Source organism: Brienomyrus brachyistius, chromosome 5 (assembly GCF_023856365.1).
Source record: "Brienomyrus brachyistius isolate T26 chromosome 5, BBRACH_0.4, whole genome shotgun sequence".
Classification (NCBI taxonomy): Eukaryota; Metazoa; Chordata; class Actinopteri; order Osteoglossiformes; family Mormyridae; genus Brienomyrus; species Brienomyrus brachyistius.
The window spans coordinates 2,553,425-2,693,812 of NC_064537.1; the positions used below are offsets into that span (position 1 = coordinate 2,553,425).

Consider the following 140,388-nt stretch of genomic DNA (forward strand, 5'->3'; position numbering starts at 1 on the left):
CCCCCTCGAAAAAAAAGGACGAGAACCAATTTTTTTTTAAGTGGCCTTACTGAAAAGCTGACATACGTGACAGTGTCCCACAATATATTGACATTAATGTGAAACATATTAATACAATTTAGGATATTCTGTTTTTATTATTATATATTTTATTATTACTCATAGTCGTTTAAAATGTGGGGATAACTCCATAATTCAATTAATTGATTTTTCAGTTATTTTCATAACCTAAATTGAAACCTTTTATAACTTTACTGAAAAACACAGAAATACGACAACGAGAACTTAATTACTAGCTATTAATGGAGTACAAAGAAAGTAGAATCTTGTCATGATCAGTGGAGAACGGGTAATCGCTCTGGCAGGCGAGCGAGCAGGAAACAGGCGTACTTTGGAGTAACCGGGGATTTATTAAGGGATCAGGTACGGGAAACATCCACCGACTCACAAACATCAATGACGGACCACGGACACGGGCAAGACTTGGACTTAAATAGACAGGACTGATCAAAATAACTAGACACAGCTGGGTACGATCAGGGAAGCACACGTGGATAATCAGGGGGGCGTGGCACACACGAGGATCGTACGAGCCGGGTGTGACAGAATCTCATGCTATTATTTTTTTTGTTTGTTTTTATGAAACCGGGAGATCAAGCCAGTGTAATGGTACTTAACTGAGATATACTACATGAAGAATGATCTTTAGATTTTATCAAAAGGGAGATGCTGGAATGCAGGGGGAATGATGAAGTGGGGGCTTAGGAAGCCTTTTTGTGGGGCCACCTTATTCAACATATTTAAAAAAAAAAACAATGTCATTACATTTCAGAAACTGGCCAAAGACACAAAAGACCTGGAGAGAAAACATTGATCCCTGTGGGACACCTCCACTTCTGCAAAACTAAATAAACTCAGACTAGAATATAATACCATAGTACTGAAAGAAAGCTAAATACAGATTATTCTGGGTCAGGCAGATAGACCATGAAAATGGAGATGGGGTGGAGATCCTTAGGGCAAAGAAACAGCCCACTAAAGCATCAACATCTGTTCAGAATGAAGAAGGAATTAATTACAAATGGCCAGATATAAACACACCTTTTCTAAGAAGAATTTATCAACAACATTAAACGAATGAATGCACAGAGCAGGTTGATGTGAACCATTTTCCATCTCAGCAAAGGCCATATCAGGTCGGAGTAGAGGTTATATTAGAAGAAGATCAGGTGGCTTCTGATGAATCACAGTCATGGAGATATCCAGGGGAGGACGGGTCTCCCACTGAGCTTTTTAGAACTTTCCATGACATATAGTTCCACAGCTCCATGGAAAGTGGGTGTCTCTCAGGTAGCACGCAGACAGTAACTATCACACTAATACATCAGTGAGGTCATTATCCCTGATTCATGTGGAGGCAAAAATATTGACCAAGATCTTAATTAACAGACTGGAGAATTTTTATAATTTTTTTTTTTTTTTTTTTACCAAATTTTCTTCAGCGTGACCATTTTGCTTTATTAAGATGGTTTTTTCACTTTGAATTGTTTCTTTTTCTCAGATTGGGTTGCTGTTCTTCCAGTATCTCTCATGAACTGTTTTTTTTTATAATTTATTAATTTTTGTTTGTTAATGTAACATTAATTGTCCATCAAATTAACAAAGAAAACAAAATGCAATAAATGAACATTGCTGGGTAACACTGTGGTTTCACGTGGTAAGTCTGTTAACTAGAGTTACAATACAGTTCATGTGTGGGATAACATTAGCTGACAGGGTGGCAAACCTGCACTTCACACAGGCAGTTCTGCCTTCAGAACGAACTTGATTCTTCGTGGCATAGATTCAATAAGTGTTTAAAACATTCCTCAAAGACTTTAGTCCATGTTGACATGACAGCATCACAGTTTTTGCAGATCTGCTGGCTGTACTTTCGTGATGCAGTTCCCATCCACCCCATCCCGCAGCTGTTCTATTGGACTGAGATCTGGTGACTGAACTTAATGTCGTGTTCAAGAAACCAGCCTGAGATATGGGCTTTGTGACATGGTGTGTTAGCCTGCTGGGCGTAGACATTACAGTAGCTGGGTGCACTGTGGTCATAAATGTTAAATGGCATTTAACATTTAAATGATGCTCAGTTGGTACAAAGAGACCCAAAGTGTGCCAAGAAAATACCCCACACACCATTACATTACAAAATGTTGTTTACATTAAATTCTGATCCTACCACCTCAATGTCACATACCGAGATTCATCTGACGTGATGAATTATCTTCCATAGTCAAACTTTGGTGAGCTAGTGCCCACTTTACTGACAGCTATGGCACCCAGTGTGGTCTTCTGCTGCTCTTCAAGGTTCAACATGTTGTGTGGGATCAGAGATGCTCGTCTGCATACCTTGGTTATAACAAGTGTTTATTTGAGTTACAAGATATCGGCTGGAACCAGTACGGCTGTTCTTCTCTGACATCTGCCAACAACAGATCATTTTCACTCACTGGATGTTTTTTTACGCACTCTTTGTGAACCTTAGAGATCGTTGTGCATGAAAATCCCAGTAAAGGACGTTACTACTATAAGGACGTTAAAAATTCTGCTACTCGTGAAACAAAAAATAAAGTGCGAGTTTAAATAATAGACCATATAGACAGTGTATACAAAACTTAATAGATGGATGAATGGATGGACAAATAACCCCAAAGAAGTAGTTACCAGCTGTCAATTAGCCAATGAAAACGATTTTGGGGTTCACAGCTATAAGCGGGAGGCGCGTTCACAGCCAGAGCGTGGTTTACAGGAACTGGAAATTGCGTGTTACGTGCACGCACCTGCAGTACGTGAATGCGGGGGCGCGCAACTTAGAACTGGGAGTATCTGAATTTGCCCCCAAAGTCGGTTGTAACCGATTATGAAGTTACAGATCGATTCAGTTGAATCGCCACCTTAATAACTGATTCATCACGATGCATCTTTACGTCCTTCGTCTAAACCACTCCTACTTCCTTTGAAAATGAAAGCGAAACTGTCTCTCTGTACAGAGGTATGAACAGAAATAAAATCGGTAAGAGTAACATTTCTCTTGGCTTTTATCACATATAATTTTTAGTCTCACATAACACGCTATGAATAAGACAACCTGCTATATTTTCTGTTTATCGTTTTTCTAAAGATGCGCTGCTACCCGGCATTATTTCTGATTATCGAAAGACTAAATACCTTTTTATTCCGCATTATACGAACCAAAGCCGCATGGATGGTTAAGGTTACCTGAGCAAATAAATACCTTTAAGCATGCTTTGAAGCTTTGGCTATGTTTTAGTGATATTAGTGAACAATTTAATGTTATTGATGTTGGTTTAGCGACTGCAGGTGTAACGGGGCGGGATACATACAAGAACGTATTTTGCCACTCGAAAAGACTTTTCGAATTAATTTAATTTTGTAAAGCGTGTGATCTATTGATTTTACCATCACATATCAAACTAAAACGCCCGATATGGAGCTTCGTTATTGTTTAGGCATGAAGGTCGGTGCAACACTTAAATGTATTTTGCGTTATTCTTCTCATTAACACGCGCAATATTTTAAATAATAATTTATATAAAATTCAGTCCAGAAAATTCCAGCGAGTTTTAGTTTTCTTTTTTCTTTTTTAAAGGCCCATGAGGATGGTGGACAGCGACGTGGGAGCGTTTGCACTGGTCCTGTCCTGTGACCTCGCTCTCTGGGGGGCGCTGTGGAGCGGGGCGTGTCTGGTGGGGGTCCCGTGCTTCGTGGGGCCTGCTGGGCTGTGGACTTTCGGGTTGCTGCGGTGGTGCCTGCTGTACTGGGTATCCCGGGCGACTGCGGCGAGCGGCAGGGAGCGTCCCTGGCTGCAGCGTTGGGTGGCGACACACAGCCTGCTGAGGCCCGTGTTTGAGAGTGTCCGGAATGTTCTGCACCGCGGCGTCCCTGTCTCCCTGCCGCCGGGCCCCGCCGCCGCGGCCCTGCTCGTGCTGTCATCTGCCGGTGCCTGTCTCTTCTGGGAGCTCAGCTTCCCAGAGGAGAGGGCTGACCGCAGGGCGGCGAAGAAGAAGCACGAGGCCAAGGCACTGCTGATGAGGGTGATCCGCTACTCTCGAGCAGACGCCCCGCACCTGGCCGTAGCCTTTGTCTTCCTCATTCTGGCCGTCGCTGGTGAGTGCATCTCGCTGTGCTGGTGTCGCCCGCAGCTGGCCTCCTGTAAGCACAGTATAGAATAAACAAACGCCGTCACGTTCATCTTAAAGGCAATAATACACAACCCGTGGTAAAAAGTAGATACATTTTTGTTACAGTTAATATTTGGAGCAATTTAGAAAATGCTTTAAAAATGAGTTGCACAGTTTAAGATAAGTTTGAGTATCAAATGTATGAAATTCATGTGAGATTGCAAAAGGATTAAATTACAATTTTGGTTTGAAAATACAGTGTAGGCCGAAATAAGCGTGGGCTGCAGTGTACAATCTGCAGTGTACACCTTTCTGCATCTCCGCTGTTGGTTTTATTTGTATGAGGTTGGATTTGTAATGCAGGGCGGCATGGTGGTGCAGTGGTTAGGGTGAGGGGGGCGGCATGGTGGTGCAGTGGTTAGGGTGAGGGGGGCGGCATGGTGGTGCAGTGGTTAGGGTGAGGGGGGCAGCATGGTGGTGCAGTGGTTAGCACTGTTGCCTCACACCTCTGGGACCAGCGTTCGAGTCTCTGCCTGGGTCACATGTGTGTGGAGTTTGCATGTTCTCACCATGTCGTCGTGGGGTTTCCTCCGGGTACTCCGGTTTCCCCCCACAGTCCAAAAACATGCTGAGGCTAATTGGACTTACTAAATTGCCCATAGGAGTGCGTGTGTGAGTGAATGGTGTGTGAGTGTGTCTGCGATGGGCTGGCCCCCCATCCTGGGTTGTTCCCTGCCTCGTGCCCATTGCTTCCAGGATAGGCTCCAGTAGGATAAGCGGTTTGTAAGATGGATGGATTTGTAATGCTTGGAAACTGTTGTTATGATTTTGAAGTTACTGTAAAATAAGCTGGATAAAAAAAAATCATGAACACAGCACATACCAGAAGTGACTTTCAGCAGCCCAGAAAATTCCAGCGAGTTTTAAGCTGGTTATCCAGCCACTTGTCCATCCATGGTCCAGCTGCTTGCCCACTGCAGGTCGGTAGGGAATGTGGTGTCTGTGTCAGACTGCAGCGTTTCGTACACAAAGGATGAGGACATCTCACTTATATAATGACTTCCATCTTGCAAAATGTTTTGCATGTCCATTCACTTCATTTGGAATAAGTGTTTCATCCACTGCAACAGTAAGCCATTTCTACTTAGAATGTGCCCTCTAGTGGACTGTTAAGGATGCAGCCAGTGTGCAGTTACTGAAAGAGCCGTAAAAACTCCTGGCCCTCATTTCCGCAGGAGAGACTTTCGTTCCCTACGCCACTGGGAATGTGATTGACATCCTGAGCTCCCAGTATGAGTACAGCAGCTTCCTGTGGGCCATTGGTGTCTTTGGGCTCCTCTCAATGGGCAGGTGAGCTGGGGGGGTGGCCAGCCATGAGGGCGACAATACTGTACTCAGTATACAGTAGTATACTAGTATACTCGGTATACTGCAATCTATTATATCATACGGTTTATATCGCAGCATACTGTACTACAGTACTACTACTGGTCTACTTTACTACATTGTTTGAACTGCAGTATACTGCACTACAGTACTACTACAGGTCTATTTTATGATACCATTTATACTGCAGTATACTGCATTACTATAGAGCTGCAGGTGAATTTTTACTACATTGTTTGTTTTACTAGTTATGCATGGTCCCTTTGTTTTGTGTCCACGTATATTCCACAGCTCCTTTTGCGCTGGAGTCCGAGGTGGCATGTTCAAGTGGAGTCTGGCCCGGCTGAATAAGAGAGTCTGTCACATGCTGTTTGGCAGCTTAATGAAGCAGGACATCGGCTTTTTCGAGGAGACTGAGCCTGGTGAGGAAGGGGGTCAGAAAAAGAAAGCATGAGAGAGAGAGAGAAACGCGGCAGAGAGAGAAGGAAAGAGCAGACAGAGAGAGGGAGACGGACTGGGAGCATTGGAGCCCACAGTGCCATGAAGAAAACAACTTATTAAAGACAACCTCTTGCGTTTGTCTTTCCTGTCACCAGGGGACCTTTGTTCTCGTCTGGAATCTGACACCAACAGGATGAGTCTGTCTGTGGTCCTGAACATGAACGCTCTGGTCCGCAGTGTGGTGAAGACCGTTGGCATGCTGGCACTGATGCTGGGCATCTCATGGCAGCTCACCTTGCTCACCTGTGTGGAGATGCCCGTGCTCGCCCTGCTGCAGAACGCCTACAGCACCTACTGTCTGGTATGGAGAGTGCCATCTTATCTTCACGCATTCTGATGCACTGCGATCGCCTGCTGCTTCCAGTTTATGATGTCATCCAGGCTGTGATGTCATCTTCCTGGGACATACTAATGCTGACCATGTTGAGCAGTATCATCATCTTGGGAGACATTAAATCCAGTCCAAACCATCCCCCTGTATGGCATTCCCCCTGCCAGACAGGGCAATTGAATACACTGTTCTAGGACATAACAACTTAGTGCAATCCCCTGATGTCATTTGGTATCCAGATATACTGTGTGATGTCATCCCCATAACACCAACCCTAACTTAATTGGTTGTTTGCCAGACTCACTCTCAGCAGGTGCAGGACTGCAAGGCCAGAACGACGGCAGCTGCGGCCGCAGCCCTGGATGGAGTACGGATGGTGCGCAGCTGCGGTGGGGAAGCCACTGAAGTGAGGAGGTATGAGGAGACCCTGAGAGAGATGCATCGCATCCAGAACAGAAAGGGCGTCGTCAGCGCCGTACACCTCCTGCTGCGCAGGGTAGGATGTTCCCGCCTCACACCATTGCTTTGGTGGATGGCATTTGGCTGAAGACATGAGCTTTACCCACAATGCTCCTCTTTCCCCAGCTGGTCACCATCTTCGTGAAAGTGCTCATGCTGATTTATGGACGGCGGCTGATCCTGCTGGAGCAGCTGACTGGAGGAAGACTGCTGTCTTTCGTCATCTACCAAAAGAACATGCTGAGCAATGTGAAGGTGCTTCACGACCCTCTAGTGCTCCTCTTGGTGCATATTTCCAGAAGCTTCCTTCACCTAGATGGGCCTTTCTTAGGCTACAGTAACAATCACTCTCTCACTGATACCGCTGAACACATTGGAAGCAGCTACCTGTGTGATGCAATTTAATGCTCCGGCTTGGTTCCATTAATGTCACAACAGTCTTGGTCCCAGCTGTTCATCTACGGAAACTTTAAACTCTGAAAATTCTAAATCTGCAGCAGAGGTCCATAACATTTAATAGTGTCTGGCAGGTTAAAATAAACTAGCATGATTTTAGTCAGCGATGATGGTAGAGCTGGTTAAGTAAGTGAAAGCAGTGGTGAGCCAGGTTCTCAGATGAACGGGTGCGGACTGGTCATGTTGGCACGTCCCTGAACACACTGTCCCAGAACGTTGTGCACCCCCTCACCTGTGGGACACTTGCAGATGGTATGGGCACAAAACAGGGAAAATAAAAGATCCAACCCATCCCAACAATTACCTGTTGTATCTGCCGTGGCCCTTAACAGCAGCCTGAAGGCCAAAAACTGAGGGACTGTGAACAAGATTCTCCTACAAATCGGTTCACTACACACCTGTACAGTGTATGTTTGCATATGTGACTGATAGGACTTGAAACTTTAAACAGGAGCTGGTTACCGTGTGTGGAGCCATGCTGACCTCTGTGGGGGCTGCCGCCAAGGTGTTCAAGTACCTGGACAGGAAGCCGAGGCAGGAAGAGGCGGGACACCTGGAGCCCGTCAGCCTGGAGGGACGCGTGGACTTCAGGAATGTCACCTTCAGCTACCCGTCACAGCCAGACAAGCCTGTGCTTCGGGTGAGCTCTGGGGAAAGCTGTCAGCGGTTTGCCCAGCTGGCTGCACGATGAAGGTTATGGTAGAACTGAATGATGATTTTAGCTCAATTAGCTGACCTGGAGCACAAAATCCCACCAAAGGTCATAGGAAACCTGTAGTTATTCAAACTGGTGTCAGGGGGCAAGCTTGCTCCTTCTGTCTCTCCTTCTGTCTCTCCGTCTGTCTCTCTGTCTGTCTCTCTGTCTTATGGAGAGCAAGATGAGACAGGCCAGAAGACAATTTCTTAACGGGTGGATAAATTATCACTGTTCTACTATAGTGACCTTATTCCAAGAAAGCAATAGCTTGTAAGTCATCCTTCGGCCAATATGGCTGTTTCAGTATATTGAAGAATTTTCTCTAGTTTCGGGTTCAGTGTGGCATTAGTAATTTTCTGCTGATTTTAAGTATTTGAGGTAGCGATTGTCAAATGAAGCCTCATGAACCATTTGCTGTATTTTGTGAGCCCACTAGATGGTGCTGTTTTAGGGTGCTCTGTGCTCTCTGAAAGGGTAGTGTCCTTGTTTGAGCCTGAGACAGTATGTTAGCACCGTTGCTAAGTATGTGGTAAGCAGTGACGGACAAAATACCGCTTCATGAACCATTTGCTGTATTTTTACCCCACTAGGTGGTGCTCTCTTTTCAAAAAAGGATACAAAGCATGTGCCAGAAAGTAAACCAAGAGCACCATCTGGTGGGGTCAAAAAAAACACTGTAGATGGGTCATGAAGCATCATTTTGTCCATCATTAGTAGTAACCAAAACTTTGAGCCCTGCAGTTCTGGAGGACTCTGATGTACCCCAAGTGGTACTTAAGACATTTTAAATGATTTGGGTCTGGTGTTTACATTGTGCATATTGTGATGTTGACTGCCCGGTCTTGACCCTTTGGCATGTCTCTCTAGGGGCTGACCCTGACTTTGCAGCCTGGGAAGATGACCGCTCTGGTGGGGCCTTCTGGGGCTGGGAAGAGTTCCTGTATCTGCCTGTTGGAGAGGTTCTACGAACCTCAGAAAGGGGAAGTCCTGCTGGACGGAAGACCCCTGCACCACTACAGCCACCGGTATCTGCACAAGCAGGTGAGAGCCTGCCTATCTGTGCAAAAATATCTGTTGTGTGGAGCAGGTACTGGTGGCAAAAAGCAATGTGAATGGACACGCGCATATAGTGAAAGAAGCACCAAGCAAGGACTGGCTAAGGCCCCCGTCATGTCTATCTCCTAATCTGTCTTGGGGCAGGTGGTTCTAGTATCCCAGGATCCTCAGCTGTTCTCCAGCTCTGTGAGATGCAACATAGCTTATGGTCTTGAAGAATGCTCCCTTGAGAAGGTGAAGAAGGCAGCTGTGAAAGCCAGCGCCCACGATTTCATCAGCGATCTAGAGCATGGCTACGACTCAGGTAAACGTACCATCTGACACACGGACCTGCCCTGCGTGGATCCTAAGTCACTTGTGATGCGGGTCCTCCGTAATGCCTCTATGTGCCACAGACATCGGGAAAGGTGCCGAACAGCTGGCAGCTGGAGAGAGGCAGCGGCTCGCCATCGCCCGGGCACTGGTTCGAGAGCCACGGGTGATCATCCTAGATGAGGCCACCAGACATATGGATGCCAGCACACAGCATGCGGTATGCTCCCATGGACTGTTAGTGACACAAGTATGGCACTAGTGTACCCTAATCTTAGGGAGCAGGTGTGTGGATTTGAAAATAAACACTGGCTGGAAACACGCCTGCCAACCTGAGGGTTAGATTAACATGCATTTGGCCAGGTAGTCGTAAACTTCAGTGAAGATCTTGGTTCTAACAATACCTACACATTTCACAAGGGGGCGCTGAAGTGAATTTAAACATAAAACAGTATGCAAAATACAGCCAGCTGTATTCCCTCAGGTTTGTATTTTGGTGTCAGGGTTTATGCAGCAGATGTTCATGCAGGAGTTTTGAAATGTTTCATCCCTAACTGATGTTCCACCCCAGGTGCAGGATGTCCTGTCTGGATCCGTGGGCCAGACGGTTCTGGTAGTGGCCCACCACCTGCAGACTGTGCAGAAAGCTGACCACATTGTTTACCTGGAGGACGGGGTGGTGGTGGAGCAGGGAACGCACGCACAGCTGATGGCCCTTAGAGGGCGCTACTACAGGCAGAGAGAGAGGCTGTTTGATCTGCCCGTCGGTGCTGGAAACTGAGGCCAGCAAGTGGATTGCAGTTGATGGGGGCTACCACTAGGGGGCGTGTTGACACACATAATGTTAAATAATGTCATGGTGACTAAGTGGTTGGGACAGTTCCCTCACGCATCCAGGGTTGGGAGTTGAAATCGCACCTTCACTCTGTGTTTGTTACCACAGTATTACTGTTGGGTATTGATGTGCCTGTGTGTGTAGGCACTTTCACACTGCTGGAACTTTTTCCTGGAACCAGGGACTTTTGTTGTGTTCATACCACAGGAACTCAGCCTAATTGTAGTTCCTCAGAGGCAGTTCCAGAACCATTTTTTAGTACCTACTCTAGACTGTACTTCTGTTCAAACATGAACTACTGAGGAGGCTAACTGGCTGATTGGGTGACCACAAACACCGGCACTAACTTGGAAGTTAGAGATGTAGTGGAGGAAAAAACGAGCAGATGGAATTATTTTTGTATCCCATTTAAATTTAATGCATACTTTTTAATATATTTTCTGTTTGCGTCTTTATATTTCTGCCTTGGAAAATTTGATCGCTAACTAGTATACTTTTGTTTAACATCTCTAGTGTTGCTGGTGAAACTTGCCAGCGCTTATTAGTGCGATAACTTTACATCGTTTTTTATTCTGTGGGAAAACTGAATATGTTTTCACTCATTTCATTTTTATCATGGATATGGAAAATTATCTGCAGGTCCCGCAAGGGGGAAGCAGAGAGCCACTTAGACGATGGTTCAACTTTGCCAGAAAACCTCATGTATACTTATATGGGTGGCAATTTACAGGATAAACCTCAAAAGGTTTGTATTTTACTGTTTAAAAGGTAATTAAACCAACTTTAAAGTGATTTGCAGAGCCTGTGTTTAACTTTCAGCTGTGATTTATGTAACTGCCACTTGTCACCAATGAGGAGCAGATTTGGTACATCTCACACTGTCCACTCTTTTCCCTGTGTGTGTGTGTAAAAAAAAAACAAAAAAACAAATTTGCACTTTCAGATGGTATTCATAGCCTTATTGAGCTAGTATCGGAAAAATTAATTGCAGTCTCAAAGCACTTATGTAAGTCGCCCTGGCTAAGGGCGTCTGCCAAATACTGTAAATGTAAATGTCCACACACTCACGCGCATATGCACTTTCTGCGGATCTGAATCACTTCACCCTGAAAAAAGATCCTGTATCTGACAGCACCTGCGACGTATCACAATACAATGCACAGAAAAATAAGATGGCCGTTATTTACTGATTAGGCATTTATTGGAAAAGAAAGTCCCCCTCTTAAGAGGATAGTGTTCAATATACACAAAAGATGCGTACAAATCGATACTTTAAATCGTCAACCTTGCTCCCAGAGTCTGGAAATGTTTGCATGCTAATGTCCCATGCAGTGATTTGGAAGGTAAATCGCGCTCTCTTTTCTTTATTGCTTTGTATTTATTTATATTAGTTGAAATGTTGGTGTCATTACGCCGTGAAACCATGGAATTTTTTTCACGGATGAAATGATACAAGCATTGCCAAAGCAGGATAAATGGAAAACATATTGAAACTTCTCGAGTTTGTTTTTTGAAAAAGTTTTGTGTATGAAAGCGGCGCAATCTCGCTTTGAATGTTACAGATACTTCTATTACGGGTGGTATTTTTCCAATTAGCGCTTTAGGTGCCTGATTATTTTCCGCGTCTCCGCGCGGGTATGGGCGCGCCGACGCTTCCGCTGTCCGCGCGCATCCGCGTGCCCGGGGAGTTCCTGCGTAGGGTCCGCCGAGACTCTTGGTTTTGTCGGGTTACGCTTCAGCTTTGTGGGGCATTACTTTAATTTCAACGGTCCATTTAGAGTGTAATATAACCGTTAACCTCAGGGCGGCGATGACGGACGTCCTGAGAGGTGAAGGTAGTTACCAGCTGGGAAGTTTCGGCATTTCAGAAGTCCATGAAAAAAATGCCCTAATTTTAAAGAGATTAGGTGCAGAGGGTTATGTTTAGCTGTAAAGATGTGAGATACCTGTGCTGTTCAGCGCGCTTAAGCATGTATGCGTAAAACCCGTGCATATAAAAATATATTCATGAGTATTTCGAGTAAGTGTGTATGCGTGACCGTAGCAGAGGGACAATCCTTGCCCATTACGGGAGGGGGTCCTCTTCCCCGAGTCAGCGAATTTTACAGAGCGAGATCCCCCACGATTTTCCGGATTTCCCGCAAAACAAAATTATCATCTTTGATACAAATTTGCTCTTTCAAGAACGATATTTTTGTCGTGGGGTTAGGACCCCCCGACAGAAAGGCAGGTGTGCGCATGAATGTGATGATGTTCTGTGCTGTGTGCGCGTGAGTGTAACGATGTGCTGTGCTGCGTGCGCGTGAGTGTGATGATGTGCTGTGCTGCGTGCGCGTGAGTGTGGTGATGTGCTGTGTGCGCATGAATGTGATGATGTTCTGTGCTGTGTGCGCGTGAGTGTGATGATGTGCTGCGTGCGCGTGAGTGTGATGATGTGCTGTGTGCGCGTGAGTGTGATGACGTTCTGCTCTGTGTCCTTCTACCAGCCAGGATTTGTATGTTGTGTCGAGATGAGAATGAAGGGGCCATACAGCTGGGTGTAGCGGTTAGCGGTAGCATCCCTCCTCTGTGCTCGTCGCCGGTCACTCAGACACGTCCTCCCCCAAGTTCCCTGTGGAAGCACACAGACCGCAGGGACAAATCACTCTGCCGGTGCCCTGCTGCTTGGTGGAAAAGCAAAGGAGTGTTTGTGTGTATGTAGGAGTTTTGGAGGCAGGTCCTGCAGGGCTTCTATGCGCAGGCTTTCATCCTGCTAGCGCTCTTTAGCTCTGAAGTGGCCCATTACCCTAATGACGCCAATTTACATACCGAAAGTCAATTCGAAAGTGACGGCTTAACTAACCCTGATTGCCGCAATCACCGGTAAATTGTACTTCGACGTCGGCTATCAACTCTTACTTGGCAAGAAGTTTCTTAATCAGTCTGTGCACGCTGACATAGAAGCGGCAGCGTCTGCTTTGCAAGCTAAGTACGCTATAACTAACGTCGCCTTTTGATAGGTAGGCGATAATACTCCTTCCCTCGGTGAACGCATCGAATATCGCTATCAGAATAAAACCTTGCTATTGGATCAAAAAGAAAATCAGTTGTATCGCCCACTCCCACTGTGTAGTCAAAAGGCGGCTCTTGTATAGTGTAGGTTTTTGGGCGAAAGCGCAGTGCGTAGATACGTTGTAGGTGATAGGGTAGGACATACAACTGTTTTAATCTGAAAGCCTGCTCGCGGAAGGTTAGGCGTGCATCGTAAATTATCATGACGGTATAGCCCGTTTAAAGATTAGTAGTTATTCGTAGGATCAACGTGGAAATAAGTTTAAAGAAGCCCCTTACGACTAAGGTTTCTTCTCCGTCTGCCTATCATTTGCTTAGTAGATACTTTTAGTTTATCTGTTTTCTTTGAGCTATTCTTTTATGGAAACTGATATTTTCATGGAAAAGTTTAAAAATCCGTATCTTCCTTGCTATCTTCACCAATAGCAGGACCTTAACCAAATAGTTGTCTGCTGTCAGCCTGAGATGGAGGACCACTGTTTTGTGTGTGAGGTGAGATGCTGTCTCACATCCCAAACTGGAATGGACGCAGTCCCAGCCCCAAACCTCACTACCTCATCCAGAGGCAATCCCATACTCTTCCTGAATATAAGTATACAGTTTTAGTCCCAAAATACTGTCTTTTGGTCCAGACTCAAACTGGATATGTCCCACTACTACGTTCCAGCTATGTGGGTGTATATTAGGGTGGGGGGGGTGCATATCTGACTTGTTTTTGAGAGATACTGGTCTCTTCTTTGCTTCATGTCCAACTAAAATCCTGCAGAGATGCAAGACTAATTTCTAGCTTACTGGAAATATATTCTAAAATAGAATTTAATATTTTAATTTACTGATAAAATGTGTGTGTGTGTGTTTTATTGGGCAGAACCTGACAGCGCCTAAGTATGGAAGGCTTCTGTGCTGAAAACACAAGAAGGACCAGCTTTTGGGCAGCACTGTGGGTGAAGGTGGAAGGTGGTCTGTAGCAGCTGCTCCTACTGCCAGGCACGTTAGCAATGGAGATTTTGTTGAAACGTGTCTGTTTCATTTTGTGATGGTGGCCACTTTTTGGTCTGTTTTTGGTTTCCTGTCGAGGACTTTCTGTCTAACCTGTGCATTATAAATATATATACTGTCTTTTTTTTTTTATTCAGTCCGGTGGCCTGTACTACGAAGTGAGGTTACTGGCTTATCGGGGTAACTTGTCGGATTTAAGGTGCCACAGTTTAAATGGACTTCATGTTTGTTCATTTACATTTTGCGCAGGCTACCTTAAATCCGACAGGTTACCCCGGTAAGCCAGTAACCCCGCCTCATAGTACAAGCCCCTGGTCCCTCTATCAGTCAGAGGCGTGGAACAATTTTCAATAACAAAACAGCATTTCATGAACTTTAATGAATAAGGGAACGATAAATTTTGATACTAGACATCGATATACAACAAAAATGGGAACTTGTAATGCCTGCTGATTGTTCTTGACACACTGTAATGGAGGAAGGGAGGGATGATGAGGTGTGTGTGTGTGTGTGTGTGTGTGTGTGTGTGTGTGTGGGGGGGGGGGGGTTGGTGGTTCTGCGTTGTATTTCTGTACTTCAAACCACATTAAGCCTTATGTTAGCCATATTGGTTAATGAGGTGCATTACCGGCTTGGTATGGATTCACGTGCCGTTCAGTCTGCATCCAGACTTTGAGAACCTCTGCTCTAGTACCTGCCTGGTTCTCTATTGGTCGGTAAGCATGCTCTGACCTTCATTGGCCATTGACATTGGTGGTCTTGTGTTCACTTGGTCCCGCTCGCTTACTTGCTCAATGGCGCCCCCCCTTCTTGGCCTGTCTCGTCTTCACCCGGCAGCTGCTGAAGGCGGGGCTGTCCCGCACCTGTTTGCCCCTCTGATGGGAAGGCGAAACGCATGTGGCATCTGGGCGCTGCCGGCTGGTGTCCATCCACCTGGGGGTAGGGCAGAGAGAGGTCCTCAGAGTGGGGGTTGCTGTGATGTCCACAAAAATGTGACTAGGGCATCTCGATTGTGCAATATCACATGCGGCACCAGGCAAAAGTTTGGACACGCCAAGCCACTTACAGAGGACACTGCTGGTGTTGCATCACATGACCTTGCCACCTGACTTAGATACAGTAGAAATGGTTCTGGAGGAGTTTGACCAGATAGTGAAGGCAAGTGACCAATGACCACTCAGTATATATGTGAGATCTCCTTCAGGACTGCAGGAAGGGCATCCCGTGAGGCCTACTCATAAAACTGGCGTAGAAGAGAAAGTAGGAGCAGCCAGTTCCTGGAGAAGTTGGGGTTAAGGGCCTTGCTCAAGGGCCCAATGTTGGGATCACTTGCCCGACCACTGGCAACAAATTAATTTTGTCTAATGCTTTTACTGGTCAATGCATAATTCCATGTTATTTTATGGTTTTGATGTCTTTTTATATGGAAAAAGTATGAAATGTGCAAATAACACTTTCTGTGGGTAGGTGTGCCTGAACGTGGACTGGTACCGAGTTGTACCCATGTACTGTATTGTTCTGAGGTGTGTCTCCCAGTGTGTGACCCTCACTTGCGTAGTGGAGTTAGCTGGCAAGTGCAGCTCCAGGGGTTATTGGCTAGTGTGATGTTCTGGATGGTGCTGAACTCCAGGCTCCGTGGGAGGGTCCTTAGCTTGTTGTTTTCCAGGTGCAGCGACTTGAGGGCTGTTACTCCAGTGAAGGCACCTTCTGAAAACTGAGCAGGAGAGAAAAACCGAGTGAACCATAGCAAACCTCATCATGTTGCTCAACTCGCAAGGTCAGCAAGTCTTAAAAATGGACTTTTCATTCATGACCTGCATCCCTTAAAACTCTTCATCTACACTAATCTGTAACTGTCAGTTTTCCCCAGTGGGAAAAAATTGTGTAAACAGGTCTGCTGACTGTTGAATTTCTCAACCCCTTACAAAAGTCCTCCCTTCATTGGTATCCATCAGGGAAAATAGCCCCCAAAACAGGTCATAATTTTGCTGGGCAGTTACACTCACATTAAAGTCCCACTTAGGGTCTCCCGGTCTACAGTCTTAGATGGACCTCTTGTCCGACTTTATGCGCTTTTCTTAAAATGTTAAATCTCACACCTAACTGCAGAATCTGTTGATCTCCAGGGTGTCAGGTCTGCAGGAAGTTAGGGGCGGGGGGGGGGGAGGGAACAGCAGAGGAAGGTAGGGGAACAGGGGGCAGGTGGGCGGCCTCTTGTGCAAGTCCAAAATATTCGAGGGCACTAAAGGAAATTTCCACTGGTGAGGGCGGGTGGAGAGAGGAGGAGGGCCTGGTAATTTGAGGCAATGGAAGATGGATGCTTTCCAGCTCCAAGGGTTGTTTTTCTCGATCCTCGGTCTCAGATCCATCCCCTCGTCTGCCAGTGCTGCTGCAAAGGGACCGATTGTCCATTCACCTGAGCGATGGCACGCTAAAAATACTCTTCATGGGCTTTGGAACACCATGCCTCTGTTTACCTGTCTCATAACCCTGACCTGCGCACAGGGCACACAGTTTCTGTGGTAAGAAATGGAATGGGGGTGGGGGCTTTGAGAATATTGCATGTGTAATGATTCGTCAGGATATACCTGGAAATAAATAAACATGCCTAAAAATACCCACTTTTGACTGTAGAGGGGCTCCTTCTCCCGAGGCCTACTTCACTAGTGCTCCGTGCCTTCTCACGAGGGCATGGAGGCTGAGTTCCCTGCATTTTTATTCATTCTGTAGTTTTCCTACACCTTTTTAGAATGGAGAGGTTTAGGTAAGGTACAGCGCACCCCCATTGCTGGGTAGGACAGTTCAGACAGAGATGCTCTTACGGTGGACAGCTCTTAGATAGGACGGCTTGTACTATTCTCATGAAACAGCTCATGAACACGTCTTATAAAGGTTCTTTCTCCATGGTCTCCTGGTGGACACGGATCACCATTTTCTCACAGAACATACTGTACACCAATTTTACACAGGACAGTCCTCATGCTGGCCATACACTGCAAAGCTATCCTGTTCCAATGATTTTTGGCTTCAGATTTTGTTGTCACATGCTCAGAGGAACACAGGGGTGCCAGTGGAAGTCTTTACATACCATCTTCCATCTCTGCTTTTAATTAATTGACCTCAGCTCTTGGCTCAGTCTTTTGGCCTCAGCATAAGTAATTCTGGGCAGCCTGCCTAGACAGTTGTCCTGAATTGTGCCTGAATGAGCCCCAGATAGCCCAGCGGACGGACGCAGTCCCACAAAGGAATCCACCGAGAGGGTCAGCGGTCTAACCATTCAACCACAGGAATGTGAGGTGCTCTCTCCATGCATCTATGCAGCATCTGCGCCTGCAGTTTGATGGGGAGATCAGGAGATGATGTATCGCCTCCACCTAAAGGAGGCAAGGTCAGCTCCTTCACGGCACATCACTTGCTCTCTACTTCTGGAGAACATGTGGAAGTATAAAGTCTCTACCATGACAAGGAGGAGCAGCAGAGACGAAAGGTCATGGGATCTCTAGCTTACCATGTGCATCCTCCAAGGAAACGCCTGGTCTGCCTTTACGTCCAAGAATTCAGTTCGGGTCTTTTATAAACTAAAACTCAACAGCTTGGAGACTAACACACTAACACATCACCCCCAGCATAAATGCACTCCTCAGAGTTATGAATGTCCACATCATCGCATCACCCCTGACATCTGGGTGGGATAAGATGAATATGGAACGTCAACCCTGATCTGACACATTGCCGTGTAAAGACCCCGCCCAGTGTTTGCACCATGACATTTTGAGACTCCCTAATGACAGCACAATGAAAGCGGCTGCTTCATTTCGACCATCCTGCCCATGCCAGCATCACCATTTGCTTTCATCAGATAGCTTATCTCAGTCTAAGGTCCCGGCAGATGAACGTGCATTATAACAGTTTCATTTACTGCATATCACATGTGAGGGTGGCGCAGGGACTCATCTCTTCTCAGTTGTATTTGGTTGTATTGGCACCATATCTATTATGTATTGATTATGTTTTTAAGTGCAGTTGGTCTTTCCACGTTGTATACAAGAAATGAGCTATCAACACAGAATCCTGCACCTCTGGTGATGAAGAGGTCAAAGCCTGTTCCAGATCTAACTACCATTAGTTTTAGCATGAAATCCACTATTTATGCTCCAGAACCAGTCTGGGTTCAGATCTTGCCTTACCTCTGCTTTGAACTTACCTTCTCTAAGCCCATGTTATCCAAAAATAGCTTCTCCATGTAGCGACCAAAGCTCTGGAAAGCGTTGTCCGGGATAGTCTTCATGGGGTTCTTGGAGAACTTGAGTTCTTCCACCACACGCAGTTTGCTCATGGCTGCACTGGGATAGGTGGCCAGCTTGTTGCGGTCCAGATGCAGGATGGCTAGGTTCTCCACATCATCCAGTGAGCCAGGCTGCAGTGAGGTCATGTCGTTGCCACTCAGGTGCAGCCAGCGTAGGTCTTTGGCACCAGTGAATGTGCCTGCACGTAACTCCTGGACCCGATTATCATTGAGCTGAAGGATAAAGAGGTTGATCATGGGTGAAAAGATGCCGTTGGATAGGTCACTGATGTGGTTGCCATCTAGGTAGAGGTAGGTGAGCTCTGTCAGGTCCTCGAAGGCCCCTGGTTTGATGATGCTGATCTCATTGTTGGACAAGTAGAGGTAGATGAGCTTCTTGAGGCCCTTGAAAGCCTGGCCAGCAATCTCACGCAGCTGGCAGTGTTGCATGTGCAAGGAGACCAGGCCTTTGGCATCAGAGAAGGTGCCAGTGGGCAGGACACCCAGACTGTTGTGCTGTAGGTTGAGGAGCCGCGTGGCTGCTGACACACGCGGGGTCTTGGTCAGCCCCACATTCTCACAGATGACGTGCTGCAGGTCTCCATGGCAGTGGCACTGGCTCGGGCACTGGCTGGGTGCCCCCCATGCTGCAGGGCCAAGTCCCAGTGCACACATCACCACCAAGAAGTGGTCCACCCGCATGCTGTTGCTGCTTCTGTTCACCTGTCTGTGGTCCCTCTGTATCAGCAAACCCCCCCCAGGTAGGTACGGAGTTAAACACAGATTCCAAGAGGTTCTGTGAAGAAGAGAGAGAGGGAGATGCAGAAGAAGAAAGAGGGTGAGAGGGAGGACTCTGAGAGGTGGGCACTGAGAGAGAGAGTGTGATTCCAAGTAGAAGTAGAGGAATGCAAAAAAAAAAAAGAGCCCACGCTGGATTTGAAAGGAGGACGGCGCTAAACTGAACACAGCTCTATTTATAACATTTATTTGAGAAGAAAAAAAACTGCAAAAAGCAGCCAACACATTACGTGGAGAGGTCTGCAGGAGTGTCTCAGAGAGTTAACCCTGCACAGACCGGGCTCTTCCACCTGTACCAGCCTGTAGTTCAGGAGAAGTGGCCCATTACGTGGGATGTCATCAGAATGAGGCCGCAATGAGGATGTTTGTCCTCGTTGGTTATGCTTCCGGAAGGGGGGGGGGGGAGTGCTGATTGGACTCTGTACGGGAAAAAAAGTCCAACCTGGCAAAAAAATGTTAAAACTTGACAAGCCTCTGGAATTTCCTCAATACGACGTTCCCTTTAATGTGTTGAGTCTGGCACCCTGGACTCTGCCTTGCAGACATTTTTGTCGTTCCTCTGTCTGTGGCGAGAGAGACAGAATTTCTTCTATATGTATAAGTTTTTCTTGTGTTTAATCAGGTGCAGGTGCCTCTTCTTGAGGGCCAGAGGAGATGCTGCTTCTAGGTAAAAAATGTATGGATTTCTGTGCTAAAAACCATATATGCCACCTGCCACCAGCACAGGAGCTGTGGGCACCATGTGTTACTGTGCCTATGATCAGAAGGTTCCAGGTTCTAATCTCAGGCTCAGCAGAACGATGACGCCTTCAGACCCTTGGTCAATGCCCTTAACTCTAATTGCTCCAAGGACTGACTGACCGTGCTTTTTCAATTTATGCCTTGCTTTGGATAAAAATGTCTCTGGTTGGATGGAGTTAGTCTCAGATGCTTGATGTAGAAGTGAGAAGAAGCAGTCAGGCTGTAGTGTCCTGGTATAAACAGCCAGAGCACTAGGGGGCAGACAAAGTACAGAAAGGTGAAGGTGAAGAAGCTGGGAAAGCTCCAGTTGAAGGATAAATACCAGCAGGTCGATTTCACCTCTGAAGCATCGCAGCCACTGATGTATTTATGAGCCACGATCACAGCTCACAGGACAGCTGGAATCTTGTGCTTGCTCAACAAATTTGACATTTCAACGGGAATCTGTCTCTGGGTCCTACAGGTGAACATGCCCACTGTTCCAGACGTCTCATTCCATTGGATTTCGCACTTCACAGCCAAGCTGCCTTTTGCCTGATTAGTCTCTTGTGTTCAGCTCTTTTCACAGCCAGAGGAAAGATAATTTTCTCCAAGAAACAAGACGTGTGTTTGTCTGGTTCAGTTAGCACTATATCCTGGAGTGTTTTGGGATTTCCATATACAAAGTATTGTGGTGTATCGTACAAGTTGCTCTACTGACATACTCTCAGGCACGCTGTGGTTGTCCCTGCAATACTGATACTGTCCTGGACCTTGGACTCACACACCCTTTCCCAAGCCAGAAGGTCTATTTAGTGAAAAGAAAAGAGGGGCTGAGGACTGACAGGTAGATAAGGGGTCAGATCCCACTGTGAGACTGCCACCCAAAAGCCGAAAAAAATACACTTTCTGTGTAAGTCCGCTGATCTCCAGACCTGCTTCCCAGAGACTGAGCTGGCATTAGGCAGGAGGACAGGCTGGGGTGGCCTGGAGCTGTACGACTTCTCAGTTATGCATCAGATATTTCACCATCCTGATACCCAGCCATGCCTTCAAATGCTAATATACTGCTGCCCTCCATAAGATAGATTATGTTGGGTTACTTGTTTTGATACACAGATTCATGCCTCTTGGCAGTAAGGAAAGCTGTACCAAGGAGAAGGACGTAGACGCTTGCAGGGCCTAACTGGCCGCTGTTACCCCCCGTTCAGTTTCATTTAGGGACAAAAAAACATATTACAGCCTTGTAAAGTCTTTGTTTCTGCAGTCTGATGCAGATCCGTGCAGCAGCAGCAATTAGGATGCAGTTACCAGAAAGATGACGTCTTCGCCCCAAACCACAATGTTAACACTTTTAAGAGGCTTGATACTTCACTTCAGCAACTGGCTGCATCTGAGTTGTTTGTCCTCCTGAAGGATACTACAGTGAGCACGTAAACCAGTAACCATGCCAGAGTCTTTAACTGGTGCCCATTATGACTCTAACGGCATAACTACTCAAGGGTGAGAGCAATATAGGCACAAAAGTGGCACAGTGTCCAGAGAGATGGCAGAAGCGTACAAATGGGATCCTGGACAGCTGAGTGTGTCGTCTCACTTGATCCTTACAGGAATGTGACATTTCATAGGAAGAAGCAGGCAAGGTCCGGCGGATTGGGGACGTTAAGTCTTGTCAGTATGATGGCTTGGATTTAATCATCTGAAAGCTGTTATGTTAGATCTGTTAGCACAACACAGCACTGAATCCAGAACTAACATTCTGTATTTGTTATATGTTATAACTATGGATATTAATACTCTAACGTTTATTGTTAAACATCACAATCACTGCTCGAGATTCCATGGATTATCCTGCGGATTTCCCCCTTAGTTTCCAGGTGATTTTCATTTATATCTATCACATGGTACATTGGAATTCTCTCACTCCAGCTGCCTGTAATATTCACACTTAGGTCTGGATTACACATATATTTTTCTGTTTTTAATAAAATTGTGCCACATACTGTTAAGCTTTTGGCATGATTAAGGAGACCTACAAAGGCTAGGAACAGCTCATTTTTTCACTTTAGGGTTTGAGAAAATTAGATTAACGATGAGCATAAACATTTGGGGGGAAAAACAGCCGTAAAGACATTTTGTAAGCAAACTGTGCTTGTAATAAAAACTGAAGCCAGTTAACTCTCAGTCTTGGCAGAGTGTGAGTCTCAGGTTGTGTTTAGTATGAGTTTGAGGAGATTAAACTTCACATATCTTCCGGTCACTGCCCTTTGTCTGCTGTGAAGGGACAGTGGACAAACTGGGAAAAAGAAAAACTTTTTTGCAAAGCAGAGGATGAGAGCAAAACAAGGTGCCTGCCAGCAAAGTGGCTCCTAAGGTCAGCTTGATGAGTCATAACTAAGTTCTCGTCCAAATGGCCTCCTGTTTGTTTGTTTGTTGGACTCTATATGGACCCGCCCTTCAGTCTGGGAGAAAAAGGAGCGGGCGTGGGTGGCGGTGGGCCGGGAGGAAGAGGAGCGGGCTTGGGTGCCGATGGGCCGGGGGAGGAGCCAGACTCCCACCGTCTGCAGGGTAAGAATGTCTTGAATGCAGTGGGTCCACCCTAAGGAAGCAGGTGGTATGGTGGTTAAGTAACCACACTTAAAAGAACAGCTCCCTACTCTTGTAACCCTGCAGAAGGCTGGGGAATGTAGCCGGAATCACCCCAGCAGGTATGCAGATGTCTGAGCCAGGCTGGTCCCTCTGAGTAGGAACAACAGCCAGACAACACAAAAGGATCTCTGTTAGGGTACCCACAAATATTCAGCTGTTTGCCCAGACCTGGCCTGGTTTTTATATATACACTCTTTATTTAGCTCCTGAATAGGCTGTGATCTCGTAATAGTTACAGCCGTTCCTTCGGGGTCACAGGGAGTTCTGCTTTTCACCGTTTATCTGCTTCCGCTTGCTTTGCTGAAATTGGCAGTAGGACAATAAAAAAAGGTTTAAATTAACTAGGGAGCTGCTGCTCCAGCAGGAGGACGACACCGGAGAGCCACACTGACCCTGACAGCATGTAATATCAGCAGGGCTCTTCAGGCCAGAGTTTGTCTGCTTTTACCATGAGAACATAGTCACTGACCACTGGTACCAGTGACAGCTCACTGCATGGGCCCAGCTCCTCGCTGTAATTTCCCCATCCTCCATACCTCCATGGCCACGGGGAAATGTCCCACCCCGGCTGAGCCAGATCTGGGAGGGACTGCGGTGTGGAGCAAGAAATGCAGCCCCAGAGAGCCTGGCAAACCATCGGAGCAGCAGCGCTGTAAAGGTTATGATTCTCTGTGCAAGGGCCCACATCACAACACTGCAGACATTTCTGCACATTCCCCAGTGTGTCAATGCAAGTCAATTTGGATTTTTAAAGGGCTAAGAAAATATACTATTCTGTGATACTTGTTTTGGTTAATAGACCTGATTCATGCCTTTTGGCATCAGTGGCAGATATGACAGGTAAGTGTCCACTGACTGAGTGGAGCACGATCTGTTGATTTAGAGCCTCTGTTCGTAATAACATGCTACATACTGTAACACCACATATCATCAGACCCTGACAACCAAACCACACATTTAATGCTGCTAACGACAACAACAATATACTTTACGTGGACTGTCCATTCCCAGATACCATTCCAAAGCGCTATAGTGGCCAGAGACCAGAGGAACTGGCTCCCCCTAGTGGCACATCCGGATGGTGTAACAGCCATTCAATGGCTCACCTGAGTAAACAACACACTGGACATTTCCTGGAGCTCAGATATTGCAGTTATATTATTACATTTTATTAAATGACACCACATTGACTATATTCATTATAAGTAGAGAAATGACAATACTGACATCGACTGTGGTGTAAATCGGTACATCGCCGATGCATTTTTCAAAGAGGGCTTCACTTCTGTCAGTCTGTCCTTGTTTCTCAACGCTTAAAATGTCTTAGTTTCAACAAATCCTCTGTTGGTCCTGCCGTTTCCCCCCACATTCCATCCTGATAATTCTGTATATCCAACTGTTAGCCAATGCATAGATTTAAGGAATCGGATGCGATCACGATCCGCTGTCCGACGCCTCGGGTAACGGGATCCCCAGCGCGGTCTGGGTGTGACCCTGCAGCTGCTGCTTCGCCTCTTCCACCTGCTCTTGAGTGCAGCAGTCCTTCAGGAAGACGATGGCCAAATTTCGCAATCGAGGGCTCCGGGAAAGCGAGAAGCGCAGCATGCACTGCAGCACTGCGTCGCGGGAGGCGAGTGGGCGCGTATCGGCGGCAGCCAGGTTCATCAGCGTGCCAATGGCCGACAGCACAGTCTCTTCACGCCGGCTAGACAGGCAGCCCGTCACCAGCTCCACGCCCCCGCTCTGTACGATCTGGTCACAACAGTCGCGGTCCGCGCTGAGGTTGCACAAGCCTCCTGCAGGCCACGCAATAGAAGCAAAGAAACAGGCAGAAAATGAGTAAAATCAAGCATCGGAAACCCAAGGGCAAACCTCCTGGCACATGCAAAAGGTACTGCACAAACCCGTATTTCAAACACGGGGAGGTTAATGACATTTGGACATGATAATCAATGGCTGTCCCAGTAACGACAACCGCTATAGCTGGATCCTCACGCACCAATGCCGAACTCCACCAGGTTGTCACTCTCCTCCGTCAGCATGTCAAGAAAAAGTTCGGTCACTTGCAGCCTCCTGAGATCCTCCACGTTCCTTGGATCATATGAGAAATTGGCCAGGTTCGCTAGAACCTGTTCTTTGGCTTCTATAAAGGAGTCAGAGGAAAGTGATTTATTAGAAATATACCAGTAAACAATGAACGCACTCACTGACGTCAGGCACAGAACGATGGTCTTATACCAAGTAACTTTAACCATTAAATATCAGTTTTGCGTGCGCCGCCACCATCATTCTCGAAGCAGAATTTAAATTTTAAAACCAAAAAGTCACGGTGACGCACCGTCACTATCGGTGTCCTGGAACTCGGTGACCAGCGCCTGCAGGTATTCAGAGCGATCCGACGCCGAGTAACGGCGCCGTCGCGACATTATTTGGGTTGGCTTTAGTCTGACATACAGGAAGTCAGCTTGTGCTCATTCTATGTTACCATTAACTAACTGCTGAATTACGGCTTAAAGAACTGAACCGCACGGCACCAACATAGCCAGAGGCCGATGTTTTCGCTCCATTGGTCCGTCTTGGAAACTCGTCCCTACTGCGACAAAATAAAATACATTCAGGATCCGGTTTTACTCCGTTCTTTCTGAGTTCCTTTTACACACTCCCCGTTAATATTCAGAATTATCGCGTTAATTTTAATATTTTCAGAATTAAAAAAAAAAATGTCTACGTTGTTAAATTATTCATATCTGTCTTACGTCTAATTGCGGAAATGTATTTTACGGATTCATCCAAGATTATATAAAGTCATCATCATAAAAGTATTAGGCGAATTATTGCATTGCTTTGCAGACTTCATGTTATTCTTTTTTACCGCATACTAACCTGTTATCTATTAAAACATACGACATACGTTTTATCATTAATATGAGTATTACTTATTGCAACATTTGTTTTAGTTTAAGTGAAAAAAAATAGCGGGTGTTAAATGGAAATGAGCATGAGTTCCGGGGAACGTGTTCTTGTGACGCCGGAAGTGAAATAAAATCACACCGTTCTCGCTGCAGCAGGTACGTTACTGCGTGGGGTCAGTGCTCTTGTGCGTACGTGACCTAAGGAGTGTACACTTCGGACAAGCTAAGTAATGCACATTTTTACATTTCATTTCAGGTGTGTAGTGATCCGCCATGACTCAGCATAAATTGTCCACCAGAAAGAGATTAAACAAACCGATTCTTTTTGGAACGCTACTCCTCGGACTGGCTGCTGTGTTCGTCAATAGGTGAGAAATGACCGTGCAGGATAACGGGCGCCTCACTGCAGGGTACGGTCTACATCTCGCTTTCGAAAAAGTTTTTGGCTGGAACAGGGGCGGACTAACTTCTCTGGGGGGCCCAGGCTGACATAAAATTGGCCAGTCGAAGTCATTTTGGAGCCGAAAGAGAAACGACGAGGTATTAAGGAACGTCAATAACATGCTAATCGAAGAACGGGGTGCCAGCTGTAAAACTTATCGATCAGGATGGGCGCGGGGGCTTTGTCAATAAAATTCACCGAGCGCCGGCGGATTGACCGACCAAATTTAAAATATATTATGGATTATAATAGTTATACAAATTGTTTGGAGTACGCATCTGATCTGTGTTTTGTGTTACAAAAAAATCTAGATAAGCAGGGAGTCCCTTTTAGAGTGGGGGGCCAAGGTTGTTACCCCCCGAAGCGTTTTTCAGGGTTGAGCATGTGAACAAGCACGAGATTTGAACCAATGACCTTCCGATGACAGGGACAGATGCCTAACCCACTGAGGCCCTGAAAGGGTACCCCACCCTCCCTGTCGGGGAATCCCGGCCCCCCTGAGAAATACTCATTACTGATCGAATAAGGAGATGGCTAGAAGAAACTCTCACATAGCATTCTGAAAGGACATTTTTTATTTAGGAGTCTGATTCTTCAATTTATTATATATTTGTACAGTGACCATTACGTGAAAATATTTATTTAAAAAAAGTTATATGGGAAGTACAAGGGTGCCAGTAAAACACACTGTTGCACATGTTTACCCTCCATCAGACACGCGTTCTTCTCAGACGTGGCAGAGATCCGAGCTCAGGATCAGGCTCGGAACGAGGCTAAGCGGCTGGAGATTCTCAAAAGGAGGGAGAGACAGATGGATGAGCTGGCTGAGAAAAAGCATCAGACAGGCAGGTGAGGGCGATTGTCCCGCAGGGGCACAGTGGGACTGGGTACCTACCGCCTGTCACCCCGCAGGGGGATGAGAGTGAAACCGACGACCGTGGAGATCCATCAACTGAGGAGGACGTCGCGACAGAACATCGTGCGACTGCTGTGAAAAGGACAATGATGGTGAAGAATAAATCCAAAGGGAATCCGAGTTTAACTGAATATCCGTGCCACGTGTATTAATCGGTGTTGCCTAATTATCAATGTCAAATGAAGAAATACGCGTTTTTGGAAAAAAGTTTGAATAAATTGAGACACCTCTATAAAAGAAAGCATGCGTGCGCTCTTATGATTCGGTAACCAAGACAGCCCTGTTCCCAAGTTATTTGTTCGTATAAGACTACTCCATTCTTTTATCGGGTTGCTTTTCCTTTAGACTTGTATTGGAATACTGCTGAAAAAAAATTGGTTTGTCGAGTTTCCATGGGAATTTACCCGTATGCTTCATTTGCCGCTTGCTTACGTTAAGTCAGTGTTAAAGGAAGCAGCCGCTAGAGGGCAGCATTGGCTACATCTACTGCGGACACGCAGGATACGGTATCAACAGGTGGCGAACAAGTGTATGAAACTGCTTCGTGGTTCATTGTCTCCAGAGAAGTGGCCATTTAAACGTGTGAATTCGGCCTACAACAGACATGTGGAAACCATGGCGACATATCAGACACCAGAATGACATCCTTTGGTTTTTAAATACAGTATTTTATTAACTTTTGAGCTTTACAGTTCCATTTCAATACATGCAGAGTCTAATATAAATAATCCCATTACTGCTAAGGCTGTATTTTACACGTGTGTTTGCATTTATGCACATGCATACATGTGCACACTCACGCACACACACAGTTATCAGACATCATATAAGCAGAGCGATAGATAGTACAGCATGTAACTCATCAACAGTGACTGGTCAGAACGAAACGAGGCGTCATGCAAGGCCCAGAAACCTGTTACAGGCAAATCATTCAGTGGCAGAAATGAGTGAAACTCACCCAGTGCTAGACCACAGCTGAAGGCACATGAAGACAAATGAAACTGGGAGGTGAAGGAGTCAAAGGTGACATTAATAAAAGAGCCCAGAGTGACGGCCTTTACATTACGGTGAATTCGCTTATAGGGTCACACTCCCAGCATCTTTGGTCTGAACAGGCAGATCCGCTATCTGGACAGTCTCCATCGCGAAAGCGACGAATACCAGAGACGCACAGAACCACAAAACTGAGAACATCTGTGGAGCAGGATAGTGGGGGGCAGCCACACTCTGGACAGGCTTCTCCTGTGGGCCCTGTGAGGCCGGAGATCCGCCCCCACCCTTGTGGACAGTGGTACATAAGATACGTCTTATTGAGGCTCACCCCTAATTTCATACCACCATGATGTAAAGCCATACAGAATAAGGCAGCCCCCACCCCCCCACCACGCAGTGGTAAACCAAACAGAAAGAGAAACTGCGTGGAACAAAAGTGCAGTTTACAGCGCAAACCAGAAACAGAGTGTGCGCGAGAACGTTAGTGTGGTCTACATACACATAGTGTACACACATGCAATCCCGTGTGGGGGGGCCCAGGGACGAGTACGGCGTGGGGGGAGAGGAGCCCCCGCTTCAGGTCTCCATCTCCTGAACTGCGCTTGTCCCGTGAGGTGCTGTGGTATCTTGGGGGGGGGTGCTCCATTACGCGCTGAGAGGCAGCAGGCCGGGGGGCGACGCTGAGTGGGGTGCCGCTTTCATGGCTGCCAGGGGGCCGGCTTCCAGTCTGTTCATTGGCCTGCACAGCACAGCATGGGGGGGGGGGGGGGGGGTTACAGTACAGACTCCTCTTGCCTAAATGAAGCTCAGCACACTTTACATTCAGACACTAGAGGCAAACAGGCTCTTAAGCGACCAAGAAACACTTGCATGATCGAGCTAAAGGAGGCTGCTCATGTGCGGGCGCTGCTCATGTGCGGGCGCTGCTCATGTGCGGGCGCTGCTCATGTGCGGGCGCTGCTCATGTGCGGGCGCTGCTCATGTGCGGGCGCTGCACCTCGACACACTGTCAAGGGGCTTTCAACCCACCGCCTCTACACGCCACCAACAGGCCTCAGCATGTTGCCTCGACACGCTGCTGACAGGCCTCGGAGCTCCGCCTCGATGCTGCCAATGACGCCATGACGCACCACCAATGGGCCGCTACACACCACTGATGCACATACGCAGTGGAGCCTCCATGCATTCCCAGCCCTGTCCCGGTCCCCGCTGACCCAGCCTACTTCATACTGACATCGTTCCTCAAGATTAAGTTGCACCCTTAACTGCTTTGGGGATGAAGCTCCTGCATGGAGGATCTCCAATGGTTCCAACGGCTCGCTGTGGATCAGCATCCCCCCCCCCAGTCACCCCCAGTCACCCCCAGCCTGTCCGGCTTCTCTGGGAGGGGTACCAGGCCTTTTCAGGTGGGTTTTTACGGAGAGCTCCTAATGAATGGGCAGGCTGGACTCCATAACCACACCAGAATGAGGCAGATCTGTCATCCAAATCGCTAGCCTAGTACTGATACTGTAGGTCTGATCATTTAAGACCTTGGCTGTGTTCGAATTCAGGGGCAGCATCCTTTCAAGGCTATTATCAAAGACCATCTGCATCACAGCGGTGCAACCATGTTGTCCCATTTCCAAGGCTCCTTCAAATGCGGTCAAAAAGTGTACTTTTGCTAGGTCGTGAAGGATGCACCCATTGGATCTTTTGCAGCAAAATATATCCCAAGATTCTTTGCAGAGGTAAAGTGGGTGTGTCCAGGCTAAGCCGATGGAAGTGACGCTTTGTGACTAAAGGTCGGGAACAGCGTATGACGCAAATAGGAAATTATCCATAGGCCAGACCATACTATTTGACAACGCTTTCTGGTCGACCATTGAAGTACGCGGCCTACAAAGGGTGCCCCTTTGCAGACCACCTCCTTTGAGGAACGCGGCCTACAAAGGGTGCCCCTTTGCAGACCACCTCCTTTGAGGAACGCGGCCTACAAAGGGTGCCCCTTTGCAGACCACCTCCTTTGAGGAACGCGGCCTACAAAGGGTGCCCCTTTGCAGACCACCTCCATTGAAGTACGCGGCCTACAAAGGGTGCCCCTTTGCAGACCACCTCCTTTGAAGAACGCGGCCTACAAAGGGTGCCCCTTTGCAGACCACCTCCTTTGAGGAACGCGGCCTACAAAGGGTGCCCCTTTGCAGACCACCTCCTTTGAGGAACGCGGCCTACAAAGGGTGCCCCTTTGCAGACCACCTCCTTTGAGGAACGCGGCCTACAAAGGGTGCCCCTTTGCAGACCACCTCCTTTGAGGAACGCGGCCTACAAAGGGTGCCCCTTTGCAGACCACCTCCTTTGAGGAACGCGGCCTACAAAGGGTGCCCCTTTGCAGACCACCTCCTTTGAGGAACGCGGCCTACAAAGGGTGCCCCTTTGCAGACCACCTCCTTTGAAGAACGCGGCCTACAAAGGGTGCCCCTTTGCAGACCACCTCCTTTGAAGAACGCGGCCTACAAAGGGTGCCCCTTTGCAGACCACCTCCTTTGAAGAACGCGGCCTACAAAGGGTGCCCCTTTGCAGACCACCTCCATTGAAGTACGCTGCCTACAAAGGGTGCCCCTTTGCAGACCACCTCCTTTGAAGAACGCGGCCTACAAAGGGTGCCCCTTTGCAGACCACCTCCTTTGAGGAACGCGGCCTACAAAGGGTGCCCCTTTGCAGACCACCTCCTTTGAGGAACGCGGCCTACAAAGGGTGCCCCTTTGCAGACCACCTCCTTTGAGGAACGCGGCCTACAAGGGGTGCCCCTTTGCAGCCCACCTCCTTTGAGGAACGCAGCCTACAAGGGGTGCCCCTTTGCAGCCCACCTCCTTTGAAGAACGCAGCCTACAAAGGGTGCTCATTTACAGACCACCTCCTTTGAAGAACGCAGCCTACAAAGGGTGCTCCTTTACAGACCACCTCCTTTGAAGGATGCAGCCCCTGAATTCAGACACGCCATTCTGCTGGGATGAGGCCCCGCAGCGTCCGTCCACACCATGCAGCTGTCCCTGGGGTGACATGATTCAGGCAGCAGACAGACCCTCTCCCAGAGCAGTGTTAGGTAGCTTAGATATGCTCAACCACCTAGGCCATTAGTACAGATTACATCTACCCTAAAGCCTGCGAAACCCAGCTGTACTCGGCATGCACGGATGGCGCTGGTGGTGGAGTTACCAAGAACAAGTGCTGGAAAAAAGACCTTCTCCTTCCTGCTGGGAGAGAGACGGGGTAAGGGAGAGGCTTTGGCACCACTAAGCCCTCGTGTTAATTACAAGATCACAGCTAGGGAGGGGGTGCCCATTTCCATTGGGGAAGGTGGAGCAGAATGGCCGTGGTATGGAAGATGTGCGTTTCAGGTGGGGGGGGGATTCACTCACGCTTTGTCGAAGTAGGTAGTATGGATGGGGTGCGAGAACTTGGTGGCGTTGCCATTGGCCATGCTGGCGCTCCCTGCCATGTAGCTCCGCCTCGCCGCCTGGTCCTTGGCGAAGTTCCGACACGCAGCCAGCTTGGACTCCAGCGCCTGAGGGGATGGACATGGACACAGGGCGCCCCCTACAGCTCACATCCTGTCACTTATCGCATGTCCTAGTGGACTGATGAACGCACTAAAGATTGGTGGATGTTTCAGTAACTGTATAGAACAGAATTCAGTTCTCTCTATTAGGGCTGATAATTCAGGTGGGTTACCAACTACCAGCAAACCAGTCATACTATTACACCCTCTGGAGGAATATTACACATCTAATTATGACCATCAATCTCTTATTCAACTGAGAGAAATGCCCATCGCACTCACCCCTACTTTCCGCAGGAGATCACCAACTATATTGAGAGCCGATACTCTGGCCGATGGTGTTAGCGGTGAGCTATTGCAGCCATTGGTGAGCACTAGGAGCAAGAAAACGGTCACTATCATCATCATGGACACAGACCTCATTTCCGCCAACGTGGAGCCAGTGCTGGGCTGATTCTCATTCTGGGACTTATGAAAACTGGCCTGCTTTTCCACGTTTCAAAAATGATCAGAAAGGATACATAGATGAACGTGAGAGTAAAGTACTCTGATGTGAACGGCTAGCCCTCTTGCTCTTCGCTGTTGTGCCTTGTTCTATATAGAATATTGTTTCTCTTATACGAGGCCAATAATAACGTCAAACAACATTAATAATTCACAGCGATTGTTCTCAAAACAATGGGTAACATTCTTGATTAAAAGAAAATGTTTTTTCATTTTGCGCAACTGATTCGACGGATACATAACCTGATTACCATTAGCTACACAAATCCTTTACACGATGCTTTTACAAATACTTTTATTGCTGCTGTGAGTACAGTGCCGCTTCCACTAAAGTTATCGTTCCAGACCAGCTTTTCTGTGCTGCCGTGCTGGAGCCGTTATGTTCTGCCCTAGGGCCAGTTTTTTGCCATGGAAACGCATGTAACCAGTTCCGGATTGGGAAAAAGCCCGGGCACCAGCACTGCATTGTTGGGGGAGGGGCTTAACAGGTACTTGCTGTCTTAAGACCTGTGCTGCTGGTGAAGACACTGTCCATGTTCTTGCAGAGGGGCGTGGCTGGCAGTGACAGCGAGGCCTGGACGCCAGAATCTGTCTTGTCACTGTCAAGCGTTGGCGAGCTGGGAGCCGACATGCGTGTGTCGGTCTGTCGCTCGCGTACAGCCAGCTCCTGACGCAGGTCTGCAGGATGGACGGGGGGGACATCAGCCTGCCAGCGACCGTACATGACGCATTGCAACGTCTGTGGGCATCACAGGTCATAACATTCTGAAGCAGAAATGAGAGCTTCCTGAGAGTGTACTGGCTCCCTCAGGGAGTCACATGACCATGCGGGCCCTTGTCACATCTGTCTACAGTACGAGAGACCAATAAACACAAAGCTGCCTGGCAGTCATGTCAGGTGGCGCGTGCATGTGGGTGGTCAGCGTACGCCTCAGCACTGAGGCGGCCCGTCGCTATAGCAGTGCTGTGCCTCGCCTCGGTGCCTCAGCTACCTCTGGCTTCGTCTTTCAGTCTCTGCACAGACACCAGCAGCGACTCCTTCTCGTCCAGCTCGCTCTCCAGAAAGGCGTTCCTCTCGATGGCCTGGTTCAGCCGCTGCTCAAAGTCCTCTAGTGAGACAATTGTTGCCCTGGATGCCCGGAAGGAATACCTCTCAGAGATCATGCGACGTGCTACAGAGCACTGAGCTCCAGCTACAGCCCGCTCTACTCGGGGCGAGAAACATTATCATACACATAACACTATGCTGCCAATGTCCGACTGAGGCGATCAGCACGGGCCTCCCCAGAACCTCCCCCAGGATTCGCAGCCGCAATGGTGGAGCCCAGCCTGACCTCTTGGCCCTCTCCAGGTCGTCATTGGCCTGCTCCAGCTCCCGCACGTATTTATGGAGCTGCTCCTTGATGCCTTGCGTCTGGCCCAGTTCATCCTCCAACGTGGAGATCTGCTTGTAGCTCTGTGTATACTGCTGCTCTAGCTTCTCCTGAGGGGGAGTACAGAAGGCAGCGAGGGTGGGAGGAAGCTCTGGAGGTAAATAATGCCGCCCACCCCCAGATCACGAAGGAGACATGTGTATGTCCTAGTGTAGTGCTGAGAGTGCCCTCCCCTCCCTTTTAAAGCCAGACTAAGGCCACCCCCATATATTCACCATCCCTTTCCACTGGTCTACACTCACAGTGCACTTCATGTTCCAGGCCCAGTCACACTTGTTATTACTGTGAGACTTTTTTTGTTGAAGCAAAGATAGGAAGAGAAGTGCCAACACACAGCACAATGGAGTTCATGATGAAGGTCCTTTTGGGTGGATGACACACAGCCCTCTACAGACTAATAGAGTATGAAATGCATCGTGCTGCACGAACAAGGCGGCCTTTATGGAGGCAGGTGACACTGAGGGAGGACTTGGCAGCTTCGTGCGTCACATCCAGTCGTTCCTGAATACTATCAGTCCAGATTTCCAGCAAACACTGCTCCCCTGCCTAGTATGGCACGATCAGTACGGCACCGTATGGACCGGCTAGTGCGAGTAGACCCCAAGTCTGGCAGCTTGCGATTGCAATACCTGTCCACCTGGTGGCAGCACATCCTACCTTCAGGACCTCAGCCTCGCTCTTCAGCCTCTGGTTCTCCGTCTGCAGGTCCCGTATCCGGTGCTCCGCCTGGCCGAGCTGGGCCTCCAGCTCAGCTTCAAGCTCCCGACTGCCCTCCTGGAACTCCGTCAGCTCCTCCTGGGCCTCCTGGTAACTATGGGGAATCGGGGGGGGGAGCCAGCCCGCCATCAGAGAGGAGCGATCGCAGTATGGCACACGCACGAGGTCAGGCAGTGATCAAAACAAGCGGCCTGGTTCTGCACACAGGCCACATTCCACTGTAGCATTTTGACCACACCTCCCAAAATGGCCCATCACTCATGGGGCCTGACCCCATCAAGGATGTAGCTCAGCATCTTTCTCTGGATAGACACTGGCTGATCTGGGTCCAAAACAGCAGCCTGAACCAGAGAGAGTCCCGGGCTTTTTGCAGACTGTCTGATTGTGTGCAGAGCATTATGGGACAGTATAAATAACAGGTTTATTTACTGCAGGAGGGCCGTGCTGCAGCTGGAGTCTGTATGCAGCCTGCAGACAGCTAATTAGAGAGCAGCTATAAAAAGCAGGCGCGTGACAGAAGGCTGAAGGGCTGGGGCACCTTGGAGCTGCTGGGGTATAAGGCCACCAGCAGGGTAGGGGGTGGGGGGCCCCATCACACGCTGCTTAGAATGCACAGGGGGGCAGGACCTGTGACTAGCACACCACACAAACACACACACCAGCGGCACGCTATAAAGCGCTACACTGCTCACTGCAATGCTCACTGCTCACTGCGAAGCTCCAGTCTGCATGCATGTATGCATGTGCGCACACACAAACACACACAGCCTTTCACTGAAATGTGTCTCCAGTCCACTGTTGGAGCCCAGAGTGTGGAGAAGAGTTAGGGCCGTTTAGAGTATCTGCTGGGATGTTTGTACAGATGAGGGTTGATCTCATCCCTGGTCCTGTCAGTCACGTGACTAACTTGTGTTGAGGTCCCCGAGGCAATAGCCAGACCTTCTCCCCCCCCCCCCACATACACACAGGGGGGTCATCTTGTTTCAGATTAGCTTCACATTTCGCAAGGCCATTCAAACCCACTGAACTACAGATAGACTTCAAAGCTCCCCTGCCTCTTAAAGAGAAACAGAGGAATCAGATTTCTAAAGAAAGACTCGCAGAGAGTCCTTCACGGCTCCGACCCCGTCAATGACACAAGCTGGCCGAGCCGGAGCTGGGGCCAGTTGGTGTGACCTCTCAGTCGAGGATAACCGATTGCCTGAGGTCACACAAAGGCACGTAACCCCTCCTCTACACCAACGCACAGCCAGCACAAGACCACAGACTGGAACAGGCCTGAGGCCTTTATACAAAATCTGGGGCTTTGTTACAAGGTTCCTGCCAACACATGATGGAAGCACAGCCCTTAGGAGACAATGGCAGAGTGCGGGGGTGTGTGATTCTGTACTCTTACGACATTGACCAGCTCCTCGTTCATCAGACTTATCAAACAGATGAAGAAACAGTCTGTTGGTGTGTGTCTGTAGGCCACAGGGTCAGGTTTACCTCTGCATGTACTGGTGGGAGAGGGCCTTCCAGTACTCAATCTCCTCATCTTTGCAGGAAAATTTTGGTGCAATCTCGGTGTCCATGGTCGGCAAACCTGTGAGGGGAGGTGATGGCATTTGACAGTTTAGCTCCAACATGCAAACGTGCATATGTATACACATGCACGGCTGGACACAGGCATAGGCTTGTAGAAGAGCAGGTTCATGGCTGTGTATGCAGCTCTCCTTCACCCAACAACCTGAGCTCATCCTCAGCTGGCAAACACCCAGCCTTCCCATGGAGCTACATTTAGCCATTGCCCTCCACCTGACCCTGTGTCAGAGACATCGTGTCCCAGGGACAGGAAAAGTTGTTGTCCATCTGGCCCCAAGAGGCAGGACTTACCCCCAACCCCTTCCTATGCTGTCACAGCCTCAAAGTTGCATGTGCTGACTTGAACTGATCTATTTTTAAACACAAGCAACACCTGTCCCACTCTGAAGCAGACATGCAAATTCAAAACTGCACTTCACTCTGTCAATAGAGAGAGAGAGGGAGAGGGAGAGAGAGAGAGAGAGGGAGAGGGAGAGGGAGAGGGAGAGGGAGAGAGGGAGGGAGAGAGAGAGAGAGAGAGAGAGAGAGAGAGAGAGAGAGAGGGAGGGAGGGAGAGTGAGTGAGTTTTCACTTTGGAGGTGAAAGGTGAGTTGTGCAGCCAAGCAAATCAGCGACAGGAAGGTCATTTTGGCTATGCCTGCTCGGCACAGAGGAGCCAAAGCAGAGCCAGGCTTCACCCTCCCCTGCTGCTCACTTGGTAGGTGCCACGTGGCACACTTTGCTGTGGAGGTGGTGCACAACACACATGGCCGTCAATTCCTATATCTGAGGCAAATTACAGGAATAAACTCAGACACCTTTCTGCTTGCTAGCAGAGCCGCTGCCTCAGATGCAGGGTACACTGCCCCCCTCTCTGCAGGAAGAAAGCCCCGCTCCCCACAGCTGCAGACTCCAGCCCCAAACTCTCACCCTCACATCTTTATGATGTGATGGGGGGCCTTCCCACCCCTCCCTGCCCCTTGCATCGAACACATCGGCTTGGAAATCTGTCCTGCCTCTGAGCCCTGGTCCCCTGTGAGCTTCAGAATGGGACTGCAGGATGAATCAATACCCTCCAAGCAGCTAATACACACCGAGGGCCACTTCCTCCCCCCGTGCCACGCTTCGGATTACAGACCTACTGATTCTACCTGGAGCACAAGATGAGGGGATCAGAGGAAATAAACTAATCAAGAGAGCTTTGATTACTGTCAGGCTCGGGAGCGTGCTCACAGAGGTGTCGTCGTGCTGGCGGCGAGGGCAACATGACATTCCTGTCACCAAAGAATGGTTGAATCAGCATGTGGGAAGGGATGACAGGCCAATGATGTCATTGTGTACACTCACTGCACCACACATAACACCACCCTGAACAAAGACGACAATCTCACACCCAGGAGCATGACAGCGCAGTGCCCATACCACCACAGAGACAGACAGGTGTAACCAGTCACATGACCTTGGCCGTGGCGTTTCATGTTCCGACATTCCTGCACGCACTCCTCACATTCTTGCACACTTACAAAGACTCTCGTGATCACAGGAGACATTCGCAGGGTTACTGCTCACAGAGAAACTTCACTGCAGGAGCCGTGTCAGAAGCAATAACAATAAAATAGCAGGAAACAAGGAGTAATCGCAGGTCATCCAGGGGATGAAGCCAGCAATGTGGATGCGTGCCATCTGATCCATACCACATGGGGCAGAGCGAGGAACTTGAGTAACGGATTTGGACATAGAGCCTAAATCAGGGCATTGAACCATGCAGTTAAGGTAACTGCCTCTACAAGGCAGCATGCAGAGTGTAAACAGTCATTTTTAAAATGGAAAATTATGACACTCCTTAAGGGGCAGTGCGAGAGACCATTAATCACATTCACTTTTTGATGCATGATAGTTTTGGCTGCAGGCCCAGTTCACATAACACGCATTATATTTGCCCTTTATCCCACGAGCACGTTCTGATCACAGCCCTGCAAACCCCCAGGTAAGGCGGCTTGGTTTTCCAAAATCAAACACACACGCTGCCCCACCCATCCACAGAGAAGCTGGCTTCCAGACCTCTGGAGAGGCGCGGCCAATGGCATCATGTCTCACAGCTTACGGGAGTTTCCAAAATAAGAATCTGCATGCACATATACCTATGCATCTCGATTTCTCAGACTTTTCAGCAGTTCTGGGTGGAGCTGGGAATCATTAACTGCTTTAAACTTAACAGGAAGAGTCTGCCAATACAAAAATGCAAACCTACTGGGCGAGTAAAGATCCAAACTGGTTTGTGCACAAAGATGCCCGTAAAATGAAGGAAACTTCCTTTATTCACACAAGCATAGAGAGCCTGGATTACGAGGGCCACAGAAATGTTCTGACAGCAGACGGGCGCTCCTTTTGCCATACATGATAAGCAACAACAAAAGTAACAAAAGCATTTCTCATTCACAAGGGATCTTCCTGTACCTCGAAATGGTTTCAATTACAATGCCTCAAAGAAAAAATTACAGCAAGGTTTGATTATCTGAATTTCACGATACACTCGTGATCCAGAGGCAATTTGTGTCTTCAAATCTCAGCGATTTATACTTTTAACACAAAAGGAACTCTGAAAAAGCACGAGGTGTCTTCAGAGTCACAGTCAACACATGCACGGTCAGCCCGTCTTGCAGCACGGCCAACACCGTATGGACCCGGCCCAGCTGTCTCAGCCCTGACACGCAGAAAAGAGCTACGGTACTGCGGGCCATACATGTGTCCAACAGAAACGTGCGTTTAATCTATCCAGCTGGTGTTGGCTGTTGAGTAGACATACTGAGGTCTGTACAGCACATGACATTACTCCTCCGCACAGTGATTCACAGCAGGGGTGGCAATGCATGTGTGGGTCCTGCTATTAGTGCCAGGTCAACTGCGGGACTTGTGCAGCTGCACTTCTGTGCAAAGCACTAAATCTGAAGTGCTACACTTAACACGCTTGTCAGTGGTGGCGGTGGGGAGCACAAGCCAACGAAAAGTATGTTAAATATTCGAAATCGTAATGCGGTCCCATGATGCTCTGAGATAAGCTTAGAGGAGAACCCTGGCGAAGCTAATGCCATTGCACGACTGACTAGTAAAACTAGGCTGAATCCTTCACAGCAACAGCCTCTTCAAAGTACAGTAAAGAGAAGATGGAAGCACACCCAACACGGCAAGACAAGCAGCAGTCTTCACAAATATCCACAACTAAACACGTGAACGTTTAAGTACAAACCCTGTGTAAATAAGCAGCTCTGCTGTGCGTTTAAATCACTTGAAGATGATCTGTAATGTGTGTAAAGTCCTTTGATACTTGCTACCTGCCCCAGCAGCAATGTCCTGTGTGTGTGTGTGTCCGGCTGGACTAGCATATACGGTTACAGCATAGTCGTCACACAAAAACGCGTCTTAAGGGAAGGTCACATTACAGCAACCGCAACAAAGGCATTTTCAGGCAGGCTGAACTTCAACTAATGTTAAGGATACTGAACACCAGTGGCAAAGTAAAAGTAATGCTTACAGCCATGACTGGTGTGTGCTGAATCTCCCCTCTGACCGCCACTCCATACGAGTGGCTATTAAGCATCTTGCGGCACATATATGACGCAATTTAGTAGCACACCATCCGGATAATCGCCGCAAGGACAGTGTGAAAACCTACATGTACCACTCAACATGGCTGCAGCCAAAAAAGGCACAGGTCGACATGGGGAGAAAAACACACTGCGGTGGCAGCTCAGAGGGAGGGGGGGCAACCACGTATTCCAACACTGCATCCAGACTTGAGACAGCAACACCAGCACTGTGGTTATGGGTACATTTCTCTTTCTGCTTTCCCAGTTCTGCCATACGCCAAACCACTGGAATGAGAGGAACTAAACTATGGATCTGTCACCATGGAGCTTGTGTCAATAAATAATCCACCGCTGCAGCCACCATTCATTTCCAAATTAAGGCAGCACAACACAGACTCTTCCCCCTCATGAAATAGTGGGAAAAGAGAAGAGAACAGTCACTGATTCCTCAGTGATATTCATACTGCTGAAGAAAGGAGCAGAAAGAGCCACAGTCACAGGGCCGGTCACCTGACACGCAGCTCTGATGTCACGCCGTGAAACACCAAAGCAATGGTGTGCCACAGGGCCTACGATCCATTTCCTGTTTTGCTCTCATAAAACTCAACTGACTGAATACGAGAATCTCAGCTCCTGGCGGCCGGATGTCACTGAGGGAATGCGGTGTGTGTGTGTGTGTGTGTGGGGGGGGGTTGCGAATAAGACCCATACATCTGGACTTACGGAACACTGCAGGATCATCAAAAAAACAAGCCTCGCCAAAAGTCTATGTGCCAGGATTGGTAACAAGGCATAGCTTAACAAAGGGGAATCGCACCAAAGCTCGATCACTTTGCATATCATTCCTCAGGCTTACTGAAGAGAAACAACACAACTCATCAAAAATTCATTATTGTCATGTTTGGATTTCTGAAAAAGATCTTAATACTTGCTGCAGATTAAATAAACCATCCAGTGGATATATCCTCCTTTAGTCTTATTGTTTTTGACAGAAATACAGATTCACAGGAAACGGTATTAGATACTAATTTTAAGGTGGCAGTCTTACAACAAACTCGGGAAATATTAACAGTCTGACACGCCTTCATCTGATGTGAGGGTGGAATTTTCTTTGGAACAGAGAGCTTGTCTTCTGTACTGGTAATGCCAGTTTTAATAGACACTGAATTAAAATGAACTTTTTGTTGATTTTCTTTTAGTGAGGGGAGAAGACATTCTTGTATGTTCTTTATTTCTATGAGAAAAGTTATTTTAAAAGTTGTTAAAGGTTAATAAATCTTCACATTTATAATAAAATCCTCACTCTTCCAGTTAAGAGTGAATGAAACAAATGAAGATCAAATCTGGATTATAACATTCCCGATCTTCTCAGATATGAAATAAACACATTTAAATTGCGTCTTATATACAATGAAAAGGCAGACAATCCTAGAATCCGAACAGCAGCGGAATCAGCTCGAATCATCCGCAGGAAAAACTGACTTCGGTCCATTTTCTCTCAAACGCTGAATAACAACGTCAAAGCAAGCTGGTTCCGTAACTCATTTTCCCACTGTTGATTTGGGGAGGGAAATCAAGGCTTGCCAGCTCGTTTACTTAAACTTTTACATGACTCATCACCACTGTTGGCACCTAGCGTTTTAAAAAGGCATTTAAAACCATAAACCAGTACACCCAGTCCGTAACGGTGTGCTAACAGGAACCAGCTTGTGTCAAACAAAACGGTTTAACGGCAATAAAAAATACTCGTCGGTCTGTAGAAATACTGATAGGACATTGCAGGACAAAATCTGGTTCAGTCAACCTATACCGCTTTAGATTCCGTTAGGAAGAGCAAATAGAAACTTTGAGCTCGATCTCCGTATTCAGCAATGCAAAATCCACTTAACGTGCCTGTAAACTTGTGCGTTCTCTTCACTGGAGCACTAAGTAAAAACCACAGGTGTAGTCCCAGAAATATGCCCGGCGTTACCGGCTCGATAGGTGTAGCCCCTGGGGTGACAGACTCACGCCCCGGCGGGTCATGCGCCACTGTGATGCCGTGCACATCACTGACGGGAATGACTGTCACAGGCTTCCAGTACCTGCTCGAAACTCAACGGTAAACAGCCTGTCTGGGAAAACTGGGAATCTCCGCCGGTCCCTTAAATAGGACCTTGGGAGTGAGAGCAGCACAGGCAGTCCGCCGAGACGGGGTTAGAAAAGCCGGCGGCAGCCAAGAGCCTAGCCGCCTCACCGGATATCTATACTTTAATGTCCTAACTTTCACGGCGAAGTTCTGGATAACTACCTAATCAACTCAGTCTCAGTCTCCGACTCGAAACAGCCCCGTCCGGCTGAGCTACCGGGAAAACGACACATCACAATACGAGTTTTCAAGCTTTTTTTAAGTAAAAGTTCGGTGGCCAAAAAAACACGAACCCTGAACCAACGCAGGACTATATGACACGTCGAACATCGCCGGGACCGAGTCCGTTCACCGTTCCCCCGACGAGGTGAAAACGCAGCATTAGAGACCGGCTTTTCTCTTCGGGGCTTTACCTTCGAGTGAACGCAGGGCTGGGACGTGGCCGAGCCGCTACCTTAGCATTTCCGAACCGCTCCGCCTTCCGCACCGCCGCTCCCTCGTCCGCAGTCTCCGCTTCTGAGCCCGAAAGCCGGCGAACACTGTTCGCGAGGCCGGCGCGCGTCGCTTCCGGCACGCGATGACGTCGCTCGCTCCGGATTCCCAAAATATCCAGATGACGTAATCTCACATCGCGAGTCCACAGCCCTTTGGCCTGGAGCGCTCGGGAAATTACCTCAAGTTGCGGTTTTGTGCCATCGCCCATGTAACCTACTAATTATTTTAATTTTCCATTATTATATAGCTGTCATGCATGTTACGACGCCTTGTTCTGCGATTCCTAAATCTGGGGCTGGTTGGCCAACTGGGAATACCTTGCTGTTGCAAGTAACTTTTTAATTAGGTTGGGCCGTAAAAACACCCAACTACTGAAAACACGGAGTATTTCACTGTAAAACCGTTAATTTGTCAAAAAAAAATTAAGCACTGTATTTTGCTATTTTTATTTCATTAAACGTTATCTGTTTAGTCAAACTTATATAAATAGTCACTGATTCACAATCGTTTGGGAACAAACCCAGCTATGTTAGGGGTCATAAAAATAAATATAAAAAAATACTATAACCAAGGTAAGCAGTTAGAGAATGAATAAAAAAACAGTATACCGTTTTATTATAAGAAAATCAGCACTATTCAGTATTTGTTTACCTTGCATACAATTTTTGAGTGCCATTATTTGCGAACTTCGTAATGAATCGCTAGGACTGAAAAGCAGTACCGTTCTGCGTTTGCAGTTGTCTTGTTTTGGCACCTACTACTGGCGAGAATGTAGAATTCTGTGTGGGAAGAACTTCGTAAAAGAAAGAAAATAGTACATTAATGAAGAAAATCAATCCATCCTTTTTTTCGACCTCCCCCCCCCCCCCACCCGCAGGATCGAGTCAGGATTCTTCCCATAGCGCAAAGTAAGTTAAAATGTTAGTTGTTCAGTAGCCAAAAAACCAAGCGCGCGTTTGTCATTCAGGGTATTTCTGCTTTGTCTTAGAGCACGTTCCCGTTAAAGGCGCCCCCTCCCCGTCGGAAAACGCCGTGTGCGTGCTGCTGTGTTGATGCTGACATGTTCACCTCGGCAAAGGCATGACGGCGACACTGAAAGTAGTTAAAAGGAAGTTAAAGGCAAGAAGACGGCAGTGTGGGATCGATGAGCGCCAGCGATGGTCCAGGCGAAAGCGTCGGGCGCTGACAGAGGCTTCACTGGAGAGGCAGCAGAAGGAACTCGTGCGGCCAGCACCGAAAAGGCTTTATGACTTTTAATTAAGGCGGCGATCAGGGCTTAATCATTTCCAAGCGCAAGGAAAAACTCCTGCTTCTTCGCCTTGAGCCGGGATGCCGGAGACGGAGGAGGACGCCCGGGCTGAATGCCCGGTTTGCTACGAGGTCCTAAATGCCAATTCGCGGACGCTCAGCTGTGGGCACGTTTTCTGCCACGACTGCCTGGCGAGGACGTTGCTTAGCGGGGCAGGACAGGGACCGATCACCCGGAAAAGCATCACCTGCCCGGTGTGCAGACACTTGACCTTCATTTCCGAACGGGCCGGGGGTAAAGGCACAGATTACAGCCAGGTGATAGAGGTGCCTCCCATTTCGGTCGGCTGCCGGGAGGACCAGCTCGGGAACTACGTGCTCCCCTGCACATGGCTCCCCGGGGTTTTTACCCGGACCCGAGCGGTCACCCCCATCCAGGCTCCGCAGATCTTCACCATCAGCGGAGAAGGGCGACCCATGGAGGACGGGGAGCAGGTCAGCGTGCTGAGCGCGGCCGGCGAGTCGCTGGCCCGGCGTGGGCGCCCCGCAAACCGCTTCAGCGCCTGCGGCGTCCTGTCGCTGCTGCTCATCCTCGCCTCCCTGGCGGTGGCTTCCGCGATTTTGCGCTGGATTCTGCTGGAGTACCTTTAACTCGCTTTTCTGGAATTGGTACGCAGACGTCTCTGAAGGCTGGAAAAATATAATTCATGATAAATTAACGGCACGTTCCGCTCTGTTGAGTGTATTTTAAGGTAAAATGCGGTGCTGCAGACTTGCTTCGTGTTATTTCTTTGGAGTTTGTAATTAGACCACCGATCTTGTAATCTTATATCGTAAAAAGTGTTTAAAATTGTAAATGGTACTATCTGCCAAAACCGTTTTTTAACCTTTTTAGATTTCCACTTAATCTTGATACGATCTCTGTGAAGTGCACAGAATTATGATCTAAAGTGTTAGCACCACAACGATATGGAGATTTTATGCTGTAATTAAAAAAATTCTTAATAAACTTTTGAAACGATTTTTAATGTTCTGTGCCAAGATAATGACTAGTTACTCTGCAAGCCAGACCATGGAAAGCAGTTAGAAGATGGATGGAAGGTAATCGGTTAGTATTTCTCAACTTATGAACAAAATGAAGCCTGATGTTATTTTTGGAAAATGCAGGATCTTTTTTGACTATTAATAAATATGTTCGGAGTATATCATTCCTAGAAACGGGGACGAATGTGACAATTGAACAGAAAAATGATTCCTGAGCCTGCAGAGTGGCAGAATCGTAAGCGCAGTAATACCACACTGTAGTCCCGCATGTATGGTTATGAAAACACAACCCTTAGCTTTACCTGACGCACAGTCCTGCTGCTGCCCCTTTAAGCCCCCCCCCCCCCCCCCCCGTTGCCCGGTAACAAGCCCAAACAGCCACACTGGTCATGGCTTCCGCACTGCACAAAGTCTGGAGGCTTCCTTCGGATGATGGGAGCCTGGTCTTTGACGAGAGGGAGTCTCTGCTCACACAGCTGCTGGACTCAGGCAGGGCCTACAGAAAGGTTTGTATTGTGACCCTTGACCTTTGCTCCACATATGATGCCTTGTAAGTCCGTCAGAACACACACGCACAATGGCTGACGTCACTCCGGTGTGTTTGGGGGAATTAGGTTGGTTGTAAGAGGCAAAAAGAGCCATCACTGATTGACATTGACTGTGTAGCAGAGTACTCCACAAAGCTCCTTTTCAGTTGCCCAAACTCCTGGCCGGTCTGTGGACCCCTTTAGCCTGATGTCGCTTTCACATTCAAATCCGCTGGGCTCTCTCCCGAGGGAGAACGTGCTGTGTAGTCATGGCGACTCAGCCCTGCCGACTGCCAGTTTGCAAGGACGTCCAGGATGCTGGTGAACGGAGCCAGCGTCAGGGTAAATTCAATACCCACCCCCTGGGGGTGAGATTCTCCCCCTGCAAATGGGGCGGAGTTTGTTTTGCTCTGGGATTTGCTGCCGGCTGTCAGTGTGGCCCTGCTGTGGAACCGGTGGGTCTCCAGGATATGATATTAAACACAGAGACAGCCTGTCCTACAGCTATGAAGGTAGGCCCAGACAGTCCAGAAGAAAATGTTGGGACCAGCCTCTTCCACCGCCTTTGGGCCCAGAGGATGGTGATGCGTTCGCAAGAGGAGATGGTCAGTACAGTGATGGGCTTTTCTGTTCTGCTCGTTCATATAATCGGCCAATTTGAATGTACCTTAAAAGGTCGGTCTCAGGTCAATGCGTTTGTATAAAGGCACGTCACCTTTGTGATGCCACTTGGAAAGCTAGTATTGGAGCGGGAGCAGAAGTATGGCCAACCTTGGAAGACGGTGAATAGTGACCTTGAGTGAGGTGGTCCTATTAGACATTCATACAAACAGCCCCCCCCTACCCCCCCCCGACTGTGCTGTTTATATATTTGGAGGTGCAGCTAGAATGTTGATGCTGGCCGTAACGACATGACCTGCCCAATCTTCGGCAGACTTTTCCAGGTAACGTGCGGCTGTCTTGTTGACAGGGCACACAGCGTCTGTTTGTGCTGGGGGTGTGGGGGTGATCTCTACGGACAGAACCTGGTTTTCAGGTCCGCTGCTAGGGACCTGCTTTCGCGTTCGGGGGTGTCGAGTTACGGCAGCGGTCACTGAGAATAGGAGGCAGTGTGTGGGATTGTGTAGGTGCTCACATCGGGGGGGTCAGGGGTTCAGGCTATTGTTTTACCTGTCACCTGTGACTTCATTCATTATACTCCCCCCCCCAGAAGTTCCTGTTGCACCGGCTGGTGGTAGCCTCTGGCATCTCTGCGAGCTGCCCGGGCAGGATGGAGCTGGGAGGTAGGTGCCATCTGAGAATCCTCTGTGCCTGTGAAGGGGGCTCAGGTTTGGGACACTGCTCTAACAAACATGGAGTCCTCTGGTCAGGCTGGAACTGTGGGCATTGTGGGCCACCTCTCCGCGCTCACAGGGAGTTGAGGTAACACCAGGAGTGTCGCTGATGCCCCTCCCTGCAGTAGGGGGTGCTGAACAGATGTCCCGTTTGTCGACATTGGACAATTCCCCTGGGATCCATTTAAGCCACATGTCCACGACCTGTGCGGGGAATAATCTCATGATGTCTTTCCCTCAGCCCACTGGGAGACCCTGTGCCACAGAGTCCAGCGCCGTCACCATGGAGACGTGGTTACCGGACTGCTGCTCCTCTACCCGACCTGCGCGCTTCACATCGTCGAGGTAATCAGTAAGACGGGTATTTTCTTCAGCGAGGGATTAGCTTAGTTAACCTTCGCATCCTCAAAAGAATCCCCCCCCCCCCCCCCCCCCGCAGATCAATGCAGATTATCCATAAATAGTAGCCCTGTTTTCCCCCCTCAGCCCCGCTGTGTAAGGTCTAAACATGTAAACACACAGCATCCCCCCCCCCCCTTGTGTCCCCAGTGCTCCAGCGAAGCCCTGGTCACCATCCTGCAGGACCTGGGGGGTGTGCACACACCAGAGCACAGGTGCCGCCTCTATCACCCACTTCAAAGTGGACTTAAGGGAACCTGCTGTTGTACCTTTGACAACGGCCCTTTTTGCTTTACTACAAGGTTCCACAATTCCGGTCCTGGAGGGCCAGACTGCAAATTTTGTTCCAAACTGGCCCCCCAGGACTGGAATTGGGGATCCCTGCTTTACTAGCTTGTACGGTTGTCTGTAAAAAGATCTCCTAAAAGTTGTTCAAACTGAATAATTCCTTTGAATAATTTTAAAACTGATAGCTGTGGACACCTGTCAGCTCTGAGTGACTGGAGCTCAAAGCTCATTTGCTCAGTATCTTTCTTGTGAAGTCATTCATTAAAAAGCATTTTTCCCTCCCTTTCTGGATCAAACACACATGTCCAACCCGCTGTGCATGTGGTGTGGGTGTCCTGGCTGCCTCGTGGCCCTGCAGCCCCCCCGCCACGGACGCCAGGGTCCTGGCAGTGTCACATGACCTGCCGGTGCGGCTCTTCCTGCAGTGGAGCTGCAAGGCGCTGCCTCCAGTGGCTCGGACTCTGGCGGGCGGCTCGGAGCGGGAGCCCACAGAGAAGCTGGTCACAGATGCTCTGGAGCAGCTGGTGCAGCTAAGCCAGCACATGCTCAAGGTGCCCAAGGTGGGATTTCCTGTCCTGAGTCAAACCTGCAGTATTCACATCACCCTGTATAGATCCTGGGTAACCATGGAATGTAAATTATTCCATGGGATGTATGTGATATATTTAACAGTCAATGCAATTCTTACAAGCAATACATTTTTGCTTAGACCGAAAACCACCTTAAGCTCGACCTAAGAAACCAGGCGACCTTCCGTGTGAGATGAGACCCCCATAAGTGCAAACGGAGCACCCAGGTGGCTTTAAGTGTGTCGTGGTAAATTTGTGACAGTTCAGTATTTTCAGCTTGCAGGTCAGTCCCCTAGGTGAGGAGCAGAGAGCAGACATGCCACTGTGAGTAGCTGATGTAGCCCCCCAACACTAAGTGTTTTTAATTGGCTGCACAAGGGGTCAAAGGTCGCCATGGATACTGCCCTGGACCAGGTGCCAGAGCTGATGGTCCCGCAGGGTGTGGTGGAGGAGCTGCTGAAGAGAGAGGAGCTTCTCACGCCCAAGCAGTACTTGGAGGTCTACCACTCCCCACTCAACGCGTTGGGGGACTCCGGTAGGGCATCGGGTGAGTGTCACACACACACTCACTCAGACCACCTTAAAGTGTGTGTTACACAGACCAGTGCGTAGAGCACAGACACATGCATGCAGGAGCTCACCAAGTCCTTCACTAACCACACACCTTCTGTGTTTGTCTGAAGGACACATCTTCAGTAGCAACTTTATTACCACAGTATAGATGTGAGCAAAGGTTATAAGTCGCAGGTAAGTTACCTACATGATGTGGGATGTTAGCTCTATGGGGGCAGCTGTGGGCTGCTCCATCTGGATCTGGATCTGCTGCCCTAACGTAGATCTCCTCTGCCTTCCCCTCAAGGTGTGTGCGTGATGTGCTCTCCGGGTTCTGGCAGCCTCAAGGTTTCTGTGTCGCTGGCTGCAGCTCTGTGCTCTGCTGTCACCTTGTGGCGGTGATCGGTACTACAGCCCCCGACAACTGCGAGCCCCAGGGACTTATACGCAACGTCTGCCTGAACGTCAGAAAGACAGTTATATACTGTAATATCATAATGACATTGATTATGATGAGAATATTAGCTTTACACATAGTACCACTTATTTTTCTAGCATCATTGAGTTGTAGCTGATCAACTGCATCCCCTCACTGATGGTTAATTTGTGAATGCAGAGTAAAGTACAAGAAATAATCACTCGTCCCTGTAGCCCTTTTGCTTATTAGCTCACATGAAGGTGACGGACATCTCTTCATCCCTGTATTCGGCTGGGTGTCATACTGTTGGTAAGTAAGAGCCAGCAGTACAGCTGAGCCCCGTCGGGACTGCAGGTCTGTCTCCCTGACTTCCTGACTTTAAGGTGACCCCCAACGCCCCCGCCAAGCAAACATGGAGGTCTGGAAGAAAAGGCAGCCGAAAGACATCACACACCTTTTTAAAAACGAGCTTTAATCAACATTCTAATAAGGACCGATGGAGTGGTACACAGATGCTGGACCATGGGCGTGTCGGGGGGCGGGGGGCCAGAGGTACCCCTACCACTCTGCACCCCAGGGTGTGGTACAGAGGATCCCCCGAATAGCCCCCAACAAGGGACAGAGCAGCCTCCAGACTGAGCACATGTACAGTCCCAGCATGCACCTCAGTGTTACGTACAGCATCTACAGAGAGATCATGTGACCCGTGCTTTCAGTTTCTGGTGTAGGAGGGGCGGGGGCTTGTATGCAGGTTACTGGAAAGACTGGCTGATTGTGGTTGAGGACCCTGGATTCCAATGAAACAGCTGAAAAGACTCCATGTCAGCTGACCTCACTGTATAGCCCATTTTGATTGGCAGATGGACCATGTCAGCTGACCTCACTGTATAGCCCATTTTGATTGGCAGATGGACCATGTCAGCTGACCTGACAGCACCCATCTCTGGGTATTCTGTGTTTAGACACCTAGTTCAGTGATTTTACACCTAGGTCTTCGGTAGCGACCCCTAAGTCTGGCCGCGTGTAAGTCAGTAGGATTTTTAACCCTCACCAATGCACTCAAACATGCATGCACACACAATAAGCCAGTCTTATCCATCTCTCTGCTCTTACCTGTCATACTAGGCATCTCATGGGTCTTCTGGGTTGTGAGGCAACCAGCCTTACCTTCAGTCAAAATCAGATTATTAAAGAACCAACTGTCAGAGAGCTGACATACAGAGCATCATGGGTTCCCCCCCTCCAAAAAAATGTAATAATAGCTACCTGTAAAAATGTTTTAGTGTGTCAGAAGATCATAGCTAGCTGGTTAGCAGAACGTGCTGCTTCAGCATCTCCTAAATAAGGAATGCATTTTTAAAATATTTAGCGTAGTGACTGTTTGTGGCCAGCAGGGGTCATGAGAGAGCGGCTGTTGCCACTGCTCCTAACTCGGAGTGTGTAGTCAGGGAAACCCCAAACCCCTGTTAGCCCAGCTACCCTCCTTCACTTTGCCTGCAAACCAATTAGGGCTGAGCGATGACACCACATGACCTCACTCAGTCCCTCTAATGGGAGTTCATCACAAAAAAACACATTTCTCCAACAGTTAAGGGCTGGCCTGAGCATTTGCTAAAAGATCATTCTATAAAACATTACCTCTTTTTCTTGGGGGGGAAGCTAACAATGTAATCAAACAACCCTTTACAGAACAGCGAACAAACCATCACACCAGATGATAACCGGACTGACTGTCACAGTAAGCACACCCACCAGCAATGCAAGGATACACGTCATCAGCACGAACATCAACATGGTTTTCATATAGTATCTCACACAGCTCTTTAAACAAGGAGGATTCTGGGTAACCAGAAAGAAGCGAACAAAGTGCTCACATCACCTTCCATGCCTTCTGTCATCCAGTTTACTGAGGTTGTCCATGAAAAATGTTGTAATTGCACTTTAATCTGTATTCACTTTCTGTTTTGGAAGTTCTCATCGTCGGGTCGGGCCTGGATTGAACGTTATTGCTTTCTCAGGTGACTGGAGGACCGAAATTAAACCCTGTTAGCAAATCACTTCGAACGTGACTTATAAAACAGTTTGATGAGTACAGGGCTTGTACAGAATGGCTACCCTCTTCATCACAAACCCATAACATTTGAAACGGCTCCCTCTGGTGGCAGCAAATGACATTCCTCAGCTTTTGCGTTCACCTTGCACAGGCTAAGGAATTGTGTGGGGAGAAGGGGTTGGGGAAGACGGGGGCCGGATGGTACCTGGTGGCATGCATGAGCATGGGGGGAGGGGGGTCACCCTGTTTAATCAGCACCCTGTACCCAAGCCCTCTGCAAACTTTCAAAATACAAACATCTTGTCTGCGCCCTTCCTGCATTTGGCCCTAAAGATGGATTAAAAAGAATCCTTTGTCTTTGAAAAGTTGCCAAGATGATAGGATAAAAACAGGAAATCCAGAGATCCTACATTAACCTTCAGGTGGTGTGTGTTTACATATATGTTTGTCTGTTAGGTTATTCCAGCTATGCATATACACACACACGTATGTACAGTGTTAAGTATTTACAGCAGGACTTTTTAGCATTTGAAATTGCGTGTAATGGGGTCAGGCTTATCGCTTTCAGGCAGTGCACAGCCTCCTTGCCCAGTGGGGGGGGGGGGGGGCAGAGCTTGGTAGCGGCAGGCACTCCGCCCACGACTCACAGCCCCCTCCAGTCTCCCAGGGTTGGGGTCCGGAGGTTCCAGTTAACCCTACAATGGATATGTGTCTCTTGACGGTTTCACATCTATATTTAATGAAAATATTTCCTAAAGGAATAAAATCAGTAAAATATTTCGTATAATAATTTCATTTATAATTGTCATTTTTAAAGAAATACTTTCGCTCTCTCTCTCTCTCTCTCTCTCTCTCTATATATATATATATATATATATATATATATATATATATTTTTTTTTTTTTTTTTTTTTTTTTTTCACGTCTGTGATCATCACTCTGATTTTGGTCACTATGGATGGATTCTTGTTCAGCCTCCTGAGTGATTGGAGAACATGTGCTCTAGCCACACCTCTGTGGCATGACCACGCCCCACATGCTGGCCACGCCCCACAGAGAACGTGTCATTGGGTCTGAGCAGACGGGGGGAGGCTCCAGATCAAATGGTCCAACAGAGGACACCTTCTTCACGGCACCTGAACAGATCTAGCAGATTTTGTATTTTCGCTTATAAATGTGCTCTAATATATGTATTTTATATATATATATATATTTAAATATATTAAACTGATTTCTAAAAATAATATGACATATATAGCTTATATAATATTATAAATCTATCGTTTTTATTTTCTACTCAGAGGCACAGAATGTGAGCTGCTTGCTGTGATGGAGATGGACTCAACCGGACTCAACCGGAACGGGGCCTCAGCGTGGGGAGGGTGCATATCACCACCCCCCACGGCGACCAGTGCTGGCTGGGGAGGTGATGTGAATAGATGGGGGTCCTGCTCATTGGTGCAGTGGGCATCTTTGAGTTTGACACTGGGACGCAGGCGAGGATGACAGTGTCGAGAAAGAAAATTCGAAAAACGATAAAAATGTTTAGAAAATGACCATGCGGTACCTATAGATAACACTTCTGTCACATGGGCTTTCGGTCCTGTTTTCGCAGGTCCCAGTGTAAATATATTCATATATTCTGTTCTTTTAACATTATCTACAGACACGAGCCCCTTTGCAGTCAGTAGAGAGAAAGCCAGTTCTAGCCTGGGGAGGTGGGTTTGTGGAGTGGTCCTTTAGGGAGGCTCGTCCAGGGGGTGCGGGCAGCATCCGAAATCCGACAGCCTCCTACACAGCTGGAGGACAAGGAGGAGGCGGAGGAGGAGAGCAGGAGAGCCGGTAAATTTGTGTGCGTGTGGGGGGGGGGAGGTGTAGGATTGGTTGATTGCCAGCAGGGGGCGTTCCTTGGCGCCGTCATAGCACGGTGCTCTCTGACTCCTCCTCAGACTCCGCCCTTCTGGTCTGTCCCGCTGTCATCGGCGCCGAGTCTCCAAAGGGGGTGGCCTTGTGCTTATTGTGGGGGCCATCCGGCTCAGCGTAAACAGAGGGGTAATCCGGCTCAAGGAGAGAGTCTTTGGTGACATCAGATGGTGACAAGGGCACAGCGGGGGCGTAGGGAGGAAAGAGAGGGGAAGAGCGGTTAGCCATCGTGCAGGGACACGAGGAGGCGGCACGTGATGGCAGGAGTTGCGACACACGAGCGGACAACAGCGCGGACGCATTATATGCGTAGGAGACGTCATCATACATAGCAGGCTGAGAGCCCAGGGGAATTCTGGGTACCAGATAATCAGCGCAGACCTTTCAGTGGGGCTTGGATAATGGAATAAGCAAGTTACGAAAAGATCAAAATATACACTGCTCAAAAAAATTAATGGAACAATTTTTAATCAGAGTATAGTATCAAATCAATTAAATGTCTGGGATTTATCTGGTCAGTTAAGTAGCACAGGGGGTTGTTAATCACTTTGTTGCCTTGGTATTAATGAAATGAACAACAAGTACAGTAGAACGGCAACAATGAGACGACCCCCAAACAGGAAAGGTTTCACAGGTCCCTCCTCATCATTTCTGACTTTTTTCACTTGTTTTGCATTTGGCTGCAGTCAGTGTCACTACTGGCAGCATGAGGAGATACCTGGACCCTACAGAGCCTGCACAGGTAGTCCAACTCCTCCAGGATGGCGCATCAATACGTGCCATTGCCAGAAGGTTTGCTGTGTCTCCCAGCACAGTCTCAATGGCATGGAGGAGATTCCAGGAGACAGGCAGTTACTCTAGGAGAGCTGGACAAGGCCGTAGAAGGTTCTTAACCCATCAGCAGGACCGGTATCTGCTCCTTTGTGGATGAGCACTGCTGGAGCCCTACAAAATGACCTCCAGCAGGCCACTGGTGTGAATGTCTCTGACCAGATGATCAGAAACAGACTTCATGAGGGTGGTCTGAGAGCCCGACGTCCTCTAGTGGGCCCTGTGCTCACTGCCCAGCACCATGGAGCTCGATTGGCATTTGCCATAGAATACCAGAATTTGCAGGTCTGCCACTGGCACCCTGTGCTTTTCACAGATGAGAGCAGGTTCACCCTGAGCACATGTGACAGACGTAAAAGGGTCTGGAGAAGCCATGGAGAACGTTATGCTGCCTGCAGCATTGTTCAGCATGACCGGTTTGGTGGTGGATCAGTGATGGTCTGGGGAGGCATATCCATGGAGGGACGCTCAGACCTCTACAGGCTAGACAACGGCACCTTGACAACCATTAGGTATCGGGATGAAATCCTTGAACCCACTGTCGGACTTTACGCTGGTGCAGTGGGTCCCGGGTTCCTCCTGGTGCACGACATGTGGTCGAGAGTATGCAGGCAGATCCTGGAGGTTGAAGGAACTGCTACCATTGACTGGCCCCCACTCTCGCCGTTATGTTTCGGTCCATCAGACACCACCAGGTTGCACCTCAGACTGTCTGGGAGCTCAGTGGTGCCCTGGTCCAGATCTGGGAGAAGATCCCCCAGGACACCATCCATCGTCTCATTAGGAGCAGCCCCCACGTTGTCAGGCATGTATACAAAATGGACTAGCCTGCCACATCACTTTTTCACATTGATTTTTCATTCAATTAATTAATTCAGCCTCTGTAGTATGATGATTTTCATTTCCATTAACGATGTGGCTTCCTATCGTTCATTACACATTTCCCAGTCAGTATAGATACCCAGCATGACGTGTTTTCAGAGTGTTCCTTTAATTTTTTTGAGCAGTGTATTTCACAGGAACTTACGTGAAGGGCGTTCTGCTAAGGACTGAGAGAACTACACCAGGGAGGATTGTGGGTATGATGACATCACCGGGGTGTTCACAGAATGGATAAGGCCACACTGATGCAGTTCAATTGGGGTGGGGTGGTTTAGGAGGGGCAGAGACTGCAGTGGCTTCGGGGGCGGGGCTTCCCGATGGCGTGTAGAGAGGTGGGGGGCCAGGGGGTCGTGGGGGGGGGGGGGAGGTGGACCTGACTACGAGGGTGTTTGAGGTGGGTGAGGGTGAGTAGCCAGGCAGGGCTAACGTGGGGGGTGGGACTGGATGGTGCAGAAATGTAGGGACTGGGGGGGGGGGGGGGGAGGTCTTCCAGAAGCGGTGACGGTAACGACAGCGACAGTGGTGCTGTGTGGAAACGCGGCAGGTCCAAAAAGCCATGCATCATTGGCCCGGGTCTGGCCCACATGCAAGGGACCATGCCAACGGGGGTTAGTACTGGACTGCACACGCCGCACACACACACACACACACACACACACACACACACACACACACACACATATATATAGAGAAAGAGAGCGAGACATATGTGGTCCATGTATACAGGTATATATATATACAGACAGCACCCTGTTAGCCAAGGAGCCATACAGTGTCGTCAGTCCAGCTTACCCTACATGTCCCCCTCACCTCTAGCCCACACTCACAGCCTGGCCTCATACCGCTGCAGGTGCACAATAATAATAATCATCAATCAACGGAGAATGACTTCAACAGCTGCAATCTACCATGGGACAGTCTCTTGAACACTAGGGGGCGCTCAAGAAAGAGGAACGTGCAGTGGGCCGTCTGGAACCACCATGGAGATGGGCTCACCTGTGGACATGCTCTCCCCGGAGGACAGTCCGTCCAGCAGGCCGTGCTCCAAGGACTGGGGACTGGAGCCGGGGGCGGTGGGCGGCTGTGGTGGGGGGGGCAGGCTAGGCCGCTGCCGGGGCTTGGCCGCGGCCCGGGATTTGGTGAGCGTGCCGCTCAGTGAGGGAGGTGAGGACAGGGAGGTGGGCGTGCCTGGGGTAGCCTGACCCGGGGAGGAGACGGTGGCGTAGCTCTGGGGGTATCCGAAGCCGTAAGGGGAGGGCGTGTTGGGAGGGGTGGGGGACAAGCTGACCGGGGACGGCTGCCCCGTAGACTGATCGGACACTGCCCCCGACGGGCAGAACGGTACTTTGGGAGGGACTGGGACCAGCTTCCGACATACTGCTGCCAGACGGAGAGAGAGGAGGAGAGAGAGCGTGAGAGGCAGGCTGGGGGGGGCGCGGGGGCAGAGAGTAGTAGACATAGGTAATCCAGATCCAGAGAGCAAAAGTCCAGACCAAGAATTTGTTTCAACCAGCCAGTTGAATAATCTGTGTCTGTGACTCTTTATAATGAACTGGCTGGTTGAAACTAAATCTTGTTTGTACTTTCTGGACCTGAATTGCCTACCTGTGGAGAGTAGCATATGCTGCTCTCCCACCGCCACCAGGAACCGAGCCGTACCACAAAGGGATGGTTTTCCACGGTAAATTCTGTGAGCCGTAACCGCACTGACAAGCCCTGCTTACTAGCAGGACCAAGAGCGTGAGCAGACCAAGCTGACTGCATCACCACCCATCAGATACTGGGCAAAACGAATGGAGATACTGGTGTTCTGAGCATGGATTATCGAAGGAAAAAGTGTATATTCTACATATTATTCATTATTAGTAGTATTGCACATTGCATTCCCAATAATTTGGAACTTGAAAATTTCCAACCTCCTACTTAAAGTACAGCTAAATGGAATAGATTCGTAATGCAAATTTATGTAAGCGAATGCTAATTCCGCTAGCATTTGATGCTAACATTTGGAAAATTTGGAAATTTGCACATCGTAAATCACGATGCACACCATGTGAACCGTAAAGAAGAATCTCTTCAGTTTTACGCCACTGTCACTCCCAAGCCTGACTACACCCTTACCAAGCTGACCCTTCTGCAGTGGAAAACCAACGCGAGCTGGAACCAACGCTATAACTAATCCCTCTTCGGAGTACGGCTCGGGTACGGTTCGGTTCCTGTACGTCAGTGGAAAAGCGCCAATAGACTTTATTAGGGGAAGAGCCGCCAGAGTAAGAGGGGGGATCGGCCATATTAACCACTGACGTCTCAGCCGACTGACATCTCAGCCGACTGACATCTCAGCCGACTGACATCCACGCGAGCAGAAGGAGAGCCTTATGTTTAATTCATTAGGGCTGTTCTGGGCCTGTGTGAGGCTCACTAGCAAGCTGTCCATTAAGGAGAAGGAGCAGGATGGATAGGGAGAGTGGGGCAGAGAGGGAAGGAGAGCAGAGGGAGGAGGGGGGAGTGGAGCAGGGGTTGGGAGGCGCGGCGAGCAGACGGCATGTGGGCCGACGCCCTCAGCCGGGAGCGCCGTTGCCGTGCAGACGGACACTGCTAAAGCAGCTCAATAAACCGGAGACGGGGCCTCCAGATCGGCTCGGCGCCGGCCCACAGCAGCACCGGCTCGCTCAGGAGGGCACAGGAGTATGGGTGAGGAAACCTGATTGGCTGATACCTTTGCGCAAGGTGTGAGGGCTCTGCTCAGTGGTCAGCTGTGCCTGCCCGCTACTGGCTGCATTACCACTGGGGCCCAGCCCCTGGATGCCTTTCTGGCCAATCGAAGGAGAGAGCTCTTTGTTCTTCAGGGTACTGCAGGGGGGGAAAATAATCAGGCTGACCATAATTCCCAGCATCCTCTCTGTTCACCCCCCATCACAATGACTGTATCATGCCTCTCCTTCTCACCACATTCATCACACTAGTTACTATAATATAGACATTTTTCCACAATAATGTTATTTTTTGTAACACTGTTTTCAAATGGTGAGCACTAACTCCCTTTTCCTTGTCTGAACGATAGTGTTCTGGTGAGTGACTGTAGGCCTAATTTTATAAAAAAAAAATAGTCAATTCCATCCATCCATCCATCCATCCATCCATCGGTTTATCTTGGGATTGTAATGAATTCCTTTGATGTCACTTCCTCTCAGCATCTGCTTTCCATCTGTTTACCTTCCTGAAGACCTCACTGCTTAAATCTACACTTTCTGGGTTTCAATCCAGAATTTGTTATCTGAATCTAGATGGTTCCGCCCCACCAATGAGCAGAAGCAGATTCTTAGCAGCTGGAGGTCAGGAGGAATGCAGAAGAAGGTGTACGTACAACACCCTCGCACTGGCAACGGTAGGACATGTGGGCGCAGCCCCACGCTAACCTCGCTGGGATTTACTGGGCCGGAACACGGATCTGCTCGTGGTCACAACTCTCACCACAGACAGCGCAGAGTCGTCTTTGGGTCACGAGCCCAGGCACCACTGCATCGCATGTGCTTTTGGCGTATCAGAGTGCACGTGTGGCAGTGTGAACCAGCCGTGCCGAGCAGCTGGGAGGACTTTGGATCTGGAGGATCTGTGGATGGCGGGGGGGCTGATCCACGGCCTTTAGTCCTCGCGCATGCTAACAAACCAGCAATATATCCAGAACTCTCTGTGTCGAAATAAACAGCGAGTGACACAAGCAGGAGTCATCGCAGTGGATCACTGCCCCCCCCCCATCTACTGCAGCAGGCTCCAATGCCTCTCAGCAATAATAACACCCACGGTTGCCTGGCAACCCGTCACCCAGTGCCAGACTGCCAAATCCCTAGGGGCTCCCCCCGGAAATGGGGAAGATGTAGGGCTTGGTAAGCAAGCGCCAACCGTGACCTTATAAAGCCATCTGAACAATGTCAATGTCAGATATCAGTGCGTGGGCCCCCGAGTCAGCATGTAATGGAGTGGGATGAGTGTACAGAATGAAAATGAAAATGACATCGGCACGGCTTGAGGACCTCTGAAGAAGCTAAGCACCCTGAGCTGGTGGGGGGGGGCAGTGTGTTGGTTTTTGTGTTGGGGAGGGGGTTTAGTTACCTAGTCAGCTTGGCTCCTTGCTCTTTGACACAGGTGGCCCACGGTGGGGAGGTGGGTAGGGGACAGTTAGTGGGGTCTCTGGGGAGGGGGTCATGAGGAATTAACACAGGGGGGGCAGGTGCCACCTCAGGGATAGGGTCCTGCTCGGGGAGGGGCAGGGAGGTAGGTTTGGGGTTGGAGTTGATGTCAAGCTGCGGAGAGGGCGGGGGGGCGCCAGAGCAAGCCCAGTGGCAGGGGGGTGGGGAGAGTGCAGTAGGCACAGGGTACGCAAGGGGGGATGCTGGGACATAGGAATGCTGGGGGGCAGGGTCAGAGAAGGAGGCGGGGAAAGCAGAGGAATGGCTGGGAGGGGGCGGGCTTTCCTCCCCAGCGGGGGGGCGGGCGCAACGGGAATCCAACCACATGGACGACGCGTCAGCTCTGCTGGAAATTTTAAAGGTGAACAATAAAAGATAAAGAGAAACTGAGAAGGTGATCTGAGGCAGAGAACAGAGGTGGGTTTTTCTGCTCTTTTGGTCATAATTATTTATAGAAAAGGGGGGGGGGGGGAGCACACAGTACAAGCCGAGGGCTCGGCATCTGCACATCGTTGTTTACTTCTAATGTAAATGTGATTTAATGGAGGTGAAGGTACTTATTAAAAGTGAGGAGTTTCCTTTGAAAGGTGCTGGGGTTAGTGAGTCAGCCTGAGAAGGCGTTTCCTTTGTCAGTGGGGGCAGGGTTAATGGCTCATTCCGAGTGAGCTGGGGTTCTTTAACAGGGGTTGGGGGGTTAGTGGGGGACAGGCAGGCCAAATGCATAGGGAGGGGGAGCATGAGCACGGGAGATGGAGATGGGCAGCAAACGGAAAGGGGGCGAGGGTGCAGGAAGGGGGAGGGGTACGCTTAGCGATGTGCTGCAATAGGGCCTGTTGTCCAGACGAGGAAAAAAAAATCTTTTCAGAAACAAATTTGAAAGACGACACACTAAGCATACAAATGGCAGGATCCCAAGGCTGTGTGTTATTCACAAACAGAACCTCACCAAACCTTTAAATTAGTCTTTTCCATTCTGTGAAATCCACACAGACACTAACTGTACTAACTATAGCTCGTATGACATGTCTGCCAGATGTAGGATCAAAGAAAACAGGACAAGTGAACAGATGAGGAAGCCAGTCGCGCTGCCATCATGCTCCGTATGCACTCCTCCCGAAACACCATATCTCTGATGTCCGGCTACGATCCTACAGGCTAAACCTCATCTGAGGCATCAGTTCTCAGCTTCAGGGAGACGGAAAGGATGAATGGCTGTTCCCGCTAAATTGAGAAAACTATGCAGAAGCTAAGAAGTACTGCAACCCACACTAGCTTGATCCATGCTAACCTGCCTTACACTAGCTTCATCCACGCTAACCTGCCCTATGCTAACCCGATCCACGCTAACCTGCCCTATGCTAACCCGATCCATGCCAACCTGCCCTAAGCTAACCCGATCCATGCCAACCTGCCCTAAGCTAACCCGATCCATGCCAACCTGCCCTAAGCTAACCCGATCCATGCCAACCTGCCCTAAGCTAACCCGATCCATGCCAACCTGCCCTAAGCTAACCCGATCCATGCCAACCTGCCCTAAGCTAACCCGATCCACGCTAACCTGCCCTATGCTAACCCGATCCATGCCAACCTGCCCTAAGCTAACCCGATCCATGCCAACCTGCCCTAAGCTAACCCGATCCATGCCAACCTGCCCTAAGCTAACCCGATCCACGCCAACCTGCCCTAAGCTAACCCGATCCACGCCAACCTGCCCTAAGCTAACCCGATCCACGCCAACCTGCCCTAAACTAACTCGATCCATGCTAACCTGCCCTATTCTAATTCGATCTATGCTAACCTGCCCTATGCTAACCCGATCCACGCTAACCTGTCCTATGCTAACCCGATCCATGCTAACCTGCCCTATGCTAACCTGATTCACGCTAACTTGCCCTATGCTAGTTTGATTCATGCTAACCTGCCCTATGCTAGTTTGATTCATGCTAACCTGCCCTATTCTAATTCGACCTATGCTAACCTGCCTTATACTAGCTCGATCCACGCTAACCTGCCCTATGCTAACTCGAGAAATGTTAATGTATCCTACGCTAGCTTGACTCATGTTTACTTGACTCTGACCCAACAATATACCTGCTGGACACTGTGAAGACAATGGAGTAAGCAGGAGAGATGTCCAGACCATCTCCACAACATCAACAACAGCAACATCAATGACACTGGTGACAACACTAACAATGACCAACAACAACAGCAACAACTAAACAGAAAAAGAGACTTAATTTAGTAAAACAGGCAGTGGGGACAAAAAGAGAGACAGGTGACGATGGAAAGGCAAAGCTGTGTAGACCTTTATGGGAAGGGGGGGTAGATGGGGTGAGGCCAGAGCAGGCTGCTGGAAGAGGCCACGGCACAGCCTTACCTGGCCCGGTCGCTGCTAGCGGGGGTAGCGGCAGGGGAGGGGGTGGCAGAGAGCTCATCCGGCTGCTCAGGGATGAGCGAGTCGGTGGGCGGGGCGGGAGTCTGGGCTCCCGGAGGGGTGGAGGATGCCTTGCGTGCTGAGGAAGAGCCCCTGCGTGACACCCAAGACGTGTCCATCACCCGGACGCCCATGCTACAGTAAGACAGGGAGACACACCGGACCAGTCAGGTTACAGGAGGGTAGGGGGGTGGGCTCGGAGCAGTAGGGTGTAAGCTCCCACCCCCATTACTGCTTCTCTCTCATAGGCACTTCCATTAGCTTAGCTCCACTTAGAACTTCTTAATTGGCACCATGTATTAAAATGTGGTTATATGCATTGGATGCCAGTGCTAAAAGGACAAACAGGCAAGTACTCCATGAACGGCAAGAAAACCTGGTCTGTTGTCTACATCCAGAGGCTGGATATGCATCAACCGGACACGGGGGTCTATGACTGACAAGGCAGTGCACTGGCTTTGTGTCGGTACATCTCCACAACCACCTGCTGCATGACAATCTCATGTGAGCTCAGACAGCCAGGCCACCATAGGGCAGGCAGGGATTTACTCCGCCCTCTACATTCTTAATAGCCGTCCTGGTGTTTTTCGGGTGACTGGAGATGATGGAGGAATCAGCAGTTGAGATTCAGCACTGCAGAAGGGGGGGAGGAGGCACATGAAATGGGACAACTCCCTCCCCCAGCCCCCTGTTGAGGTGTCTTACTGCATATGCAGTCGGGGAGCATCATTAAGAGAACTGCACACAGAGAGAAGAGGGTGAGAGAGAGCCAAAGAGGAGGAAAAAGAAAGAAAACATACGGTACCTTTGTATTTTCCTAATGCTGCGTTAGTAGGACAAAAACATCAAGGGTGAAGATCAACGAGACTGCAAGTACATCTTAGCTCTATGTTCCCACGCTACACAGCAATAGCAGCGGCTGCCTTGAGGACAGGCTTTGAGCCAAGATGGCGGAGCATGACAGCAGGGATGGGGGGTGGGGCTGTGTAAAATGAAATTTGTGTTGAAAGGAGAGAGGACAGAGGTCCTGGGGGCGACCATAATGCCATCCCAGAGGAGGTTCTTGCACCTTCCCCTGCCAGAATCCAATTAGTGCTCCAATTATAGCAATTAGGACGGCATTCCCCAACAGACAAGAAAAAACCTTAAAATAAAACCACAGTTGGGGAGGATTGACTCCCTGCAGCACACAGTTCATCTGTCATCTGAGAAAATGAAGCCTAGCAAACCATATATGGCCATTGGAAAAATAAGAGGTAGTACGCTGACAATTTTACTCTGTCAAATGTGGGACTCCTACACCAAGAGATGCTACCACAACAGTGGCTGTGTCGTCACACTGCAGCCTGCAGCTGGATGTCATTTGGATCTCACTTGGAAACTACTCTCTAGTAAAAAGTCTAAAAACGGCTCGAAGATGCCAGGACGACCTGCACATGCTCGTCTGGTGTCCAATTCCACTGATGCATCGCCATTGAAAGCAAGGAGCAATAGGTTGTGCAAGGGGCTAGGAACTGGATGGTGTGAACACAAGGCTACAAACATGAAACCCCAGAAAAGTTCATCAGGAACATGTTAGAGCGATTATCTTGACTGCAAACATACGAGGTGCACTGTTAACCAAAGGTAATTGGGGATGTAAACAAGCCAAGCAAGCAAAAATATGGCCCGATAGGTATCCAATTTCCTCCTAATATTCTCCGTACAACATAAAAGCATCTGCGCAGAGCTTGCCTTTGGTATTCAGTGGTTGAAGGGCTAAGGACCTGTTTGCTGTCCTTGGCCGGCACAGTCTGCGTCAAGGCTGCTCAACCCCAAAACATCAGGTTATGAGAATCAAATGAAGAAGCTGAGACATGGTCCTCATGGAGTCCTTTGTGTTCCCCTCTCCCCTCACCCCAACCATCCCTGACGGATTCCAAGGGCAAGTAATTCTGTTTCTAAGATTTCAGAGACGATCAATTTAAACACCTCAAGAAGGTGGATCTTCTGATGTAGACTAACACCACTAACAACATATACACCCTGACCAGTCACTTCATAGTATGATAGCATCAGGAACTTGCTCTATTTATGGCATTGTGCATTATTTCAAAGCTAACTACTGCTCTCTCGAGGAACCATGTATTAAAATGGTAAGAACCTAATGGTATGGTTAGAGCCATACAGAAAAGCAGACTGATTAATGTTTGACTGTTGGATCAGAGGTCTTTCTATGTCTCTCATGCCATAACAGGTCAGTTGCATTATGGATATCTAAAGAGAACCGATATAGTGTTTGCGAGAGTAGGGATGATGTTTCTGGCACATGGATGATGGCTGGATGGTGGAGGATTGGAGTGGCGTAAAGATGAGAGTCTTACCCATCTTTCTTGTAAAACTCCAGCATCATGTTGTCAGTGGCGACGCTGAGGGGGCGTCGGCCTTGGTCGTGCTTGCGATCAGAGTGATCCATATCGGGCGAGGGCATGGAGCTGTAGTTGGCGTTGTGGTTGGTGTGGATGGGGCTGCCATAATTGCCTGTCACGTTGAACTCAATCTCTGGATGAGGAAGAAGAAGAGTGAAGAGCAAAAATTGCTTTTAAATGGCAAACAAAATCAGTTCTTAAAAATGTCAGTGCCGCTACAAAGCTAAACGAATGAATGAAAATATTCATTGTCACTGACCAAGTGCAATGAGATTGAGTATTGAACCGAAGAGTATATCTACAGAATGAATACAAAATCTATCCTAGTTAAAATGATTTTTACTTTTACATTTACTAGGGGCATCAGTAAATTCCATAAAACTATTCATTGTCGTCATGGTACAGTTACAGGAGATGCTTTATTCATGGCCTTTCCAAAGGCAGCAGTATTGAGGCCGAGTGGAAGGACAGCTAATTCCAAATGGCCACGGCTTAGGTCTCGCTCACCTCCAGGGAAGAACCAATCAGCATGCTGGATGATGGGCTCGATGATGCCCACGATCTGCAGGGACACCGTGGTCATCATCTCTGTGATGTTCCTGTGGGGGTTATTGCAATGTTATTTAGGTGTTACTGCAGTGTTATTATGACTATTACCCCTCCCTAAACACCGGAAACAATATTCTCCTAATTTCAAGCCCACTTCTGGGTTAACTTGGGGTAGGTAACACACTTTCACTGACTGGGGCATGATCACACATTTCTTTCAATATCATAAACTTAATTCATGGCAAATAAATAATTTCTTAAATATTTGTTTTGGCATTACATTCATCTCAATTTTAATGTACATTGTAAATATGTCAGATTTATGTGAAGTTTGTAATTTCAAAAGTTTGTAAAAGCAATGGTGGCAGTTTGTTTTGATCCCAGATATCTGATCACGAAAGTCTTGGCTACATGAAGATGATTAAATGGTGTAGTTGCAACATTCAGTTGGATAAAAAACCGAACGAATGTCACTATTTCCGGGCTCCTGCCATTGAATATGTAGGAGCTCTCATGTGTATGAATGAGCCATTCACACCTGGCCACACCCCCCCCCCCCTTTATGGTGCTGATGGGGATGTATCTGGATCGCGTTTCACCACTGCGTTGTTCATCTAATTACCATGCGAATGTGATTTGAATACGTGGAAATGCGGCTATTTATAATGCGAGTGCGGTGAGTGCAGCACTACACGCCCCTGATGCAGGTAAAACAAAGAAAGGTGACATGGTTTACGTTTTTGCCGATTTAACTTAATTTTAAAGACTTTAATACTTCCGACAATGAATGTTTTGAAAAGAAGACAGATTACGGATTTAGTCAACATGTTTCTTTCATGATTCTACATAAAGATTTAAGTGAGATATAAACTGAAATAGACATGAAAAATACGCTGCACCGTCGACGATGCGCTCATACCCGGAAGGTTAAGGGTTTATTATGTCATTTGAAAGAACAGCAAACTCCTTTCAAAATAGGAACTATATACTATATAAGTGGCTATATACTGTCCTTCCTTAAAACCTCATCAAACTGATCAGACTGGGATGTGCAAAGAAAACATTCAAAATCATGGGCAGAGCATCTTTACGTGGAGGAAACCACATGGCCTGCACTCGAGCAATGGGGGCATGTCACTGCCACCCGAACTGGCAGTGCCCCACTGGAGCTTACCCCACTGGAGCTTACCCCACTGGAGCTTACCCCTCAGCATGCGTCCACAGCAGGTTTGGTCCCAGCACGATGGCGATGTTCCCTGCTGTCATTTTATTCACATCCTGGTACTCACTCAGCTTGGCTAGGAATTTTATCAGGTATCTATCATGAAAGGACAAAAAAATCATGAGATGCCAGTTTCCCAGGATAACACAGGAATAAATAGCAGAGAGCATGTAATTGACCCAATTCCTTAGCTTAGTTCCAGCATTAGCAGGGACCAAATCAGCCCCAAACCCCCTACTCCCCTCAAACACACACTGTACTCCCACAATATCGGTAGGAACATGGCCCTACTCTCCATACCCAAATGTATGCCCTTGTGGTCACGGTGGGGGGGGGTGGAGTATATTGCATCTCATTCTGGATAGGTTAAATCCTGAACAGGATGCCAAACCATTAATGGTATGCACTCAGGCAAACAGAGAGCTAATTCAATTAACTGCATGTCTTTGGACTGTGTACCTAGAGAAAACCTGCACAACGTAGCAAAAGCGTGCAAACTGCACACATAGAGGGAGAATATACCTGCACGCATAGAGGGAGAATATACCTGCACGCACAGAGGGAGAATATACCTGCACGCACAGAGGGAGAATATACCTGCACGCACAGAGGGAGAATATACCTGCACGCACAGAGGGAGAATATACCTGCACGCACAGAGGGAGACTATACCTGCAGACATAGAGGGAGACTATACCTGCAGACATAGAGGGAGACTATACCTGCAGACATAGAGGGAGACTATACCTGCACGCATAGAGGGAGACTATACCTGCACGCATAGATGGAGAATATACCTGCACGCATAGAGGGAGAATATACCTGCACGCATAGAGGGAGAATATACCTGCAGACAGGGAAAGGTTTGGAATTGAAACTCAGGCAGAGTGAGACAACAGATCTACCCACAGAGAAGAAAAAATCCCAACAAACTCGTTCTGTAGGGCTCATGTTTAATCACTCAGTCATTCCTATTGAGCAAAATGTAGTGCGGTTCAGAGCTTGGATTAATATAACGTAGGTGTTGGGGAACACGGCCCGCGTTGCAGAGGAGGGAGCAGCTGGCTTGTCACAGAGCTGAGGCAGGTAGGCAGACAAGGATATGTTTGGTTCTTCCCTGATCCCAACCCATGACCGAGACGGAGCAATCCTGATACAGACAGGGCTAAGAACACAGCTGTCCAGCTCTTCACCATGATGGGTCCTCCGCTGGTCAGTTTTGCTGTTGTTTTGAGAACAGAGAGGATTCCCAACCAATTTCTCGAGACCTTTTCCGACTGATCCACTTTTTTCAAAGAGGTCACAGCGGATTACAAAGTTCTCGATGCCACTGACAAACTTTCTGTGGTAGAAGGTCAACAAAGGGGATGGAGAGAGTGGCGGTTCACCTGAAGTTGTTGCTGTTGGCTTTGGGAAGCTTCTCGCAGGCGGTGAGTAGAGCTTGGAGCCTCTTGTCTTGATCTTGAATGCTGTTGGGCAGAAAAACAATCTTAGTAAAATAATGCCAGCCTCCTCATCATGGAGACAGATGGTGCTTCTAGTCACTTGGAGAACTAGGCTACAATTTCGTGTTGGAACTTCCCGCTTCTGTCAATGGTGTTGAGGTAAGCTCTCTTTGCAAAACACTCTGTGCACTTTGGTGAATGAAACAACAGACTAGACTTCCTTGGCTTTCAATCCATTGTTCACTTGTTTTCCTCTTACTTGGAAGCTTGAATCCATTCCTCATAGAGGTCAAAGGTCATCAGCGGTTCTGGAAGTTCTCGCAGGTAGGACTTCAGCGCTCCTGTCAGTGTAAGAGAGAAAGGCTAATAGCACAGGGTGCCCAACAGAAGCCCGTGTGCACACGAGTGCACGGCTTTACGTGCCTGAACATATGCGCTCATACCCATGCATGACATACTGCATATGTGTTGCTGCATAGCCAACAGACACCAACGCTGAAGCACGCATTCTGGAATCTGAAGGGGTCCGTCTTTAATAAGTTTGTGGAAAATAAATTTTTTGACCCATGAGCACACTGGGATCGTAAACATGTCTTCCTGCGATCCAGCCGTATTCCGGCATAGCTGCTTTGAGGCCAGTCGAAGGGGAGTAGCGGGACACGGCTAACGAGGACGAGCGTCGCAGCTCTAACACTCGCACTGGGGCACCCTGCGGGTTTTCTGCTTCACACATATCCTAATGTCCCAGAAGGACATGAATGCGGGGAGTGGGACAACATAGCGGCTAACGACCCCACGGGATGCCAATCCCAGGACGAGCTGTGTTGCTGTAAGCATGGGAGACACACTTCACCTCAAACGGAGGACTGGAATATCCTGAATATATAAACAGGCACCAGGTTAGTCTATACATAGAAAAGCAGGTATTTAATTAGCACAGTCTCAGGTGAAGGACGGACCCACATCCTGCCTGTGGTTGCATTTAAAATTTTTTTTTTTTACTTTTTTTTAACCACTACTTGGTTCCTGTCCTCTCTGGGCGTCTGCTTTACTCCTTACCGACCCTCTGTTCCCAGAGGACAGATACCGTATGGAACCCGATTAGGGATCCAACAGCATTTCAAACAGAAGGAGCCCAATGGAGAGAACAGCCTTCATGTCACAAGTACCTGCTGAACGGGGGCTGCACATCACCATGGCGATGACATGGTGGGGGGTGGGGCGTGCCTCCTACCTGCAATGGCGTGGGGGTCGGCGGAGTATTCCTGCACGTCCAACACCCCACAGTCCAGGGACGCCTTCAGCTTCTTCAGCTTGGAGGCCGATGGAGCCACTCTGAACAAGCCCTGCCCACACAGGAAGCAGAAAGTGAGCGCAACCCCTCTGACAGGTCACTCGACCTACCTCTCCATTCATTGGACAGAAAGTGACGCATCATATCGCCTCTACGACAAACCCTGATTATTATTAAATAATCTCCTTTACAACTACTGTGACCACAGTGTGAAGCAATTTTCCAGTCAGTTCGGAGTTTCATTTGCATTTCATTCCAACCCTCAATCTTTGAGCAATTTAAAAAATTTCCAGGTAATCTGCTTTACTGTTACTTAAAAAGGAGTGTGGATTGTTCATGGGGTTTTCACTCACTCTGAGTCAAAGAGCGATTCTGGGGTGGGGGGGTATTTCGGCGGGTGGAAGTGAGCGTACCTCCTCCTGAAGACCACACTCCAGAAGCATGGTGACGCAGGCCTCGATGGGGAAGGCGATCTCCCGTCCGCTGATGGTCAGATGCTCTTCCAGGGGCTTCCCGTAACACGGCTTCTCCACCCACGCCTCTGCAAAGGGACACAGACACGCATGCCCACGGGTACAGCATCAAGACAGGAGGCCCGGCCAGCGAGCGGGGGGAGGAGGACTCACCCTGATGAGCTTTGATCTGCGGTAGGACGGTCTGAAGCAGCTCCAGCGACTTCCTGTGGTACTCAGCCTGGATCTCTATTAGCTGCAAGCAGATGCCTGGACTTCAGCACCAGGAATGGCAACTCACCAGAGAACACACCAGGGGGCGCTGTCTCCAGAGAGGTACTTACAGTCTGAAAGTAGTTTGCATAGTCGATTTCTTTGGCCACAAAGCTGTACATGTCTGCTGATAGCTGATCCTAGAGGGAATTAGGAAAAAAAAAATCAGAAAATGTTAGGCACTTTCAGTAGTTGCTCTTTTCAAAAGAGACTGTGGGATATTTTTGGGAAGTTTATTTTAAATCAGTGGCGACGGCTGACAGGAGACAGAGTAAAGTGGTGAGCTGCTGAGGCCTGGGGACCTGTCTCCCTCACGCGGATTCTTCACCATGTCAGCTCTGCTGTTTCGCAATGCGGAGCTTTGTGCAGGAGAAACAAGCAGCGTGTGTCTGTGTACAAGCGCATGTGTGTGCGCGTGCCTGAGGGAGCGAATGAACCAATGAGAGATGGACCGACCCTGCAGATCTCCATGCGATTGGCAGTCTCTTCCATCTCCTCCCTGAGGGAGTCGGCTTTGGCCCCCGCCGGCTGTTGGTTGCTGGACACACCTGAGGACTTGGAAGACTGCTGCCACCTGGAAAGGGGATGTGGAGGATCAGGTGACATACTGAGGCACACAGACACATGAGAATGCACAGGCAAACGAGCATGCACAGACACATGAGAATGCACAGGCAAACGAGCATGCACAGACACATGAGAATGCACAGGCAAACGAGCATGCACAGACACATGAGAATGCACAGGCAAACGAGCATGCACAGACACATGAGAATGCACAGACACATGAGAATGCACAGACACATGAGAATACACATGCAAACGTGCATGCACAGACACATGAGAATGCACAGGCAAACGAGCATTCACAGACACATGAGAATGCACAGACACATGAAAATTCACAGGCAAATGAGCATGCACAGACACATGAGCATGCACAGGCAAATGAGCATGCACAGACAGATGAGAATGCACAGGCAAACGAGCATGCACAGACAGATGAGAATGCACAGGCAAACGAGCATGCACAGACAGATGAGCATTCACAGACACATGGATATGCACAGACACATGGCTCTAAGAACAATATCCCCCATGTCATCATTCTGCCTTGGTCACCCCCGCTCTCACACGCTCCTTTGCATCACTTTCCTTCTCTCATTCCCTCCTGCTTGCTTCCATATCACAAACATTCCTCTGTTTGTAGCCTTTAACGAACTGTTACTCAGCCGAGTTGCCTGGGACCTTCCAGACAAGCCACATTTTAACTAGAACCAGTTACCAGGTACAGGTGTGCTGGGAGGGAGCTAATATGTGACCTTTCTGGGGGTTCCCAGTGACTGTGTTCATAGGCACTGGGTTCATGTGTTGGGACCTGGGTTACACACAGAGAGACCTAGTAATGTTGGAAGGGACTGGGGGTGTAAAATGTAGCAGGAGGATCCACTCTCACATCCAGACAAGAAAATTAATCAGCCAGAACAGCTAACAGACGGGTGACATTTCACTTTTCAGAAGAGACGCAAATCTAATGAGTGGGCTGGGGGGGGGGAGTGTGCTGAGACCACCATGAGGTTGGCGGAGGGAGCCGATGACCAATTAGGGGTGCCATTCAAAATCTGATTTGCTAGAGTTAAGGACTATCTAAAAACTTCCGCTGAACAGTGTGGAATACACGTTTTAATAATAATAATAATAATAATCAATGTAGTTGTTTTCTCCAGAACACCTGGAGGTCAAGGCTGGAGTGAATCCTCATTACAAAGGATTCATCAGATCAGCATAATTTGTGCTACACCATCTTGTCTCCAGATTACACCAAACCTCAGCACATGTTTGGGACAGCTTGTGTCCATGGCAACAGACTCAGCAGACATCTGGACAGCTTGTGTCCATGGCAACAGACTCAGCAGACATCTGGACAGCTTGTGTCCATGGCAACACACTCAGCAGACATCTGGACAGCTTGCTGCCGCTACCCCTACTCAGTGTGTCCTGCTCAGGGGTACAATAACTCTGCGTCTGTCCTGCAGTTTCAGCTTGGGTTCAGGTACAGCATGGTTTGTCACACCCTCTGCCTCGCCGAAGGGGCGTACCGCGTGCGGGCCGAGTCCATGTCCAGCACCAGCTTCGCTAGATGCTTCCGCTGCTTCTGGATGTTGGGGATCTCCACCTGTGGGAAAGCACAGAAAATGTCACTAATAAAACCCCAGGAAAGGCAACAGAAAGTGCATAGAACTCCCCTTAACCCCAGAGAACCAGCCACAAAACACTCCGCCAGGAAACAGTGCCACCTCCCACCCTTAGAGGGAGCTCCACCCTCCCTGTTATCCCACATCCACCCAGATGGCCCTGTGTAACCTCAGCAAGCCAGTTAGTGCAATCAGGGTCAGCTGGCTTTCATTTCCAGGAGGTGTTTGAAGGCTCGGGTAATCAATCACCATGGCAATGTGAAAAAAATCACCCAGAATTCAACAGTGTGCCTCTTGTCCACCCCCCGTGGCTGACAATGTGTCTTATTATGTTACTAAGGGCTCCTGTCCAAGTCCCTGCGACAGCCTACCTCGGCGAGTACATAGAGGGGCTCGATGACGTCCCGCTCCATCTGGAATTCGAACAGAATGAGCTCCTGGGCCAGCCTGTCCTCCGTCTCCCCACAAAGCTTCAACATCTTCCTGCAATGGGGGAAGGAGGGAGGGGGAGGTGCAGGAATACAGCCAATCATATCTGAGCAAGGCCAGGCAACAGCAAATCGGAAGAGCCCATGGGAATGTTCCAGTCCACTGCATCATAATTCAGTAGAACATTAGTAGCCAACCAGGGCACAACTGATCCAAATACCAGTATGAGGAATGCAGATCTGAGAGTGTTTATGCTGAGCTTCAATGCTCGTAACCCTCCCAGATATAAAGGACACATGGAGGCAGGAGATGAAGAATAACGTCAGCTGGTGATCTTGCGCAAGTGCGCCGAGAATGGGGAACAAAGCATGTGGCTTTGCGGGGGGGGGCGCGGCTCAACATGCATTTAGAGGTGCGTGACTGAGCATGGGGGCGCGTGCTTAGAGGCCTGATGTGTGGGATGACAGGGCTGTCCATGCATGTATCTGTGTGTGTGTGTGTGGGTTACGTTTTTAAAAACCTGTTATTTTGATGTTGTGGGGACCATTTTTCAAGTCCCCACAAAGATCTATGAATGCAATCAAAAAACTAAAACCGCCAAAAGTCTCGTATGGTTGTTTGGTTACTTATGGTTAAGGTTGGGTTGGGGTTGAGGTCGTCATGTTGGGATTAGGGTTTTCCCCATAGAAATGAATGGAGAGTCCCCACAAAGATATGAATACAAACGTGTTCATGTGCGCTGAAAGGAAACGTGTGTTTGTGTTCACTTTTTGCTTATCTTTATGAGGACAAGTTTTTAAAATACACACACATATATACACTTATACACACACATATATACACTTATACACATGCACACTCATACACATACTTGTATACAGATATACACACGCTCACACGCTCATGCACACACATATACACGCTCATACACACACATTTTTTGGGGTGTCTCACTGTAACATAGTTAGCAATCCCTCACCGACTCATAAAATCAAACACAGATGATGGTAAAATGTATCCAAACCAGCAGCATGTGAATATTCTCTACTTTGTAATTTGTGTGCGTCTGTGTGTATGTGCAAGTAAGACTCACCCCAGGAGGGAGTCGTCTCCAAGCACGATGGCACCGTCCACCAGGCATTGGGCCAACGTGGTCAGCGGCAGCTTTTTCTAGCCAGAAGAAAGCACTTAGCATTTAGCACTTAGCATTTAGTACCTAGCATTTACCACCTAGCATTTACCACCTAGCATTTACCACCTAGCATTTAGCACTTAGCATTTAGCAGACAGTGCCTAGCATGATGTAACAGCTGCACTCCTCCTGAGTGATTAGCGAGACAGCTAGCATTCACAGTGCTGCCATCGCATAAAGATACTGAAGCATAACGTCGTCTAGTCGTTCAGTGCAGTGCACAGTACAGTTTATACACATACCAAGTTGTACCATGTTACTATTTGAGTAACTGTGACCCTGTAATGGCCGGCATTTGGTGACGCTTATATAGGATTGTTTATATAAGGACTGTGCCCAATATAGCTCACTTAAACACTGATTAAAAGTGTTGTTATAGGGACGATACGTACCGAGGGCGACCTGACCGACCTCTTGTCCACGTCCTGCCCCTGCTGGCCCTGCAGGCAGGCGCTCAGCTTCTTGTGGGTGCTGTGGGAAACCTGCTTCACCAGCTCCAACCTCTTCTCCACCTGGAGTGGGGGGCGGGCACATGCCATACTGAGCATGCTCAGAGCTGGCACTCTGATTGGTCTGTGCTTTGGGCTTCTCAGAGAGTCCAAACTCCCGCACACACCTGTCCATTATTCATGACTACCCCGGACCAGTCCATAGTGAGCACAGACTCCCTGCAGCCCCCATATATAAGAATCTTTACTTAATGTACACTTACACACAGGTCAACTATTCAGACTGCCAATCCAAAACCACACATGAGGATGGTGATTACAGGGACAGTATAATTAAACATCAGTCAATGGCCCCTCCCTTCCTCCCTTCCCCCCTCACCTTTTTGCACATGGTGATTGTGGTGCGACAGGCTAATCGATGCTGTCTCACACGGACTCAGACAGACACACGCATGTCATATGCTGGCTACTTACCTGAAGCAGATCCTCACTTAAAACTTCTGTTTTCTCTGCCCTGAAATGAAAATAAAAATTTTTGAGCAAATTGTAGCGCGACAATTGGACAAGGGGTCAGAAGGTGATAGGGTTGGAGCTCAGGACTTTACATTTATTTATGTAGCAGAGGCGTTTTGGACACAAAGCAACATACATGTGAGGAAACTGGATGTCAGCCAGCATCCTGGAGCAGGACAAAGGTCTTTATCAAGGACCCAGCAGTGATGTGATTACGCTGCCAGCCACGGGATTAGAACTCACAACCTTCCCGACACAGAACCCTAAACTCCTGAGCTACATGCTGCTGACAGCCATGGTGAGTAATGGCTGTAATCAGCCACGGGATTAGAACTCACAACCTTCCCGACACAGAACCCTAAATTCCTGAGCTACATGCGGCTGACATGCATGGTGAGTTACTTCTGTAGTCAGCCACGGGATTAGAACCCACAATCCTCCAGACACAGACCTTAACCTCGTGAGCTACACAGCGCTGACAGGCATGGTAAGTAATACCTGTAATCAGCCACAGGATTGGAACCCACAACCTTCCCAACACAGACATTAACCTCTTGAGCCACACAATGTTGACAGGCACGGTGAATAATTCCCACAGTCAGTCAGGTGACCTTTCCTGCATTAATCTGGGCTGGGAAGAGGAGCCCATTGGTTACTGGGCTGGAAACAGCCATGTCAATTATCCCAACACAAATCAGCGGGTAAATTGCCATCGAAAGTGAGCTCACATGACACAATCAGGACGTGCATTCCAGTGTGTGCTCGAAGCATCCATTAACATGCAACCAGTAAAATCCCACTGGCCTTGACCCTCAGTCCTGCTTCATTAGGCTCTGCAAGACGTTCAGGACTGGCTGCCTGTGCCAGCCGCTGTTACGTGGGGGGCTGAGTAACCCACACCGAATCGAGGGGAGACGCCATGCCTTTCCATCGCCAGCCCCGTCTATCTGCCAGAACCACACACACCCTTCGCCCTGCGAGTTGGCGTGTTGCTAAGCAATGGCGAGATGAAGTGGAGTACGGTGAAATGTGGAATATTCTGGAGCAGCCGGGGGCCCGGCTTGCCTCACCGCTATGACTGCACTGCTGACAGTCTTGCTCGGAGGAGCCTGAGTGGCTGTTCCTGTTACCCGGTGACATGGACAGAGCATGACTCAGTGCATTATGGGTAGCTCACAGTGTTAAAGGAAAACTGAGCCTTCGTGAGTGATACAGCCCATCAATGAGTAAACAGAGCAGAACTACTAATTATGTTAATGAAGGACTCTGGGTAAGAAATTAACTGTGTATTAGTGAGTATCATACTGGATCAGTGATTAACATAGTTCATTACTCAGTAACACAGTCCATTTGTAGCACAGTCCCCGGCCCTCTCTCGGCCCCACCTGTCTATGACATCATGTCCCATCATCGTGTCACACTCTGTGCCCTCACTACACATTTTTGCTGGTCGTGTCCCTATGGCCTGGCTATCAGTTCCCAGCCCCCTTCCCAGCAGCCCCTACTGCCTGCCCACAGTGAATGCCCTCACTGGATGCCCCTCCCTCCCCCGAGACAAGACAAGGTCCAAGAATTCAACCCAAAAGTTAAATCCAAGGGCCATCGAGGTTTATCCTTATAGCCCATGGCAGCGGGCCGGGGGTGGGGGGTGGGGGGCACGCTCCCCTTTCTGTCAGAGCCATATCACAGGTCATTAGACAGTGAAATGTCACTTGCTTCACTGCAGACCAATTCAGCTATAGGTTACCGATTACAAACTCCTATATCATTCTACAAACCAGTAACTGAAATCCAGTAGCCATTTTGAGGATATTTACCAGACAGTCTCTTCCAGGGTTCATTAAGGTGTCTTCATGCCAGAGAGACCTTCAGTGGACTGAGCTGAAAGCTGCAAATCAACCACATAACCCTGTCACCTTAAAGGGGCTGCGGTATGACCACATCCCAATAAGCTTGTTAATGCCAGAGCTCACAGAAAGCTCGTCTGCCCACATTAACCTTCATCGCTTCTTCTCGCCGGAGCTGGATGGCTGTCGGCCGTCACAGCCCTTGCTGAAGGTCACCAGGACCTGCAGACGTTCTGCCCCGTGAACCGGTTCAGGATAAGCAGCCTGGAATTTGGAAAGATGGATGGAAATATGGCCCATTTTATCTGTTCATCTTTTATCCTCATTTCAATATTTTCCTCCCAAATAATGGGCTCCTGTAACTTTCCCCGGCAGCCATGATGGTTACTATGGGTCACAGTCTCACAACGAGGCGTGACTCTACAGGCTCCTCCTGCCGGCAGTTAAGTCCCCAGATACCATCAGGGCTCCCATTTGCACAGCATGATACGAGAGTGCAGATGCATTATGGGAGACATCACACTAGGCTGCCAGTCTAACCGCGCAAGGGATACAGTCTGACCGCGTGAGGGATACAGTCTGACTACGTGAGTGATACAGTCTGACCTCGTAAGGGATGCCGATCCCCATCCAACGGTGTGAAACAGGTCACGTGAGGGTATTGACAAGCAGTACTGCATACCCTGCCCTTGTTATGCCCTGAGGCGGCCTGACTGAGGCTGGATGGACGGAGTCTGGGTGTCATGGTGATTCAGAGGGCTGCACTGTTGTGTCTCTCCTCCAGATTCCGGGTGTGAAGGCTGCCTCTGCGTGTGGAGTCTGCATGTCCCCCCCCCCCCCCCCACCACCACGTATCTGTTTATGGCTCCTCCCACAGTACAAGGCATGCATACAGGTGAATTGGTGTCTTTGAGTTGCCTGTAGTGTGGATGTGTGTTTGTGTGCCCTGGTGTCCTTCCCGGAGAGTCCCCTGTCCTTTATCTCCTGCCCTAAGCCCCCCCTGTACAGTAAACCAAGGTGACCTCCTTGGCTGAGAACTATGTGAGATCCTTCAGTGCTTGTCAGCTCGGACATCACTGAGGAGGTTCCAAAGTCCTCCACCAGGGGGCAGATGCACTGACTGACCCTCAGCCGGGAGAAGTGAAAGCAGGAACGCTCTCACACACTCTCTGCATTAAAGGCTGCCTGCCTGTATCCCCATATGGCCACAGACACCCAGCTGCCAGGTATGTGGTCCATGACCCAGTAAAGGAGAAGGTCTCAGCCAGGGCCACCGGCGGGAAGGTGGACAAATAAAAACAGGGCAGCTGTAGGCGTCCACAGGAAGAGCGGGATAAAGATACACACACTCACAGGCGTGCACACACTCACAGGCACGCACACACTCACAGTCGTGCACACACTCACAGGCGTGCACACACTCACAGGCGTGCACACACTCACAGTCATGTAATCGTATCCTTATGGGGCCAGCTCATTCACTTCTATAGGGAAAATGCTGACGCTAACTATGACAACCTTAACCCCCACCCAGCCCTAACCATAACCATAAGTAACCAAGCAAAATACAAGAGTTTGTGCATTTTTAGTTTTTTCATAGCAGTCACAGATTTTTATTAAATTGAGTTTTCCCTGATGGGCATTAGGGTTAACACATGTTGCAGTGTGTCAGTGTCTCTGCATGTGCAGTCAGCCCCAAGGCCCTGGACACGAGCCGCCCGTGTCACCGGGGACAGAAGGACCCCACCCACATATAATCCCGTGTAGCTGGCGGTGGAGGGAGTTTGGCAGGCGGAGGCCCCCACCCCGAGCTTCGCTGGAGTAAATGCCCAGCCGTACAGCGGACCCGCCACCTAGGCAGCGAGCTGTTAAGGAAGAGCGAGGGTCTCTCTGATTCTCCCCCGACCCCCATCCCCCAGCTGGCTGCTTGGGCTGCGTGACTGACGACTCTCCTGTCCTGCCTCCATCTCCCTCGGTCAAGCCTCGCTGCCCCATCTGTTAGACCTTCATGCCCAGCAGCTTGGGCCCTGGTTGGCCTTTCCTTACGTGTTGCCGGGGCTGCTGAACAAGCCTCCTCCCCACCCCAGGATGTTAGCTTGGCTCACAGTAGGACAGGCGTGAGCGCCAATGATCCTAATAAACGTGTAAATAATGAACGTGTAAGTGCGGCATAAGTAACAGGGTAGATGTTCACATAACTGTGCCTCTCGGTCAGCTGTGGGGGGGGGGGGGGGCGGAGGGGGGGGCTGGGATAGCTCTTCCAGGTGAAACGGGATTTCCCAGGTGGTGTTGGGGCTGCGGTTGTCATGGTAACGCACTCTCTGGCAGCGGTGATGTCACTTGTGAGAGCAGCCTGCAGCAGTGACCCGTGAGTGATGTCTATGTCCCTGGAGGTCCGGGCTGCGTTCGTCAGCGAAGTACCGCTGGGCCGTTGTCTGTCTCTTCAAGGTCACAGCGGGATGCTCCATCCTTCCCAACAGCCTCATCGGTCATTTCTGTCTACGCCCACTACAGCTGCACCAGGCACTACAAACTGGAGATGATCCCCTAAGAACTGACCAACCCCGATACTCCAGGCCCACACAGCCAGCCAATAGCGAGAACAGCCAGTCCTGGGGATGGCAGCTGGCCAATCATGTTGCTTCAGGCCAAAATGGTTTTGAATTTCATGTCTGCCTCCCAGGCCCTGCTTCTCCCCCCAGCCTTTGTTGAGTTCCGTTTTCAAATGGGAGGGGGGGGATCTTATGATAAATCATTTTCAAAGTCAGAAATGTTTTTCGGTGCAGATGAGTTTGTAACGTCCCACTTATGGCTCTGCTTCTACCATTCTGTATAACGAGCCCCTCATCCCCTGCCCACCTCCTGCCAGTCTCAGTGTGCAGCTCTGCCAAACACAGGCAGGATGCCCCCCGTGCAGTGGCACACCCCTGACCCTCGTTTGCCCCCACCCTCCAGGGGGTGTGTACTCTCATTCTAAACAGATAAACAGATTTAAACAACTTGGGGAGTGCAAAGCAGATATGGGGGGGTGCAGAAAAACAAAAACAACTGGCCCCACCCACCCATAAAAGCCTATAAATATTTATGCACCTGGCACAGGTCAGCAGCCATGTTTAATCCCCTGTGCGGTCCTGTGCGGTCCTGTACTATGTCCTCTGCGTGCTAAACACTGAAGCACCAAGCCAGTGTAGGACACATGGTCTGGGATATGGAAAGCTTGGTGTCTGTGCACCGGAAGCCCATCGACCCCCCCACACCACACCACAGAGCCACAGGGCTGAATTGCAAGCTGTTCCGGTGGGGGGGGGGGGTGGTTACGAGGGGTGCTGCTGATGAAAAATTTATGCATTTTACATCATTTATGCATCATTAATATATAAGGTCTGTTTTATGCTTGGGGGGCACAGAGTCAGCTGTACCTGGGGAGGGAAGGGGGTGTATAGGGGTGAGAGCAAGTGTATGAGCTATTGCTATATTCTACACCTCCATACTGCCCCCTCCAGCTTCAGTCTCACAGGTGCTGCTATTATATGGCATGGTGCATGTAGCTGGACACTAACAACCTGCTTCACACACTGCGGATTCCACACTGTGGATTTTACACATCATACTTCACACTGCAGATTGTACAGTGTGGATTTTACACATCATACTTCACACTGCGGATTCTACAGTGTGGATTTTACACATCATACTTCACACTGCTGATTTCACACTGTGGTTTTTACATAGGCTGGGGAGCCATGAAACAATGACCATATCACACTGTCACAGTTCATTGTTCCCCCACAACATCAGCTGGTAACACGAACCCTCCCAAGGCAGACCTGTTTCCTAAATATATTAAATTTAAAAAGCTGCTGTCAAGAAACAGCCGAGAGCTCCCGAAAGCAGCTTGTCATTTAAAACCGGGCAGGAAGGGGATTGAAGGCTTTCGCAGATCCTCATGCCTGTTGGGAGCTGTATTTTACATTCGCAAGCAGAGATGCGCTCTGTCTGGACAGCAGCCTGCTGGCCAGCACCCCAGAGAGACAGCTGAGAGAGGAATTTGCTCCCTTTCAGGTTCAATTCCAACTCAAAGTGCTTCACTGGTGCATTACACACAAACTTCCAGTTTCTGTAGATTTTATATACATATAATATAGAGTAAAATGTAACAAAAAAGAAATGTCACACAAAGTATATTAAGATATTTCACTGCTGGAACATACTGTCCTACTGGTGAGCATGTCCCAAGCAACCCTGTGAGGCAGAGGAATGAATGAATTCATTCTATAGTCATATTTATTAAGCAGATTCTTTTATCCTTTATGAGGAGAAAGGGGATCAACCCTGCGCATTTTCCTCTCTACCTCCCCGACTTTGAAACTCCTTCCCTGCTGTTACTCGTCAGTCGATCTTCGTCTCAGATTTCAAATCAAGATAAAAATCCCTTTCGTCTGCTCAGCGCTGCTCAGATGTAAGCGCTGTGATAACACCCCCAAATTCGGATCGGAGAGGGTCTCACTGCTGCGTTGGACGAATGGAGCAGAAAAGCTTCAGAAACCTTAATTTCCTCTGACAGCGCTAGTCCTACATTCACAGCACAGCTGTCACCCGCAGACATGACTGATACTGCAGCAACAGGCTCACATGTGTGAACACAAACACGCACCAGCATCACAGCAAGTATCCTGTGAGCGTCTGTAAACACACACACCTGTGTGTAGGTTCCTCATTTCCAACAGACCAGCAGGAACCAGGAAGCTGAACTCTCTAGCCACGCCCCCTCAGGTCACAGGTTGGGGTCCCTCACAGAAGACAAGTCCACACATCGTTAAGTGACAGGCATATATTAAGGGGGGGCTCAAAAAGACATCCTCCCTTCACCCAGGACAGAACGAAAAGGAAGCCTGCTGTGACAAGGCGCCCCCCCCCCCCAGCCAGAACCACGGGGATGTGCAGGAAGTGGCACGTCGTCCCAGCGCAGAGCCAACCGAGCTCAGTGACAATAACGAATCGCTGAAAGTGCGACATGGACAAGGCTGAGGTCCGGTTCCCACACTGATCCACCGATGCAGATACACGGTGCTGACAGTTTGGAGAGAAAAGGCTTGTGTCTGTTTTCATTTTCGAGGGAAAGCACGTTGCACTGTGGCCTTCCCATGCACGGCAGACGAGCTGAGGCCTGCTTTTCTCCCGGGTCCTTGCATGGCACGGGGGCAGGAATCGACGAGACAGCGGTGGTACTGCTAGGGGTTATAAGGAAGGGTGCATTGGGGGTGCCGCAACAAGATGAAATTCTAATTCCTACGATTTTCAACAGAAGAGAAAGAAAACAGTAGATATGGAGACCCAGGAAGAGCAGTTGGTGGCAAAAGTGGGACGCAGCTTAACACACAGGAAGGGGTGTGGAAATCTAGAAAGAACGCATTCCAGTGGGCAGTGGGGCCAGGATGCAACTGAACACACAGCAAGAACACCCTCTAATGGGCGGTGGGGTCAGGACACACCTTAACACCCAGGAAGGGGTGTGCACAGGCTAGCAGGGTCAACCCGCAAAAGGTCTTACACCCTGAATTTGGAAATAGCACCGATCTCCCCTTCCTTACCTATCACCTCGGTGGATGATCCCGGCGATCCGGCAGCGTTCCTAAAACACGGAACGTTCCCCGATCCGAATCAGAACATTCTGGGTCTGAAGTGCTGATGGCCTGCAGCTGTGAGGTAGCTCCCCGAGAGCAGGCCAGTCTCCAGGCTGTGGTGCCCCCCGCCCGACCACAGTCTCCCCAAAAAGTCCTGGCTTTCCCATTAACGCCCCCCCCCCCCGGCATGAGGAGTAGCTTGGCCCCTTCCCAGCCCAAGTAGGAATGTGGATCCCTCTCTGCTGAAATCCCAGACCTGCCCGTGGGGTCCCAGGCTCAGGGCGGGGGGGCTAACAGCCGGCTCAAGGGCCTGGGGGGGGGGGATATCTGCGCAGGAGTGGCTGGGGACTTCAGGGGGGCTGCCATGAGTCAGGCTGCACATGCAGACGCAGGCACACATGACAATATAGAAACGCACTTCCTGCTGAGTCTGAAATGACATGTGCTTTTGGGGATCTCTGCTATTGTCTGCCCACAGCTTTTAAACACATAATCAGATAGAGAAAACCACGCTCACATGCCCGCACCCACACCCCCACACGCAGATTTAATGTGTACCCGTCACGCTAATCCCCTCTCAGAGTGAGGTCCACCCTGAGCGGGAGGCCGGCACGCCAGTTCTGCGGAATTCCTGGGGGTCACAGGTCAACAAGTCAGCAAAAATGGGCTGGGCTCTGTTTGGATTGTGAGTCACCACCATCCATACACGCAAACATGGGGGGTTACTGGTCTGGGGAGCTCTGAGGCGGCAGGGAACACGGCGGTGGTGTCGATCGCTGCGTGAGGGCCGCATTTACAGCCACGCCTGAGGGTAGCCGCTCACTCCAGCGTGAAATAAATACCATAGGGCGTTTCCTCAACGCCCACGGCAGCGATGTCACATTCTATTCCACCAGGAGGGCATTGTACACTCTGTATCTTACCTTTATCTGCGCCAAGCCCCGGATCATAATGTCAGCTTAAGCTTCAGACACTAATATGCTTGGAATTGCTATGTGCTAACAGGCTATGCTAATGGCAATCAAAGCGCATCATACAGATGAATATGCCGGCATGACCCAGTGCTAACAGGCTATGCTAATGGCAATCAAAGCGCATCATACAGATGAATATGCAGGCATGACCCAGTGCTAACAGGCTATGCTAATGTCAATCAAAGCGCATCATACAGATGAATATGCCGGCATGACCCAGTGCTAACAGGCTATGCTAATGTCAATCAAAGCGCATCATACAGATGAATATGCTGGCATGACCCAGTGCTAACAGGCTATGCTAATGTCAATCAAAGCGCATCATACAGATGAATATGCCGGCATGACCCAGTGCTAACCGGCTATGCTAATGTCAATCAAAGCGCATCATACAGATGAATATGCCGGCATGACCCAGTGCTAACAGGCTATGCTAATGTCAATCAAAGCGCATCATACAGATGAATATGCAGGCATGACCCAGTGCTAACAGGCTATGCTAATGTCAATCAAAGCGCATCATACAGATGAATATGCCGGCATGACCCAGTGCTAACAGGCTATGCTAATGTCAATCAAAGCGCATCATACAGATGAATATGCCGGCATGACCCAGTGCTAACAGGCTATGCTAATGTCAATCAAAGCGCATCATACAGATGAATATGCCGGCATGACCCAGTGCTAACAGGCTATGTTAACGTCAATCAAAGCGCATCATACAGATGAATATGGCGGCATGACCCAGTGCTAACAGGCTATGCTAACGTCGGTCAAAGCGCATCATACAGATGAATATGCCGGCATGACCCAGTGCTAACAGGCTATGCTAATGTCAATCAAAGCGCATCATACAGATGAATATGCCGGCATGACCCAGTGCTAACAGGCTATGCTAATGTCAATCAAAGCGCATCATACAGATGAATATGCCGGCATGACCCAGTGCTAACAGGCTATGCTAATGTCAATCAAAGCGCATCATACAGATGAATATGCCGGCATGACCCAGTGCTAACAGGCTATGTTAATGTCAATCAAAGCACATCATACAGATGAATATGGCGGCATGACCCAGTGCTAACAGGCTATGCTAACGTCGGTCAAAGCGCATCATACAGATGAATATGCCGGCATGACCCAGTGCTAACAGGCTATGCTAACGTCGGTCAAAGCGCATCATACAGATGAATATGCCGGCATGACCCAATGCTAACAGGCTATGCTAATGTCAATCAAAGCACATCATACAGATGAATATGCCGGCATGACCCAGTGCTAACAGGCTATGCTAATGTCAATCAAAGCGCATCATAGAGATGAATATGCAGGCATGACCCAGTGCTAACAGGCTATGCTAATGTCAATCAAAGCGCATCATAGAGATGAATATGCCAGCATGACCCAGTGCTAACAGGCTATGCTAATGTCAATCAAAGCGCATCATACAGATGAATATGCCGGCATGCTGGCATTAATATGTGCTAATGGGCAATGCTAACATCACATTCTCTCTGCTTTTGTCCAAGAGGCCTTAGGTGGCTTCTTCCCCTGCCTGATGCCCTGTGTTTGCTGGCCTAAGCTCCAGGCTTATGGAGCATGGATGGATGGATGTTTTTAATGCACTGTTGATCACACTCAAAATATGGACACTGTGTATGTGAGAGTACACCAGGAGTTACAGCAGGGGGTAGGAGGAACTGACATGGCAGGGTGTTTCCTGCGGGGCTATTCAGTAAACACTGGTCTTATTGCAGCAACCCCCCTCCTCGTGTGTCTCCCCACCCCCAGCTGCGATGCTGCCTGTCCACCATAGCTTCAAAGCCCATCTAAGTCTGCAAGAACCCCCAGCTGAGCTGCTGCTGTGGCAAATGGCAGCTTTGTGCTGGTTACTGCAGCGATTTGTGTGATGAGTCAATAACTGCCGGTCCACCCCCCCCACCCCCCACGGCGCAGTGCATCCTGGTTGCTATGAGAGAGAGATCCCCGTTAGGCCACTTAGCTGCTTTGGCTCCCCACTCCCGAAGCATTTCTATTTTAACACACAAGCCATTTTTTAAAGAGAGCCTAAATTAAGAAGCCAGAAATAAACAAGTCAGGCTGGGAAATAGAGAGTTACAGCAGGCAAAGGGATGCCATCTGCATCTGCAAGTGTGCCGATGCATCTGCGTTTGTCTGCGTTTGTGCCGACGCATCTGCGTTTGTCTGCGTTTGTGCCGATGCATCTGCGTTTGTCTGCGTTTGTGCCGATGCATCTGCGTTTGCGTGCGTTTGTGCCGATGCATCTACTTTTGTCTGCGTTTGTGCCGACGCATCTGCGTTTGTGCCGATGCATCTGCGTTTGCGTGCATCTGCGAATGAGCTGATGCATCTGCATTTGCATGCGCGTTTATGAGTCTGCCGATGCATCTGCGTCTGCATATGTTTGCAAGTGTGCTGCATCCGCATTTTCGTGTGTGTTTGTGAATGTGCTGGACCCCATCATGCTTCAGAAAGGACATCTCGCAGTGAGCAAACCTTAAACACGAATTAAAAATACATTTAAATCTTAATCAAGAAGACCATCTAGAATCAAAATCAGCCAAACCAAGATCATAAGCTTGGAATGGCACCTGCTGAAGACCAGGCAGCATCCTTGACAAAACGTGACTCCCATCATGCACCACTCCAGTTCTCACCCCCATGGGCCGTGGAATGATGCCACCCCCCACTCGTCGGGTGGCAGCTCATCCATTCGGGTTCCACTTCCCACCTGAATTTATCAAACATTACATCCAGGACCCATTTCTGTTTAAAATGAGCCCAAAATAATGTCCCAGATCTTTCTCTTTAATAGAAATAAAAATAAAAATATTCCAGTTTCTCAGCCACCTTGGATTCTCTCTAAAATGTTGCTGTCTTGTGTGAAATATCACCAAAAAGAAATGGAGGCAGAGTCCAGCCGGTGTTGCCGTGTTTGTGGGAGGGATGCCTGCTGGGGGCTCGGACCTCAGCCATGTTCCGGGCTGCGTCTTCTGCACTAGGCCCCCCCTTATCCCACTGGCAGCCTTGAAGGGAAAGTTTGGCTCACGCTGCCGTGGTGGGGTTGGTGGGGGCCACGGGAGTGCCGGCACAAGAAAACATCTGGCTAGGAGTTACATAAGCATGAAAGGGTACCGGGAGTAAAGGTGTCCGTGCGACAGATGGATGGATGAAAAAGGGAAAAGTGTGTCTGGTGCCCCACCTCCCCAAATGAAGGGGAGGGTCTATCTAAAAATAGAGCAGGCTGCCACGCTGCCAAAACTGCTTCCGTACACAGTCCAGAAGGCACCGTGGGGACAGCGAGGGCCCTGCCGATGCAGACTCGCTTTTCACCGGAGATCACCTTTCTCTCGGTTTCTCACTGTGATGCTGCATCTGCAGTTGGTGACCTGTGACCCGGAAGTACCTGACTGACCTGCAGGGGGCGCCCACGCCGAGATGGCCCTGTTTAAACTGTGTTTTTTGTGATCTAGAACTTCCATGTATGACTCCATAGGGCCTCCACTGGGGCAAGGAACCCCACACACGCCGCAGACAAGAGCCGCAGAGCACAATCTGCGGCCTCTCAGCACTCACTGGGTGTAGCTGAGGTCACACACCATCAGGCTCTGACTGGAATCTGACAGGGGGGAGGGGCACCTGTGGTCTGACCGTACATGAAGGGCAGGCCTGGTGGGGTCACCAAGACCCCTCTGTTCATCCTGGCAAAGGTGCACTCTATGGGTCACCCCACCCCACAACCCCCCCCAGTTTTCGGTGCATTCTCCAATTGCCATGAAAACACCATCCTAAAGATGTATGGTTGGACATTTGGCACTGAGTGGGCCGAAGTGTGTGTGGATGAGAGCAAATGTGTGTTTGTGACTGATCTGTAACAGCCATTTGGCAAAGGGTAGAGAAAGAGAAAGAGAGAGAGAGAGAGAGAGGGGCAAAAAAATCAGGTTACCAAAACAAGGGGAGCCTACATAGCTGGACAATAAAGTAGGGTTAGGGTTAGGGTTAGGGTTAGGCCAGAGCATTGTTAAGTATGATAGAGTTAGAAGAGCCTGCCTCACACACACTCATACAGGCGCACACACACACATACACACACACACACACACACACACACACACACACACAGGCACAAACACACACACACAGGCACAAACACACACACACATACAGGCACAAACACACACACACACATACACACACACACACACACACACACACACAAAAGCACATCCAGCGACTGCCTGTGAACACAGGTTATCACACATGGAGAAGGTGACTGTTGAATGAGCGGCATCTTGGTGCCCCTTCAGGTCACCAGTGGGCGGGTATTTCATCGTAACCCCGCCTCCAACAGAGCAGTCACGCATTTCCTCATAACGCCGCCAGTGACATTCATGAAGAGGAAAACTATGGGTGAAAAAATATTCGATAATGCTACACATTAATTGCACCTTCATAAGCAGCATCTAAGTATAATTTAACATCCTAACATACCTTATCAGCTTTAATATACATTAATAACAAATATATGATTATTATGTTTGTTATTATGTTTCCATCTGTATATGTATGATGTAATGACGGGTTTCAACATGCACTCATGCCATGGAGCAACTCCACTGTGAAAGGCACTATATAAAAATAAACTGACCTGACCTCATGGCTCCGATACACCGTACTGACAGTGTGTGGAACCGGCTCTGATTGTGACATTTACTTCAAATGTTTTTCTGGGCTGTTCCCCATTTTTTCACACCGACGTAATGCATGTGCCACCATGAACTGCTCTGGAATTCTGAGCTTCTAGATCCCGACCTCTTCCAGAACACTTCCGTGTCGCTCTATGCCATGCCTGCGACTCAGAATTGGATGCACGTTCTCAAACATGATGGATCTCCTCCTGCAGTCAGCCGCGGCCTCAGGAGACCCCATCCGGTGGAATCAGGCCACCAGACCCAGCACCCTAATCCCTGACCCAGTAACTGTGGTCCAGGTAAATCCTGTCCTGCCTGGAGAGCTATAGCTAGACAGCCATTTCTCAGATAATGCACGGAAGGGTTAGGGTTAGGGTTAGGGTTAGGGCTAGGGGATACATGCTTCCTAAATGTTCCTGCTGTGCTCGGCGACTGGATTGGCTGGCTTGTGTCTGAAGGACAGCCCTCGAAGGCAATCAGATACAGCCTCAGCATCTCAGACGGCTGCCATTGGCTCCTTGCCATCCTCACTCCAGGCGGCACCGCCCTCAATCCCTCAATTCCGCCCGGTCTGTTTACTTATAGCTGTTCAGGTAACACTTTTTAAAGCTATTTATAACAAAGCGCTTATGGACACTGACTCCAGTACAGACTCTCGCTCAAGGCGGCAGCCTTCAGCCGATGTGGTACCATCTTTGCGGAAAGTGCCAGTAAGTGATGGCGACCAAACACGACCACGTCAAGCCCAACGTCACACGCAAAAGTGTGGGGGCTCATATCGTGTGTTGGGGCATTTTCTGCTCAGTGGGTAACGTCAAGGCAAACATGCAAAGATGTGAGACAGATGGGCAGACGATGGCGCGGCCCTGTTCTACGGAGCGTTGGCGTCTTCCACTGCCACATGGGGCATTGTTCGCCCAGGGCAGAGCGAATGGACTTCCTGTAGGAAGCTTGCAGCCTGACCCATGTGACAGTGGGACAGGAAGTTGAGGGGATGCCTGTAGGAGGAGCTTCGTGGACTCAGGGGTTCCACACCCCACTGCTGTGAACGCAAGCACAAACAATTCCCGAAGGGGGTGCTTATACCCCCCCCCCCCCAGGCAACCCAGCTGGACACGAGCCCTGAATACAGGAACCTGCCCCCTCTGCACCACCACACTGGGCATCACCCAACATGGATGGCTGGCCTCCGTCCAGGAGGGGGCGCCACTAAGACATGAGCCTCCCAAGGGCTGCGGTTTGAATGGAGGTCTTGGGTCCCACATTCACATGGCCTCACGCAAGCCGCCCGGGTCAGGTGCCTGATTCCCAGTCCAGAATGTCCTCATGAGGTAAATGCTGACCCAGACTCAGTCCTTCACTGTATTTGAAAATACAAAGGGCATTGGACATGTCCACCATCCCATAATAGGGACCACTGTTTACTGGTGTCCCAGTTTTCACAACAGTGGCACTTCAGAAGGGGACAAATAGCTAAACCTTTCTTCCCAAGCTCTGCCCGGGGGGGCGGGGGGGGCGGTGGGGAGTCCCAATGCTGAGTAGTGGATGACTGCCTCCCCTCCCCCGCCTTAGGTCCGAACAGGACAGGTAATGGACATGCTGAGAACCGGATCATGTTTTGTACTGTAATGGAATTAACTGGGGGAGCCTGGATCCGGGAAATGGAGCAAGACGGAACCTTTCCAGGGGAGACTGGGGGGGCCAGGAGACCATCTGCCTGCGTGGCTGAGCATCTTTAACCCACATCGGCCATAAACAGGCAAGGAAAACCGGGGCGGAGCTTCACAATGTCATAAAAAGCCATTAAAAGTGACCGAAAAGGCCGTACTGTGGTTCTGTGGACGGGTCCGGGGCACCAAGGGGCTGCACAGCTTGCGGTGAAATCAGTCACACTAGGAAAAGATCAGCTACCAGATGTCCTGATTACGGTAAAGGTTCAGTTAAATGCTATAATCCGGGAGGCTGTATTTTCCAGATTCCCATCGTATGCTACTTTCAATGCTGTGGATTCGAACCCACCATCGTTGGATGGTGTAAATATTTCCGAACCCCACAAAAGAAGGACACGTCCCTGGTTGTTCCCCAAGACACATACCGCAGTGATGGTGGGGGGTGGGGTGATTTATGATAAAGGACATGAGGAAGGACACCTTTCTCTCACCAGCATCTGACATAAAGAACGTCAGTGTGATCTTCTGGGCAAATTTTAATGATAATGACTTAATTACACACCATACAGCCTTAATTTCCATTCTAGCGACCTTGACGGCCATGGGACCGCAATCCCCACGCCAGCCCCTCCCCCAGCGGAAATGCGCGCACAGGAGACAGGAAATGAAGCAGGAGATACCACCCCTCTGCAGCACCTACCCCCGGGGCATCCCCCTCACTCACTGCAAGAATCCTAATAATCCAGTGATCCAGACCATCACCCCTGTGCTTGGCCTGTTCCATAAGAAGAGGAACACACACACACACACACACACACACGTTTGTATTCATATCTTTGTGGGGACTCTCCATTCATTTCCATGGCCATAACCCCAATCCCAACAATGACAACCTTACCCCCCACCCAGCCCTAACCTTAACCATAAGTAACCAGACAAAATACAAGGCATTTTTAGTTTGTTTTAAATGGTCCCTACAACCTCAAATAACAGGATTCACATTCTGGGGAAAATTTGCCCCCCAAAACGGAAAACTGAATTTCAGAAAAAATATGTGACTGCAATCAAAAAACTAAAACTGCAAACATTCTTGTATTGTGATATAAACATAATCCACACACACACACACCACTGAGGAGGAGATCTTAAAAGCAAGGGAACTCACCATGTTAACAAAGAGAAACCACACACACTGCAAATGTTACAACGTCACAAACTGTAACAGATGTGGCAGATTCATCAATACAATCCAGTGTTTCTAGAATTACCTGTAACATGTACAAATAGCTGACAAGTGACTTCTCAGAAAATGTAAACAAAATGGCATTGAGTTCCTGTCTAGCTGGACCGGTCACGAGTTTCCCTGGTCTTTGATGTCTGCTCTATGGGCCACTGCCTGCGGACTGCTGTGTCTGTAAGGACTACAGGAGGAGAAAAAGCGATGGACGCAGGAAGGAGAACTGATGTCGGTACTTTCGCCGGCCCAGACCTTGCTGTGATCCTGTCAGCAGTTTGCTGTGTCCATGCCGACCACAGAGACCCCCAGAAAGGCAGAGCAAGCAAGAGTTGAGTCTGAATCTGCCAGCCATGTACACGCCCACGCGGTGCTCTACCTAACACTGCATCCACGTCTCACAGCAAATCGAATGCAAATGTATCAGGAATGACCTGCTGTACGATTTCAGACCTTCACAAGGTCCAAAGTTCTCAAAGACATTCACCGGCTTCCACTGTTGATATTCTTACTACCCAAACAAGCAAATGACTAGTCATCCAGCCCCGTTCCGGGAAGGCCCTCACTGCAGCTAGGGTCGGGGGGGGGGGGGTCTCCTGACCCGTGGTCTGCTGTCCCCCTAAGCTTACTGCGTTGACCCGCCTCACCCCCGAGAGCGGGCTGCGGGGAAACGTCATCGCGATGATCTAACAGCGCTTGTCTTGGCTCTCCAAAGCCCACCCTGGAAGTCACACGGTGTGTGTGTTCACAGGCATTACTCAGACAACGGCAGGAAAAGCCCAACCTCCCGCTGGAGTGACTCAAGTCTGAGCTGGTCAAATATACAACAGCAAGGTTACAGGTCCATTGGCAGCCCCGGCCTTATTATTACATAAATTACAGCAATGAGGTCAGCTGTTTTTTGTGATTCTCTGTAAATGAATACTGCCTCCTAGGGTAGGGGAGGCATAACTACAAGACCCCTTCGAAGAAAACAAATAATTAAACACAAAACTGACCATGAAAGTTTGCATTGCCAAGGACAGGCTCCAGGCTCACCAGAGACCTGTACTGGATTCTGTGGGACAGGAGCCTCGATTGGATGGTCACCAGTTCAAACCCGGAGCTGCTGGAATGACCATATCAGCGCTGGGCCTCGGCTGGCTCTGCGGTCTGTCCCCAAACTTTGGTCTCACTTGATGTCCGTGTGTCTCATGGGACAATAAGATGGGAGGTGAAAGCTAAAGCAGGTTCCTGTGCAAAGGGCAAAAAATGATAAATAATCGCTAGATGGATGGATGGAAACAGCAGGTCGTAAAAACGCTTAGTGTCTTGCAGCCTCACTGAATTTGCTTCAGTTTATACAGGAGGCAGAATCTCTTAATTATCATCCAGAGAGACAGCGGCACAGGGCCGGATCGGCCACAGCGATTGGGTAACGCAGCTCACTTTTGGCATGTGGGGGGTGGGAAGGGGGGCAGGCACAAACAGCCGTTTAGGGCATGACAGCTCAGCGACAGATGGTACCACGATGGGGACCGGCACAGCCCTGCAAGCCGCATGCTTCCTGCCGGGTGGACATCAGCAGCCCGCGCGAGGGCTAGGGGGCGGGGCCACGAGCGCTGATGTCACTTCCTGCTGAGCTGGCATCGCGTCACTCTCCTGTGTGCCTGCAAAATCCTCAGAGTGTTACAGTGCCACTGGAGTCGAGGCTCTTCCTGTTAAATTGGCCTTAAAACAGCTATTTTTTGACGTCTTTTTGGCATTTTTTTGTATTATTTGCTACGTTTCTAAGAAAGCAGTAACAAGCTGGTAACGAGGTCACAGTAGATCTGAAGTCAGCAACAGCAGGTTCACAATCAGAATAAGAACCAGAATCGTTTTACCCACCAAACGCAAAAAAGTACATGGAGTTCAGTAATCGTCCATATTCGATCATTTGATGGTTTTCCCATAATAATCCCGTTCCACTGTATCCATGCATGTTTGCCTTTGTAACATTCAGTTTCTGCATCCGCTTTGCACAACATGAGCAAACTTAAGCCGCACTGAGGCCTCCATAGCTGTGGGGAGCCTCCATTTCCACCGTGCACCGCCGGCCCCTTTGCTGCCCCAAGCTGTGAGGTGTGGTGGGGCCCTGAAGGTCAAACAACTGAACGTCAAGGTCATCATGCCCGGAGAGGCAATGCCAGCCGGGGGCCTTAACGCTTTGCACAAAAACACCCCCCACGGAGGGCGGAGGCGAGACCTACGATGCTCTTTAATTGCGTGGCCTAGACCTCCACATTAATAATACAGGTGGAGTGGGGGGTGTCCATTAAAGGTGGAGGATGGATATGTGACCCCCCCCCCCCACATGAAACCCCTGCCATCAGGGAGAGGCCCTTCTAGCTGCCAGACGCACTGGAGCAGCACAGCTAATATCTCAGCCCCAAAGTGCCAGGACTACGCAGGAAAGATGTCCGCTCGATTCAGCAGGCCGCAAGCTCCCCGCACCACTTCATAGGTCGACTTTCTCACAGAAGCTTCTCCTGACATCCTTTCCTTTCACCCCCACAGTCATAATCCCGCAGGACATTTGTTATCTTCACGCAACTCGGCGTTTGCAGATGAAACCAGAATCATATGTGCTAAGACCCTTTAGCGCGATGCTATCATGACCTTTGCTACATTGCAAAATCACGGGATTGATTAAAATAAGCCAGCAAATAGAAGCAATTTTGGACTGAATTTTTTGGCAGGTAACTATGCCAAAAAAAATACGAGTTATTAAATTTCAATAATCATTTTAATAAATTTTCATTAATTGAAAGTACCCGTGACTCACCCTAACAGCGCAAGTCAGTATCCAATCAAATGAATATTGAAAGTCAAACTGTCGTTATGGCCAATTTGAGGTATTTGACCCATAGGTCATATGCTGAGATGAAATTTAAATCTCATTGGTCGTTACACAAGAAACACAAAGAAATAGCAAATGAAATGAGACGTAGCATAAAATGTAGGTCATGTCCTGAGAGTAATGATCAGCTGCTTGTTCATGTTCACAGACGTCTGTCAGTTTTGGCTTTAAACTTGCAGGACAGACAAAAGGACAAAATGATCAACAAACGAACGGGAACCACGTGCCACACACACCTACCAATGAGGATCCAGTCACCTTGGATGGGAAAGATCTAATCCTGCAGCAAAGTCAGAACTTCTGAAGAGCCCCAGTGAACTGGGCAGCAAGCCCATGTGAGACAATAAGCACCGCCCCCTCAGCATCATCAGAACATCGCTCTCCAAGCTCCGGGTCTAAGAGGGCAAGATGGCAGGAATCCAAGCTCCCTACTCCAATGGTGACCAGAAATAACAATCAGCTTTCCCTGACTGACAGGAAGGGACAGAAATCAGCGGTAACTCTACCCTTGACGGACACCAACAAGTGTGTCACTTAATCCTGGGTCAATGTCAAGGCATCTTCTACGCCAAGGAGAAACACCTGCTTCTGTGTCTGAGATGCCGGCCTGTTAATATCTCGACTTAGGGGACGTTTAGAGATTTTGCTGCTTCTAAGAGGATACAGGCAGCCTGTCCGCGAAGGAGGAAACCTCCCTGCTCCATAAGAACATACGCACACAGATACAGAGAGACGTAGACATGTGACACACACACACATCCTCCACCTTCAAGAGGGCTGTGGCTGAATTTCCATATCCTTAAGGAAATAAATAAACCATTAGACACTCAGCCACCTCCCAGCCCCACAAACAGGTGAAGAGAAACACATTTGCACATAAGTGAGTAACAGGACCGGTCTCTCCAGTTCGCCCTGCTCACCCGCTCTGTGTGACACAACCCCATTGACTGCATTACAGCCGATTAAGCCATAATCTCCATGTTTCACATTCTGCATCTGAGTGAAAATTTCTGAATGGGTAAAAAACAACAACTCTTTCAAGCTTTCACTATTCAAAGGAAGAGAGGTCCACTTGTCTGAAGTAAAATGAGAACATGATGGGGTTTCTCTCTGTAAATTCTAAGCAGCCCGGCAACACGCCTAGCTACTGACAATCTGGGGCACAAACAGACAGCTGCATGTTTTTGGGAAGTGAGAAATAGCAGCAGGCTGTTTTCCTAACTATCCATGAGAAGTGAGAGCACATATGCTGGGATCTAGACAAGTCTTAATGGAATGATGTGCCATTTGCACCTATACAAGTGCAGGAACACAGCAATTCTTCAGTATTCACATATCTCATCTTTCTGTCCATTGAGGCACACACACACGCACACACACGCACACACACACACACACACACACACACACACAAACACGTGCACACACACACACACACAAACACGTGCACACACACACACACACAAAAACACACACACAGATACACGCACACAAACACGTGCACACACACACAAAAACACACACACAAAAACACACACATACACGCACACACACAAACACGTGCACACACACACGCACACACACATACAAACACGTGCACACACACACACACGCACACACACATACACACAGACAAACACGTGCACGCACACACACACGCACGCACACACACATGCACACACACATACAAACACGTGCACACACACACGCACACACACACACATGCACACACACATACAAACACGTGCACACACACACGCACGCACACACACATGCACACACACATACACACAGACAACAGTGATGCTGGGGGCATGAGGGCAGGGCGGTTCTCAGGGTAAAGGGATAAGCCTATAGCTCAAGGGCCAGACGGTGACGTGTTCTGCCAAGCACAGTATTGAAATTCCAATCATAGGCACAGAGACCCCCCCATACCAACAGGCACAGAGACCCCCCCATAACAACAGGAACAGAGACCACCCCATACCAACAGGCACAGAGACCCCCCCATACAAACATGAACAGAGACCCCCCCATACAAACAGGAACAGAGACCACCCCATAACAACAGGAACAGAGACCACCCCATACCAACAGGAATAGAGACCACCCCATACCAACAGGAACAGAGACTCCCCATACTAACAGGAACAGAGACCCCCCCATACCAACAGGAACAGAGACCCCCCCATACCAACAGGAACAGAGGCCCCCCCATACCAACAGGAACAGAGACCCCCCATACTAACAGGAACAGAGACCCCCCCCATACCAACAGGAACAGAGACCACCCCATACCAACAGGAACAGAGACCCCCCATACCAAAACCAGCCACGCGCACTCACACGCATGCATGCACACATGCAGCATGCAACAGAGAGCCATACACATGGGGCATACAGACACAGGTCCTGCTATCATGCAACGCACGCCACACCTACACTATAGTGCTGTGCTGACACAGAGCCTAACCACGAAAACACAGGTACGGCTAAAGAGGATATGCTGACACACTGAGGAAGCTCTTATGGGACAAAATAATTCAGGTTCCCCTTTTTTCTACCAAAAAAATGGTCCTCAAAAGATCAAAATACTAGATTTTTAAATTTTGGATTGCATTCACAGATGTTAAATGGTCCCCACGATGTAAAAAAAAGGGGTTTATTTCATTGTGTGGGACATTTGGTCCCCACAACATAAGGTAAAGCTAATCCACACACACACACACACACACACACACACACACTATGCTGTAGGGAATCTGACTGCGCTTCAGCATAATTGTCAGGCCACCTCCATCTGAATTTAATCATGTGTTCCTGTGCCGGCTCTGGCGATTTCAACACCGTGCCTCGGTCACCAGGGCGAGGACATTTTCATACTTTGTTGGCAGCGTGTTTACACAGCAGACCGAAAAGTGCGATACTGAGGGTGAGACAAAAAGAGCCCCCCCCCCCCCCCCCCCCCCCCCGCAGGCAGTCTCCACAGCCTCAAAGAACCAGTAGAGAAAAATGAAATGAAATGCCCAAAAAGTAAAAGGGAGCTTTGGCAAATTTGACAGCGGCATCGCTTCAGTGTTGCTTAGTGACAGCGCCATAAGCGGCCTAGTGGTGTGACTTCATACTCAGTCGAACGCACTGTGAACCCTGTCACATTACCAAGGCCTACGGCCATCCTGCCTTTTTATAAACCCGGTACGACCAGTGTGTCTGTGTGCTGCGCAGCGTCTCTTTCCTTTAGCTTGTATGCATTTTATCTGCTCGCTTAGCCGGGCTCCCTGGTGATCAGCCTGGTACCGTAGTGTGTGAACGCAAACACACACGATGTTGACTCTGAGTGACGCGGATCCGCGGTGGGGGATCCGGAGGGGCCGCGATTAGCTCGGGGAAGTCCCACCGCTGTCTGCTACGCTGAAATTTAATGATGTGTGTGTGTGTGTGTGTGTGTGTGTGTGTGTGTGTGTGTGTGTGTGTGTCTCTCTCTCTCTCTGTGTGTGTGTGTGTGTGCGTCATTTCAACAGGGGATCGGGAATCCTTAAGTTCCGGGTTGATAAAAAACAACGCAGGTCAGATTTCGGTCCAGCGTTTAACTTTCGGATGCTTCCCAGGGTGCGATTCCCAGTATAAACCGATGACACTTTTCCTGTAGCTCGGAAACCCGACATGTTTTCACCCCCCCCCTCCTCCCCCCGCTGTTACCACGGTAACCAAGGCACCGTTCTCGGGTCTCCGTTTCTCTTGTTAGCCCGGTAGGGATCGGGCACCTGGTCCCGGCCGAGATCCGGCCGCTCCGGTTACAGCCCCCTTTAGGGCTCCTGTTTATTGTTACGCTATCACAGAGCTTGCTGAAACATTAGGTGAGTACGTGACACCCCACGTTAGGTAAAACAAATTAAAAAGTCAGATATCACAAATTCCTTTCATAATTCCTAGTTACGTGACACAGGCTTAAAATTATTGTACAAAACGGTAATGAGTAAGGAACATTATGCACATATGGTATACATCACATGCAGAATTTTATATATTATCGGCCTACATCTATATATAAAAATTACATTAACAATACAAGGTTTGAATAATGTCACTCAGTCTCTTGATCTCTTGATAATAGGTAATAAGGCTTGTCATCTGTGTCGCTTGCTCTATGCTGTGCAACAGTGTATAACCTAACACCCAATCTGAAAGATTTGCCTTGCAGCGACAGCCCACACTGTTTGAAACGGTGTCACGACTTGGTTTGCTGAAAAGAGCATCATGTTCTCTCCTTTCCTTCCTATTCCCCCATCAGGAATCATTGCATTCGCTACGCGATTAAAACATGCGTTTTTTTAGCGATAGGAAGTTCGCGTCTTCATCGCCCCATCCTTGGGGGGACTTGCGTAAATGCTCATAGCATAAAAATAGATTAATAAAAATCCACACTTCTGTGTAGAGAACCAGGCATACAGCAAAATACTATTGGCATTTCTGTTCTGCATCACCTTTGCTTGCCAGCATTAGTCTTTCATAATAACAACGGTGACGTATTGTCTATGCAAAACGTAAGATATGCTGTCAGACACGTAGATACTCAACAGCAGCTCGGTTTTTGTCTTACGCCTGATTCCGCCTGGCGTCGATATGAACCCAATCGTGACCATAAACTGGCTTCATGTACAGCACACAGCCCACGACGAAACGTAATCAACACCCCGTTAAGAGATCGGTTCCCATGCCCCCCCCCCCCCCCCCCCCCGACTAAATAAACGGATTACATAAACATCGCATTTTTTTCTTTTCCCCATCCAGGGACGGAGCATCGCTCTCTGTACGATTGTCATCAGTATGATTAACACTTTGCGTCTGGGTTTAATCAGGGATCGCTGCGCATACTACGGCTCCGAGATCCCAATGTAACCTTCCCGAAAATAATAATAATAAAATAATAAATAATAATGTACAGAAAGTACATTTGTACCTTTTCAGTATCACGCCCCCACGGTTCCTCTGCGGTATTCTTAAAACCAATTAAAGTCATTAATATGTTATATACAGGCGCAGCGGCGATGATTAAATATAGAGAATAGGCTACCTAGGCCACTATTTTGGACGTTAAAGACCGAGAGCGATAGAAAACGGTGCAATGGAAATTAAAATATTAAAACGTTCTTGCTTAACCACTTTTTACTCGACTGGGATTTGAACACAGCAGCTACCCCATCAGCATATCTGTGCAAATCTTTCCTCATTCAAACACCCCGTCTCCACAAACGACGGTAAAAAAAATTGTGTCACAACAAAATATAATCAAGGTTGCTTGTTTTTCTCTGCCTACCTGCCAACGGTTTGGTTGGCGAGCTGTCGCATCCGATTGAATTGCTTCTTCATTTTGTCTTTTTCTCTGCGTTAACGCCAATAGCTGAAAGGAGTCGGCATTTCTCATTCACGAAGAGGCAGAAGAGCTCCGCGGCGATCGCACGGTAAATCCGCCCTGCGACAATCCCTCTCCTCCATTTCACTAGAAAACACACAGTCGATAGCGACGAATGAACCGTTTCATTGCATATTTCTTGCCCGAATCTCCCACTCCTCTGCACAGAGATGCTGTGCAATTTTCTCTTCTTTAGGCAGAATGACAGCTCACGACGGGCTGGCGCTACTCCCTGTGCATTTTGGGAAATGTAGTTCCAGAATCATGTTTTGGACTATGTTTAAATTAATTAATTGAAACGAGAGAATTAATTTAAAGGATACAGTATAATATACACATACGTTGCATAATAACCATCTACATAATAACAGTATTATTATAACTATTTGTTAGTCTTTAGGTAAGGTTTCCCTTTCAGTTGCGCCGTATTAACGTTACGGTTCAGCAGACAGTGTAAGTGAGCAATCAAATCACTGCCTGAGGAATAAACAAATTACCAGCGTAATACTGCTACGGTGAAACTGTTGGGCAAATGGAAACATTATACCAGCTATTTATTGTATTCCATCTTCGTGTTGATATCATACTACATTTTCTTTTGTTGCCATATTCCTTAAGATAACTATCCAAGTCTGTGATTGGTGTAGGCCTAATTTCGCAAAGGCTATAGGAAGAATACAATTCTTCTCTTGAGTAAGCAACATTTTCAGGTTTCTCACCTCATGGGAAAATGATTTCTGTTTCATAATAGTAACAAATACGGTGTAATACAATGCAAACGGAGTGCGTAGTGCCGCATACACACACAGGTCTGGCCCACTGAGCTACACTCTACACCCCAAATCGGGTATTTTATTCACTTTATGGCCTGACCCTGCGCTCAATCCCCAGTCTTAGCTCTCAACTGTTATATATGTCTGTGTGTTTCTCTCAAAGACGGGAAATATGAAAAGCAGCATTCCAGTGTAGCCGTACTCGTACTTGGGCAAGTAGCAAGTAAAGCATCGTTTCGTTTCAAAAGCAAACAGCCTATCACACCGAAACGTTAAATACCCCAAACACAATTGGAGTATTTGGAATGCAAGACATTGAACCAACCACAAATATGTCACAGACATAGAATAGGTGGAATGTGTCACATTCAGTAATGACAAATGTTTTGTCATCGCAGTGCAGTGTAGCCTATGTCAACACCTCCTAACATATGTCTGATGATCATAAAGCCACAGACGTCAAAAGGTTTAATCGAGGAAACAGCACAACCTAGTGGCGACACCGCACTGTTCACCGCTCATCGTGAGAATTTGGCCGTGGTGTATCCATCAATCCATACACCTGTTTATCCACTACAGGGTACCAAAAATATGCCTAAATAAACATGAAAAAATTAGGGCATCTGCCATTTCAATTTTATTTGTACCACAAACAACACTGAATTATTTTCTCGCACATTAATAATGTATAGACAAACGGCCCCAACAATGAATAGTGACAAGTGAGTTAAAAAAAAAACCGGAGGATTAACGCCTAACTGGCCTTATCATAATTAAACATTTTTAGATGTTTCCATTTCTTTTGTCTTACATTTCTCATACAGTTCTCTGTCTGCTTTTGTGTTCTACCGCAGTAATAACCTCATCCGTCACTGACATTTATATAGGAACGCTTGAACTGGCGCCCCGGCAGATTGGCCCCGACAGCGTCTGCTGTTTAGTCCATTTAATGTTCCCTCAGCATTCGGTAATAGCTTCTAATTTCACACCTCACTGCCCAGAAACAACCAAACCGGACAGGCTTTTCCAAATAAAACGAAAACTTTACAGTGAATGTAATTACATATATTAGCCCGATGTCTCGCTCGCTGAATGTTCTTATGTTGCACTTCTGGTTACTGAACAGTTTCATTAGGTTCTTCCTTTGTTAGATGTTGTGTAGCTCTTGCTCCGATTCTGATTACACTGTACCTAGTCGTTCACTGGAAGTTTAACCGAGCTGCACTTTTGCACTGCTGGCTCTTTGACAGGACGTATGCAAGGGCGTATAGGAATCAGAGGGGAGACTGAAGCAGGTCATACACGTTTAAAGACTTCTGATGTCCATCCTCTCCGAATAATTCCTGAGCGATTAAAGCGCTCTCTTCTGGAGCTCTCTGTACCAGTCCAGCAAGGTCTTTCCAGGTGGACCTCTCCACACCTTGATGGTTGTCAGCATGCATGGAAATACCAGGCTGAATGGTCAAAGGGCATCGATCCCTATACAGGGGGGATTTCACTCTGTTCGTTGTGAGAAGCCTGCCGGGGCACGAATGACCCGACTGTGAAAATGGGAGAGATGATAACAGGGTTTCACACGTTTACCTTTCGAGTGGTAACTCCATTACACACACTGTCAGTCCTCACAAACGCTCGGGCTCAGTGTTATTATAAGGAGGGAATGAGTTGGTTTCATAACTCAGGTGTTTTCGCATCATTTTACACAACGTAAATCTGCTTGTTATTTCAGATGCCTGTGAAAAAAAACGATAAAACTATCGAATCATACTGTACATTCAGCTAAACTGCACTGAAAAGTTAGACTTTCTGCTTAAGATCGAACGACACACTTATTCACAGTTGTTTAGGTTTAAAATTTTCAGAATTAGATCTTATTAAAGACAATAAATAATTCTAAGCAATCGCATATTGCATAAAAAGCAATTTGAAGATTTGCGTGTGCGCTCCGAACAATTGCACCCCCTACTGGTAAGATGAAAATGCTATTTGAATATATTCAGTTCAATAAAATTAAATTACATTCGAAAGTTATATTTGAATGACAAGTTGCTCTCTCACTTTGCAACCCCTGGCAGAAAAGCCTTAAGTCGCCTATGACTTCAACAAACTTCAAAAAATAATCTTCACAACCATGCGGTAGCCTATATATAAATGAACGGTAACGGCACGTTGCAATTCCATCCTGGCGGAAGGTAATTTTAATTTAGTGGCGCCCCAACTTAATCCATTTAAATTAATGAATATGCTACATAAATAAGGAAACTTAACCCCATAAATCGATCTGGGCATAAAACGTGCGCTATGTGTGTTTTACACAATTGACTTTCTGACTGAACTTTCTGACACTGATCGTTACCTAATCATGCACGTGTTCGTCTTATGCTAGATGTCTAAGTCATGGTCACCAAATTAGGGTGGTTACAGATATATGCAACGCATAAAATCATAGTAATACTTAATCAAAATGAAATTAAATGCATATACAAAGTATTAGTATAGTCGTCACAAAATCGTACGATATAGCGCCGCTGGTGTAGTGGTATCATGCAAGATTCCCATTCTTGCGACCCGGGTTCGATTCCCGGGCGGCGCACTGCGTTTTTGGTATCCTTGTTTTGTAGTGTTTTGGAGCATTGCATGCACCCAGAAAATTCGTTTTCCATTCAGTGTCTTTGCTTTGTTGCCCGTCTTCTATCTGGGTGGGTGGCGCAGGAATTTATAAGCCCGTTGCACAGCAACAAGGCAACAACCCCGGCATTTCTGCGAAATCTTAATAGGCTTCTACTTACTGCAAGATATCAGGTCTGTATTTCAAGTAAGCTTTTTTCTAGGACGCTAAATTCTACAATGTATCGCTGAATGTATCAAAACAAGTATCAAAATTTGTAAAAACTTCAAATTAAACGAAGGAAACATTGTGACAAGTTAATATTGTTTATTCAACGTTTATACCAAATTCATTGTCAAAATTGAAATAAATTGACATGTAAACCCGGTAGAATTTGTAGTACTTTTTAAATTAGACTGATACTGAAAGGCGCAGCGAAATGAACCTTTTTGGAGCAGAGGAAGCGTGCGAGCCCAGCATGGGTTCGGCTCCCCGGCTGCACTGCAGAAGCGGCGAGCCAGGAGTGAGGGTGTGCGGGTGTCGGCTCTGCATCCTCGGGTCCAGACTCTCCAGCACAGCGGAGTGGTTTCTGCGGGCCGGGGACGCGCCGAAGAGGCGCTTTCTCACTGGTTTACTTCTTCGCTGTCAGAGCCTGGATATTGTGCGAAACGTCGCACAGCTGTTACAGGTAACTCTGGGCAAAGACTTTACCTACGCCAGGTGCCAGCAAAGGCCGGCTCCGTCGGCGGACCTAGACGCTTGGAGTTCGGACCCAAGCGAAGTACTCAGCGGGGAAATCAGGGAAACCTGGAAGTGGTTCAGCTGCAGCTCAAACTGGACCAAAGCGAATTACGTTTTGGGAGTTTTCCCTCTCTGCGATGTCAGTCTTCTTCACGTTCTGGGAAATCTTACTCGGGCGCTTCTGGCAGGGCAAAGTCGAACTTTTCTCCATCATAACGTAAGTAAGTGGCGACGAACGACGCACATCTCTGTGTTTTCTTTGTCACGTCCCCAAAACCATACATTAGTACACATTTTCTGTTTGACAGTGCAGATGCAACCATACATTTCAGACACGAGACAAAGACCCTGCCTTTTGACTCCTTTATCCCGTGTAGTTGTAGACAACCTTGAGGACCACGCTACTTCCATCCCAGAATCACATCATTCCTTCTACTCGGATGAACACAAAGGGCTTGACCTACTCATCCGTACCAGTTCCAACTTTGCACCACTGGAGTATGCCTGGGACCTGGAACAGCAAATAGATTTCGCGCCAAATCCTGGTATGATGGAGGAAGCGCATTTGCATAACCGGAAATTTAATAATGTCTATAACCGATACCGTGCGTCTCGCTCAGCAGGGACCGATGCCCTGAAGGAGGCGTCCCAGTCAGTCTCGGCGGTTCGGAGGCGTGATTGGAGCCAGGATGGCGATGGGAACTCTCTGTATTCCCCAGACAGCGCGCGCACGGCGTTCCTCAGGGCCTCGGAGCTGCTGTCTGGAGTCAGTCGCTACACGGATTTTATCCGTCGGCTGCCGGTGCACCTGGCCAAAAGGATTTTAGGTAAGAAAGTCCTGAGAAGGGCAGGACAGCGTTTAATGCGTACTGCTCAGTCTCTGGAAGGAGCTGCCGTGACAGGAAAATGGCCTCATTAACCTAGGAGAATTTGGTTTCTTCAGCTCCGTTTTATTAAAGCGGCAATAGGAATGCAGGAGACCTACAAGAGTAGGATGAAGTGCACGTTTTTGTTGCTCACATATCTTCACTGGAGGCTGCCACTAAATGGATGCTTCTGACATTAGTGTTTACCAACAGCACGTAGTATCGTCTGGTCCATTCTTTTCTAAGGATACTTTCGCTAAAAGGAAACTTAACCAATTTTCACAGTATCATATTAACTTAATTGTAGGTGCCTTCCTGGCTTTATAAACGTTACCAGGGAAACGCCGAATGACGCTTTGAATATGAGGCTCGTGGCATACGGTGCATGACGTTCTTCAAACAAGAAGAGCAATCTGAATCTAAGCTGTGGAATGTCACCCTGCATGTGGCTGACACAACGCAGCCAACCACTTAAAGTAACTGGCGTCATTACATGCGTTTTGCCGTTTTTTTTTAATTGTGAAACTGGAAACTGGCCTTTAATTTAATTTTAAGTGGCATTAACAGGTATTAAAACGTCTTAAATGTAGCTTCCCTAAATCTGCAGATACCCTGCAGTGGTGCTTATCCACAGTTTAGATTTAGACCCCATCAACTTTACGTACTTTCCTGGCCTGCAGCTGCTCATCTCCACCTCCCTGGGAAGGATAAGCACTTGTGCAGAGTGTGTATGCTCATACGGACTGTGTGTGTGCTCGTGTGTGTTCCAGCACTCTTGGACGAGCCCTCACTCTGCAGCTGCTTGTTTGTGTGCCGCCACTGGCATTATCTGGCTGAAGAGGTGCAGGTGGAGTCCACAGTCAGGCGGAAGATGGAGAATCTAGCGGTAACCATGCAGGTGCTCACACACCACAAGTTGGACTCCTCTGGCCTCTTTCTTTGGACACTAATAATTACAGATAGTTCAGTAATAACATGTATAATTATGTAATGTCATTGTTGTCAAAAGGACTGGAAATATATAAAAATGGGCAATTGGGAAAACTGGAGGAGATGACTTTGGAATTGAAACCTGCCATTATGATGACATCGTATACCTTGTTCTAATGAAAAATATTAGCTTGATTCCTATTTATAATTAGAAGACAAGTTTCACAGTGTTTATCTGCCATCCCCTGCTGGATGAGCGTGTTGATGGGCTCCCCCTGCTGGATGAGCGTGTTAATGGGCGCCCCCTGCTGGATGAGCGTGTTGATGCGTGCCCCCTGCTGGATGATCATGTTAATGGGCGCCCCCTGCTGGATGAGCGTGTTGATGCGTGCCCCCTCCTGGATGAGTGTGTTGATGCGTGCCCCCTCCTGGATGAGTGTGTTGATGCGTGCCCCCTCCTGGATGAGTGTGTTGATGCGTGCCCCCTCCTGGATGAGTGTGTTGATGCGTGCCCCCTGCTGGATGATCATGTTAATGGGCGCCCCCTGCTGGATGAGCGTGTTGATGCGTGCCCCCTGCTGGATGAAGGTGTTGATGCGTGCCCCCTGCTGGATGATCATGTTAATGGGTGCCCCCTGCTGGATGATCATGTTAATGGGCGCCCCCTGCTGGATCATCATGTTAATGGGCGCCCCCCTGCTGGATGATCATGTCTCCTCAGGCCAATTTCTGCTCAGGGCCCAATCCAGTCTATGCCAGAATTCGGGAGGTTCTGGTTCCCGTCATGGAGGAGGAAGAGCAGCTGCAGACCAGAGAGTGTGTTTCCAGAACCAGAACGGTAAAGTTGGACATTTTCACAGCCTTCTCCTTAGCAACATGTGGTGTTTTAGCCACTCATTTTAATTCACAGTGGGCGACAGACAGTATGTGTAATTATATTATTTTGATTTCACTGAAATCCTGATATAACTGGATAAATGTCGGTCATTTAAAGGAGTACTAGTACTTAATTTGGTTATATTGTGGGTTAAATGTAACACAAAAATGTGAGTAATGAATCAACGACATAATACATTTATCCAAAGCAACCTACAGTTACAACCTAGTTGTGCTCTCTGGGATTCAAACCCATAACCTTCATATTGTTAGCCTGTTGAGATACTTGCTGAACTACATATCTCATGACTGACCTTGATTACCCGATTACCCGTTTTTTAGGTCAGTTTTGAATTTAGAGAGGATCTGATTGTGATCATGGTTCCTCTCAGACCTCGGCTCTGTTTCTGAAGGAGCGGAGCTTCACCATGAAGATGGTGCCCTGCTTCACCACAACCCCGCGTGTCCCACTCTGTCTCCCCAGGGTACAGCCTTCGAGTCGGTCTATGCTGGGGTTGCGACCAGGGCACTGCAGATGGAGGAGAGGAACGTCTACTGTGGCGTGTTCAGCGTCACTGTGCTGTCTGAGCAGTTGGGGTGGGGGTCAGAGCCATGGGGAGTGGGTGGTGTCATCCTTCAGGTAGTTGAGGCGGGTCTGGCTGTTGTAAATCCCTACTCTGTGCTTGGGTTCAGGGACGACCCTCTGCGAGTGGTGCATTTCTGTGGAGGGAACCTGGTGGCCATGGGTTCGAGGGACAAGGCAGTGCGGCTGTTGGACACGAAGACAGTGAAGCCAGTGATGCGCCCCCTGTTGGGTCACACGGGGAGTGTCCGCGTCGTGCTGCTGAGTGAGGAGCGGGGACTCGTCCTCAGTGCGGGCTGCGACCTCACGATCAGGTCCGGACAGCTCCTCTCCTCCACACACGGCAGTGCTTAACGGTTCCGGAAAAGCCTTTCTAGCAGTGGGTTTACTGTGGATTACACGGGAGTGAGATTTTTATAGTCCATCAGCTGACTGGCTAATTTTATGAATCATTTTGGGGTTTTCAAAGGTGCAACAGCGAAGCTCAATATATATCGTTCACCTCTTCTCTCACTGTACAGTGACCCTGTCACTGAGATGCCGTACAGATCACAGAGCGTTTCGCACAGCTTATGGCAGCTTTCCAGTGGAAATTTTGTGAGCCGTATCTGTGCCGACGTGCCCTGCAGGGCCAACAGATTGATCTCAGTGATCTGCAGTGATATGCAGTGATCTGCATCGAAATGCATGTATTATCTGAAGGAAAAAATGGCATATTCCATATATTATTTATTAGTAGCAGTATTGCACATCGTGATGTATTAATGCATTCCCGATAATTCAGAACTTGAAAGTTCCCAACCTACTTAAAAAAGTACCGTAGAACAGCTGAATGTAATGGATTTGTTATTTATACAAGCAAGTGCTAATTCTGCTAGCATTTGATACTTGCATGACATGGTGATTCTCATAGATGTGCTAGCAGACATTAGCAGACAGTAAAATAAAATAATAATAATAATAATAATAATAATAATAATAATTGCACATAGTAAATCATGATGTACTCTGTGTGATGGCCTTTACTGAGCCGGCCCTTCTGCAGTGGAAACCTGAAGTGAGCTGGAACCGCGTTGTAACCATGTTGTAACCGCACTGTAACTCGTCTCTGTTCCCGGTATGGCTCAGGTACCAGATAATTCCTGTACACCAGTGGAAAAATGCCATTAGAGTCGTCAGACAGAAGCCCACCTTCAGTGCAGTACCTCTGTAAGCCTGCAGGGTGGCTGCTGTGGGCCCAAGTACTAGAATTACGACATTTTATGATGTAGGAAACCATTGAGTGAAAATGTCAGGGAGCAGGCTGCTCTTTTACCTCTCTATCTGCAGCGAGATAAAGTTTAACAAAGACATGATCATGAGATCTGCTTCCTGTGTGTCTGTTCTCACTTCCTGTGAGAGGACAGAGACCCCAGTGCAGTGGTCATTCTGGGATGTCTGTGCCACGTGTCCCATTCAGTGTCTGTCATAGCGAGGCATGTGGCATAACGTGGCGTGAGATAGGTTCATTCTGAAGATCCAGTGGGATCCAGTTGTCTAGCACATATACTGTACAGATGAGGGCCTGGAATTCACATTCCCCCCCCCCCCCCCCGCTCAGGTGCTGGAGCCTGCAGACTGGGCTGTGCATGAAGGTGTACTTTGGTCACACTGGCACCGTAAACTGCCTGGATCTGCAAGAAGACCTGCTGGTTTCTGGGGCCAAGGACTGCAAGGTGAAAGGTCAGAGTCGCTCGGCGTCAGCAGTGTGACAGTGTTCTTCTTCAGGTGACAGTGGGGGGCGTCAGCAGTGTGACAGTGTTCTTCTTCAGGTGACAGTGGGGGGCGTCAGCAGTGTGACAGTGTTCTTCAGGTGACAGTGGGGGGCGTCAGCAGTGTGACAGTGTTCTTCTTCTGGTGACAGTGGGGGGCGTCAGCAGTGTGACAGTGTTCTTCTTCTGGTGCCAGTGTGGAACCTTCACACTGGAAAGTGTTACAAAAAGCTGAAGTTCCATCATGACAAGCCCATCCTGTGCGTGAAGATCCAGAAGAACCTGGTGCTGAGTGGCTGTGATCAGGGTCTGCTGAAGGTGGGGGACCTGGAGACAGCCACGATCCTCCGGGTGAGTGCCTCCTCTTGCCTCCTCCCGCGTTCCTCACTCAGCTGGCGGACTGACGGCAATCTCCCCCCCTAAATCCTTGGCTTTCTGTCCCTCGGCAGGCCATCGCTGCCCACGAGGGCCCTCTCAGATGCCTCTTCTGTGACCCATGGCACATCCTGTCCGGGGGTGGCGACGGACTGGTGAGGGCTTGGAGCACCAGCTGCGGGTTCGAGGGCAGCCTGATGACCTTCCGGCATCCTGCGTGAGTGGGGGTGGGGCCGGGATTCTACTTCTGCTTGGGTATGGGCTCTCTGCTCGCCGCCTGGGACGTCACGGTGACTGTGAGGCTGTTCCTCAGGGAGGTGCTGAGCCTGGCATTCCTCTTCCTGCGTGTGATCACTGGCTGTGGCGACGGTAAGATCCGCATCTTCAGCTTCCTGTCGGGGGAGTGCCTGAGGGTGATCAGGGCTGGCAGGCAGCAGATCCCAGTGCGCTCCCTGCATGCGCACCCAGACAAGTAAGTGTCCCCCACCCCCCCCGCTTCGCTTTGCTCCATGCCTTGTCTTTATGTCTAGTCCCTCCCCTTGATATTACCATGGGGCTCGAGGTCTGTCGTGTTCCCTCTGCAGAATCGTTGTGAACACCAGCGCCACCTTGGTGCTGCTGAGGTTCGGCACGGTTCACTGGAACTACACTGCAGCAGTGACCTTGCCAGACGGCCCGGAGGCATCCTGGAGGCCCGCAGTGCAGGAGGATCCACACACCTTGGCGGGCACTTTCCGCCGCACCCGCCCCTGGGAGGGTAGTAATGCGGCCAGAAGGGCGGCGCCACCTGCTCTGAGCGGTCGGCAGGTGCAAGGTATGATCCATGAGTCCCTGCAGCGTTTCAGCTACCAGGTGGGTGTCCTGGTGCCTAAAAAGTCTGAAAATCATTTGATCGGCAGGAGACATATTTGGGGCCCAGACGGAGTCCCCCAGTGAGGCCAGGAGAGAGAATCAGGCTTATTGCACCCAACTGCTGCTCAGGAGGCCATGGGGAGGATTGGGGTCAGGCAGCCCTGCGGGGGGCAGCCTCACAAGGGATGCTGACACTGCTGGATTTGGTAAGTCAGTGCGGAGGGTTCTTCAGTGAAGTGGGGAATCTGTAGTGAGGATGTCTGCCTGTCTCCCCTCACCTCCACAGCAAAGAAGTGGTACAGGCCAGTGAGGAGTGTCCCATCTGGTGGTAAGAGGGCTGTCGTACAGGCGGCAAAGATCTCCCAGCATTCTCAGCGGCCCGAGCCACAGGCCCAAAACATGGACATGTGGGAATCTCCACCCACTTTTTCCAGGAAGAACCTTGTGGTCAAATCCTCATTGCCACAGAAACTGTGCTTACCAGCGCCCCCTGCAGGGATGGGCATTGGAATGAGCCAGACCGAAATCCTGCAGCTCACCTGGACCCAGATCCCCACACACAGCGGTGCATCTACTCTGGTACCCCCCACCTCAAGGAAGGTGGGGCTTCCCCAACGACGCCAAACCGCACGCCAAGCCCCTCCATCCCCCCACAACCACCCCAACACACATGGAGCAGGTGGCCCAGCCCCCGCGTGGGGTTCCAGCTGCCTGATGGCACGGAGCCCCCACCCCAGCGTGGTCCCACCCACTAGACCCCTTCTGACCCCTTCCGCCTATCCACAGCCACACAGCTGGCGGAGGAGCAGGGGCTGTGGGTGCGAGCCCAGCGGGAGTAGGAGGTCCTCGGGACGAGGCGGGGCAGCACACAGTGGTGGGGAGCCTGAGCAGTGAGGGTGGGGGGCCCACCATCCACCCAGAGCGTGCAGGAGGGCCAAGTGTACGTCAACGAACCGGGCCATGTCGCTGCTGCCATGTGTGTGTGTGTGTCTGTGTGTGTGTCTGTGTGTGTGTGTGTCTGTGTGTGTGTCTGTCTGTGTGTGTGTGTGTGAGTCTGTGTGTGTGTGTGTGCGTGTGTCTGTGTGAGTCTGTATGAGTGTGTGTGTCCGTGTGTCTGTGTGAGAGTGTGTGAGAGTGTGTGAGAGTGTGTGTGAGTGTGTGTGAGTGTGTGTGAGTCTGTGAGTGTGTGTGAGAGTCTGTGTGTGTGAGTGTGTGTGTCTGTGTGCGTGTGTCTGTGTGAGTCTGTATGAATGTGTGTGTCCGTGTGTCTGTGTGAGTCTGTGTGAGTGTCTGTGTGAGTCTGTGTGTGTGAGTCTGTGTGAGTCTGTGAGTCTGTATGAGTGTGTCTGTGTGAGTGTTTGTGTCCATTTTTGTAACTATTACCCAGTGGGGACCAGACTCCCCCACACTGTGAGAAAAACCTGGACATTTTTTATAACCTCAATTTTATAAAAATCCGTGACTGTAATAAAAAAACTACAAATGGCAAAAGGCTTTTGTTTGGTTATCTGGTTAAATTTAGGGCTGGTTAGGGCTGGTTAGGGGTTAAGGGTGTCATCGCTGGGGTTAGGGTTTCTCCCCACAGGTGTGTGTGCATCATATAAATAAACCACCTTTATTTTCTCAACCCCTCGTTCCTCATTTTCTGTGATGCACTGGAATTTTTTCACATAACTTCACCCATCCATCTTCCAACCCCTTGTCCCTGGTAAGGGTCACATGATTTAGGAATATTTGTCACTTCATATTTGATCATGACCAGCAGGGGGCAGCAGTAGACAGGTTAAGGGTGACGGCCTGCATCCTGCTCTGTCTCCCGGGGTCACGACCAGGACCAGGCCGCTGGAGGAGAGGAATGCCTACTGTGGCGAGTGGTCGGGGCGTGTGTCTGCGTGGACGGTCCAGTCATCTGCCTCCGCAGAGCTGCGGCTGTCTGGCGGGTCTCTGGGAAGCTGGATGACTGTGAGATCCGTGGGTCCTGATGCTGCTCCACCGCAGGCAGGTCCTGATGCTGCAGTGGGGCGCAGGCTGGGGGGAGGCTCAGGCAGCCTGTGAGAGCGCCCCCTGCTGTCACTGCCCAGGTATCTCACTGACTCACCATTTCTTCCTGGGTCATTGGCTCTTTATTCGTAGGGGCTAATAACTGGGATTTAAAGACCACTGGGACTCTGTGGTTATGGCCCTGAGTGAGGCTCTTCATCTGAGAGTCATCAATGGAATATTCCAGACTGACAGTTAGAAGGTTGGGAAAGTGGCATCTGTGGGATGTTCACTCTGTGACACAGTGACTCGCTTCCTTCATGCTCCTTATCACAGGGCAGCCAGGATTTATGGCCTTTGCAGTCCCCCCCCCCCCCCCAGCCCCCCGGCCCTCCTCTCAGAATCAGCACCGCTAAGAAAGGCCTGGCAGGCTCCATTACTGTCATTTGGTCATCTGTCCCGCAGAGACGGTGAGTTCAAGGATTTCTTTTGCCGACACGCCGTGGGGGCCGCCAGACACAGCAGGTTTCCTGCACCCCCCAACCCACCCCCCCCCGCCCTCCGGCCCTGCTATGAGCGTCCCTCCTCTGGGGGCTGTGTCTCAAAGCAGCGTTGCTCAGTGCGGTTTTCAAGACGTTATGCTTGTCTGTCACCTGCCTGATCAGAAGGGTGACTCTGCCAGGGGGGGCTGGTCCCAGATCAGTCTGCCAGGGGGGCTGGTCCCAGATCAGTCTGCCAGGGGGGCTGGTCCCAGATCAGTCTGCCAGGGGGGCTGGTCCCAGATCAGTCTGCCAGGGTGCCCTGTGTTTCTCTATCTGTGTGGTGAACAGGTGGTCAGCAGAGACCCTTGATCAGAATCCTCGGCCCCCAGCAACCCGTGGGGGGGGGGGGGGGGGGGGGTTGGGGTCATCAGGGTGAAGCAGGGGGTGTCTCTCCGCTCCGCTGGTAATGCCGCTGGCACCCAGCTCCCCCGGGGGCATCATTACAGGAGGTGTGGTAGTGTTTGGGGGGTTCACAGGGTCTTCAAATAGAACAGCTGTACAGTGACTGGGGGGGGGGGCAGGAAGGGACACGCCCCCCAGCCAGAGAATGAGGATCCCTCTTCCAGAAAGGCAGCCAGCCGCTAATTTGGTTTAATCTGCAGAAAATTGGGGTTTACTGTGCCCCCTTTTCTCTGGGGGCGTTGACTGCATCGGGGAGGGGGGATGGGGGGGGTCCAATGCACTCAGCTGCCCATTGTTCCCCCAGGTACATGACCCCTTGGTCGGGGGTCACCATGGTATAACGAGCATGAAATCAAAGAAAAGGTAGAAAAGGGAGACTTATATGGAGGGTGGGGGTGCTGGTGGATGGCCCCCCAGTAAAAAAAAAAAAGCTTTAGGAGCTTGGGGAGGGGTGGGCTGTCAAGCACAGTAGTGCCCTCCAAATAGGGCTAAGTTGCCCTTTTTCTGTGAACCCCCCCAGCATTGTGGGGCATGGATTTGGGCTGAGTGGGGGTTGGGGAGCAGGGCTGGGGGGTGGGGTGGGGCTGGCTTTGACAGCTCTGGTGGGGGCCCACTGGAGCCGGGATGCGGTCAGGCTGGATTTGCATGACACACAGATGCTCTGCTCAGTGCCCCCGGCACCAGTGCTAATATGATCCCCGCGATCACAAGTGCTGAGTCAGCGCTCTTCAGGGAGCGAGAGGGACAGGGCCAGCAGCTGCAGTGGCCAGTGCGTGTGACAGCCAGATCACTGGTCCCGGGACGGAACCCACTCCCTTCCACCAGACTGCGCCTGCTGTTTGTCAGTCTACATCAGCGCCTCCTGTGTAGATGGAGGAGGAGCAGAGTTCTCCTTGTTCCCCAACATTCTTTCCCTTTTCCCTCTTTCATGAACCCTTTTGTATAAATGCAGTAATAATGTATTGCCACAAACTCATGTCATGCATAGAAGTTGAATCTCTCTCTCTCTCTCTCCTTTTCTCTCGCCCTTTCTTTCGTGGACATGTGGTCATAAAGAGTGATGTTCTCTGGGAAGCGGCGCTGATGCAGGCAGACTCGCCGGCTAAGCACCGCCCACAGGCCAAGGCCCTGCCAGAGAAGCTTGTGGCTCCAGCCCAGATCGGTAACACTGGGACCTCTTCGGAGATCCATGCCTAGCGATGCAGGAGCGCTAACTAAGCCAATCGGCAGGACCAGCAGCCCTGATCTGATCAACAGCTGGAAAGCCAATCAGATTGGCCGGTGAGATTTGGGTCGATCACTGATTGGCCTCGCTGACGGACATGTGACGCGTGATCTGAGAGTACCTTGCGGTAGCCGCTATGTCCTTCTGAACAGGCTGACCCCCTCCCGCACTAGTCCCCGCCCTCTCCGCCGGTCCCTCCAGAACTGCAGTTCTCTATTGGACGTTGCTGTTTCCAAACTGCTAAACGCAGCCACCGTTAGTTAGACAAAATGTCGCCCCCCCCAGTTAGGGCTATTCCCCTGCATTTTGATGTGTGTTCAGGAAGGTGAACAGTTTTTTGTGTGACTGTGGAGGTATATTTTGAGTCTCCATCCATCCGTACATCCCTCCATCCATCCATCCATCCATCCATCCATCTATAAATAACCAAACAAAATAACAAAACAAAATGCTGAGGTGTTACATTGTTTGGAAGGCGTGGCCACACGTTGTACCCGTGCATGATCTCCAACCACACCTGGAGATAGATTCATAAAGGCAGAAATGTACACTGAAGTTACGAAGTTCACCATTTGAAAGCCACACTTTTTCAGAAGTTTTATATGCTTTCGTAAGGGTAGCATGCAGTCCCATGTCCTTCCACTAGAGGGCGTCCGCACCTCACCGATCGCACGGAGCTCCGCTAGTCAGGTATAAATAATTCAACAGCCCCGCGGTGCACCGTTACTTCCCCATACACCCTGCATTTTTCTCTGTCATCTACTGTCTCCTTCCTACCTTTAACTCAGCCTTGCAGGATTTGCTTGTTGTCAGCCCGTCTCCACAATGGACCAGGGCACGATGTGAGGTGCGTATGGGAGTTCTCCATGACGGCACCAGGGGACGATGTGAGGTGCGTATGGGAGTTCTTCATGACGGCACCAGGGGACACTCTGCTTTTCAGAACCAATTAGTCAATTAGAATGATTTAGAAATCAGACTAATCAGTGAGGGTTTTGTGTGTTTACTGTAAAAATGAACTTGGAGAGAATGGTCTGAGAGTTTAAGTGCTGCTTAAATCGATAGAGAGTTTAAGTATTGCTTAAATCGCACATTGAACTTTAGGGGAATCAGAGAGGGACTGGAATTATGATTTGGGGGGGATTTTGGCCAGCCTCTGCTCACAATGAGGTTACTCCAAGTCTTTGAGGGCAACCTGAGAGTCGCAATCTGCAGAATCATCCCAGGGGTTTGAACAAATTAGGCGAGGGGACAGGTTAGGGGTCTCGCTTTGGAACGGTCTCGGGCAGGGCGTGGGGTGAAGAGCCCCCTTTCATCACCACTTCCTGTACCTCCAGAGCAGGAATTTAATCTCGGCATGACGATTGGGGGGGCCCTCGCCCCCGGGCCTGGATGGAAGCCCCGTCACAGGTGACTGCTTGTGTTCCAGCATGAAGATCTGTGAATTTTGGCAGGCAGCTTGTGGATTTTCTCACGATTAGCTTGGGGAGTTTTCATTTTCCTCTCATCTGAATGTTTTCAGACCTGATTTTTAAATTCTGAGTTAATCGCCTTAGAGACACTTTGCTGATTCTGTTGCTATAGCCCCTTTGTGAGGAACATTCTCCAAACCTTCACTACCTAAGCTTAGTTGTGTTGGGAAAGATGCTATATGGAAAGACACAAAAGTGAGGCAGGGTGTACTGACAGCATCTCCAGCCCCCCAGCTCTGTCTGATGTAAATGCTCCATGGTGGTGGTGGGGGGGTTTACTGTAATATGTTTCCACACGACATTCAGGATCCAGTCAAACCAAATCCCAGGGTCTCCTTGCTGGTTCTTTAAGCGTCTCAGTGACATCACCCCCCCACCCCTCCCCCCACTTCTAGGCCTCCCTCTCTCACTCTCTACCCCGATTTCAGCCAAGCGAGAGCGGCGGACAGCCCTGATATCGACAGGCAAAGATGGCTAATGGGCAGCTTTATCAAGCCCCCCTCAGTGTGGCAATAAAGCACTTAAATCCCAGTTTAACAGGCCATTAAGCACCCGGCTCCACCAGTATCAAGTGCTGCCACCCCGCTGGGCGTGACTGGGAAGGGGAGCAGCCATGCAGCCTTGCGGGCACCTGAGGATTACTCTGCGGCCCCCTGTGTCACGTGGCCCCCTAGTGTGACACTCAGCTCTGACCACCAGGATTGGCCTTTTGAACTGGTTGGTTGAACTGGCCCCACCTGGCAAGAGACGTTGGTCGCCCACGTGGTTCCGGACCTGCTTGTATTTTCTGCATCAGTGAAAGAAATTGTCAACTAGAAGACATGACTTTGATCCACTGTCAGATTAATTGGGGGGGGGGGGGTTAAGCCATACGCTGAAGATTGGGGGGATCTGAAAATTCGTCACTCTCACCACTCATCGCAGGCGTGACCCCCACCCCCGCAGATTTGCGGGTGTGACCACTGTCCCAGTTCTCCGGTGATGAATGGATGGTTTTTCAAACTTGTTATTTTTATACAAAACGTTATTTTGTAGCTCTGATGAACACAAGCTGTAAAATCATGCAGCGGACATTTACACCCGATCAGAGTGGGAGGGGCCCTTCTCAGTGCCAAGCTGCTGGAGCAGATGCCCCGCCCAGTTTTCCGTGACATTCCTTCATGACTAGAGTGACACCTGCCTCGACCATAGTAACCCCCCTGCCCCCCAGGGAGCCCTAAATTTCCTAGGTGCGGACGCTTAAAGTCAGCCGTGATGAACTGATGTCACAGCCACTCCGAGATGGTTGGCTGGCTTCTCTGTGGTCTCTCTGCACGGGCAGTTATGGCATCCTGAGGGACTCCTCTCACAGACACGTCCCACGCCAGCTGCCCCCGACCTGTCAGCGGTTCTGAGCGGGACAGGAGGATGAGCCAGGCCCCCCACCTCCAAAAAGGAACACCTGCTAGACTCAGTGACCTCACTCCTTAACACTCACACCTCACTTTGCTCAGTTCCAGTGTTCAGGGGATTTTCCATTTGAGACCCGTTCCGATTTTCGCGACTCTCTGTAGTGCTTGTCAGGTGTCATTTGCACGTGAGCTTTGCTGGGAAGCTGGTCCCACGACTGCCGGAGGAACGACACAGCAGACGCATGAAGTGCGAGGAGTTGGGCTTAATGTTCACCAGCTGCTTCATCACCCCGGGGCCTGCAGGGGGAGCTCTTCTTTAAGCTCCTCCGTGTCGTCGACTGACGGGAAAGTGTCAAGTCCATCAGCAAAGTCCTTGACTTCCCAAAAGTACCAGATTGTTTTCCACACTCACAAGTCTGAATGCGAAACAGTCCCCTTCAGCGTGGAACGTGGGAATCCGATACGGTCCAAAACCCCAGAGATGTGGGATCTCATCTCTAAGGTCAGACCAGTGACAAATGATCTGCTTTCCAAGAATGGCCTGGACTTTGCTTGAAATGTCCACGTGTTTTGCATTGTGTCTTTCCTTTCTTACCAGCAGGTGGTGCTGACGAATGTTTAATCACACCCCGTCTACCAGCCAGTAAATATACAGTTGGGTTTTCATACAGAACATCCCGCATGTCTTGCCAATTTTTCGGTAATTTGATGGCATTTTCTCTGTCACTTCACAGTTTCTAGCAGACTTTGGGATAAAACATACGAAATGGCAGGGGTGACCAAGTGAACAGAGAAAGAGGAACACACTTGTTAACTGGAGAGTGCAGAAGATCATTTGAATTAGCAACCACAACCATAAAAACTGCTGAGACCAACAAACAACGAAATGCAGCAGTGTGTCCCATGCATTCCACATGACGGGTCACATGACGGGTCACATGATGGGTCACATGACGGGTCACATGATGGGTCACATGATGGGTCACATGACAGGTCACATGGCAGGTCATAGGACATGCACTAATGCACATAAACACCAGTGATCTGAAGTAGCACTAGTTCATGGTTCTGTGACGCACCCTTTCCAGGATTACCCTGTGATCTCACCCAGAAAAGGACTGCCCCCCTCCCCATTAAAGCCCTTTCCCTTATATACAGGGTTTAACAGCACATAACTGGGGTGTAATAGCTCTCTGTGGGTACAGCTTCTCCTGGACAGACTCAGATACTTAACCAAAGACTGAGTGATCCTGACCAAAACCTCCATCTTGAATGGGTCTTTACAGGAATCTAAAGATTTTTAATGATGCAGATTTCTGTCCGGAAGGTTGGCAGCCTGGAGGTTCGAGGTTTCAGTCTGAGGAACCTGCTTTACATAAGAAGATGCTTTTTGACATTATCTCAGACTAATGGGCAACTTCACTGCCGATCTGATCTGAGGTAATGTGCGGATTTGCCCCCTCCCACCCTACAGGGAACTTTATTTCAGGCTTCCTTTGTTCTGATCCAGAATGGATTTAAACTTACTTTCCATTTGTGTTCTCTTGTAATCTCCAATCAGTTGCCCTTGTAGGTTGAGGTTCTGTGTGCTTGAACCCAGCCCCTTTTTCATCGCCCCCCCACCCCCATGCCCCTCCGGGTAGGACAAAACGGGGCCACATTTTCCCTCCCATGAAAAGCAGAATACAAAGACATGGGGGGGGGCGGGTAGGTTTTGGGCACTTATGCTCTCTGGAGGTCCCCCGGATGTGGCAGCGTGTGGCTCCCAAGCCTGCTGGGACCGTTCCTGCTTACGGGCCCCCGGTGGGAGATTACGGCCCCTGCCTTTCTAGCCGTTCCCAGACGGGACGCAGCGGGGTATTACTTCAGTCGTTCTCATCGGTGGCCAAACGTGGAACGCGGCCGGGCCCCCGCAGGCCCTCAGAGGGGGCTGTAAAGAATAACGAGCGAGATCTACACAGCCGAATAAAACGAGTCATGAAGCGCGGCACGGCTCCGCTCCACTTCACAGGCCTGCGTGTGTCGCCCTCGTCCAGCGAGATCGCGAGGAACAGCGCGTTGGCGGGGCGGAGCTGAATCCGCGGCAGGTAAAGTAGCAGAACTTTCCAGAGAAGGTCTGAGTGTGACCTCAGCCGTAAAAAAAAACTAGCTGCACACAGCTTCAACTTCACAAAGGATTTGAAAATGCAAATAAAAAATTGATAAAAGTGCACATAATGCTTCAGGTGGAGCTCTGTTCACAAAAAGCTGTATAATTAGGGAGCACTATGATGCTTAAAAAGGTTTTAAACGCTGTTGTTAACCTGTAATCGGCTGGTATTGAGAGGGGTGGGCTGTGTTGGGAGTACTACTGAGAAGAACAGAGAGGAACACAAGAACAAAGTATGAGAGAGGAACATAAAACATCACAGAGAAGCAGAAAACAGAATAGAACAGAAAAACAAAGAGAAAGAAAGGAACAGAGAAGAGGACAGAGCAATGCAGAAGAACAAAGAGGAACGGAGGGGAACACACTGGAAGAGAGGGGAGAGGAACAGTAAAGAACAGGAGAAGAGGAGAGGATAACAGAAAATAACAGGGTGGATCAGAGACAAATGGAGGACCGGAGAAGAGCAAAACGGAACAGAAGGAAAAAGGAAGCGAGAAGTATAAGGAGAGATGGAGAAGAGGAGAGAGGAATAGATAGAAAGAAATGGAGAGAGGAAGAGAGAAGGGGAGAGAGGAAGAGAGAGATGACGAATGGAGCAGATGGGAGCAGGGAAGAGGAAAGAGAACAGTATGGGCCAGAGATAGGGGTAGATGGAGAGGGCAACCCAAAGAAAGAGAGAAGAGGAGAGACAAAGGAAAGCAAAAAGAAATGCAGAGAAGCCAAGAGCAGGAAAGGTACCAGAGAGAAGCCAAAAAGCAACGGAGCGAAAGAAAGAGGTGCAAAGAGGAGGAGAAGTGCCAAGTTGTTCAGCACGGTGCCCGGACGCCCAAGCCGGTCGAAGTCCATGCTGAAGCAATTATAGGCATGGCAGCAGTGTTTTAACAGCTGAGCTGCAGGAAGGAGGGAAGGGAGACCCCCACTGGCCTGGGAACAATGGCTGCTTCACGCTAAAGAGCACAGGGCTGTGTGCCTAGGCTGGGGACCACCGGAGATGATGTCATTCAAACAGGTGACCTCATGCATGGGATTTTACCCTCATCCAAGGCACTTAACCCAAGTGGAAACATCCAAATGTGTAAATGAACATCAGTGAAATTTATTTGTTTTGGATGAAACCAGAAATAGAAAATACTGCCTCTATAAAATGTAATCGTGGCTGGGCACAAGGTGGATTGTGTTTGAAATTTTATGTCACATTTATTTAATTGCAAATATGGGTGGGTCACTGTGCCCCCAGTGTGCTGCAGTGTGGTGCTGCAGTGAGGTGACGGCTGCGTCCCGACTCCACTGGGAAACATGAGCGGTACAACTGTACCAGCTCCAGGGGCGTGACACTGAATCCTGCAAAACTCACAACTTTATGGAAACTCAATTCAATAAATTTTTATACAGCGGCTTTCACAACCGAGTCGCCCCAAGGTGCTTTAAAAAATTCAAGCATGATTGTCACAGTTACATCCTTCATGACTTAGGGATACAAAATAGTTGCTGTAATATTTAAGTTGCGTCAGACAGGAATAGTGTGTTTAGTTACAGTGCCGGAAGGTGAGTGATATTTACAGCATGTACATGATTTATAAACAGCCTACAAAAGTGCTTAACAAAATACAAGAAGTACTGACACAGCCTGTAACTGCGCATGCAGGGGTAATCTGCACGTAAGGCGCAGACCTAGCAGAGATCCAGCAGTACGCACTCCCTGATGGGGTAAAGCGCAGTGCGACTGCCTGGGGGACTGGGCCGCCGGGTCTCCATAGCGACATTTGAGATGTCAGACACTGACTTTCTGCCAATATCACAACGGCCTGACAGCACACCTGCACCGTGTAGCACTCCATGCCGGCCATTTCTTGCATGCCCCAATAACGACCGCGATGAATTTCAAGTTGAGACTTGTTAGAGAAAATGAGAACGGTAAGCTGAGCATCACACCGGGAGCGTGTGTCTCTTCTGCCCTGACAGTAGTAATTCAATGAGAAGCACAAATCACGTAAGACGCGAACTTCGGACATGTGTGTGCAGGTTTAGCTCTGCTTGTGTCGCCCTGATCGGAATCAGATGGGGTCAGTGGGGGTTTGCCAGGGAGGCCCCCACTCTCTCACTGGAAAGAAAGAGGTCTATGATGGATGGATGTCCGCCATGAAAAACTGGAGCCACCAACGTGGGACAGTGCAAGTGCCAAAGATGGCTTCTGTGATTGGTCAGGACACTGTCTATGTATGGTTAGGGCACTGTGATTGGTCAGGACACTGTCTGTGTATGGTTAGGCATTGTGATTGGTCAGTACATTGTCTGTGTATGGTTAGGCATTGTGATTGGTTAGGACATTGTCTGTGTATGGTTAGGGCACTGTGATTGGTTAGGACACTTCTTATGATTGGTTAGGATGCTGTAAGTCTGTTCTCAAGCTCAAGATTGGTGGAGTTTGCAGAGGAAGCGGTTTTTGATTGGTCCTGTAATGCTGCTAGTGCTGCTGGACAGCACCGGCTTATGTGCTTATTTAGATACTAACACGGCTGCTGCGTGTTCGCAGGGCTGGAGACACGGCCTGACTGAAGGTGCCTCCACGAGCTGGACAGTCAGGTTCCAGAGGTCCGCTTTCAGCATGGTAGCCAGCACATAACAAAAATAGCCAGGATAGGGAAGGGCCTCTTTTAGGCAAATCACCGTGCATCAGGTGTATGGAGCGGACCTTGGCTTTATGGTCTCCAGCACTAGTTTAAGTGCTTTCTGCAGGGTATCCATTTCACTTGATTGTACAGGACGCAAATTTATGGGGGCCGACAGCTGGCTTTTACGAGTCTCTCGTTAGCAAAGCCGGCTTCTTGAAAGGCAGCGGCGTGGAAAGGGGCCGTGCATGGCGGCTGGCCGGGACAACCTCAGATGTGCGTCCAGCCTCGGGTGTAACCCGAGTCGGAGCCACCTCATGCATCTTCATCTGACTGTCATCGGCTGGTGCTTCCAGAAGGATCCGGCAGATAGTGATGACCTCGTCTCTGTGCGTGTGATCGCAGTACTTCTAAGAAGATGCCTTCTAAGAGAAACCTCCTCCACTATCTATCTATATCTATCTATCTATCTATCTATCTATCTATCTATCTATCTATCTATCTATCTATCTATCTATCTATCTATCTATCTATCTCATGACCATGCTTAGGATAGATAGCTGAAAGGCTTGGAAAAGGTCTGTTTCTGGATAACAGGACTGATAAATATTGGTGTAGGTTTGTTTCCTTGTTTGCATTTATTAGCTACAGACATTTCATTTCTGTTTATTTTTAAGTGGACATGTTAGGAGGGAGAACCTCCATCCTCGCTCCAAGCCAGAAGTGGTAGGATATGTGTGCCCTCCCCCCTCACTGATGCATAACTGCCCCCCTTATTTACATGCTGTTAAAAGCTCGTTACAGCGCTATGTTATAGCGTATGTGGCATTGGCTGGATCAGCCTCCGTGTAACGACACGCCCCCTTCATACAAGGAAAACTGCGGGCTCTGGATGGAGGGAGGAGGGGGCGGCAGGGAGAAAACGTCAAAATAAACTAAACACAGACACTTTTCAGGGCGGAAAATTAAATCCAGGGCTTGAAAAACAGATTTCACTGCCGCTTTAATCCCAAACTGCACGTGTTCTTCAATTGTCACATTTCTCTGCATCCCACAGACGTTTGGACACAAATCCAGCTGGTGAACCTGCTGTGCCACCTGGAACGGCACTGGAACGGCACTGGAACGGCCCTGGAACGGCACTGGAACGGCACTGGAACGGCCCTGGAACGGCACTGGAACGGCCCTGGAACGGCACTGGAACGGCCCTGGAATGGTGGGGGCGCCCGTCTCCGCAGGCTCCTTCATCACCCTCCGGACGGTTTTGTAATTCCACATTCGCATTCCGGGGGTTAGCCGCTATGCTAATCCATCGGCTTTTTTGGATGAACATCGCTGTGTTTCCCAGTCTTTCAGTTTGCTGGGGTCTGTTAATCCCAAGAAACCTCAAATGCAGAAAAGAAAGACTCACGGCACCATTAACTTCTTATAACAATTGCCCCCTCCCAGTGTCCCCCCGCATTACACCCCCGTAGTCTCTTTCGGCATACCCCCCCAAGTATCCCCCAACATTGCCCCCCCCGCTTCAGTGTCCCCCAGTATTGCCCCCTCCTCCATTCTCCTTCAGTATTGCTCCCCCTCCATCTCCCCTGGTATTGCATGCCCAGTGTCCCCCAGCACTGTCCCCCCCTCAGTGTCCCCCAGCATTGCTGCCCCCATTCTCCTCCAGTGTTGCCCCCCTCTATTTACATTTTCATGAACTGGCAGTGTCCCTGCAATAGATTTTGTGTGATCGTCAGTTATCGAAAAGGACCACCTTGGAAAAGGTCGCCGGTGCCAGGGCTGGACGTACCAAGGCAAGCGGAGGCAGCCGCCCAGGCCCCCGAAAACTGGGGGCCCCATGAAGACAGAATATCCAGGATATCAAGAAAGCTGCCCAGCTTTCTCTTCACACTGGATTCTGGTGGTAGGGTTGGGGTTAGACAAAGTTGCCCTCGCGTCCTGGCTGTAATGGACCGTTCCTACCTTGAGACGCCAGGCTGCTGGCTGTCCTTCACACTGGATTCTGGTGGTGGGCTGTCGGCTGTTTCACTGCCAGATGAACTGGCACAAAGTCGCCGAATAGGAGCAGAAAACTTCCCAAAGATACAAGACTAACCTCAGCCTCAGGAAGGAGTCAGGCATACTGTAGGTTTGAGACGTCTGGGACCCCCAGGGAAGTTAGCCCGCCCCAGGCAGGTCCTCCGGCACCTCAGCTATGCCCCTCTCTGCACGTGCCTCACAGAAACCATTTGGGAACACAGGAAAGCAGGAACAGAATTTGGGGTCTTTTATCACTGGAAGATGTGAGCACATTAGGGGTCAAACAGAACTATATGTGACCTAGGGGCCTAGCCAATCATGAGCCCTGGAGGATCCTTGCAATAAGGGCCTAGCCAGTCACGAGCCCAGAAGGATCCATGGGGTAAGGGCAGAAGATTCCAACTGTAACATCTCTGCTGGATGGTGCGGCTCTCTGGGTGTGTGTCGGTTGGGGGGGAGGTGTATTCCCTGAATGCTGGAGCAGCCCCAGAGACAGGACCGCTCACTCGTGTCCTGGTGGGCTAAATTTGGGAAGACAGAGATTGATGTGGAGAGTCAGTGTGTGCTGTGGTTCAAGGGCAGCGGCAGCCTGAAATCGGGGCCTCCTTTTGTATGAGGACGTTAACAGAAGCAGGCTGGGGGGAAACCCACAACTCTGAGCCTAAGTGAAGCATCGCACAAGCAAGGAAGACGAATAACTCTGAATTACAGTCCCTCCCTAGACATTAAAAGGGAGAAGACTGGGTGGTTCCCCACCCCGCCCTTAAAGACACGCATGATCCCTCATATGCAGAGGAACTGATGAGCTGTTAACAGAACTTGCTGTTGAACTTGGACCACAAGGGTGTAGGGGACGAACCTTTGCCTTGCATCCAACTGTCCGAAGCACACAGAGAGCCCATATCAAAGGAAGAAAGCACACACGTGTCGTTTCATTTAAGGAATGATCCCGTGCTGATTACCATGAAAGAACAGCCGCTCGCATCACACTGTTGGCATATGTGCCTGTTTTCGCATGTGTGCACGCGGAGCGGGGGGGGGGCGGGGGGGGGGAGAGCTCTGGGGAAAGTGGCCCATTCCAGAGTTAAGACGATTTCGCTGCGAAATAGGAAAGCATCGCTTTGAACCTCGTGCTGCAGAGAGCAGGAAGCAGTCATACTTAATAAGCACCAATATGATTAGTGTCTGGCTGTGAAGTATCACTCAGTTATCTCCAAGCGGCAGCTGACAAGGGACATTTCAGGGAAGCGTTTTTTCTTTGCCAAGATGTGAGCAGCAGCGGCAATGATCCCTACACTTGCGGCCCCGTCCCAAGGACGTACTGCCCTCCGTCTCGCTCGGCTCTCTCTGTCCTGCTTGTATTTGCCCTGATCACCCTCCAATCCCCTCACGACTGATTTTGAAAAGTGTCTTTTTGTGAGCTCAGAAAATGAGACCAATACGAGACAAACAAACGTCCTGATGCACACAGATGGAGCGATAATATTTCAAACATCTGCCGGGTTACTCGCTTACGTACAGGAGACTGGATCCCACTTGACATCATGACCATATAAGGAGAATCCAGTACATTGGGGGTTCTCGTCTAGAGGACCAGCACTTGGGTGTTTGTTCTGATCCTAAAAAAGGAGAGAGGGGTGAAGTTTAATTACTGTAGTATCTATTTGGGGGTACAGCAGTTGTTCCTTGACTGCTTAACCGTTTGAGAGGCGTAAAATACACATTGATGCTTGAGACTCCTCCACAGCAGGTGAGTGAGAAAAATGGTGGCTGGATCTCTGCTGATGTTTGCTGCCCGCTGAGTCCTGAATGGGCGCCTGGTCCTTATGACCCGACGCAGTCAGTGTTTCATGGCAGCTTGGCAGAAGCTGTAGCCTGGCGCTGTGGTGCCCCGTCGCCCCCTGGTGCAGCCAAGCGGTTTCTGGCTGGCTTCTGACCCATATACCAGCTGTCAGTGAGCATTCATCAATGGCCTCTGACCAGAACCGCTCACGGCAACCTACTGGCGAGCTGGAACTCAGGACCCGGCCACAGCGTCCAGCACAGCAGCGGCGGGAAGGTCCCAGAGCGGAGCCACCAACCATGTCACAGCGAACTACCATGCAGAACAAAAGTGTGTGTATCCTGGAATCCTGAAGTTTGGTGGTTTGAATCCCATGAGGAATTCGTTGTTGTACCCTTGAGACCTTGAGAGACATGGGGGGGGGGGTGGCAGGGTTACACTAGAGTATCAGTGATTTCGATAGCCATCCGTCTGTGCTTATTTGGGGGGGGGGGGTGGTATTCCACACACTGTTTTTTACTTCTCATCCTCCCCAAGTCCATGAAATCACCCTCCCCCCCGCCAGATGGCAGAGGAGGGGTAGCTACAGCATGTACATGTCTGCGAGACAAACAAGCTGGTTTAACCCTAACCTGTATTTCACTGCAGTTGTGAACATACTAAAATCATCCCTGCCCCCCTATGACTGTGTTCGGGTGGAAACGTGCACACACACACACACACACACACACACACACACGCTGAGACTCTGCAGGCTTTGCATCTCAGCGAATGTCCCAGTGAGCCACGGGTCTCGCCGCTGGTTTTAAAGAGATAACTGTGTCTCACATTTGCGCTTCTCCCTCTTTTTTTGTTTGCGGAGACCCAGAGGAAAGCAGAGCTTTTTCACGCTCAGCCCTGGAGGCTCTGGAAGGAGCCGCAATTGCAGCTGTGAACGCAAACCAACCCAGGTCTTGGAAGTGTTGGGGGGGGGGGGGGGGGGGGGGCGTCAGACAACACACAGGCAAGGGGGATTTGGTTTTAGTGGAAACACACAAGATGTCTGTTTTGCTGGAAAGGTCTGCACTGGTACAGACTTTCTTGAAGGGGTGGGGGGGGGGGGGGGACTTGTGAGTGACTCGAGACAAATAAATCATCCAGGAAACAGATTCTGTTCCTTTGGGGGCTCTTGCTTCAGAATGTCCTTCTACAGATCAGGAGGACAAAGGGAAATCAGGGATGTGTAGCTCAGTAGGTTAGGAATCAATATGCAGTAGGTTGTGGGATTGAATCCCCTTAGTAGAGCCTTAATTCCTGCTGCTCAAGGGACATTGCTGGCTTTACCCTGAACTCTGCCCCCAAATCTAGTTCTCAAGTGTTTAAAGGTGTTTCCAAGGCGTCCTGTGCCAAAATGTGGAAATTAAATTATATACAATTCATCGATGTAAAAGGAATGGACAAGTCAACAGCAGCTAGGTCTGGCAGGTGGTCTAGAAGGTGATCTAGAAGGTGATCTAGAAGGTGGTCTACGAAACTGCTGGCTCCGGGAAGATAGTGACATTGATTAAGCGTTGGGGGGAAACAAATACTAAGTAATAAGTCAGTTACTACTGAAGTGCAAATTATGGACAAATATAGTTACCGCTTCAGATAACAGATGCATCACGATTCATTAATGATGAACAAAGATGAGATCAGTATTTCACTTGTTCTTTCAGTAGGTCACACAGGTTTACAGAATTAATAGATATAGTAACAAATATAGTAATTATTTGGGGGTAAAAGCCATCATCATAATTCATTGATGATAAACATGAGATCAGTATGTAACTAAGACTTAGTTTGTGGTTCATTAATACACAAATAATAGATTAATTCTACACTGTTTGTGCCCCCTACAGTAAAACATTACCGACGTTTCCTTCCTCTCAGACAACAGGCACAGAAACACTATCGGTATTTGAATTGTTGATTTGCTGAAGCCGGCCTCTGGTCTGCAGCCAGGAATGAGTATCAAACATGGGAACCTGCACTGAAACACGCTCATCATAAGCACAGGCTAAGGTGGGCTGCGGGCTGGGGCGGAGTCCACATGGACCAATCAGAAACGACGGCAGCCCAGGGGATTGTGGGAGAGCTGCCGGCAGGATGATGGCACCTTGATTTATTTCCTTTCGTCCCATTTCCTTTCTTCTCAAAGGTCTTCATTTTTAAAAAAACAGCATAATGAGAAGGTAATGAGCGCAGAGGCCCTGCGGAGGGCAGCCCCTACTGCTGCACCCTATGAACTCACACACTATTCACTCTTTTAGGGCAATCTTTGGGAGTGATCACCCCCCCAATCAAAATAACCTCTTCCTGGGTCTGGCTGTGGTTCCAGTACCTTCCACTCGAATCAGAATGGAAAGCGCCCTTTACAATAAGCAAGGCTAGGCTGTTGTACCCTTCAATAAATAGCCCTGATGGCCCTAAACTGCTTTGCTAGAGTGCCCAGTTGAGCTAAAACCTTTGGATTAAATTATCAAAGTGAAACGCTGAGGTTGTGTTGGTGCAGTAGAACAGGTGTGGGAATGTGCAGGAGTGCAAATTGCAGGCACACCCTGGTGTTCCAGGTGCACGGAGCAAGTCAGGCAGGGATTAGGAGGCGAGTGTCACCCCACATTTGCTGCTGGGACCCAAGTTACAAACGTTATCGCAGTTACACAGACCCTTGGGCTCCTTTTCAAGCTGCTACTAGTTCCGATGGTTTTGGGGATCTGCAGGTAGTACACTGCACACGCCACAGTGGATCTGCAGGTAGTGCCCTGCACACCACGGGAGACCTGCAGGTAGTGCACTGTGCACGCCACAGTGGATCTGCAGGTACCGCACTGCGCACGCCACAGTGGATCTGCAGGTACCGCACTGTGCACGCCACAGTGGATCTGCAGGTAGTACACTGCACACCACAGGTCATGGACCTCATTTTGATTTGTTTGGTTCTGGGTCAAACACTGGCCTTTCGAGGAATATTACCTCGCGCCTTCCGCAAATAGAGTTGCTTGTAATCCTTTCGTTCACACGGTTCTTACAATGGCCTGTCTTTAGACTTATGGTTTTGTCCAATCACTCGACTGGGACCTTTTTGGAGTATTCGAACCTTGTCCACAACCACTCAGCCCTGCTACACATTCAAAAAAACCATTTTTAATGTCTGTGAGCTTTGTGGCCAGACTGGCAGCCGTCACAGTGTGGCTGGGGTTCTCTGGGTGGACAGACATGACCCATGATATGGAGGCAGACTGCGCAGAGTGACAACACACCTGGAAAGTCAGTGGAGGATGACACGAGACCTTTTGTTTTCTTCTTGACATTCAGAAGTAGAATCAGAACTTTCCACATCCATCTGTGACAGAGATAAAACAGGAGCTGGCGAGCCTGTAGAACTTTCTTTATAGTCCCTCCATGGACTTTTCCAGAAGAATAAAGACAAACGAGCTGTGATTTCGCTGTTGGCACGGCAACCCCCCTCCATGCCAGAGCGGAGACTTAAAAGGACCTTCCGCTCATCCCTGCGTCCAAACAGCTCTGTGCGGCTGATAACGAGCGGGAAAGAAAACAGAACTCCGGGAAGTGAAGGGAAGAGTAATGAAAGAGGGATGAAAGAGGGGCGATGCAGGCAATTTAAGGTAATCCGATTAGCAGTTAATCCCACAGTCCGAGTTCAGTGGCTGACAGACTTTGAGACAAATGTTTACTCCTCGACTGTGGTAACATATCCTGCTCCTTCTGGTACCCCCCCCCTCCCCTCTGAAAACAGTGACAATGCTCTCGTATCCATGGGGAAGCTCAGGTCACATGACACACCTGACCAGGCAGCTACCGCCAGTCCCAGCTGACTAATCATGAGGGGAAGCTCATGGTACCGGTCTGGTCGCGGTCCCACTGCTGGAGACGTAGATCTTGAAAATTTGGAATCTTTGCCATCTTTCTGTCTTTCCTCTGGGTTTCCGTCACTGCCACTGGGCTGGGTGGATGTGAAGGCTAGGAGTCGTATGCTGCATTACCACACATGGCAAACAGGGGGCACTGTGTCTGTCCTGGAAAACCCAGCAGGCAGTTTCAGAGGACTGAATTCACCCGCCATATAGGAGGTTTCTAAGTAACGGAATTAAAGGATGGATTTCAGGTCCTAATAGAGCCTTCTGATCACTTAATCTCCTTCACAAAGGCTTGCTCTCTCCTCGCTCCTCTCCCTACTTCCCCACCCCCCCAACCCCAGAATCCCCAATTAAAGCCTGACAGGCTTGGGGGAGAGTCACCCCCGTTGAGCTGAGCTGTAGTATCTAGGTACTATCCCGCCCCCCCCAACATTCACCCCTCCTGTTCAGCTGAGCTTTAGCGTCTAAGTGCTACCCCCCCACTCCAATCTTCACCCCCCGCCCCTGCCCCCCCCCCAGTGCTGCCCGCAGTGCCGATGGTGCATGGTTATCATATGGAAACTTCTGGGGGGGGGTGGGCAGAATGAATGGACCAGTGCGGAGCTCGGAAACCTGGCCTGTTTGCCTTGAGCTGCTCCAACACCCCATTAATCCCTCTGTGGATGGCACCCCCCGGGGAGGGGGGGGGGTCTGCCTCAGCTTTTCCCAGCTATGCTTCTTGAAGAGTCTGGAAGCTCGGGTTGGTGGGTGATTATATTTTTTTTTGGGGGGGGGGGATGCCGTATGAAAAGTATTTTATGATTAAACGGCTTGGGGGAGGGGGGGTTGGAGTAGGAAGTCAACCCACTTCCATGCCTGTGCTCCTCTAATGATGTGGGAAGACTTTTCCCACCTTCTCTTCCTGGGGAGAGCCCAAGCTTTTACCCCCCACCAAATACAATGAAAGGCATAGGTATATGGCCTGATTCTTAGTGGACCATGTCGTTTCTGGTCCTGGTGGGGCTGGACCTCAAACCTCGGTTCCCTTGCATCAAATCAGATGCCCATCTGACACACACACACACAGATGCATTTTGTGCCATTAAGCTCAGTCTTGTCTCGCCGTTTCATGTCTGACAAGTAACAGGGCATCAGTGAGGGAGGTGAAGGGAGGAGAGGGAGCTGAGCACCGCTTATGAGAAGCACAGGGGGGTCGCCTGCCCGTAGCTGCTCTGGGCTACTCCTTCAATCATTCACCTTGTCGTCTCAGCTCTGTCCAACCCCGGTCCCATTCCCTCGCGCCACCCTCGGAGAATCACACCTCCTATGTTCCCTGTTCTGTGTCCGATGCTAAGTGATGATGCCGAGGAAATGGCTAAAAGCATTGCACTCCAGTTGTCGACCCTGGGAACCAATATGTGTCAGCTGGTCCCTTGTTGCTCCAGGATTGGCCCCTGGTAGGAGCGGGAAGACCGTATATTATGGGAGCGAGACAGAGCACATGGCTATGTAATCCGCAGTGGCCCATGATGGAAAATGCAGGGGCTCATGCTTCCCCGAGTAACCGTAAAGGTGGCCTGCTGCCAATGGTGAGTGTTAAAATCGATCTGCGTGAGGTGCTGCTTGCAGAACCCTGTGTGTCTGCTGTTGGGGGGAGGGGGCAGCAGGGCCTCTCCTGTGGTCTTGACTTTGCTAGTAGTATTGTTGGTAAGTCAAGCTTCCTGCCGTGAGCTAAACTGTTTGATGGACACTTTCTCTCCTCTTGGGTCTCTGCGTTGTTGGAGAGTCACGTCTCTGTGTGTCTGAATTTTTCTTCCTAGTGTTACATAGGAGTTTCTGCTGCGGGAGGATTCTCTAAGGTCGGGGCGGGGTGGTGGTCACCAGAGGTTGATTACACTCACGTATAGAGATATGGTCAGAGATAGAGTCATTTTGATTAGCTGTTACCGCTGCTCATTGAAGATCTTCATTGCTTGGTATGTGACAACCATGTGTGGAGACTGGGCAGGACAAGGCAAACATGATAATTTGACCTCAGGGTCCCCTACTCCTCCACCTCCAAATACCCCCCACCACTACTCACCAACTTCATGCACAAATGCCAATATGGGTAGATGATGACAAAATCCTCAGGGGTTCAGGTTTCCACTGGTGGGAGAACTGAGCTGCTCAAAGAGCTGAACATAATAACCATCACAAAGGAAAGGCCATTTGACCCACCTGCTAGGGCACTTAATGTCGAGTTTAGAGAATTTAATCCTGCTCTTGCCAACTAATGAACTTGAAGACTGCATCATTAGGAAGCTAATCATATTTGTCAAGTGGGCTACCGCAAGCTAGTCATTCTTGGACTTTTGGGAACAACCAATAGGCTTTTGTTTTTATCAGTCCCATTTTAAAGCTTAATCACCTATTTTAGGGTTTGCGGTGATGCAGGGTGTGGACTGTGTCTATCTTACAGTTTGGTTACCGGGAGCTGGGCCTTCTCCTCATAGCATGCTGGGATTCTGCTCCGCTTATCCATCCTCACAATCTTGTTCTCTTTCTCCTTTCTGTCCTACCCACCCTTTGGAAACCCTAACCCCCCACCACCGCAGTGGTTCATCACCCTTCCAGACCTCTTCTTCCTTCGCCCCCACCAGGTGGTCTTCCTGCCGGGGAGGTTGGGGGGCAGACGACAAATGGGGCCCTCACACCACGGCTCCAGGTGTGGCCGGCACTCCCAGCTGCGTGCGTCCGGCTTGCACATCTGGAAAGCTCCGAGCCAGAGACAGGACAGCGGCAGGCTGAGGGGTGACTGGGGCGGGACGCTGGGGGCGGCGCTGGCGGGATGCCCACTCTTGGGGTTTCCTGTTGGCTTTTGGGGCAGGGGGCATGGAAACCATGAGATGAATTTACGTATTTTCTCAAGCCGCCATGCTCGGTACGGCCGTGTCTCTTAGACCCTCTCTGCATGAATAATTCATGTGGGACCGTTCTCTGACCGGGGAAGGAGGGCACTGTGTTTTGCCAGCTGAATGATGGGTCACAGTTAACCCTTTCAGGAGGGGGTTCACTTCTGAGGAGCAGAGTCTGGAACGAGTTCAGCAGCGAACCTCCCTGTCAGTTCCTGCTTCCAATCATTTCGATGTTCCTTTTGTTTATGTAGGACTCTGAGAAATCAGTGCTAACCGCAGTGGGAGAGGGACCGTGCACGTGTTGTTGGAAAAAGCCGAATTCCTGCTCTTTGTTTTGCTCAGGACTGCAGGAACACTGCGGCGTTGAACATGCAGGAATCTGAGGGGGGAAAGCTAGAAGACAGGCTCCAGCAGGGGCATCTGAAAGCGGGGCAGTGAGAAAGGAGACTACACAGCAGCTGCACATTCATTCAATGAGACGGGTGTTATGGGCACCCCCCACCAGAATGGTCCACATATGTACAACTGTACTACTATACTACCCTGCAAGGGGAGGGGGTCACATTGCTGGGTCACAGCATCGCATGCAGTACCGCTTCACGGGTCCGGGGAGCATTTTGCATCAGGTTCACGCTTTCTAGATACTGCCCTCACTGTGGAACCAGACCCCCCCCCCATACCCAGCTGGTCTATAGCGGTAATGGAGGTCCTTCATACTAAAGACCAGAGTGCGGGGGAGTGGGGTAGAAATAGAGGAAACAGGAATTGTCCTCCCTGGGTAGGTGCTTTGTACCTGGTGGGAGACAGTGGGACCGGTGCCCAGATCAGTTCCACACTGCTAGCAACCGGAAGCTTCCACACCTGGACTGCATGCTACCCCCCTCCCAAGCCCAGCTGTAGAGACAAGACACAGCAGCTGGACCCCCCTCCTTGCCATCTGATCTCCATCAGTCTGTACACCATCCTTCCCCAAACAAAAACTCCCTACATCCTATGTATCACAGGTAATGAAGGCTAATGTCACTGGTTTACGGAATCAGGGGGACGTGGGAAGAGGCATGAGCTCTAGCCCAACCAGCAGGAGGAGGGTTAGGAGCACGCAGTGCCGTTTCCAGCACTAGGGGGCAGAGTTTAATATCAGGGAAGAGAGCCTGATTGGTCCAAAACCAAGGTAATAAAAGCCCAAGTGATAAGCAGCAAGCCCCCGTGAGTTACGGGTCCGTCACCAGAGTGACATTAATATGTATATCAAAATATCACCATCCCACAGTCTAACGATATTCAGTCACTTGCATGCAGTTAATCTGGATTTGATTACACACACCATTAATTTACGTGCACATACTGTTGATGTGGCTATACAAATGTTTATTTTACTTGCATACACTGTTTATTTAATAATTTCCTGCACATTCACTACACAACATTCTATTTCCTTTTGGCTCTATACCAGGGATCCACACTGTACATCCATGGGAGTCACTGCTACTGTGCCGCTGTAATTCATATAAGTAACCACTTCACTGCCGGGACTCATTAGCCATGTGAGTCACTGCAACCACACCGCTGGGACTCATCAGCCATGCAAGTCACTTTTACTACACTGCCATGACCAGCCATACGAGGAACTGCCACTACACTGGTGGGACGATTTAGCCATAGGAATCACTGCCATCAGCCATGTGAATAACAACACCATTGGGACTCATTAGTCATGTGAGTCACTGCCACCACACTGCCATGACGCATCAGCCATACAAGTAGCTGCCACTACACCACTGGGAGGCTCATTTGCCATGCAAATCACTGCCATCAGCCATGCGAGTAACAACACTGTTGGGACTCATTAGTCATGCGATTCACTGCCATCAGTCACGTGATTAATGACATCAGTGGGACTCATTAGCCATGTGAGTCACTGCCATCAGCCATGTGAGCATCTGCCGCTATACCGCTGGGACTCATCAGCCATGTGAGTCACTGCCATCAGCCATGCGAGAAACTACACTGCTGAGACTCATTAGCCATGCGAGTCACTGCCATTAGTTATGCAAGTAATTGCCACGACACCACTGGGACTCATTAACCATGTGAGTTACTGCCATCAGCCATGTGAATCACTACCACCAAGCCACTGTGACTCATCAGTCTGTTTCTTCATTTAGGTCACTAGAGACTCATTGGCCCTTAATGTTCTATGAGGTGTGAGGCGGGTGGGGCTTTTCACTGCCTCTCGCCTTGCAAAGAGTATCTGATTCCGTTGGAGAACTGCGTTCCATTTTAATGGCACGTTCCTGCTGTCTCAGACAAAACCCTCATCCAAACTAAATGCTCATGAAACTTTCACTTACACAAAAATGTTCTGAGGGCATAAGGAAAAATGATTGGTTGAGAGATATCTCCAATCAGGTTGTGGAGGAGGTGGATCCATGCAGCTAGAGGAGGCGGGTCAAACCAATAACATGTCTTGGTCCCACATCCTCTAGTTGCTTGGACCCACCTACTCTATATCCGCCGTGATCCACAACCCATCGGCTCTGATCCTGACCCATTCACCATGATCCCGACTCATCTGCCACGCAGCCGTAACTCAAAATAGCCATCACTGTCCCTCGTGAAGAGAAGCACCCCCTGGTGGCAATCATGCCCCCTTCCCCTAATGGAAAAAACACACCAACCCCCCCCACACCCCTGGAGAGCACGGAACAAGGCCTGCAGGACACGGCTGAGCTTTAATTAGCACCCATGAGCCAGTGTGCTACAATAAACGCAGTCCTGGCGGCTGAAAGTGATATTGTACGATTTACGATGAGAATAAGTGATTCCCCAGCCCTCGGCACGCAGCAGAAATAGGCCCGTGTGCCGATGCTGACTGGCCAAGTAGCTGCCTCAGCTGCCCATTCTTGCTAGTTAGGGGCGACAAGGAGGAAGCATTTTGGCTTCTCAAACACATGTCACTGAGGCTGCCCCCCTCCTCCATGGAACTGAGGGGATGGTCTCCCTGAAGACTCGAGCCCCTCTACTTTTAGAATGATAGGGGACATTTGCCAGAGTGACAGTTCCACCGCACTATGGTGGTATGTTCCATAAGTGTGTCCCCACATATACAGCACAGACTCTGCCAGTCAGTGAAAGCGAATGGGGGAGGTTCTGGGGACGGAGGAAGGACGTCCAAGGGACATGGGGGAGGTCTACTTTCCCAGGCTCATCATAAAAGGCACCCCCGCCCTTGCTGACACACCTTTCAGCAAGGGCTGCAAAGTTGTCGCCCTTGCGGTGCCAAATCAAAATGCCTCGGGGAAGGATTCATAGGTGTCTGGGTGGTGGGGTGGGAGTGGTGGGGGCTAATGGCAGGCTCCATGCCTCGGGAATCTGAAAATGTACACTCCGGCTACGAAAATAAATGGACATGCAATGGGAATGCTGGAGGCTTGTCCGTTATCGGGTGTGAAAATGCCTCAGAGCCCCTCCCTGCTGACTGAGTTGGTGCCCCCCGACCCGAATGCCCAATGACTACTTTCCTTTTACTTCCCCTTGGGGAAAATGGTAAACATGCAGGGCGCAGCAGGCTTGCTGTGAAGATAATAGGGGATTAGCCTCACACTTATTACCTTTGACTGGCCGGATCCCAGTCACCAGACACCAGCTCTGACACTGACCTGGTTGGACAAACTGGGGCATGCAAGGGCCTGAAAGGACGCCCCCCCGCTCCAGATGAGAAATACTTCCGGGTCGGCCTAATGCCAGCCAGCCCCCCATGTCTATGGCAGTGCCAGCTTTGTTCACAGTGTACTCAGTGTTTACACTCAGCAATTACGATGCCCGCCTCCCGGGTGCCAAACTGTGAAGGTGATAATTAACCTTGGAAAGTGTTAGCTGGGTGATTAAGAGAGGAATTATTAATGAGTGGTCGAGTGAACCTGATAAGCCTGAACGAGGGATTGGATCATTAAGCCTGCTGGTGCTTAGCAGTCGCAGGGATGGGAGATATTGGGGGCAATGAAGGGGTGGAGAGAGTAAGAGACAGGGAGAATGATAGAGGGGGAGTTCTGGGGGGTAGGTAATGAGAGTGACACCCCACAGGTATGACGAGGTGTTTCTGAAGGGGGACACTGGGGAGAGACCCTGGGGAGAGAGACTGAGGATACATACTGAGGAGAGACACTGAGGAAAGACAATGAGGAGAGATACTGAGGAGATACTGGAGAGCGACCCTGGGGGGAGACCCTGGGGAGAGAGACTGAGGATACATACTGAGGAGAGACACTCAGGAAAGACAATGAGGAGAGATACTGAGGAGAGACACTGAGGAGAGACACTGAGGAGAGACAATGAGGAGAGACACTGAGGATATATAGTGAGGAGAGACACTGAGGAGATACTGGAGAGCGACCCTGGGAGGAGACCCTGGGGGGAGACCCTGGGGAGAGAGACTGAGGATACATACTGAGGAGAGACACTGAGGAAAGACAATGAGGAGAGATACTGAGGAGAGACACTGAGGAGAGACACTGAGGAGAGACAATGAGGAGAGATACTGAGGAGATACTGGAGAGCGACCCTGGGGAGAGAGACTGAGGATACATACTGAGGAGAGACACTGAGGAGAGACACTGAGGAGAGACACTGAGGAAAGACAATGAGGAGAGACACTGAGGAGAGACACTGAGGAGAGACAATGAGGAGAGATACTGAGGAGATACTGGAGAGCGACCCTGGGGAGAGAGACTGAGGAGAGACACTGAGGAGAGACAATGAGGAGAGATACTGAGGGGATACTGGGGTGAGACATGATCACTGTCAGAGCCGTGCCACATTTCCCAAAAGAGAGACGCGTGGTGTGCTGGGCATGGCAGCCTGGCTTATCTGTGGGGTGCTAATAAAATGGCCCGGTTCTAGCCTGCAGCCCCTCTGTGCTTTTTCACAAGGCTCACTCGCTGAACCACTGCTTCCTGAAAGAACGTTCATTAAAAGCATCAGCTGCAGGGCCGTATACAGGGGTGGGGCCACATGGGTAAAAGATATGATTGGCAAATTATAATTATGAATTATGGTCCCTCCTATGCCCCCCACCTTAAAAATTCCAAGCGTTGCTCCCGATTAGCTGGTGGTGTCCATAGCCAATCATCTACCTTGCAATTTAACACATTTATCCTCTCTCAAAGGTACAACAGAAAAGCGCCCTGGGGCTTGTGTCAGGTGACCTTGGAACCCTGCTCGTTATATGCTGCACACCGTCGCCATGGCGCTGGCCACTTTTGCTCTCACAGCGCTGTGTTTGGCCCAGAGAGGTTCATCGTAATGCATTCTGAGCCATGACCTGGGCCTAATTGCTCCGGCGCTCTGCCTGCAGAGGAATGCGTTGGTCTGATCTCCCAGTACGGCGTTCAGACCAGAGCACTTGTCTGCCCGCCTCGGCATCTGGCGAGTGACAGATGTGGTTTGCCTGGTTACCACGGAGACAGCTGTTAATCTCCCTCAGGGTATCGACGTGGGGGGTGCAGGACGCATCAGCAGGGGTCACTGGGGGTCGAGTGGTTTCTGGAAACACCTCGGGGTCACAGGGAAGATTGTCCAAATTTAATCCCAGTGATGCATTTCTGTGACTCTTCTGTCCTGGGAAGGATCTTCAGGATGGCAACTGATGGTCTGGAATGAAGGAAAAAGGCGCAAGAATCTCAGAGGACAGGGCCTGGATATGGGGGCATATCGGGCAGGGGGGTGTCCTTTGCCGGGGTTAGGGGACAGGGCAGGGAGGGGCCATTTTTGAAAGACGAAAATAGAAATGTAAGGCGGGTACAGGTGATGAGGGTGAGTTATTCCAGGGCAGGTGTGGGATTTGGGAACAGGGACCAGAGGAAAAAGGACTTCAGGGGTCAGGTAAATCCGTCCATCCATCCATCCATCCATCCATCCATCCATCCATCCATCCATCCAGTGAGCCAGCCAGCCAGCCAGCCATTTTCCTCAACTCCTTTCCAGTACAGTGCTGCAAGGGGCCTGTAACATGAACAAAGAAGCAGTAGGAATAAGGATTATTGTGAGTCCATGAATTCAGTGTGAGTCCATGAATTCAGTGCGAGTCCATGAATTCAGTGCGAGTCCATGAATTCAGTGCGAGTCCATGAATTCAGTATGTATGAATTCAGCTTTAAGGGGGTGAATGATTTGGCTGACAGATCATGATAAACACACTGATATGGAGACCATACAGACATGCGAGTTCCTCTGCTTTTCTTTGATGAGACAGAAATGTCACCCGATGGCATCAGGTGGTGAAATGTTAAGGCAAAAACAAGACTCATGTTACTGGGTGGGATGTTATTTGGGAGTCTGGAGCACCAGAGGTAAACATGAGAGTGTGAAGATTCCCCGTCAGCTTTCCATTGTCTGAAAATAAAATAAATTGTGGTTTCATTTTTAATGGAGTAGTAAAAGTTTTAGTTCTTTTTCATTTTTTATTCAATTTAATTAGCATTTAGGCACCATGGCAGTAAAATGTTTATATGTATCTCTTGCTAAAACGACGCGTCAAAATGACCATTTTGGGCACTGCCCCCCCACCCAGATTGTGTTTCCATGACCAAAGCCCACTTTAATAAGGATGTTTTGCTCAGGAATCACATTAAGCACACTGATGCTCTTGCAGATCTGTTTATTTCTCGGCATAAAGAAACACGACGTCGGGAGAGGAGCTGCAGTTGATTAGTAGAGTCTGTCGAGGATCCTGAGAGACTTGAGGGGCGGGTGGGGGGGGGGGGGGGGGCTCCAGGTCTCACCTCTACTTCTCCGGGGTGAGGAATGTGAGTGAGCTGCCAGTCCCCTCTATCCCATCAGCAGGGAAATCACAGCAGAATTCCAAACAATCATTGGCTCCCTGCCAGCTTATGAGATCACGGGCCCCCACCTGTCACCCCTCCCCCCCCCCCCCCCCCCCCCCCCCCCCGACACACACACACACACACACACTCATACACACACCCGGGATGGGTCTACACCCACAGCTGTTTTAGTGGGAATATTATCTGGTCATGTGAGAAGCATGTCATATTGAAAAGGACCCAGTGTCCAGCTTCCAGCTCTTGACTGGGTCCCTGGGGGGGGCCTGTCTGGGTGTTGGGGGCCGGAAATCTGTGCTGAGAGGCAGCAGAGCCTCACCAAGAAATAACTCACCACGAAACTGGACGGTCCACCAAGAAGGCCTTCAGTGCACACAGAAGCAGTGCCCCCCAGGGGTGATTTCACGTGTAAGCAGTCTGGTGAACAGAATCATCTCCTCCATTGAGTTCATTTTCCTAGATCTGCTCTGGCGGGTTCCCCGAAGCCTGTTGTGATGGCCTGGTGCAGACTGGGAGCTCCACGTTGTTATGTGATGCTCTCAGGCTCACTTTGTCTCCCGGAGGCATGAAACATATCCGAACAAATGGGTGGGGTCACAGGACATGTCATAGGGACACAGGCTGACATGTCCCATGTCTTTGTCCTATGTGACAGCCTTTTTCAGAGGATCTCTCTGCTGCTTTACCCGCATGCACACCCCCATGCATGGGGGAGGAAGAATATACACTCGTATATTACACTGGGGGGGCGGGGCGGGGGCTGGGGGTAAACACTCTATTATTACACTGCGGGAATAAACACCCATCTATTACACTGGGGGATAAACAACTATTTATTACACTGGGAAATAAACACTTATTTATCACACTGGGGAATAAACACCCATTTATTACACTGGGGGATAAACACTAGATTATTACATTGTGCAGATAAACACCCATTTATTATACTGTGGAATTAACAACCATTTATTACACTGTGGAATAAATAGCCATTTATTACACATTCATTGTAATGCTGTACACACAGATCCTCCTGCTGCAGGTTAATTGGTGTTCAGGGTGATAATCCCACACCTTTACTGTAATGCTGTACACATAGGTCTTCCTGCTGCAGGGTAGTTGGTGGTCAGTGTAACACTCCCACACCTTTACTGTAAAGCTGTACACATAGGTCTTCCTGCTGCAGGGTAGTTGGTGGTCAGTGTAACACTCCCACACCTTTACTGTAAAGCTGTACACATAGGTCTTCCTGCTGCAGAGTAGTTGGTGGTCAGTGTAACACTCCCACACCTTTACTGTAATGATTTACACACAGGTCTTCCTGCTGCAGGGTAGTTAGTGTTCAGTGTAACACTCCCACACCTTTACTGTAATGATTTACACACAGGTCTTCCTGCTGCAGGGTAGTTAGTGTTCAATGTAACACTCCCACACCTTTACTGTAAAGCTGTACACACAGATCTCTCAGCATAGGAAATACAGCATTAGAAGGCATCGTTGTGGGTGTCATTCTGAAGTTAAATACAATTCATCCCACATCAACGCAGGACATCTGCCCCTTCTGCAGTGAGAGCCCGCACTCGAACCCAGAGCCACTCATCCTCCGCAGCTCAATATGGAGTAAAGCCACATTCCTCTGGGACGTTCAGTCACAGAAGCAGAAAGGTAAAGGTCACTTTATTTTCAGACTTATATTTTGAAATGTGGAGTGCGGGGGTGCAGTAGAGAGAAAACTGTCGTGGAAAAAACTAAGAGACCACAGCACAATATTTTGTTTCCCTCCTTTTTCAAGTTACGAGTGTGTGTGGGTATATATGCTTCTTCTCTGCTTCTCCTTAATGAAGAGCTTCTTCCTGGCTTTATGGGACCTCAGTCCTGCTTCTAGAAGCCCGATACGACCTGTCAGCAGTGCACTTCACACCCGCACTTAATGTTTCCCATTCACTCAATGCCATCCACCGATCTTACTGCCATCTGCCAGCAGAACCATAATTAAACCAGGATTTAAAATGCAAATTTGTTTGAAAATATTGAGCAGTGTCTTACTGTTTCCATGGGTTTTGAGGGTTCTGGTGATTTTAATACAGAAACAGGTTGAAAATCCCATTTCAAAGACCTTACAGAAGGACGTAAAGTACTTTAAGTGTGCTTAGCCGGTGTGAAGAGGATGTTACATGCTGAGACATGGTCCTGCTCTCTCTGAAAGCCAGTTCCCTGCCACTTGGTAAGCAGCTGGCTTCTACTGGGCCCTTAGATGTTCCTGAGTCCAGGTACAATAGAACATCACAGATTTTTAACTTTTACATATGCCACTTGTACCATGCACTTATACCGTAAATATACAATGGCGTAAAGTTTAATTTTGTATGACTCAGATTCCTTGCATGGTAAGAAAATTTCGATTCAATGTTTGAATGCAGCACAAAAAATACTTTAGGATTCCCCACTTTCGATTTGTGTGACAAAAAGCCAGTGAATATTTGTTGAGTGGTTCTGCTGCGTTTCGGTATGGCCCACGCACTGCGCCAGTCCGCAGTCCAGGCGGAGACAAGGGCCAAACCAAACAAGCAGGGCAGCCCAGGTTTGTTTTGGACGCAGACCCTGTTTGGGGTTAGACGTACCCCTCTGGGAAGCCGCAGAGGGCAATTAACACAAATCAGTGACTCCAGTCGAGCCACTAAGAGACACACTGCCGACTGAGCAGTGGCACTAAGACTGCCCCCTGCCTGTAAGTAGACACTGCACCAGCAGGGGTCACCCTATCAAACTATGATGAGTGAAAAACTGGAGCAAAAACCTCAGTGAACATACTGAATGCAGATGGACAACCATTCCGGAAGGTTCTTTGGGTTGGGATTTTCACACAATGCAATGGAAAGTTGACTTGGTCTTTGAGAAAAAGTGGCAAAGGTGTGACGGCTTCACAGTGCTGTCTGCTTGTCCTAGGACGGAGGGGGGGGGGTGGGCAGCAGAGCAAAAAAAAGGCATTGTGGGAAGTGTGATGGAATGAGAAACGTCCCCAAACGTATCAGGTGCTACACATCCTGAAGGATCATGGGGGGTGGGGGGGGGGAAGCCAAACTAAAATTTTTGTCCTCACTTGTGATTGTAGGGGTGTAGTTGGGAATGTGGGGGGGTAACCAACTAGCAGGGAAACTGGACACTGAAACCCAGATGGGGGGGGTCTCAGTCAGTCAGACTCAGAGGGGTCTACAGCCTCTGCGGAGATCAGGAGCAGCCTTTGATCACTCACCCCCCCCCCCCCCCCCAATACGCACTGACGCTGGAACCCAACACTGAAATGGTTTGGGCGGGGGGGGAGGGGGGCTGGAGATTATGGGCTGGTTTTCACGTCTGAAGGACGGCGGCAGGGGCATGAAGATCCGGGTGGTGGGGGGTTCCAAAGAGCCTACA

The 140,388-nt window shown here is 49.4% G+C and overlaps 8 protein-coding genes and 1 non-coding gene across 18 annotated transcripts; 5 read left to right on the forward strand and 4 right to left on the reverse strand.

Moving 5' to 3' along the window:
• Positions 1 to 2,806: 2,806 nt before the first annotated feature.
• On the forward strand, positions 2,807 to 11,018 carry tap2t (transporter associated with antigen processing, subunit type t, teleost specific). Its single transcript, XM_049014668.1, has 12 exons — positions 2,807 to 3,064; positions 3,662 to 4,179; positions 5,429 to 5,543; positions 5,871 to 6,001; positions 6,176 to 6,381; positions 6,710 to 6,907; positions 6,997 to 7,125; positions 7,778 to 7,966; positions 8,891 to 9,064; positions 9,224 to 9,383; positions 9,475 to 9,611; positions 9,963 to 11,018. The coding sequence occupies exons 2-12, from the start codon at positions 3,666 to 3,668 to the stop codon at positions 10,170 to 10,172; spliced, it is 2,163 nt and encodes a 720-aa protein (XP_048870625.1). The 5' UTR covers positions 2,807 to 3,064; positions 3,662 to 3,665; the 3' UTR covers positions 10,173 to 11,018.
• Positions 11,019 to 11,405: 387 nt separating this feature from the next.
• On the reverse strand, positions 11,406 to 19,501 carry chad (chondroadherin). The gene is made up of 4 exons (XM_049014672.1): positions 18,481 to 19,501; positions 15,827 to 15,990; positions 15,064 to 15,209; positions 11,406 to 12,837 (listed from the first exon to the last, which is right to left on the reverse strand). The coding sequence occupies exons 1-3, from the start codon at positions 19,261 to 19,263 to the stop codon at positions 15,068 to 15,070; spliced, it is 1,089 nt and encodes a 362-aa protein (XP_048870629.1). The 5' UTR covers positions 19,264 to 19,501; the 3' UTR covers positions 11,406 to 12,837; positions 15,064 to 15,067.
• Positions 19,502 to 23,881: 4,380 nt separating this feature from the next.
• Positions 23,882 to 25,414, reverse strand: armc7 (armadillo repeat containing 7). Its single transcript, XM_049013470.1, has 3 exons — positions 25,067 to 25,414; positions 24,728 to 24,871; positions 23,882 to 24,524 (listed from the first exon to the last, which is right to left on the reverse strand). The coding sequence occupies exons 1-3, from the start codon at positions 25,152 to 25,154 to the stop codon at positions 24,163 to 24,165; spliced, it is 594 nt and encodes a 197-aa protein (XP_048869427.1). The 5' UTR covers positions 25,155 to 25,414; the 3' UTR covers positions 23,882 to 24,162.
• A 2,231-nt stretch (positions 25,415 to 27,645) lies between these two features.
• LOC125741929 (nuclear distribution protein nudE-like 1-B) lies at positions 27,646 to 42,179 on the reverse strand. Of its 6 annotated transcripts, XM_049013467.1 has the most exons (10): positions 41,755 to 41,864; positions 35,672 to 35,768; positions 34,124 to 34,277; positions 33,368 to 33,516; positions 33,026 to 33,162; positions 32,541 to 32,711; positions 31,812 to 31,903; positions 31,390 to 31,535; positions 31,187 to 31,221; positions 27,646 to 28,730 (listed from the first exon to the last, which is right to left on the reverse strand). In XM_049013467.1, exons 1-10 carry the CDS (start codon positions 41,789 to 41,791, stop codon positions 28,723 to 28,725), a joined length of 1,026 nt encoding a protein of 341 aa, XP_048869424.1. In that variant the 5' UTR covers positions 41,792 to 41,864; the 3' UTR covers positions 27,646 to 28,722. The 6 variants fall into 6 exon arrangements, with proteins under 6 accessions (XP_048869424.1, XP_048869420.1, XP_048869422.1 ...); XM_049013463.1 differs by lacking the exons at positions 35,672 to 35,768; positions 41,755 to 41,864 and adding an exon at positions 41,875 to 42,179; XM_049013465.1 differs by lacking the exons at positions 31,187 to 31,221; positions 41,755 to 41,864 and adding an exon at positions 41,875 to 42,013.
• A 133-nt stretch (positions 42,180 to 42,312) lies between these two features.
• Positions 42,313 to 44,225, forward strand: LOC125741933 (RING finger protein 222-like). The gene is made up of 3 exons (XM_049013471.1): positions 42,313 to 42,528; positions 42,834 to 42,864; positions 42,945 to 44,225. Exon 3 carries the CDS (start codon positions 43,286 to 43,288, stop codon positions 43,853 to 43,855), a length of 570 nt encoding a protein of 189 aa, XP_048869428.1. The 5' UTR covers positions 42,313 to 42,528; positions 42,834 to 42,864; positions 42,945 to 43,285; the 3' UTR covers positions 43,856 to 44,225.
• Positions 44,226 to 44,615: 390 nt separating this feature from the next.
• On the forward strand, positions 44,616 to 48,552 carry LOC125741931 (testis-expressed protein 47). Of its 2 annotated transcripts, none has more exons than XM_049013469.1 (8): positions 44,616 to 44,754; positions 45,986 to 46,058; positions 46,351 to 46,454; positions 46,659 to 46,723; positions 47,155 to 47,356; positions 47,744 to 47,912; positions 48,049 to 48,112; positions 48,225 to 48,552. In XM_049013469.1, exons 1-7 carry the CDS (start codon positions 44,638 to 44,640, stop codon positions 48,084 to 48,086), a joined length of 768 nt encoding a protein of 255 aa, XP_048869426.1. In that variant the 5' UTR covers positions 44,616 to 44,637; the 3' UTR covers positions 48,087 to 48,112; positions 48,225 to 48,552. The 2 variants fall into 2 exon arrangements, with proteins under 2 accessions (XP_048869426.1, XP_048869425.1); XM_049013468.1 differs by lacking the exon at positions 44,616 to 44,754 and adding an exon at positions 44,819 to 45,380.
• A 2,754-nt stretch (positions 48,553 to 51,306) lies between these two features.
• Positions 51,307 to 97,656, reverse strand: LOC125742592 (rho GTPase-activating protein 44-like). 4 transcript variants are annotated; one of them, XM_049014717.1, is made up of 22 exons: positions 97,332 to 97,656; positions 73,034 to 73,073; positions 72,503 to 72,622; positions 72,012 to 72,088; positions 70,861 to 70,972; positions 70,394 to 70,470; positions 68,751 to 68,868; positions 68,366 to 68,434; positions 68,196 to 68,277; positions 67,983 to 68,110; positions 67,510 to 67,621; positions 66,535 to 66,616; positions 66,219 to 66,299; positions 64,813 to 64,926; positions 63,567 to 63,658; positions 63,015 to 63,192; positions 61,457 to 61,474; positions 60,595 to 60,786; positions 58,138 to 58,560; positions 56,744 to 56,877; positions 55,021 to 55,404; positions 51,307 to 52,463 (listed from the first exon to the last, which is right to left on the reverse strand). In XM_049014717.1, exons 1-22 carry the CDS (start codon positions 97,382 to 97,384, stop codon positions 52,306 to 52,308), a joined length of 2,844 nt encoding a protein of 947 aa, XP_048870674.1. In that variant the 5' UTR covers positions 97,385 to 97,656; the 3' UTR covers positions 51,307 to 52,305. The 4 variants fall into 4 exon arrangements, with proteins under 4 accessions (XP_048870674.1, XP_048870675.1, XP_048870676.1 ...); XM_049014718.1 differs by lacking the exon at positions 61,457 to 61,474; XM_049014719.1 differs by lacking the exon at positions 58,138 to 58,560.
• A 3,066-nt stretch (positions 97,657 to 100,722) lies between these two features.
• trnag-ccc (transfer RNA glycine (anticodon CCC)) lies at positions 100,723 to 100,793 on the forward strand. The gene has a single exon. It is a non-coding gene; the product is annotated as a tRNA-Gly (tRNA).
• Positions 100,794 to 100,941: 148 nt separating this feature from the next.
• Positions 100,942 to 109,372, forward strand: fbxw10 (F-box and WD repeat domain containing 10). Its single transcript, XM_049014312.1, has 14 exons — positions 100,942 to 101,770; positions 101,927 to 102,094; positions 102,170 to 102,376; positions 103,186 to 103,313; positions 104,067 to 104,183; positions 104,706 to 104,818; positions 104,915 to 105,118; positions 106,405 to 106,526; positions 106,752 to 106,906; positions 107,005 to 107,147; positions 107,244 to 107,402; positions 107,515 to 107,744; positions 107,830 to 107,988; positions 108,069 to 109,372. The coding sequence occupies exons 1-14, from the start codon at positions 101,248 to 101,250 to the stop codon at positions 108,674 to 108,676; spliced, it is 3,036 nt and encodes a 1,011-aa protein (XP_048870269.1). The 5' UTR covers positions 100,942 to 101,247; the 3' UTR covers positions 108,677 to 109,372.
• Positions 109,373 to 140,388: the final 31,016 nt, after the last annotated feature.

What these genes read in the sequence shown, in the direction of transcription:
- fbxw10 (XM_049014312.1), top strand. Translation starts at nt 101,248, where the DNA reads ATGAACCTTTTTGGAGCAGAGGAAGCGTGCGAGCCCAGCATGGGTTCG. An exon ending in ATCTAGCGGTAACCATGCAG is followed by an intron (nt 103,314 to 104,066) that starts GTGCTCACACAC and finishes ATGTCTCCTCAG; the next exon opens with GCCAATTTCTGCTCAGGGCC. An exon ending in ATGACCTTCCGGCATCCTGC is followed by an intron (nt 107,148 to 107,243) that starts GTGAGTGGGGGT and finishes GCTGTTCCTCAG; the next exon opens with GGAGGTGCTGAGCCTGGCAT.
- LOC125741931 (XM_049013468.1), top strand. Translation starts at nt 45,045, where the DNA reads ATGGCGACTCAGCCCTGCCGACTGCCAGTTTGCAAGGACGTCCAGGAT. An exon ending in TGCGTTCGCAAGAGGAGATG is followed by an intron (nt 45,381 to 45,985) that starts GTCAGTACAGTG and finishes TCCCCCCCCCAG; the next exon opens with AAGTTCCTGTTGCACCGGCT. An exon ending in GGACTCCGGTAGGGCATCGG is followed by an intron (nt 47,913 to 48,048) that starts GTGAGTGTCACA and finishes GTTTGTCTGAAG; the next exon opens with GACACATCTTCAGTAGCAAC.
- LOC125741933 (XM_049013471.1), top strand. Translation starts at nt 43,286, where the DNA reads ATGCCGGAGACGGAGGAGGACGCCCGGGCTGAATGCCCGGTTTGCTAC.
- tap2t (XM_049014668.1), top strand. Translation starts at nt 3,666, where the DNA reads ATGAGGATGGTGGACAGCGACGTGGGAGCGTTTGCACTGGTCCTGTCC. An exon ending in CCTCATTCTGGCCGTCGCTG is followed by an intron (nt 4,180 to 5,428) that starts GTGAGTGCATCT and finishes TCATTTCCGCAG; the next exon opens with GAGAGACTTTCGTTCCCTAC. An exon ending in CAGACAAGCCTGTGCTTCGG is followed by an intron (nt 7,967 to 8,890) that starts GTGAGCTCTGGG and finishes ATGTCTCTCTAG; the next exon opens with GGGCTGACCCTGACTTTGCA.
- chad (XM_049014672.1), bottom strand. Translation starts at nt 19,263, where the DNA reads ATGCGGGTGGACCACTTCTTGGTGGTGATGTGTGCACTGGGACTTGGC. An exon ending in ATAACATGGGCTTAGAGAAG is followed by an intron (nt 15,991 to 18,480) that starts GTAAGTTCAAAG and finishes TCTCCTGCTCAG; the next exon opens with TTTTCAGAAGGTGCCTTCAC. An exon ending in CAGCTAACTCCACTACGCAA is followed by an intron (nt 15,210 to 15,826) that starts GTGAGGGTCACA and finishes CCCTACCCCCAG; the next exon opens with GTGGATGGACACCAGCCGGC.
- LOC125741929 (XM_049013462.1), bottom strand. Translation starts at nt 42,164, where the DNA reads ATGGGCGATGGCACAAAACCGCAACTTGAGGTAATTTCCCGAGCGCTC. An exon ending in GCGAGGCTGAGGTCCTGAAG is followed by an intron (nt 33,517 to 34,123) that starts GTAGGATGTGCT and finishes ACTCCCCCTCAG; the next exon opens with GAGAAGCTAGAGCAGCAGTA. An exon ending in ACTGAAAGACGAAGCCAGAG is followed by an intron (nt 32,712 to 33,025) that starts GTAGCTGAGGCA and finishes TCCATCCTGCAG; the next exon opens with ACCTGCGTCAGGAGCTGGCT.
- LOC125742592 (XM_049014717.1), bottom strand. Translation starts at nt 97,384, where the DNA reads ATGAAGAAGCAATTCAATCGGATGCGACAGCTCGCCAACCAAACCGTT. An exon ending in GGAGACGACTCCCTCCTGGG is followed by an intron (nt 70,973 to 72,011) that starts GTGAGTCTTACT and finishes CCCCCATTGCAG; the next exon opens with GAAGATGTTGAAGCTTTGTG. An exon ending in CCCTCACACCTTGCGCAAAG is followed by an intron (nt 55,405 to 56,743) that starts GTATCAGCCAAT and finishes TCCGTCTGGCAG; the next exon opens with CAGTATGTCGGAAGCTGGTC.
- armc7 (XM_049013470.1), bottom strand. Translation starts at nt 25,154, where the DNA reads ATGTCGCGACGGCGCCGTTACTCGGCGTCGGATCGCTCTGAATACCTG. An exon ending in CCAGGACACCGATAGTGACG is followed by an intron (nt 24,872 to 25,066) that starts GTGCGTCACCGT and finishes ACTCCTTTATAG; the next exon opens with AAGCCAAAGAACAGGTTCTA. An exon ending in CCTGGTGGAGTTCGGCATTG is followed by an intron (nt 24,525 to 24,727) that starts GTGCGTGAGGAT and finishes CGTGGCCTGCAG; the next exon opens with GAGGCTTGTGCAACCTCAGC.